Source organism: Cryptomeria japonica, chromosome 10, assembly GCF_030272615.1.
Source record: "Cryptomeria japonica chromosome 10, Sugi_1.0, whole genome shotgun sequence".
Taxonomy (NCBI): Eukaryota; Viridiplantae; Streptophyta; class Pinopsida; order Cupressales; family Cupressaceae; genus Cryptomeria; species Cryptomeria japonica.
In genome coordinates, this window is record NC_081414.1 from 9,955,915 (window position 1) to 10,100,093 (window position 144,179).

General features: G+C 37.7%; 3 protein-coding genes across 3 annotated transcripts; 1 reads left to right on the forward strand and 2 right to left on the reverse strand.

Annotated features, from left to right (window-relative positions):
- Positions 1-23,284: 23,284 nt before the first annotated feature.
- On the reverse strand, positions 23,285-26,222 carry LOC131069380 (PHD finger protein PERSISTENT TAPETAL CELL 1). The gene is made up of 3 exons (XM_058004767.2): positions 25,861-26,222; positions 25,508-25,757; positions 23,285-24,924 (listed from the first exon to the last, which is right to left on the reverse strand). The coding sequence occupies exons 1-3, from the start codon at positions 26,165-26,167 to the stop codon at positions 23,649-23,651; spliced, it is 1,833 nt and encodes a 610-aa protein (XP_057860750.1). The 5' UTR covers positions 26,168-26,222; the 3' UTR covers positions 23,285-23,648.
- Positions 26,223-36,712: 10,490 nt separating this feature from the next.
- On the forward strand, positions 36,713-37,568 carry LOC131069345 (zinc-finger homeodomain protein 7). The gene has a single exon (XM_058004717.2). It carries the CDS (start codon positions 36,876-36,878, stop codon positions 37,392-37,394), a length of 519 nt encoding a protein of 172 aa, XP_057860700.1. The 5' UTR covers positions 36,713-36,875; the 3' UTR covers positions 37,395-37,568.
- A 689-nt stretch (positions 37,569-38,257) lies between these two features.
- Positions 38,258-109,523, reverse strand: LOC131858743 (glycine-rich cell wall structural protein 1.0-like). The gene is made up of 3 exons (XM_059212188.1): positions 109,434-109,523; positions 61,042-61,343; positions 38,258-38,294 (listed from the first exon to the last, which is right to left on the reverse strand). The coding sequence occupies exons 1-3, from the start codon at positions 109,521-109,523 to the stop codon at positions 38,258-38,260; spliced, it is 429 nt and encodes a 142-aa protein (XP_059068171.1).
- Between the last annotated feature and the right edge of the window lie 34,656 nt (positions 109,524-144,179).

Here is a 144,179-nt window from a genome sequence, read left to right on the forward strand (position 1 = left end):
CCAGTCAAATGATGAAGAGGGAAGGTCCAAAGTTTAACAGAGAAAATTTTGGTATATGGAAAGATAGGATGAAGATATTCATCAGAAGCATGGGTGCTCAACACTGGAGTTATGTTGAGAATGTCTATGTTGTTCCTATCAGTACTCTCACCGATGACCAAAAGAGAGAGATACAAGAAAATGGGCAAGTCATGGAAGCCCTTATTAGTAGTCTATCTGACATTGAGTTTATTGATGTTTAGGACAAGGTAAATCCCAAAGAGGTATGGGATGCTCTTGAAAATATCTATTGTGGTGATGAACATGTAAAACAGGCTAAAGAAGAAAGCCTAAGAGGGAAGTTTGAAGATATGCGGATGGTTGAAGGTGAGACCATTCAATAGTATGGAATAAGAATCAAAACAGTTGTTGGAGAAATCAAGAGTGCGGGTGGTAAAATAGAAGACTCCATTGTGGTAAGCAAAGTCTTGTGATCCCTATTGTCGGTCTATGCAATAAGGGTTGCTGCTATTCAGGAGCTGAGATCAATAGACAAGACTAAGGTATCCTTGGACGTCATCATAGCCAAGTTGAGAGCCTATGAGCTAAATAGTTTTGATGACAATGTTCAAAAGACTGAATCGGCTTTTAAAGCCTCTGCTATACCATCCAGAAAAGGAAAAGAAGCTAGCACTAGTGGTGAACCTAGACAGAGCAGAGAAATGGATGATGAGGAGATTTTGATGGCATTTGAAGCTCTCCTTGCCAGGAAGCTTCCTAAAGGAACTGGTAAATACAAAGGTAAGCTACCTTTGAAATGTTTTTCTTGTAACCAGGTAGGACATATTGCTATAAACTGTCCTAATGATGATAACAAGGACAAACCAGAAAGGTTCAGGAAATTCAAAGGAGGAAACTGAAGAAACTGTTTTGTGGCAGTTGATGAAGGTGTCACAGATGAAGAATCAGAGGATGAAGAAAATGAAGATATTGTGTTTGTTGTTGTCAAAGAAGATGTGTCAAACAAGAAGACTCTTGTCTCCTGATTTGATAATTCCAATGAGTGGATCATTGACAGTGGCTATTCTCACCATATGACTGGTGACCGGAGCAAGTTTGTATCCTTGGAGGAGTATGATGGAGGTGTGGTTCGCTTTGGCAATGATGCACCATGCATGGTCAAAGGTAGAGGGTCCATCTCTCTGAATGGAAAGAGCAGTGCTGACAATGTGTACTGGGTTGATGGTCTTAGACACAACCTTCTAAGTGTTGCCCAACTGAATGATAGTGGCCTCACTTTGGAATTCAAGAATGGAGTTTGCAGAATCAAAGGAAAAGATGGTGAATTGGTGGCCACTGGCATGCAAACCAAAGGTAACCTATTTCATCTGAATGCAAATATAAGTACATGTCTTATGGCTAAGTTTGATGATAGCTGGATATGGCATAGGAGACTCTGCCATGTAAACTTTGATAACATTGTGAAGGCTAGTAAGATCAAGGCAGTTAGAGGGTTGCCAGTGCTAAGCAAACCGGATAATACCTTGTGCAGAGAGTGTCAATTGGGGAAAATGTATTCCTCAACCTTTAAAGGTAAATCTTTCACTACTGACAACTTGCTTGATCTTGTGCATACTAATTTGTGTGGTCCTATGAAAACTAGAAGTGTACAGGGTGATAGGTACTTCATGATTCTCACTGATGACTACTCAAGAATGATGTGGGTCACATTCTTGAAAGACAAGTCTGAAACCTTTGTGAAGTTCAAATTTTTAAGAGCATTAGTGGAGAAGGAAAGCGGTAAAAGGATCAAGTGCCTCAGAACTGATCAAGGAGTGGAATTCACTTCCGGTGAATTCAATAAGTATTGTGAAGAATTTGGCATCAAGAGGCAACTATCTACCCCCCGGACTCCACAACAGAATGGCCTAGTAGAGAGGAATAACCGGACTATGGTTGAAGCAGCTAGAACCATGTTGATTCAAGGAAAGGTAGCTCACACCTTTTGGAGAGAAGCGGTGAGCACTACAGTCTACACAATGAACCGGATGAACCGGGTACTCATCAAGAAAGGTAAAGATAAAACTCCTTATGAGTACTGGACCGTTAAGACACCTGTGGTTAGCTACTTTAGAGTGTTTGGTAGAAAATGTTACATCAAGAGGAGTGAACACCAGAGAAAATTTGATGCAAAATGTGATGAGGGAATATTCCTAAGATATTCCACCAAGAGTAAAGCTCTCAAGTGTTTCAACAATAGGACTAAGAGAACTATGGAAAGTATCAATGTGAGAGTTGATGAAACCTCTAAGAAATCAGAGGAAACTGGCAGTGAGCAAGTTGTAAATGAACCGGTTGCAACCTTCTAGGAACTGGTTGTCAGTCAACCAAGTACTAGTAACAGTGTTCCTGAACTGGTGAATGTTGATACTGATGAAGATGAGGATGAAGAGGAAAAGCAAGAAGAACCAGTCAAGACTATTCCTTAATATGTCAAGCTAAATCATGATCCTAAGTAGATAATAGGAGATAAGGATGCAAGAATCCTTACAAGAAGAAAGATCAGAGAAAACTCATGTATGATCTCTAAATTTGAGCCTAAATCATTCAAAGAGGCTCATAAAGATGAAGACTGGATCAAGGTAATGGAAGAGGAACTTGACCAGATAGAGAAAAATGGTACATGGTCTTTGGTACCCAAACTGGAGCATAAAAATGTCATTGGCACCAAATGGGTATTCAGAAACAAGCTGAATGAGGATGGCACAGTGATTAGGAACAAAGTAGATTGGTGTGCAAAGGATATGCTCAAGAAGAAGGAGAAGACTAAGGAGAAACCTTTGCTCCTGTAGCCAGATTGGAAGGAGTTCGTATGCTTCTTGCATATGCAGCTTTTAAAGGCTTCAAAGTGTATCAAATGGATGTAAAATCGACATTCCTAAATGGTGTACTTGAAGAGGAGGTGTATATTGAGCAACCAGATGGGTTTTCCCTATCTGAAGATAGTGACATGGTATGTAGGCTACATAAAGCCTTATATAGTCTAAAGCAAGCACCTAGGGCATGGTATGAGCGCCTTCATTCCCATCTTTTGAAGATTGGATTTGAGAGAACAAGTGAAGATAGTAATATCTATTTGAAGTCTGAAGGAGATCAGATCCTGATCTATGAGGTATTTGTTGATGACATTATCTTTAGTGAAGATGACAAGATGAGTCATGAGTTTGCTGATGAGATGAAGGAAGAGTTTGAGATGTCACTCATAGGGGAGATTAAGTTCTTCATTGGACTACAGATCAAACAGATGAAGGATGGAATCATTATCACTCAGTCCAAGTATGTCAAAGAGGTGTTGAAGACCTTTGGCATGGAAGATAGCAAACCAGTTGGTACATCGATGGTGACCGATTGTAAACTATCCAAAGAGGATGACTCAGCATTGGTTGATAAGAAGGAATACCGATCAATGATTGGTAAATTGCATTATGTAGTGCATAGCAGACCGGATATTGCACATGCAGTTGGCATTACTGCAAGGTTCCAGAAAAGTCCAAGAGAATCCCACTTGGTTGCAGTCAAGTGGATTCTTAGGTATCTGAAGGGAACTGTTGACTATGGATTGTGGTATCCATATAGCAAGGACTTCAACTTGAAAGTATTCACAAATGCTGATTAGGCTGGTAATGTAGATGACCAAAAGAGCACAACCGGTGGTTCATTCTTCCTTGGTGGTAGACTGGTCTCATGGATGAGTAAAAAGAAGAGTTGTATCTCTCGGTCTACAATGGAAGTGGAGTATGTTGCAGCTTTCATGAACTGCACTCAGACAATTTGGATGAAGCATGTACTAAAAGGCTTCAAAATCCCTATATCTGAACCGGTAAGTATATTTTGTGATAACACAAGTGCTATCAATATTTCAAAGAATCCGGTTTTACATTCTAGAACCAAGCACTTTGAGCTTAAGTATCATTTCTTGAGGGAAAAGGTTCAGAACAAAGAGATTGCACTGGAGCATGTGTCCAGTAAGGAGCAGTTAGTAGACATATTCACCAAGACTCTCCCAAAGACTACATTTACACACTTAAGAGGTGAATTAGGGGTACTACCCCTTCAGAAGGTGAACTAAAGGCATATGCTCCACATCAATCATGTATTGCATAGTCAAATCTTTCCTCAGGATTGATGTGTTGAAGGATGCTACTCCTCAGGGGGAGCAGCATAATGGAATAGGGAAGCTTGTGCCTCCACTTTGGCATTGTTGTCAAAGGGGGAGAAGATGTCAAGCGGAGAAGATATCTGCAGAAATTGGGGGAGAAAATGTGAAGCGGAGAGATATCTTTGTATATTGCCATCAATGCCAAAGGGGGAGATTGTTGGCATTATGTGAACTGGTATGTGGACATAATGACATTGTATGTTGTCATTGATGTCAATATGTTGAAGAGGTATGAACCGGCATATGTGAGAACCGGTATAACACGGTGAACCAGCATATGGTTATGGGAACCGGCACATGGAAGCATTGTATGACTACCGGTTGATAGTCTCAACTTCAGGGTTTCTGGTTGAAGTGCTTCAAGCCTGTATGGCTCAACCAGTGACATTGTGTGATGAGTTAGCATTGTAATGAAGAATAGATCATGTTGCCACGTTAGCCTTGTGCGCGTGAAAGATCTTGCATAAAGGAGATTGTTCCTATTTACCTTGGGAATGTGCGAAGTCTGTAAACAGTGATAATGTGTGATGGGTTATCAGCCGCCATGAAATCGGTGGAAAACAAACGATGGAGAATGTCTTGAAATTGGATCAAGACTGTTGCATTCAATACAGTATGTGGAACGGTCGGGATTGAACCGTTTGAATTCCTTAACCTATCAGGTCTAGGGTTTAGGGTTTATGCTACCGACCTATTTGTTGTCCTATAAGGTCGATGTTGTGACTCTTTCAGATGTTGTTGGCAAAAGTTGTGTGTGAGTATCCAAGAGAAGGGATACGTGATTCTTGCCAGACCAGAGGAGAGAAGTTATACATGCAGAGTGTAAGTGCAGAAGGTGAAGAGGAGCTTAAGCGGATCTACATTAGCATTGAGTGATGTTACCAGATCATTAAATACCTATTGATCTCTAACCACCTCAACAGTTGGAAAATCCCCTAACAGGGTAGCCTTAACCGGCTTGCTGTAAATCCCTTAACAGGGTAACTCAAAGTTATTGAGATCTAGAAAGCTAGAAAGCTCTGGAAATCCTTTAGCTATTGAGTTTTTGAAATCCTCTAACAAGGTAACATGTAACAAGGTTTAACCCTTAACCGGGTATTGTAGCCATCCCTTAACCGAGTGATCCCTAACAGGATCGGTTCCTAACAGAACCTATTATATTTGTCTTTAACAAGACAAGGCTCTTAATAGAGTGGACTTCCAAAGAGTTCAACAACAAGATTGTGGGTATTCATCCCCACCGTGGTTTTTCCCAGTTGGGTTTCCACATGAAAAATATGTGTCATGTGTGATGCTTTTATCTTGTGATGCTTTGTTATTACCTGTTAAGCATATGATGGTTCAGTGTTTTATGCCTGTCAATAAAACATGTTGAACTAGTTGTTGTGAAGATATGATGATAGATTACCTATTCATACATAAGGGTGAAATGGTAGTGTAGTTCTGAGTTGAGTGGAAAGCTAAGTGAGTAACCGGTTTATGATTGTTTTAGTTTTTCTGGGTTTTACCAGTTGCACTTTGTTTCAAACCGGTGTCACTGTTTTCCAGTCATTTGGAGTAATTGATGTTGAACCGGTTTAGGACTGTATTTTGTCTATCCTGATTCACCCCCCCCCCTCTCATTACCGGTTTGGTACTATTTTCTCATCATTGAGTTATCACACCCATCTTGTACTCTGATACTTCCGCAGCTTCACCAAAATGTTTGACAGTTTCACAAAAAACTAAAATCTTCATATCTTAATTTTGGCGGCGGACCTTATTATTCACTTGCATGAAATAATAATCATCATAAGTAATGTCAGTTAGGAAATCAATTTGGGATATCAAAAAAACTGATAATAAATCTTATTGGAAAAAGGACCATAAAGTACCCCCCCAACTTAACCTAGCACGTGCCCACACAAGGTGACGAGATTTTGGGTTTGGAGCGGATTTAAACATGATAAAAATCATAATGAACTAATAAATGCATAATTAAAATAAAGTACAATATGCACTTACCTGCAATTGGGCAAAAATGATGGTGAAATGAAATGAAGTGATAGGTAAGAAAATGGAATGGAATGTAGTGGATGGAACTTTATGTACGGAGAACAATATTCCCATGGAAATATTTTATTATGATACGGTGAATAAGTTCACTGCAGAGGCTGTAGGAACATCACCTTTATCAAAATGCTCAAGTGCAATAGGAAGCTCATAAATTGATACCGAATCATTGGCATTTGCTGCATGAACCTTGTCATTTGCTACAGGAACTTTTATTTCATTTTGGGGAGCAAACTGTTGCAGGAACTCTTCTCTAGTAGATGGCTTGTGATAAAGTCATATTCGTTGTCCATTCACTAAGAGTTTAAATCAAACAGGATCTGTTGTGGACAAATAGACTGCTCCATTCTAAAATACTTCTTCTACCTCATAAGGACCTAACCACCTTGTTTGGAGTTTTCCCATAGCATCCTTATATCTGGAATCATACAGGAGTGCCCAATCACCAACTTTGAATTTCTTTTCTCTGATATATTTATCATGCCATCTTGCTCTTTGGTTTTGAATCAATTCTATCTGTTGAACAACTATCTTCCTCGATTCATCAAGAGCATTTAACTACTGAATGCGTTCCTTCTGTGCTTTAGATAATGTCATATTCAGTTGTAGAGCTTTTCTCAAGGTTTTATGCTCAAATTCAATAGGCATCATTGTTATTTTGCCATAAACCATCTCAAAAGGTGTGAATCCAATTGGTGTTTTCCATGTTCTATATGCCCAAATTGCCTTTGAAAGTCGATGAGACCAATCTTTCTTGTGGATAGACACTGTTTTTGTAAGAATAGCCTCAAGCTCTCTATTGGTAACTTCTACTTGTCCATTAGACTGTGGATGATATGGAGTAGATTTCATGTGTCTTATATTGTATTCATTGACCAAAGCTTTTATCAATGTTGATGTAAATTGAGGTCCTTGATCTGAGACAATTTCTCTTGGTACTCCATACCTTATAAATATTTCTTCATAGAGAAACTCAACCACCTTATTATCTCTTGCATGTTGCATAGCTCTAGCTTCTACCCATTTTGTCACATAGTCTATACATACCAAGATATAAGATTTGCCATTAGAAGGTGGATCAATGGGACCAACAAAATCTAATCCCCACTTGTCAAATGGTGTAACAGATATTTGAGGATATAGTGGCATCTCATCAGACTTTGTAGGTCTGCCCATTCACTGACATCTGTCACACTTCCTTGTGTACTGAGTTGCATCTTTGTGTAATGTAGGCCAATAGTATCTGGTATTGAGTATTTTCAATGTTGTCCTTTTGGCAGCGAAATGACCTCCACATGGCTCATCATGACATGCATGCAGGATGTCATATGTTTCATCTTCTCTGACACATCTTTGCATGACTGGGTCAGGTCCAGTATAAAATAGACAATCAGCAATCCATGAAAAGTTAAAACTTTTTTCAACTAGCAACCTTCTTTCCTTAGGAGAAAAAGAAATTGGCATCTTAGCTGCAGCTAAATAGTTGGCAATATCAGCATACCATGGAGTATGAGCCTATATGAGAAACAAATGCTAATCTGGAAAAGTGTCATCTATCATTGTAGAATCTTCTTGCAATTGAAGACGTGAAAGATAATCTGCAACAACATTAGACTTCTCTGGCTTATCAACAACTGTGATATCAAATTCCTGCATCAACAATAACTAGTGAGTCAGTCTACTAGTGATTGATGGCTTATTCATGAGATATCTAATTGCAGTATGATCTGTATGCACAAATATGGGCTACCCTATAATATAGTGTCTAAACTTGTTAAGGACATATATGACAGCTAGCATTTCCTTTTCAGTGACTGTATAATTCAATTCAGGTCCCTACAAATTCTTGCTGATATAATATATTGCATTTTCCAACTTGTCAACTTTTTGTCCCAACACTGCTCCTACAGCATAATCATATGCATCAGTATGGATTTGGAATGGTAGAGACCAATTAGGTCCTTTTAGAACTGGTGCTTGAGTCAAAGCATGCTTAAGATTTAAAAAAGCTTCATTGCATGCTGAGGTCCATTTAAATTTTGCATCTTTAGTAAGCAGTGAATATAAGGGACTTGCAATTTTGCTGAAATCTTTGATAAACCTTCTGTAGTATCCAGCATGGCCAAGAAAACTTCTCACATCTTTTTGCTTCACAGGGTCATTAATATGCTGAATAACCTCAATCTTTGTTGGATCCACTTGTATGCCTTGTACAGATATATGATGACCAAGGACTATTCCTTCTTCCATCATAATGAAACACTTCTCACTGTTTAGAGACAAGTTGTAGTCTTCACACCTCTGCAAAACTTTCTTCAAATTACCTAATGGTTGATCAAATTCAGACCCATACGTTGTAAAGTCATCCATGTAAATATCTATAATATCTTGAGAAATATTAGAAAAAATACTGATCACCGCCCTTTGAAAAGTGGCTAGAGCATTACACAACCCAAAAGGAAAAACAGAATATGCATAAGTGCCTCATGGACAAGTAAATGTTGTTTTCTCCTGATCCTCAGGAGCTATTTGTATCTGATTATAGCCACTAAATCCATCAAGGAATGAAAAATATCTCTTACCAACAAGAGAATTTAATACCTGATCCACAAATGGTAGTGGAAAATGATCCTTCCATGTGGCTAAGTTCAAGGCCCTATAATCAACACATACTCTCCATTTGCCTCCCTTTTTAGGAACTATCACCAAAGGTGATACCCATTGACTGTCAGAGATAGGATAGATAAACCCAGCTTTCAACAATTTCTGCAATTCTTCTTTAATTATCTCCTTCAAGGCAGAGTTGACTCTTCTTTGAGGTTGTCTGAGGGGGCAACACTCATCATTTATGTAGATGTGATGAGTACAAACTGTTGGATCTATTCCATTCATATCCTTGTAATCCCATGCAAAAGCATTTCTATGGAGTTTCAGCAAGTCTACTAGGCTATCCTTTTGAGTGTCTGCTATATTCTTATTGATGTTCAAATATTTATTCAATTCCACCTCTATCTTGATAGTAAGATCAATTTGATTTATATCAGAAAAATGAGAATAAGACAATTCCTGCGGCAACAAGGTATGCAAGATATCAGTGGCTGCAGGAAAGTCCAAACCTGCAATATTCGGAACCAATTCCTGCAATTCTTGGTCTTCTATTAACTCATTTATCAGAACCTTATAAAGAATTGATTCTTCATCATATAATTGCATGAGTAGCACTCGATTAATCATCATAAGGTGATTAATAGAGTCAATTTCTTCAGATTCCTCTCCCAAAATAGGCCAAACAGTTTGTTGCTGCTCAAGCTGAGGTTGTGCTGGGGAATACAAGGCTAATGTTTTTTGTGGAACTACCATCTGAAATAGTCATGTCTCCTGATCTACACCCAATATATGCATCAGCTATGGCAAGCCATGGTCTTCCCAAAATGATTGGATATCCCCCCAATGTTACTTTTGGAGATAAAATCATAAAGTCTGTAGGATATTCCCAAGAATCTAGAATAACTACTATATCTTTTATGATACCATCAAGTCTTACTACAGAGCCATCAGCAAGTTGGAGAACTGTGGGTGCGGCCCTTAAACTATCTATCTCTATATGTTTCATTACTTCCCTTGTCATTACATTAATGGCTGCCCCTAGATCAACTAAAACATTTTTTATTTGACTGCCATTAATGACTATACTCACAACAAGACTACCTGGATCAGAATACTTTGGAATAGCAATTTTTCCTAACATAATATCAGCCAATTGACCCATAACATGGACTGTTTGTGGATCCTTTTTCTTTCTGCCAGGTTTCTTTAGGCATGCTTCTCTCAATGCCTTACCATATATTGGGACATCCTTTATTGCTTGCAACAATGGAATTTTAACACAAATGTGCTTTAGTTGATCAAGAATATCAAAGCTTTGTTGTTGTTCAATGGAAACTTCTTTGTCTTTCAATCTATGGGGAAATGGTGGTAATATTTGATTATGAGGTATTACATCTTTAGGATCATAGATTGGTTGTTCTTCTTGTACCTCAGTAATAACTGGATGAGAGGGATTAGGTAGAGTAGTCCCAGATCGAAGGTGAATATCATCTAGTGATAAAGAATAGGTTGGGTATTGATTAGCATCAACTGAATAAGCTTGTTGTTGTTGCTGAGATTTGATATTTGGATTAGGCAACGGTTGAGTAGGCAGCTGCGTTGGCTTAGGAGGTGCAGTTGTAGCTATAGGAGGAGGCATTAAAGCAGGAGGTTGTGGCTGCTGAGCAAGGGGCTGATATCCAGAAGATTGGGATGACCATGATGGGTTTCCCCTCCATTGAGAGGTAGGTTGCCAATTCCCTTGAAACTAGTTCCCTGAACCTTGAGGTGGATACCAGTTTCCCTGTGGCTGCTACCTCTGGGGGATTTGATTAGCAAATTGTTGTCCTTGGCCTTGTGATCCATACCAATGTGGATAGTTACCAAAATTTTGAGAACACTATGGTTGCCATTGGTTATTTGGTGCATAAGAATTACCACTATAACCAGAAAAGGAAAGTGGATCAAGTGGCATACCTTGTCTTTGAAAATTTGGTCTTCTTTGAGCAACATAGAAGACTTGTTCATCCTCACCTTGAATTGGTTTGAAATCAGGTACTTCAACATTTGCTACCATCTTACATCTGCAATCTTTCTTCCGCTGCTTATAATGAGGACAAAAGTGTGCAAGAAATGCATCAACTTCCTCATGCTTCTTCTTAGCTGCTAATGTATCCAACTGAGTAGCCATATTGTTTATAATGTCCTCCTTGAAATCTTTTAACAAATGGCTAAGTTCCAATCTAGAAACTCCAATTCCAGATGTTGATGATGGTGCCCCTGGCTTAAATCTCCTATTCTTCTTAGAAGTAGATCTGGAATACTTCTTGCAAATTTGTCCTATTTCAGCCCAAGTAGATTGTGTAATGTCACCTCCCCCCATGAGATCTAAGGAATCGATGCATTCATCACTGATACCCCTCAAGAATATCAATTTGAGGGAATCTTCATTCAGAGTACTATGCTTGGATTTCTTGACACTAAACAAAAACCTTTCCAGATAATCCTCAAGGCTCTCATCTTCAGTTTGTGTCATTCTAAAGATATCATCCCCATGGCGATCAGTGCCTCTACAATAATCTTTGTATTTTGCAAGAAACAACCATTTCATCTCATCCCATGTGTTGATTGTGCTACTACCCAAGCTCATAAACCATCTCAAGGATGACTCCTTCAAAGTGGTTGGAAAAAATTTTAGTCTATGGGCATCTGTAGTATAGTCAAAACTCCTACAGAGAACATCAAACTCAAACAGAAATGTATCTGGATCCTCTGTCACCAACCCATAGAATTTAGGAAGTGAAGATGTTGGAATGTTCTTGAGGTTAGCATTATCATGCTGGTCAGAGATGGGAAACTCAAATGTTGGACCAGGTGGTGGTAGTGGATTATTCCCAATAGGAGGTGGGTTCCCTTGTATTGGACTTGTGGGGGTTGTTACTATAGGAAATTCTTCTTCTTGTGGACCAAAAAGGAACTGAAGACTACCTTCTAGAAATTCAGACTCGGGGTGATTCAAATTCTGTGGGACTTGATACAGTTCAGCAAAAGGGTTTATATCTGGGAAATTATCTTCTGCATGAGTAGTATGAGTGGGCAGAAATCTACCTCTAGCATCTCTTCTTCTATTATGCATGCAGATTCATGAAATTTCAAACAATTAACTAGAAACTAAAATAATCATAAAAGGTTCTTAGCTTGACACCATCCCCGGCAATGGCGCCAAAAATGTCTACCCCAACTATAATGATAATAATAATACCTCTAATTGAAATCTCAATCTGAAGTTTGGACATTCATATGGTAGAGTTTACTATTTTTATGGTTGGTGTTCATTTAGTTATCAATCCAGGAACATAAAACTTGAAATGGGTCTGCAATATATATGCACTAAGCTCCTAAAATGATTATTTTGCATTACTGCAGTAACTAACATTATGCAGGAAGGAAAGGCAGGAATTGAAATCATAAAAGGCTACTTGAAATCTTCACAAAACACTATTGAAATGATCTAATGAAAATAACAGAAATCACACCATTTTGTCTTGGCTGTAGGAACAGTCAACAGATCTATTTCCAGTGGCTGCAAGAACAATCCAATCATGAACTTCTACTACAACTAAGTAAAAACTAACTTCAATGATCATAAACACAGGATCACTCACCAAGTGGGCCCCCTTGGATGAGTGATATCAAACTCCCAACAAAGTACTATTAACATATCAGAGCAACATATTCTTATTCATTTCTTCCTAAAAATGATTACATATTCTAAAAGAGAAAATTCAGAATGCTTGACAAAACTCTGCTTAATTCCTTTTCATCTTGTCTAACTCTAAGAAAGAAGGAAGAGCTTATTATAAAGAAAAGATCAACTACAATGGACAACTCAAGTTACACCCAGAAGAAGAGGCGAATAATTGTCAGATGAAGTAGATAACTGAGAGCTTGGTTGCAGGAACCGTGGATCTGAAACCGAACCACGGTCTTTGCACGCCAAAGCGATATTTTGCAAATTCAATATGCACCAGAGTTAAAACTCCCATGGTGAAGTATAACTGCTTCGATTATGCCATACATTGCGCTTGCTCGAATCCCCTTCAGTTTGACCTCTAGTTATCTGAACGTGATTCTCCAGTCCTTAGGCGCAAAAGAAAATCATCCACTGCAACATCAATTATTTTCTGCACTAAAACAAAAACAACATACAAGGACATGCATATGTATCTTACTCAATTAATACATTCATTAACTCATATATGACATTATCCTAAATAATCTGCATATTGCAGGGACAAATCATTTGGCTGCAGGAATAAATTGGCATGGCTACAGGAATTAACAGACAAAGTTCAAACATGATTTCTTAAGTTCAGTTTTAAAACATGGATTACATATAGTCAATTCACAATACTTTACTTATCACAATGCAACCCAAAAGATACCAAAAAAAACCCTAAGAGTCATGATAAAAACATGTCAAAGCATCGACTTATCAGGTCCCAACAGGTTCACCTTCAAAACCACCTACATGAAGATAGGTAAACATGAGAAATTGAATGAAGAAGCTGCCATATATACCTATCAACTCTATTGCTTCAACTGACATTCTCTTGTTCACATCACCCTGTAGTTCAAAAGCAAGTCTTCCTGCGAAGACACCATTCCATCTGGCAATATCTTCTACATGTTTTTGTTGTTGTAACAAAGGATAGTAATGATAAACCTTCATACCATCCACCCATGGTTCATTGAGAAAGCCATGCCAATCTCTAGTACAGGCTAATATGTATAAAAGATAAGAGGACATATAAAAACTAGACATGCCCATAAAATTACTTAAACCTTCATGGAGTCTCTCTGCAATTACCTGCACCCAGTCAAGATATTTGTCACCTGATAATAACACCTGAATATAAATATACATCCAATCTTCCCAGTAAAAGGAATGTGAATTCCCTTGTAGCCTATTTAACAATATAACAATGTCTCGCACTTTTGTGATGAAATTCTCTCTGGTAAGGGGTTTTGGCAGCCATGACCCTGCCTTTTGAACTTTGAGTAGCCAGTTTCTTGCAATTACACTTCTATACACACTCTTCTTCTCATAGAAGAATGCGTATGAGGTCCCAATTGACCAGTCCGCATACGACTCCTTGTGTGGGATACCCATCACCGCCATTACTGTTTCCCTATTGATACCAACTAACATCTCACTGTTACTAGTTCTTATGCACCTATTCTCAGCATCATATCTATTCATACATGCTACCACCAAATATGGGCATGGTGCAGCAAGTGGAAATGCAATGGCTTCAACGAGACCACTTCTCACTATTTTCTCCATTATTGAACCAACTTCAGGGTTCTTGGATCTTTCTAAGAAATCCCCTAGGTCGGCGTGAGCCAAGGAAGTATCATCTAGTTCTAGTAATATGCTCACTAAACATGACGTTCGACCAAGTTTCGGCAGTACCGGCCTCATACTGCCTACCTATACTTTAATTAAGCAATTCTAAAATAGGGTAGAATTCTACTCCATCAAGCCAAAGATTTTCTTCCTACATTGATAAATCTTCAAAACTAAAGAAATACAACATAGGGGAATCGTCTGAACTCACCTGTTACCACCATGAATATGTGAAACCTTCTCAGGAAAGTAGAGTTGAATTTACCTTCGGCGTCTCCAATTCGCTCAATTATAATAGCTGCAACCCTTATGAATTATGGAGATGAAATCATATATCCTTTTTGAACAGACGGGAAAAAACTGAGAAAACTACACAAGCTTCATAAAAATGCATTTAAACATGTGAAGTAACAATGAAATGACTGAAAACTTGACACTTTCTTAATTGCCCATCACTTCCGCACAAATAGTTTATGTTCTTATGATTACTTTCCAAATTTAGAATTTTAAACTGTTAGATGTCAGGAATATTCCTTCTTGCCATGTTGCCTCCAGTGTTAGCAAAGTCTTTAGAATCAACTTGGAGTGAACCTTTTGAACCTTGAACCATCTCATAAAGAGTTCAATGGTTCAAGTTTATCCGGTAAGGACGACAGTGAATTAGCAGCTCAAAACAAAATCGAGAGCGAGTAATAACCATGACTAACAAGCAAAAGACTTTGAACCTTGAACCGATGAACCAAAAAGACAATTGGTTCAAGGTTCAAGTTCAAAACTGACTTAAAATACATTCACACCTGCTCGTTAAATAACATTACATAGTCGTGACTCACAAAAAGACATTTTGAACCTTGAGCCAAAAAGGTTCACAGGTTAAAAGTTCAAAACACATAACAATAACATGCTTGCTTTGGTTGAGATAAAGGCCACTAAAGACATTTACCTAAAAACGCCTTGAACTTTGAACCAATTGAACTGTTTTTAAAGTTCAACGACTTAGGTTCAAAATGAAGAGGTACAAAAGACCTGAAAGATTAGAGACACCAAAAGGCAACCCACAAGGTTGGACATTTTAAATGAAAATTTGAGGGGGCGCTAACACCATGTGATTCAGCAAGTCCGCTCAATTCAAAATCAGCAAGCTTACCAACCAGCATATCTCTTATCACAGTTGTCACAGTTTGGATCTCATCAATAGCAACAACTTTGTGTTTGTAAGCAGGAGGCAATGATTTCAACACTTTAGCTACAATCTCATCTTCTTCAAGGACTTCACTGACACATCCGATGTTCAGTACAAGATCATTCACTTTAGCCATAAAGGATGAAATATTCTCATCTTCTCCCAAACTCAGCAACTCGTACTTTCCTTTCAAGCTCTCCCAAATCTCATGAGTAGTCTGCAATCCCATCACATTAGTCATCTTTGCATTAGTCAGGGCACTTGGCAATGCTCCTTTAGCTCTTATATTATTTTCAGCATCCTTGATCTCAGTTGCAGTAACAGGAACATTGTAGACATTTCTAGTGATCTTCCAGTAATCTTCTCTAAGAAATTTAAAGTGACACTCCATTCGGTCCTTCCATATAGTGTAATTAGTTCCATCAAATCTCGGCCTCCCTTTCTTGAAAACAATAGTTGCCATCCTGGATCTCCTCAAGCAGTCAAGCTTCTTCCAAAAGATCTAGTTCTGATACAACAATGCAGAAAGGGGGGGGGGGGGGGGGGGGTGAATCAGTTTTCACCAAACTTAAACAAATTAACCTCAACTTCAGATCTGATCAAGAACAACAATAGCAAAGATAAACATCACACCAACAACACACATAACACACAATTTTTTGATGTGGAAAACCCGGTTAAGGGAAAAACCACCGTGCGAACCTACCCACAATATGATGATACTTTGCAGTAGTATGTGTAAATATTACAATGGGGGATGCACATGCATTCAGGCACACTGCCTAGAGATGACTGCTCAAAACAACAAATGTCTACAACTCTGGAAAGGCTCACTGCCTTACAAAGATCAAACAACAATCTGGATTACATGAACTGGAAGAATAGCATCTCCAAATATCTAATCATAGTTCCGGTTAAGCACATATACTCAAACTCTACTCTTCACACTTTTGTACACTCTTTCACACTTCTTCGCTTTTCTGCTCTGCTACTGAAGGATCAAACAATATTTGCACATGCAGATTACCTCTCTCAAATGAATATTACATGTATTTATGCAATTCATCAACCTATATTTCAAGGTCGGCTCAACACATAAAACCTAATTACAAAACTACATCACACGATACATAAATTAATATGCGGACCAATACAATATTGACAAGGACATAGGATGGACCCAAATAAAAACCTCAAACATGCAATACCACCAAATATCTTGCTAAGATCATCTGTAACATGCAAAAGGTCATATGACCATCGGGTCGGTCAAAAGGTCATATAACATGAAGAATACCACTAGACCAATAAAATCTTCAATAATGCACACCACGAATAATGCGGACCAGAAATACACATAACACACGACCTAGAAACACCAACAAGCAACATGAATTCCTCCACAACAACTGCAACAACTCGGATAACTAGAAACATCATCATTTCATCACCGAAGCTCAAGAACACCAACAACAAACTGAAAGACATGCTTGTGAAGTTCCAAATCATGAACCACTCGAACTGAGGACACACTTGAATGTCCCAAACATTCTTAAAAATCCACACAACATAAAGAATCAATTTTGGAGCAATACAAACCAGAAATCATAACTCTGCAATATAGAACCAACAAAAAAACCAATCATCACACCGGATCACATAACTTGATCAAATCACCTTCCTGAACACTAAAAATCATACTAAATCAACTAGAGATAAGTATCTCAAAATCCATTAATCCGCATCAGCATATCTGCAACCAAACCAACTCTCTACAATAGTGAAGCACAAGAAACACATGAATGTGTTGACATCAATGACAATAACACATTCCAACAACTCTAATATCCAACAGAGGATGTTGTAGTAAACTTGTAGGTGGAAGCACAAAGGCATTACTAAAGATGGAATTATATTAAGCATAAGATCATAATAAGAGAGAAAGTGAAAGATAAAGTTCAAATATGATCAATGTGGGATAAGAGGTTGTGCAAGATAGTACATACAAGTATAACTCAAATGAAATGAGATAATACTTTTTTTGAATAGAATGTGTTCATGTAGAACACAACACATTAAGAAATGAGATGATTGTGTAATGTAGGACCTCTTCTACATTTTGGCACTTTGGACGAAGTTGCCAAAGTGTAAAAGATAAGCGAGGAACACATCCATGAAGTATCAATGAATTAAAAGTAGTTGAGTATAACCATACATTTTATGTTGAAGATAATTTTTAATAGTTTTATAGTGTTAGATGATTATTATAAATTATAGTTTATTTTTTATTTTTTTGTGTCAATTTGTATAGAATCCTAATTCATTTATGAACAAATAGATTTTTGATAATTCATTTTTATAATAAAATACATTACACATCTATTGAAACATATTCATAGTAAGTCAAACTAGACAATCAAGTGCCCACTTAATATAGTTTCTTTGTACCACATCATATTGAGATAATTCAAAATCAAAATTAGAAAAATTAAAATTGGTGTAAAATAAGGTGAAGAAATATTGCAATATGAACTTTAAATGAATATTAGTGCAAATCTAAAACTAAAGATAAACCCTTAACAAAGTGATTGCAAAATCAAAACAAGAAGAAATCTATAACACATGAAACACTAGATTTTCGTGGAGAAACCCTTTCGGGGGAAAACTCCACCACAGAAAGAGAGGAAAGTATATTACTAATCAAATGAAGATTACAACAACAATACACTTCTCTTGTAGACCTCTATAATATCCGACAACACTTTTTTATCCTAGAAACTGAACAAGACTAAATGAATAACTCTAGCTCAAGGCCCCAATTTATAGAGATTTGTGAGGATGAATACCACCATGGTATCACCAAATAATAGGCTACAAAACCACCTACAAAAAATCACTTGTATCTCCTTGAAATGAGTCAAAAACACCCAAAATAGCCTCTTACAGATGTTACAACTGTCATAAGGCTCTCTCATGCATGGGCACCTGCATAAGGATTTCGTCATAAATATTGTCATAGAATCAATAATGGTTGTCATACCTATTATAGATGCTCTTACAACCTCTTACAAGTGTCCAACCACCTCAAAATAGAAGCTTCCAAAAGGTGTCACCTCTAAGCTATTTTGTCCTTTTCCCTAAAGACAAATGGTAAAAGTAACTTTGTGTTTACATGGTCTCTTCCACCACCATTGGCTAAACGATTTAACCTCTTATGGGTAAATTACAAAAAATATTAGGAAAATAATAAATTAAAAGATTTACAAGGTTGATGGCACCTAAATCCTATCAAAAATAAATAAATGAAAAATTATAAATCAAATTTTTAATCCCTTAAAGTTAGAAAATGATAGATTGTGACACTTCTTTTTTCTAATAGGATTTTCATTACTAGCAAGCAACACTTTTTAGATATCTCTCACATACAACATTGAAAAAATGATAAAAAAGGAGATTTCAAGTTATATATCCAACATAAACAATTTCTCAGAATCTTTTACTTGATGTGTCAAAATGTATAAAAAATAATCATTTTTGCAAAACTTAAAATGTTACTCAAGTGAATTTTAGGGACAATTTTAAACAAAAATTAAGTATAAATAATATCAAATAAATCCATAAGTATCAAAAGATCTATATATTTTTTTTTATAGAATTAACTCCACAAATTTTAGAGATAATATATTTGTTAATCTATAATTTAGAGATTGGCTCTACAAGTTATGGTTTAAATCGTAAAAAAGTAAATTATAAATACATCAATTCACACAACCCCAGTCTCAAATACACTAATTAAGTGAAATGTGATATAGATTTATATTCTTATCACCACAATCTAGTTTTGATGGAGCATTTACATTACACCCTACATCCAATAGTTTAAGTGACCTTACCTTCAAACAAGTATTTTTTATTTTATTATTGACTCCACCTGTACTTTGACAGTGTCACATGTAACACTAGGTTCACACCACTTGATAACATAATGAATCTCACATAGGAATGCAAAATTATTAGGCACCCTATACATTACAGTAGCATCAATGACGATGTACATGCTATCCTACACAATAACACGTCACTATTCAAATATGAAAAACACAAATATTCTCTCACAAAAGGCTCACAATAAACACTTCAATTATATGTCACCATTGAATGCATAGGGGGCATATGACTTGATATTTTTTTGGATACTATGCATATGTGTTATTTATGGGAAGAGAAACCATTCAAAATCTATGTGTGGGCTATCAATATTTCATGTGAAAACAACAACACACACAAACCTAAAACTATAGGTGAATTGACCCATCCAAGTGGAGAAGAATCATTCTCTCTACTATGCACCTATAAATGCACATCTCCTTGTGTCATCAATGCAATATAAATCAATAAATATTTTGAGTCATGATCACCTTTTTTCTCAACACAACAAGTTAGGATTACATCTAAATTTGAAGCATCTTCTAGTTCTTCTCAAAACTACAATTGCACAAAGTTCCTTAACTTCACTTCAATATGGTTGGGCTATCAATAATCAACAACCTACTTATATTGAATTCTTGACAACTAAATAAATAGGTGATACTCTAATTGGATAATAATGGAGTCAACATTATGTAATTTTGACTAGCACACCCCAACATTTGCATCATTAAAGTACACTGGTAATATTCTTTAAATTTATAATTCTCTTAGCATGTGTTAGTTCACAATTCACTTATGTATAGGAAGTGATTTCACATTCTTCAACATTGTTCATAGAATAGGTAAATATAAAAAATATGATAGAAACTAATAGGTACACACAAAAAAATGATAGGAAATAATAGGTGCACATCCTCTTATGTTACCAATATGATAAAATTCAATACATCTATGCACCATGTGGAATCATGCTGACATTTGTGTCTCTACACCCACAACACATTAAACTCACTTTCACATCTCAAAACTAAAAGTGCACAAATTTCCTTAACTTCAATCCAATATGGTTGAGCTATCGCTACTCAACACCATACTCGTGCTATGTTGGAAAACATAATCTACAAGAACTACTCTATTTTGATCAAATTGGGGTCAATATTATGCACTTCTAACTAGTAGACCCAACATTCACATCATTTTAGTAAAATGGTAGCATTCTCTAAATTTGTATTTTTCTTAGTGTGTTTTATTTCATAATTCACTCATATTTAGGAAGTATTTGCATATTCCTCAACAAGGCAACTTATGTACACATAAACCACTATGATAGAAATCAATAGGTGCACATATTATTATGTCACTGATGTGATGGAAACTAATTCATCTATGTGATGATTAACACTATTGTTGTTGTCTTCTCAACAACTCTCCCGCCTATGATTTCAAAATCGACTGTGGACACTATCGCATGCTCAACGGGCCTGCATTGCGCTACAACTCCTACACCTTCGGGTGATTTTGTAGATTCTCCACCTTCTCTCGCCCCCTTGGCTATGGCTGGTTAAGGTGTTGCTACTAAAGATGGTGGTCCAGTCGAGCCATTTGTCGGTGTTGGGTTTCCCCCTCTTGGACCTTTTCTACTATTGCTAGGTGGAGCTTCGCTCATGTGGCCAGATTTGTTGTTGGTCATCCTCCCAAGGGAAAATCTTGTCCTCTTCCTTGTGCCAAGTCCTCCCCTATTGTGATTTATTTTTTATTAAGAAAGCAATAAAACAAGGGTGTTGGCCCTATTGTGGTTTGTTGCCAAGATGTGGTAGAAAATGTTTTTTTCTACCAGTTTTGTGGGTTGGTTTGTATATTTGTTGGTTTTTTGCCTTCTCTCTCTGATCTACATTGTTGGGTGAGTGATTCTTGGAAGCCTTTAGTTGCTGGTAACATTGAGCTTTTCCAGTGTGCTAAGGGTTTTCATACTGCTTCATTTGCTTCCTTTAATGATCGTGACTTGGTATTGAGAAAGTTGTGGGCTTGCGAAGTCAACTCTCTCTCGGTCAAACCTTGGATAACTTCTTTTAACCCTCTTACTAAACCACTCAATGTGTGTCTTGTGGGTTTTCCTTCCCAATCTTCATCTTCATTTTTGGGAGCATTCTTGTTATGAGGCCATTGGCAACTCTATCGACTACTTCTTGAAGGTTGATGACACCATGTCCTTCATGGGTCATTCTACTTTTGCTCACATTTTAATCAACATTAACATCTCTATGCATCTCCTTGGAGATGTGGTTCTTATAGTTGGGGATAGACCATGGACTCAATCTTTGGATTATGAGGGTCTCCCCTTTCATTGTTGTAGATGCTTCTTAACTAGTCATTTAGCTTCATATTGTTCTTTCTCTCATCGTAAAGGTGTTGCTACTATGTGGAAAGATGCTAATGTTGATCATTTGACTGTTGATGCTTCTAATTTTAATGTCTCTTCACATCATGATGATGACTCCTCTCGGGATGAGATTTTGCCTCTTACTATTGTTGTGGCCTCCTCTGCCCACCTAGATCCTACTCCCCCTATTGCTGCTAGTATGGCCTCCTCTGGTCCTAAGGTTTTTACTCCTATTGCTCCTATTTTGCAACAAGCTTTGATTGTTGATCTACAGTCTGCTCTAAGTGCTAACAGACCCTCTACTAGGATTTTGCCCCTTGATCCCACTTGTAATGATGTTCCTAATAGTAGTATTGCCTAGACTATTGTTTGTTGTAAGTGAAAAGGAAATTCTTGCCCCCCCAAACTCTTCCTCAAGTTGTGGGTGATTCTTCCCACTCTTGATTTGGGATCCTAGTTTTCTGCTAGTGTGTTGTTGATGATTTGTTTGGCTTTTAACAATGGTCTTGTGACATGTTGTTAATGACCTATTCAACCAAAGTTTGTATAGGGTCAACATCAGTGTTTTGTTGCTTTTCATATCAAAATATATTTTTTATCTATGCACCCTCTAGCATCAGACTGAATCATGCTCACCTTTTTGGTTTTGCATCCATACAAAGTCATGCTCACATTTACATTGGAAAATTCATAGTTCTTCTCAAAACTAAAAATGCACAAATTTTCTTAATTTCACTCCAATATGGTTGAACTATTAGTACTAACACCATACTTGTACCATACTAGACACTAGGATCTAGAAATGCTACTTTGATTGGGTAATTTTGGAATTGAAATATTATGTCATTTTGACTAGCATACCCCGCCATTTGCATCATCATAGTACATTGGTAATCTTTTTTGAATTTAAATAGTGTTCTTAGCATGTGTTATTCCACAATTCAACATGAACATAAAGTGTTTACACATTGTTCAACAAGGTAGCATAAGTACACATAAACCCTCTTCTTTCAACTTTTAAAGTACATTCATATCACATTAATTCTTTGGCATGCATAGGAATCCACAACATGATCATCAAATCAACAACATTACACTAGAACACTTGGGCGTTGTAAGTACCCCCCATAAATTGGGACATTAGTTCTTTAAGAAAGGTTATATGATCAAATTTGTAATTATGTTTATCACATTTGCACAACCCATTAGTAGATAAGTACATCATTATGTATGTATTATCACACACCATAGTTATACTTTTATCATCTAATTAGTTCACCACATATTAGCGTTTGCATAATTAACCATACTTTTTTGTTTATGTTACCTTTAGGTACATCAAAAAATAATGGGGGACCATAATTCTTTAATAAAGGGTAGATCATCTAAGCACGAGTACACATACTAATTCACCATGTCATCATTAGTTGCTAACAACCTTCCTCAATGCATAAGAAAACACAATAGAAAACAATGTTGGTGCTAATTAAGGATAGAATTTAAAGTGAATTAAATGACCAAAGGTTGCATTGCACCAAATCAAGATTGAGCCAAAGATTAAGATCAGCCTATAATGAGATATATTTTTTTTATACAAAATCTAAGGCAATTGACATATCAAAGATGTTCATTTTTCTATACTCGACATATCTTAGCTGTTAATTAACACATCTGAGGCGAAAGGCGTGAATGTGATAAAAGACTTCATCCCTCCAACTAACCGTTGAAATGCTGGTTGTACCTGGCAACCTTTTCATACCTTCATCTATTATTTTACTCAGACCTTTCTTGCAACACACGCCACTCCTTATTCAAAGGGGAGGGCGTAATTCGCATGAATAGTAAATACACAGAGCACAAAATTCCATTACAGTGAGCAAAATATACAGTCATACTTGAGTATGTGCACTTACACCAGGGCTCCAACCAGCCCAACGGCACAGCGTTTACACAGAACAGATCGGGAAACGGAGTCCACGTCAGCAATTCCAGCGCAGCGGGCTTGTTGCCACGAACCACAGGAGTCGCAGGCAATCACTCTGTGCCCATCGTCATCGTGGCTGCCACGTAAGCAATTAACAACACACGTGTCCACTCCCCCTTGGTACCTTAACTCAGAGGACATGTCGATGCCGCTGCCTTTCACTGCCACGCAGGAACCCGACTCAACAAGCCCGAACAACAGATCGTCATCCTTTCCCTCCAGATCAGCGAGACATTCCACGTGGAAATGACGTGTCACATAGTACGTCTCCCTCAGAGCTCTCTCCGCTTCTTTCTTCAAATCTCCGATTGTTGAATAAGGTGGCATGACAAGCAAGTCCGGCGGCGCTGACTCAGCAGAAGGAGGGTCGTCCATGAGCCGCACTCTGCACATGATTCTCAGCATCTCGTCATCATCGAAACCCCAGCGATTGGACGAACCCCTCCGCGTCACCTCACCCAGGTAATCCTTTACCAATTGTTTTGTCTCCACAATCATTCTCACAATGCTCTTCTTTTCCATCACACATTTATACACAGATGCCACGTCACTCCACACGGCGTCTCTGGTTAAGCAGTCCACGTCAGCCGCGGCTGACTGTACCTCCTGCAAGCTGTACTCGAGGATTTTCGTTACCGGATTGATCGCTCTGAGTACCACGTGTCGTCCCACGACACGGTTTCCCAGCGACTTGAGCACGAAGTCCAGCAGACCGGTGTCCCCGATGCGGCCACGTGCCACGTCTCGGACCTGCTGACGTGGCACCCACCCATTTGCACCGCAGATCCTTAGAGCTTCTATTACCACGCTGGTCGCCAGCTCGACTCTCTTGGGCGACCAACGGCAAGGCGTCGTCATATGTGTTATGGTCGGTCTAGGACTAGTTCTAGCGCTAGTGTTGTAAGGAAGGCTGGACTTGAGCTCCATCATGAAGCTCATGAGGTTGCCCAGAGTGTTCAATGAGTTGGCACTGAGCTTCTGATAAGTGCCCACGACTGAGGCCATTCTTAGCGACCCTTGAAGCAACGTGGCCAATGGGATTCCCTTAGTTTCCTCCATGGATTTTGAGAAACTCTCATGGCTAATGCCGGAACCCACCTGAAATCCCCATCTGCCGAACCACGTGTCCCCGTAGGCCAGGCAGTGTAGCACCCTCAGTTCCATCCCTTTCTTCTTCGCTATGTCCTCCACACTCACCTTCCTGCATGCACATAAACTCCTCAGCACACAAAACAAACATTCTATTTCACATTTACTAATCCAATGTAACAAAACACATGAACTCAACCCCCTCTACCTTAATAAGCTGGCTGCGAGCTTTCTAGCGTTTCTAACTGTAAGTAGATCACCCATACATAGCTTACTACTCTTGTGGGTCACTTGTTTACTACATTAATTTCTCCATTAGCAATTTTTCTATTTTTTTTTACAGAAAAATCGATTGTTAGCCCTTAATACTACGTTATTTTTTTCAAGAGGAATCAATCTATGATTGATTTATGATCAAGAATTTAGTTCTTAATTATAGAAGAAACCCTTCGATAATCTCTTTTGTAATGTGCAATGGACTCTCCTCATTAATATTACTAAAGACGGCGACGACTCATCATAAACCCATGATCTGATTTGTGGGGCATAAACACCACTAATATACTCATGTAAAGTAAATTATTTGCGCGTCATTGTGAGTTTGCTTACAAAATTGGGTCATTGAGATTCAGCCTGAACTTAAATTCAACAACAAGACTAAAAAGCAAGAACAAGAATCAAGATAATGACGGCACCTGGCTCTAAGCATGGCACAAATCCGGTCCCAGAGATCCAAAATTTCTCTTCCGGAGGCATTCATGGACCCCTTCTCTCTCCCATTAATACACAACAAATGCCCAAAACCATTGGAGTGAATCATCCCATGCAACAGATGGCTCTGCATGTCCAAAACACTCGTGGGTTGTGTTCCATCCTCGTTGCTTCTTCTCTGCGCAGGTATGATAAAATGGTACCTACATTTTGATACCAAATGGCGGCTCCACCCTGCAAAACAAAGAATCCACTGCTAATCAGACATCACACTTGCAAAAACTATAAAACCTTCTTCACACTACTTATATGTCATGGGGGTCATTAGACTCTTTACCTACGCGTCGACAATAGTTACAGTGAGGTCGAAGGGCCGTGTCTACCATTTCCTGAAGGAGGAACATAGAAATATAACAAGTGTCGTCGACCTGGAGTGAAATGGAGCGTACAGTCATTCCATCGACAAGATAATTCTCTGTGTGGAAAAAATTCTGCAAGAAAAGGCGAATGTTGTCTCGGAAGGGGCCGTCAAAATCTGAAGGACATCCCGGGTCTCCGAACGTCTGGAATCCATACAAGACCCTATTACCACCGATTTTCTCCCTACGTTTCCTCTTCCCAGTATAATCACTCGACCCCGACATTACGCGATCGAATCCCTCCACCGCCACCAACTAGTAGTATGAATTCCAGCGGGAGGCATCTACTTACAGAAAGTTTGATCATACGGTGGGTGCGTGGAACTAAATAGCTGGAGGCCTCCAAAAGAAAAGAACAAGTGTATGCAAGCAAAAAGTGTGAGGCCGTAGAAAAATGGAGGCTCATGAACGCCGTCATAACTCTTGTGGTGTGGGGCGTCCCACATTCTAACGGCAACGGCAACGGCACCACAAAGTAAGGTGGTGCAAAAATATAGTTTTTAGATATTTATCGTATCTCTGCGGTTTGGAGCAGGAAACGGGGAAACCCTATCTCAAAACAAAAACACCATGTGCATTAAGTGATTTGTACATTTTTTCTCCTCACCTCAAATTTCCCGTTTTAATTCGCGTTGTTTCGTTGATTACGGGAAGCAGATTTTTTCGTTATTCTACTCTTCGTACAACTGGAACAACTACTTGTTTGGTCGAGATCTATCTCTTGAAATTGTTTTTTTTTCTTTTCAATTTTACAATATCTTTTAACAAAATAAATAGTTAGATTAGGGAACATATGTTAATTAAAAGCCTATTAAAACATTATCTATTAGATCAGTAGTCATGTAAGCATGAATAGTTGAGAAAGAAGTTACTAATTAGAGCAATTGTGCAATTTTTTTGGTGGTCAAAGTAATCGGTTAATAGGGCAATAGAGAATATATATCAGACGTCACCTCAAAATGATCACTTTTTGACCGTAGCATGGATAACAAATCCTCCTGCATCATCGTAGCTATCCGAAAGTCGAAATAATAGTTACTAGCATGTGTGTACATACATACATATACATATACATATACACACACATGTGTGTGTGTGTTGAGAGATATCTTCCTAGAGCTTCCTATTGCAACTTAATGTGAGAAATTGATTAAAATATACACCTCAAGAAAGATATGTTTGTGTATAATCATGTTCAAGTGCTTAGATGGCTTGTCCATGTGGCATCTTGCCTATGTGACAAGTTAGATAGCATGATAGGTAGGATATTTTTCTTTATATACCTCCACTTCTCTCTTATCTACTCACTCACTCTTTTCTACAATCATTTTCATTTATTTCCAGTTCTCTTTCATTATTATTTTTATTTGCCTAATGTTCTTGACTAAATCTCACGTGATATTAGAACCACACAAGTGCAAATGGAGATGCAATTCATTTGCAAGCAAGTTCATCATGAGGATTTAAAGTGAGGGCTGCAAACTCGAGCTAAGGCTGCAAATCTAGTGCGAATTTCTGCAAAGTTCGTTAATTTGAATGGAGATTTTCAAATATTTGGTGAAATTCAATTTATTGTTGCAAATTCTTCGTAATTTCATCAATATTAGCAAAATTCTCTCGCATTTTGGTTATTATTTGCAAAATTTCACCTCATTTTGCATTGGATCCATATGTGGAAAGGCATTTTTTGTGATCAATATTTGTTTTGAAATCTGCATTCGCTGTTGAAATATTGTAAAAATTTGCAGTATTTTGACGAAGATTCGAAAATAATATTGAAATATCAAGTCAAATTTTACTATTCTGGTGAAAAATTTGCAAAAGCAACTCAATATTTACAAGAGGTTTGGTCGATCTGGCCATTATTCTGTTTGCAAGCATTGTTTTTCATATAAATCTGCAAATATTGGCATCGACTTGCATATTAGGTGAATCAGCTTCCTTTGGAGTTTCCTGTGGCTGTATTTGCTTTATTTTGGCATCAAATATCAAATCTCTGTTTGGCGATCTGTTGTCATTATTCCAAGTGACCTTTGCAAAGGCTCATTTTCGGGTTTGCATTTAAACTAGCATCATTAAATCTCAGTTTGCACAGGATTTACATCAAATATTTGCAGATCGTATCCAACAAATAGAGGCAAAATCTGCATTTGACATTTGGGAATAATCTTTGTTCAGCGCTAAAATCCTCGTGTTGTGGTTTGAGGATCTGCACTTGGCGTTAAAACCTGTTGGCTGTAGCATCCAAATTTGCAGTAGTTTTCTTTGTCTTGACTTGGCATATGAAATTGACTCTGCCATCTGCAATCTGTTTGAAGGGAAAATGTTCAGTTCGACGCTCTGATCATCTTTATTTGACTTGGTTCTAGCGTTTTCTTCCACTCTTTTTTGGTGCTCAGTTTGGGCGACCAACAATTAACTGGCAAATCGACTTAGGAACTTGCTAAGTTTGGCATTTAATTTCAGATCTACATGGTTCTGATCTTAGTTGTGGTGTTAAAGGTAAATTGACTTTGAATTTGCATTTCTACCTGCTCTTTAGCATGGTCTTTCCTTGTATGGGGGCGACGAAATCAATGTCTTCTTAATGTTGGGATGTGAAGCCCAACGGTCACATGATCTTTTGGCTCTCTCAACTCTTTGATTCATAGTTGAATATGAATGTATAAATATGTCTGCAATCTATGTACTATGTGTAGTTTTGATATCGATTAATACAGTTATCTTTGCTTGAGAGTGGACGTAGGCGATTGCCTAACCACTATAAATTCGTGTCTCTTATTATCTGCTTTTATTTTGTTCTTAGTTTAGTTTTCTCTACTTGTTTTAATCTTTACAATTGGTATCAGAGCTTAGGTGAAGTTAGGTTGAGCAGAGATGGAAAGGTAGATAGATAGAGGATTGAAAATTCTCGAGAAGATGCAAAAGTTCGAAGTTAGAAAAATGAGTTGTTGGTATTGTGGCAAGCGAGGCCACGTCAAAAGAAATTCTTGGTCTTTCAAGAAGGCTAAAAGGCAACCAAAAGATGAAGACACCGATTCAGTCATCGAAGAATTTCTTGCAAATTTAGACTCGGTGGAGAGTAAAATTGTGCAAGCAAAAGTCAAAACAAAACATCACGTACATTGGTGGGATGGCTAGAAAATGGAGGAAAATTCGGCTGAAGAAGAAGAGTGTACGCCATCGGAGACCCAAATTGAATTTGATGTTGATTTAAATGCCTCTCGAGGTGAGGAGGAGGATGCAGATTGGAGTAAGGGAGCAAAGCAACGAAGCCCGGAAGTAATTGAGGCTTTGAAGGGCTTTGCAGATGGCGTGGCGTTGTGTCAAGTTGCTCCGAAGAGGCCATTCCATACCGTGGGTGTGAGAAACATTTTGGCAATGAGAATGGTGTCAGACCCTGGTGAAGTGTCCAAATGATGGTTGCGTAAAGCATCACCACAACTGAATAAATGCAAAGTGACATGAACAAAGAAGTTGGTTGGCCACTATGTTGGTCAGGAAATGATTTGCATGACCCTTTGTGGAGACTAGTCATGGCAGTTGAAGAGGCTACAAAGCCTACTAAGGGGAAATCGAGCCGTGGGCATTGATGAACAAGCCCATAAGAGGATAAGAATGGAAATTGATACCCCCTTGAACATCTTAGACACGGTAGAGATTGAGAATTTTCGAATTCCCATGGATAGGGAGTCGGGAGAGAACAAGAGTCGGTCCACTGTCGGAGACACCCTTTTGCATGGAGTAGTGACTATGGCGAAGACGAAGGAGAAATCTCAGGCAAATGGCATAGAGGCAGCCAACAAGGATACTAATGCTTCTCGAGTAGAGAAGGTCATTGTTGGTCAAAATGCGGGAAAGAGTACTAGGTCGTCTGAGTCAGATGACTTGCAAGAGCCCAAGGCGGAAATTCACCAAGCAGCTAATGAAGAATATGCACCAGAGAATGTTATTGTTAAGGAGATATTGTTAAGGAGAGCGGTGATAAAGGTAATGATTTGCAAGAATTTGCAGTGAAAAGCACTCTAGAAACTGAGGAGAATGGAATTTCCTCCCTATGGCTAGAAGACAACGACCTTCCTCCTTGCAAGTTCTAGCTTAGAGAAATGGGTGTCGATAAGAGGCATGCTCTTGGAGGAGAAATTCAAGTACCCCGCCATTAATTGGATACGTTTTCGGAGTTTGAGAAGTTGCATGACAAGGAGTTTGCATTGCAGGAGTGTGAGGCAGGGATGTGTGACTGCGTGGTAACTCCTCCATGTATGCCTGTAACAGGGGAAATGATCACCGTGGCATACATGCGATCAAAAGAGTTTATGATGGACAAGGGAAATGTCCATGAGGTTTGCGTTGGAATGTTGGACAACATTTTCCCAGTTTTGGCGATGGTTGTGAAGGCAGAGAGGGTTCCTGCCGCTATCATCAGTCACTATACTAAATTGGAGAAATCATCATTCTTTTGCTAGCTCTTGCAGTTCGGCGAATACAAGGGCACCCACAATGAGTGGGTAATTGGTGAGAATCCTAAGTTAATTGATGAAAATCATGAGTTTGTTTCATCATCCGTGGATGTGGGGATTTTGGTTTTTGCTACCAAGGCATTTGTGCAGTACTATGTTACTGTGTATGAATGGGCTGATCTTTTTGGAGAATCGGCTAGGCTTTGGTGTAGACATTGCCAAGCTTTGGCTCCCGAAAATGCTACGGCTGTGATGGTCCTCAAAGGAGAAGTTGCTCTGGCAACAATCGTTGTTGGTCATACTTAATAAGTTTTGGTTGCAGAGAAGGGGAGTATTGGTGCTCTTGACTATAATGGAAGAATATATTTTGAACTAGTCGAATGTATTGTTCCTGGTTATGGAATATTGGGTCAACTTGTGTCTGGAATAGGAGACTTATTGTTTATAACTCCGATTTGATTTAGAGAAGGCGTATCCACGGTGTACTTGAACAAGAGTTCACAAAGTTAAAGTCTTGCAAGCTAGTTGTAATGTGAGTTTCGAAATGAAAACAGGGATGTCACAGTGCATAGTTGTGTCGGTTGGTCTTCATGGGGGAGATTGTTGGGATGTGAAGCCCAATGGTCACATGACCTTTTGGCTCCCTCAACTCTTTGATTCATACTTGAATATGAATGTATAAATATGTATGCACTCTATGTACTATGTGTAGTTTTGATATCGATTAATACAAGTGTCCCTGCTTGAGAGTGGACGTAGGCGATTGTCGAATCACTATAAATCCGTGTCTCTTGTTATCTGCTTTTATTTTGTTCTTAGTTTTGTTTTCTCTGCTCGTTTTAATCTTTGCACTTAAGGCATCTGACCTATCATTATTCCAAACAACTTCATTCTCATCATTACAACTTGGAGCTATGGTCTATAGTACTTCCACGTCCATCACTTCATTGCCTGACATCTTGATAACTTGTTTTGGCGCAAATGGACATCGAACTTGGTGATTTGGTCTTGCATGTTGGTGTTTGAGACTGACCATTGACCTTCAATCTGGCATTATATCTTCGCTTGGAGGCAACAATGAAACTTGGGGTATCCATTTTTTACTTGAAATTCGATCAATGTTTGGGCAAAAAGTGGATCTTTTTTCAGATGGTTTAAATCACACAAATTAAGCTTTGATTTCTAGACTTAAAAGTGTTAAACACTCGGACTTGACTGACATTCTCTACACTTAATATGTTGCTTAGTGTGTGTGGTTTAAGGTTGGCCCTATTTTCCTTTGAGTGGGAAAAGAATGGTGCATTGAAAATCACTAAAAATTGAATGGTGTTTATCTAAGGCTATCAAATTGAACCATTCTTGCAATTTTCTCCTCTCATTTCTCCCTTTTTTTCTCACTCTTTTATTATTATTGTTATTATTTTTCAAAAAGTCATTGTAAAATTGTTTGTAGTGCATTTTATAGGCAAATTGGCAAAAATCAAATTGTCAAACTTTCATATTGCAGCTCAGATTTGAATATCATATGTTTTGAAAGAAGTCAAAATTTCATGCCTAATCAGATGGACTCTATTTTTAACAATGTTTATAAAGTGTCATCTTTCATTCCATTTGGACTTGCCTATGCATTACACTCATAAAGTGTGTGTTGCAAGGGGGGTCTCTAAAATTGAATCAAGGGGGAGTGTAATCGATGTTGTATCTTGTATGCTTCCACATTTCTTCAGTTTGTGACTAATTGAGATATAATGCGGACAATGCATGCAATCACAAGCTGAGATAAAGTTTCACTTTTGGGAGGGTCCATCATGTCATCCAAATAAAAAATTCATCCATTTGTTGTTAGGCTTAATCCAAAGAATCACTATCATGAGAGTGTTCTACTACCCTATCTCCTTGGACTCATTCTTAAGCGTCTTGACGAATATCAAAAGAATAAACAGTTTAACAAAAATGACAAGGTTTGTGGACTAATAGACAATTACAATTTATGAGAGATATATTCATCACATAGAACACATTGAGTGCCCTTTCACTGCCATCATCTAGTTATTGTTTGGAAATCATGATGTTCCCTTCATTATGGCACCTACTACCTCGGCTTGTGTGGATACTTCCTTAGAGAGTGATCAATTTTCATAAATTATTCCTTCGTATACTGTTGTTTCCATAGTTGAGGAGATGAAGTCTCCTCTAGCTGAGGACATTTCATCTCCTCCAATTGAGGACACTCCATCTATTGTTGCTACTTCTGAGTTCAGTGATACTTCTTTGACATCATCCAGTGTTTAAGTGTAGTAGGATTTTTATCGTCTTCTAGAGACAACTCATTGGAATTTGATCTATATGTGACAAGGCATAACGTATTAATAACAACATAATAGGGGCTTGGGACTAGATGCTATACTTTAATAGTTTTTTGATGTTATGCAAGTTGTTATGCCTAGAACTGCTGTAATTTTGGTCTCTATTGTAAACACTGAAATGTAATTATTTTGATCATGATGTAAGGCTTGGTGTAAACACAGTATCTATCTCTTTTTGTTTCAGTTGATGATCACTCCAGACTTTGATAAGGGTTGATGCTTCATATAATGTATCTCTGATTTCTTAAACTATGTTCAATAGAAAAAAAATATCCGGTTGACAAGATACTTTACTAGTTTTAAAGAATTTTATGGGTCACTTGATAGTATTATGATTAATTTTTAAAAATTTATTGGTAATAATTTAAGATATTTTTTATGATTCTATAAAAAAGAAGCGACTTTAAATGTGTTAAATTTTATCAAAATTGATGATCATTTATAAAGATATCTAATATTTACACAATAAGTATCGAGCATACGGAGGAAAATTTTATCAATTTCATTTAAGGATGCTAGATAATCTCTTTTGTGAGATGGATATTACAGTCGTAGCAAATATTATTTAGTTATGAAAAATATTTGGTTGATTGATTATTACAATGAAATCATTTATATGTTTAACAAGTTTCTTGGGTTATTGTTATTAGATTTTCACAATCAATGAGGATGTCGTTGTTGTTTTTCGATTTAATTGTGTGAGACATTTTAGCATGAGCATCTACATTAGACTCCATTATCCATCATTAGCATGGTAGAGAGATCAACGAGATGAAAAATAGTTAGTTGCAAATCAAGTCTAACTAAAAAAGGGGGAATTAAAGGGATGAGAGAGGGAAGGTTGCACATGGTACAAGGTGCAAGAATGTGACAAAAAAAAAAAAAAGAACAAATTTCTTAATGAAACACTAAAAATTAACAAAATCGGCTTTGGAGTAACATAAAGTTATCTAACATACTTATAGATATTTATAAACATCTATATTGATAACTAGATATATAAGTATATAAATAAGTATATAAGTTTAGGTTAATTGATGACTAGTTTTATTATCTTTTGGTTTATATTTAGCTAAACTCGTGGGACTATAGTTTTTTATTTCCAAGTCAAATGTGTGGATGGCTTTCCATTCGATGACTTAGATTCTTGTACAAGGTTGTGCTACCATTATTATAGGTAAGGACAATATGTGTTAGCCATGTTTATGCCAACCTGTACCTAACATGTATGGTCACATTAGATGTGTATATAAGATGCTACCAAATATCAAAGTTATATGGATTATATTACATGTGCCATAGGGTACTACCATTTATTGGATGTATATGACATCTAATATTAGATTTGCATGGATCCATTTCTTGTGATGCATGGACCACCAAGTATCATGCACATATGTGAGCATAACATGTAATGTTGATATCACATGTGTTGTATATATTTAGTCCACTAAGAAGATACAAATAAGCATGTGCAAAACATATGTTATGATACATAACATAGAGATACATGTATAATAATACATAATGTAGAGAGATATAATGCATATGTGAAGCATGATGCTTGTAAAGGAATTGAGGAAGCTACAAAGTTTTACTCACAAATAATTCTTGATTGTATAGGGGGGAATTGGTAAGCTTGATTCTTATGTGGCTATTTTTAAAGTAGTATTACTAGATATGTGTCTATGTGAAAGATTTGCATGAAGTAGTTGTATTGGGGATGCAAAACAATGAGTGTTCTTAATAGTTTGATGTGTACAGTTGTTCTTAGATCAAATATCTTTTCTTAAGGATCAATGGTCCCCATTGCATTTTTTTGTGCATTGAATCTAAGTTTTTAGAAGTCTAATAATGATCTAATGAGCTAGTATGTGCAATTGAGTGTGTAGATCGCTATGTACATGCAGCCTGGGCATATGTCATTATTATTCCTATGATGATATTTTCTAGGTAATTACTTATGCTACATAAAGTCTTGTGGTCATACCTTGATGGATTTTGTTTGTAAAAAATTATTCACTAATAACCATTTAGAGTTATATCACGTTAATATAATCAAGTAAATGATATTTTTCTACAATCAAGTAGAGTTGCATGGTTATATCAGACATATCATATCACATCACATAATCTTTATTGTATCATGGAGAACATTTTCATACATGTATATTATAGATTTTTCAAATTACTTGCTACTTATTTATATTTTAGTTGTGTGATAGACACTACTCGTTGTATATATTTTATCAGTTTTGCATGTTCCTATAGAACACTCTTGCCAAGGAGAACACATGAAGAATATAAGAATGGACCAAATGACTTTTTAAAATGTCTAAATATTTACTTTCCATGCATGGCTATGAATGATCATTTATTAGAAGTGCACACTCATATTAGATTTGCATCCACCTTCATTGGGAGGAAAATGTATTGGTTAAATTATGTCAATTCTCATATAGTTTTGGGTTCATTTTGATGGAATGTCTTAATACAAATATATATTGACAAGTGGCACACTCTTGTCTTAAGTTTTGCTTACAACCCAATAAAATTTCATATTTGCATCTATTTCCATTCATTTGGACTTATCCCATCCCTAATTATGCAAATTCTCATTCACCATATACACGTCATTTATAAACCTACATTTACACCCAAGTCTACACATTCATTTATTGCTCTAAAAATAGTACCTTTTTTTGTCGTGGGCAAATATTGATTGCCTTGATAGTTTAGTTTTAACCCCAAATACAAACTCTCAAATTTGAATTTCAAAATTTCTACCCCTTCTCACTAGCCATTGTGAGGTGACTTGACACGCATTTTTGTAAATTATTGTCATGTCTTGATATTTAAAGACATTCAATGTGTCATTTATACACACTTAGATAATGATGGCTTATATGTTGGAAGAAGAAGAAAATTAATAGAGCCTATTTTGTTTCTAAGGACAGAAATCATAATTTGCATTAGAAACGCATTGGGCATCTACAAGTCTGTGTTCATGTTGTCTTCAATTATTTTATCAAAGCCATAAAGCTAGTTTGATGGGGTCTTGATCTAGGAGAATTTGACCTGAGCAATTCAACAATATCCTCTAAGTTGTTTGTAAGCACTTCCTTGACATTATAAGGCAAAGAAGGCAAGCAAATCACTACAGTGAATTTCTATCAAATTGTTCTCATATGTGATACATCATTCCTATGCATCAAGACTTCCCCATGGTGTTAGGGTTCAATTAGATCCCAATATTGTATTTGGATTCAACCCACATATGTTCTTGAGATTGCACAAAATCCAAACTATTCATCATCCCCTAAACATTGATTTTGTGTACTTAACATTAACATTAACTCTTCATCATTATTTCCAATATTAAATATACCTATCTCCTTATTCAATTTCTAAATATTTATTAAAATTATTTTATACTAGACCTTTGATTAAATTTAAATTAACTAAATACTTAGTGGGATTTTATTCCCTTACACATATAAACCTGCAACAAATTCCTCATGCGAATAAGTTTGTGAAGGTGAGCAGATATGCCTCTTGATGCCCGTGGTGTTTGTAGTGTGTGTGCGCCAGCATTACAAGAATAATATGGAATATGGCAAACTACTTGATTGCATAAGATCACGTTTAAAATAACATAGTGGACGTGAAGCCTATTACATCAAGATACTACTAGATTTAATGATATCTTAACTAAATAATAATAAATATTAATAGACGATTTGAGGAGAATTAGTATATGATCATGAGGAGATTTCATCTTGTTTAATATTAATATACATGATCTTATTGTGATACGCCAAACAAGCACTGCCATTAGTTTAATTCTTGTGTTTAAGACAATCTCTGGCAGTTCACGTGCATTAGTGAAGTCCTGGTCATCTTAAATACAATGAGATTATGAATGAATGAATGAGACTTTTCTAGGTAATTTGGGATTAGTATAGGAGGGTTTTGCTTGCACCATCATGGTCTTTTGGTTTTAGTTAGTTGGGCTGATTCATTCATATACTATGAGTGAAGTTGATGAGTAGGTAGATGAAGAAACTAGAGATCAGGTTGAGGGCAAATTAGGGTTATCTTTGTCCAATGGAGAAAGGTGTGACATACAGAGAGTGCATGAAGAATCATGCTGCAGGTTTAGGAATGCATGCTACTGATGGGTGTGGAGAATTCATGGCAAGCACTGAGTCAGCTCTAAAATGTGCTGCATGCCACTGTCACCGTAATTTTCATAGAAGAGAAGAAGGAGAAGAAGGAAGAGGAGAAGGAGGAGGATATTATCATTATAATCATCAGCCCTGGAATTACTACCACCATGGTCATATGGCATCTTCTCCAGTGAGCTCTGTCATACCCATGAACTTCAAGGAAGAGGAGCAGCAAGGCCTTCATATATGTTGTTCCTCATCTTCTAAGAAGAGGAGATTTAAGACCAAGTTTTCCCAGGAGCAGAAGGCCAAGATGCTTCAATTTGCACATACTGTGGAATGGAAAATGCCCAGTGAGGATGATGCAGCTGTGCAATGTTTATGTGAAGAGGTGGGTGTGAGTAGGCAGGTGCTTAAGGTCTGGATGAATAATAACAGGCCCAAATGCCCCAAGTGATATCTAGTTAGTTTTACTTCTCTTTTACATAGACAGATACATATACATATAAAAAGTTTTCAGTGTCCATATTGTACAAATCAGAGGCTTTTTGTTTAAGATGAAAGTATCATGTTCATATATATATTCAGGGATTATGGCTTGTAATTTGAAATTAAAGACATGAGTTATGAATGTTCTTGCATATTGTTCAAAGGAATCCGATTATATATATCATTCGATTCTGATGTTTTGTAATTTAATTGATTTTTAATATTTTATAATCCAATTTGATGTTCATCTTGTTAATCAGTTAGAAGATGAATTTAGGATCTTTCATTTTCCACAGATCAATTAGAGTTGAATCGAGCACCAGTCTTTTTTAATCGATTAGAAGATGAATTTAAGATCTTTCATTTTTAAGTTTTAACGGATCAATTAGAATTGAATCAAGAACCTTTCATTAACTGCTAAAGTGCTCTTATCATTGAGTCACCAGTCTTTTTTTAACCCATTTCAGTCAATGAAAACCCATTTGAATAGAGAGGATTTCCTCAGGTTTCATTGAGAAACATAACAATTTATGTAAAATATCTTATTAAGCTTTTCATGGGCTTAATTCTACATAAATATACAGTGCAGCAGATTGATATCACACTTTATTTGTTTTCTCTTTCAAGACCTTTTCAATTTTTCTATTTGAATTGCCATCTTAACAGATTATAATTCTTGTAAGAACAAGCTTTAAATGTGATCAAACTGTACAGTTATAAAAGTTATGTTTACTTTATCTCTCATCACTGTTTCTGTTTATGACTCGCTCCATATTCATGTCTAGCTAGTAATCATTACAGGGTTTTCACATTAATATTATTAGTCCCCCATCAAGGCAGTTCTGCAAATGCAGACTGTGCCGCTGCCCTACAAAATATTATTCTGAAAGCTAGATTAAATTTAGAATAAAGCTCCTGTAATCAACAAATTAAAACTGTATTTATATGATTGGGTGTGATTTTCATTGTAGGTGAGTTTTAGAAGTGTATTGGGAGCTTCACAATAAAATACATAAAGGGAAAAAAAGAGTTGATAGCTCAACAATATAAATGCTAAATGAAAACATGTTCTGCAAGAAATGAGATAAAAATAAATAGGTAACTTTTGAACAAAATGTTGTATCTATTTTCAAAGGGATTACTTTGTTTCATTTTTTTTAAAGGAATGAGAAATATATTTAGAAGCATCATTTCACATAATTAAGGATATATCATCATTTGTTGAGTTTTATGACAAAAAGAATTCAGATCAAGAAGTTAATATTGGAAATCGAATAAAACTGCATGTTTCAGAGGCAAGAATAATTAATGTAAAAATGGGGCTTTAAATATATTTTATCAATTGAAAGAATAAGAGTAATTTCTTCTTTCAATATACAAAATTGTTGAAGCTAGATGTGAGTTTGTTGTCGTGTTTGATCAAGTTATTGTTAGATATGGAAGATACCTAAGTCATATAATTGTTATTGATAGAATTGATCATAAAGATTGTCACTTCAAATTTGTTAGATTTATTAATAATAAGAGCTCACTCTCTCATGTTTTTATTGCTTAAAATTAATTATATGTCAAAATTTTTGACATGTTAGACTTGGGCATATAAATTATAAAGAATTACAAGGCATGGTTAGAAGATTAAAAAGGATTTCAGCCTTTAAAGGTGGGTGTGAATAATGTATTTTACATTAATGCCATCGAGATTCTTTTGATTTAGGCAAAGCATAGATAATAATTTCCACTACAATCTATTCATAGTGATTTATATGAACTAAATTATCCTTCACTTTTTTACTCCAAGTATCTTCTCATTTTTATTGATGAATATAGTAGATGAGTGTTTGAATTTTTTCAACTGTTCAATGCATTGGTTGAAAATATGAGTGACAAGAAAATTAAATGTTTAAGAATAGATAATGGAGGAAATATTGTAATTATACATTTTAACCATTTTGTGAAACATATATTATATGAAAGTGCAAAGAACTTTTTTATGTACCCCTTAACAAAATTGTGTGGCTAAATAGATGAGTCATTTGGGTGAGATAAATTATTTACTTGGTATACTAGTTTATAGGTTACATGATGGATTAAATCTAGATTCTCATGTAAGATCTCTCTTTCAAAGCTAATTCAAACTTCAGCTTCTTACTGCAACATGCTTCTAAAGGATTTATAGAAAGTTTTGCTAGGCCACCTTGAGTATCTACTTTGATCTACTACATCTATTAGAATATGATGAACATCAGATTTATGTCATCTGAGCTTCATTTTTATGAGATTCAATAGGTCAATATAAATTGTATGGTCATTAAAAGGACCTTAATCAATAATCATTTTGCCTAAATGTTTGTAGTTTTGATTTTCTTGAATAGATTCACCTTCTCACCTCTAATATTACTTCCTCCAACATTTCCATTAAGGTTTTTGATAATATTCCAAAACCTTGACATCCTTCACAAAGCATTACTTTAACTATGTCATTATGACCTATCACTCGTCTTATTGTAGTTCATGTTATGCTAGGGAAACAATCTCACAATCTTCTTAACAAGCAATGGATTTAAATAATGAGGAAAGTTTGTAAGAAATGGCTATGGAGATAGCCACCCAAAAACTAGAGGCCTATTGAATAGCACAATAATAAGAGAGAATAATAGAGACAACAACAAACTTTATTCTCAACAATGATGCAATAAGCTAGACAAAAAATGCTTAGGAGACCCCCTTGGTTATATAGCCAAGGTGACTGTATGAGACAATGACAAATTTCGTTGTCTCATGACATGATAAGTAGAACAAAAAGTTATCAACCCACCTAAAGTAGAAAAATGATCACATGATAACACCACTAAAGGTGGATCACCCATCAAAGGTGAAAAAGTGCAACCACGAAATTTGGATATGATAAAGTGATAAAGTGATATATGTCCACCTAAAGTGGAGATGCTCCAACTACTCCTATGCAATTTCCTAAGTAAGCTTAAGTGTAGTTAGGGCCTAGAAAACAATAACTGGAAGGTAAAATGCTTAAATTACACCAAAACCCCCCCTTAAGTGCAACTTAGGAGAATGAAGACTCAAGCTAATAGTGCAAGAAGGGTCCCAACAACTAGGCCAGGATAGCTACCCATGTACAAGTTCAATGCAATCTCTCACAAATGGAAAAAGGGAGAAAAAATTGTGGGAAAAAACTCCCCCCCAAAAGAGAAGAAAACACACAACAACTCTCAAAGAAGAATGAGAAGGACAAAACTTTGAGTGAGGAAAAAGTCCCCCATAAGAGAGAATGGAGAAGTCAACTGACCCCTTTGATTAAACATCATGCACCCCCAAGAGATCTCACAATTGATGATACTTGTTATCAGTGAAGGGTTTGGTAAAGATGTCTGCAACATGCTTTGTTATAGGGTGATACTACAAATCAATGACCAGGTCCTATATCATCTCCCTGATGTAGTGCATATGGATCTCGATGTGTTTGGTCTGTTGGTGGTGAACCGAGTTCTTCAAGATCTAAATGGCACTTTGATTGTCATAATGAAGGACTATAGATCATGGAGTGGTGAAAGCAAAATTAGAAATAATATTCTGAATCCAAATAGCCTCAGTGGTGGCATTTATAGCCCCTTGACACTCAGCCTCAATCAAAGAGAGAGCAATAGCATGTCACTTCTTTCTCTACCAACAAATAGGGTTGGAACCAAGATGAAAGTTGTAGCTGAAAGTGGACTTACGATCATCAAGATTACAAACCTAATCTAAGTTTGTATACCCAACCAAGCCAAGTCTTGTACCTACTACATAGTGAATATGAAAGTGATGTGTACCCTAGATGTAGTGCAAGATGCATTTGGCAACTTTATAATGAAACTCATGTGGTTCCTGCATAAAGCGTGAAACCATACCAACTGCAAAGGGAATATTAGGGAATATTAGGGAATATGTGTGAGTCAAGTAAATGAGGCTCCCAACAAGCTGATGATGCAAAGTGGTATTGTGGAACTGAGCAATAATATCAAGAGCATGCTTGGGCTAAGCAAGAGTGAGATCTTGAAAGAAGATTGTGAGATCTCAATCTTGAGAAAGTAGTGCAAAAGGCCCGTCGGTCATAGAAAATATGTCATGTAAGGAAGATTTGATACTATCAATGATGGATGAGGTACTCCCTGTTGGCATTGCACACTCTAATGGTAGTTTCAGAGAATAGATACAACATTAAAGGATAGCAACAGGTATACTCAAAGTTTGAACATGGTATTAGCAGACCTATTCCAGATTGTAACCAACCGGTTGCAAGGTTCTAGCTAAAAACTGCACTCATTTGACAGATTTTTTACAACCTTTGTCATTGATGTCAAAGGGGGAGTAGTAGAACTGAGAAAAATGACTTGCAGAAGAGATCATCTACTCAGGGGGAGCACACAGTTTTGGTAAGATTTTTGGACTTCATTTTTGGGACAGATTTTGGATTTTTCTCTTGAGTGTTGCCATCAATGCCAAAGGGGGAGATTGTTGGCATTGCACACTCTAATGGTAGTTAAAGGTGATTGAAGGTGTTTTCATTGATGGCAACCTTGCAATCTTATGGCACCGGCAGGCACCAGCACCGGCAGACTCAGCACCGGCAGATAGTTCACCGGCAGCGACAATAATGTTTACCGACATCCTAGCTGACAGGATTTTGATTATTGTATTTTGTATTTAATATCTTTTTGTAAGCCGACATGGCATATTGTAATAAGACTCATATATATGTATGAGATCTTGTAGATCATTTTGGGATATACACATGATAGAGGATAGACATGATGGATATGTAGAGCGAATAGTAAGGTAGATTTTGTATAAGGGTTTATGGTTATTGTATGAGCTTAAACCGGTATTGAACCTGGCATAGCAGATGCTTATTGTAGCAGTACATTATATTGGATTCTCATAATCCATTTTTGAAAGTCAGTGAGACTTCCTTTTGTATTTGAGCAGTGAGCTCTAGGTAGTTGGCCTTCCTGCATGTGCAAGCACATTATTGTAAGTAATATCCATTCATTGGCCAGTGAGTGAATATTGTGGGTCACAAATCCCATCGAGGTTTTTCCCACACCGAGTTTCCTCGCCAAAAAACTTGTGTTATGGTGTGCTTTCTATGTTGTCTTTATTGTTCATATTTACTGCATTAATTCTTATTTACCGGTACACTGTTTTGGAATGCAAAATACTTAATAAGGTCAGAAAATTTGTTAATCGATTAGATATTGATTCACCCCCCCACCCGCCCCCCTCTCAGTATCTTTGGGATTATTATAAATCCTAACACTCCCCATAATGATCAAGTTATCAACATAGAGCACAAGTAGAAAATGAGAGGAATCTTGTCACAAAATGTAGACATTTGGATCTAAATAACACTTGGTGAATCCTGTTGAGAGAATAAAGGAATCCATCTTGGCATACCAAGCCCTAGGGGCCTACTTGAGGCCATATATATAGACTTCCTCAATCTTCAAACCAAAGAAGAATCCTCAATGAATCTTTGTGGTTGATCCATGTAAATCTCCTCCTGAAGATACTCGAGAAGAAATGCACTAGACTTAACATACATCTAATGTATAGCCCAACCATGAGTTTTTGCAATAGCAAGTGTCAAGAAAATGGAGTTCATCTTAGAAATGGAGGAAAAGGTCTCTACATATTCAACATTAGAAACTTCTGAGAAACCTTTTGCCACAAGCCAAGCTTTGAACTTATCCACACTTGCATTAGTTGCATACTCAGTTTGATAGATCCACTTACATCAAACCATCTTTCTCTCCTTATAGAGAGGAACTAATTCCCATGTGTTGTTTCTCATCAAGGAAGTATACTCTTCCTCCATTGTTGTACCCCACTTAGCTATGGATGCTTCCTTAAAGGATTGTGAAAAGAACTAGCAATGTAAACATGTGGAAGATATTGATGTTGTAACTGATTTCTTTGAGTGTCGAAAGGATCTCCAACAAGAGTAACTACTAACTCAAGAGTCTATCGAGCCCAACGAATTCTTGTAGGAGATGAAGGACAAGTATCCTCAACTTAAAATGGACCATGTGAAGGTGTGAATCTAAAAATTAGAGTTGGGTTAGAATCATCATTTGAGTCACTATCATCACATTCCACTATGGAGGAAAGATGAGGAGAATTAGAGGCTGAGCTAAGAAATCTTTCCTCAAAGTGAACACTCTTGTCAATGAATAGCTCATTTGTGTCAAGATCCAAAAGTATATATGCATTGACACCATCATGATATCCAACAAAGATGCAAGTCCTACTCTGAGGTTCCAATGCCTTGCACTTATTTTAACGTATGTGTGCCCAAGCTGGTGAGCTAAAAACTCTAAAGTGTCTCACAATCAGTTTTCTACCACACTAATCCTCAAAAGGAGTCATACCTTTCAATGGCTTGTGGGGAACCTGATTTTGGATGTGTGTGGCACAATCAATGGCTTATGCCCAGAATGTAGGACCAAGAGAACGAGCATGAATCATGTAGCAAGCCATCTCCTTAAGGGTCCTATTCTTCCTTTCTACAACACCACTTTATTGTGGAATGTAGGCAACTAAGTGTTGAATACCAACCCCCTGAAGAGTATAAAATTACACAAGTTTATTGTTCACATATTCCCTTTCATTATCTGTGTGGAGAATCTTGACTTGCTTACCTGATTACTTCTCAACATGAGCCTCAAGAAGGTGAGAAACTTGTCAAACACTTCACTCTTATGACAAAGAAAGTAGACCCAACTAAAGAGGGAGTAGTCATAAATGAAGGTGAGGACATAGTGAGCCTTGATAAATGACAAAATTGGAAATGGGCATGCTACATCAGTATGAACCAATTTAAGAACTTCCAAAGCTCTCCAAGACTTCCCTTTATCCAACTTCTCTTTGGGATGCTTACCCATGGAACAACTAGACATACACCATCTGAAAAGTTGATTTGAGAAAGACCTGTGACTATATCCTTGGAGATAATTTGTTAAAAATAATGTTAATTGAGATGTCTAAACCACTCATGTCATAGCTTACTTTCTAAATATGAATAAGTGAGCAAGCTTGTAGAAGGAGATCGAGGCACAAAGTGGGAGAATGAGTGAAGCCTAGTGTTTGGCTTGTCCCACTGCAACCAAGGCATCATATTTAAGTTCTTTGACCACAACTAAATAAAGTAGAAAAACAACTTTCTTTCCATTTCCAAAATGAGTGATTTTGTAGATTGAAAGCAGGTTGGTGCTCAAGTTAGGAACATAGAGAACATTCTCAAATGTTTCATCATCCATGTCAACCAAACCTTTTCCTTCAACTTCCATTTGTGTATGACCGCCTATGAAAATGTGAGGTACCTTAGATGGCTCCAATAAATAAAATTATTCTCTTGTAGAACCCATGTGATGAGAGGCACCTGAGTCAAGTATCCATTAATGTAAAGAACTTGTAGTTGCTACAAATTCTTTCCCTTTTCCTTTTGACTATGAGTAAGTGGAAGAAGATGAATCCTTCATGTAAGTGGATGGAAAATTGATGTTGTTCTTCTTGATGTTTTTTGTCAACTCATCAATTTTCTTAGTATGGCAATGATATTCATCATGACCAACTTCTTGCAATATGAACAAGTTGGCTTCTCCTTGTATGAATTTCCTCTATTGGGAGAAGATGAAGAATTGGCTTGTTGTGGAGAATATGATTGTGTTCTATCCAATTATGGATTTGGCTTAGATTTCTTTTGGTTCTTGCCTTTTTCTTGATTCCTTTGATTCCCTTGATTAGCCACCAAATCTTTTGACTTGGAAGTCTTGATAATCCCCCATGTTGATCAACTTTGATAACTCAAGCATCAACATTTTTGTGAATGCATCAAATGATTGTGTAATTAATGAACTACCCACTATCAATCGATGGGTTTGGAAACTAGAAACAAAGGCTCCACATTTTGATAGAAGCTTGTCTAAAAAATTGTAGACCGATTGTGCATCCTTCTTGTCAATGCCACAATCCTTGAATTTCTAATAGGGAGGTAGGGCAAGGGGGTTGCCCAATAGGCTTGTATGGCCACTAAGTGATAGGTCCTTGCTAGTTTCAAGGTGTAGTCACCAAAATCAGAGTGCAAAAGTTTTATAGACAACCTAGCAACTCTCCTTGATCCACCTCCCTAAGTCAAACACTTCTTTGTTTCTCAAGGGCTTAAACTCCATAGTTTTTGGCTTTGTGGTCTAACTCCTTACTCTCTTAGTTGGAATTCATTTCCTCTATCTTGATCTATTCTCTGACTGCAGAAGGTCTCCATTTGTTGATTTACAAGTTTGTGTCAAGTTTTACCCCCAATGGGTGTCTTTGGTCTTCTACGTTTTGGGGTGTAGAAGTCCTTCACAAGTGCTACGAACTAAGCTTTGGAGTCTATCTCACCCAAAGTGTTATAGGAATTCAAGATTAACTTGTTTAAACTGGTCTTTATGGGTTTTATGCTTTACAACTTCCCTTTATATACCCGATTTGACAAAAATCCAAGTTTTAGGCCTAAAATGGGCTACAAGGAATTAGCCCTCCTTTTGAGGTTTTATGCTCACCCTGCTCCAACGATGAACTTCCAGACAAAAATAACTTCATATTTGGATACCCTTTTGAGATTTATTGAGGATTTTCTAAGTTTTAGGGCTCATTAGGCCTTCTCCATGACTGTCCCAAAAATGGGTGCAAAAGGAAGGGTTTTCAAGGGTTTTGATGGCAAAAATTGACTTACAAGTTAGAGACCTAAAATGTGAACCATACAAACTTGGTTCTACCATTTCACATGCTAATTAGGCCACAATAAACCAATTTACACCTCCAAAGGTTAGAGGACAAGGTTTTTACAAAAAGTTGCTCATAAGGAGTATGCAACATTGACAACTTTTCATTCATGCTTTCTACAAACACAATTTTTGCATGAGAACCAATTACAATTTGAAGCATGTAAACATGACTAAAATTAGTGACAAGAAGAAATCATATTAGCCCTGCACAAAATGCATTAGGCAATTACAAAGCAAAGAAACATTCACTGTCAACTAATTGTCACTGCACTTTTCCCTTTTCACTGTTTTTTCCACTTTAGACCTGCACTTTCCACTGTTAAAATTATTTTCCAAAGGTCTGGTTTGTTCTCTTTAACAATAATCTACCTTTATTTTCTTGTTGACCTTCATACTTGCCATTTTGAAGAGGAAAATTACATATACAACTTCAACAAAAATGCAAAAATCAGTCATAGTTGACTGTCACAGCCAGCTGGGCATTACAACTTTGCCTCAAAGATCATTAATTGATCTTGGAAATCTTAAACCCATGGACAAGGTCAAATACCACTCCTTGTTCTTATTTTCAATTAATTATAAGGACGTACAAGGCTTTACAAACTCCAATAAATGGTGGAGAGTAAGCAAGTGAATGGAAATCAACTCCAAAATAGTGACTCATTGTTTTTTACATCATTTTCACAAACTGAAAATGCAATCATCCTCATTATAGCTTAGAAAGACTCTTTACCCTTACATCCAACCTTAAGGATCAAAACAGGTCTGATTATCTGAAGAATGCATTTGCTATAGAAGAGCAAAGCATCAAACTTCCTCAAAGACCCTAGCCAAATGGCACACTTGCCTAGGGCTCCATGGCCACAAAACTTCTTGCACCTACATTTTGGAAATAAAAACATGTATATACATATCTTAAAAGTTGACCAACTGGTTCTTGGGAAGCCATGAACATTTAGGGCTTCAAGAAGCCAAGTTGGTCAAGCATCCTTGCCAATTTCCTAGACAAGGCAGTGAAACTGTCAAAACTAAATAATTTTGCACAAAACTCAAAACTTAATGAAATTCAATGCCACCAAAGGGAAAAGATTTAGGAAACATAAGAGAACTGAAAAATGCAAAAACAATATGGCCACGTACAGCAGGTGTACGGACTGCTGCTCACATGGAGTCAAAACATAGGGAAAACAAGGTAAAAAGTAGTGCAAACTTGCAAAATGTTTGATATATCTGAATGATCAACCCTTACAATGGTTCAAACAAGAGAATAAATACCTCTACAAGTCATTTGTCCTCCTGTACGGACAGGTACATGTCCAAAAGCACTCAAATTTGACACTTTCATGTCTAAAATGACAACTTTTAATGCCTAGATAGTGCAAGGTTGATCTCAAAAACTACAAATCTCCTAAAAACACTATTCACACCTAAAAACCAAATACCAAACATGTCTAAGAACTTGTCACAACAAAAACACACTGAAAACTCACTTTTGACAACATTTTGCCAGGCAACTCCAAACTGGCAACTTTGAGCAAAAGATGAAAACAGGAAACATGACCACACAATGAGTTCAAAACTCATCCAAACAACTTAGAACAACACAAAAATACCTTAGACAAACTTTCCAACTTAAAACTAATAAAAATCAAACTTGCTCTCAAACCTGTGATGAAATGAGGCCTAGGTGCTCCTGCACCATACTCCCCCAGTGACAAAGAAGTCATGTGACTCCTTTGGGCAGAAAAGAGAGAGGAATACTAGCCTTGTGGAAGTCACTTTGAGGTATCCAAGTGGCTTCAGAGGCTGGTTGATCTTTCCACTTGATCAAATGTTCAAAGTAGTCATGCTTTCTAGTCTTTTTGATGATTCTGGAATCAAGTACCTGTTCAGGAATGGGAGAAGAAGAAGAGGGGAGAGATAGATCAGAAAGGGAATGTGAAATGTCTGAAGCTCTCTGAGTCTCTTCTAGAGGCTTCCCCTTGAAAGGTACCAAATCTGCAACATTAAAGATAGGAGATAAGAAAATATCAGCAGGTAAATCAATCTTATAAGCATTTGGACCATACTTAGCTAAAATCCTGCAAGGTCCAATTATTCTCATCTTTAACTTGGTAGGAACTCCCTTTTGCAATCTAGACTTGTTGAGATGCACCATCAAAAAATCTCCAACAATGAATTGTACATCCCTCTTCGAAGCATCCACCCGTGCCTTGACTCTTGTGATGGTGTCCTGCAAAGACTGCTTAACCTGTTCATGGATCTCTTTTAGAGACTGTGCCATATCCTCTGTTGTCCCACTAACATGTTGCAAGTTAGTCACATCATGTAACTCAAAAACACCTTTTGGATGCATACCATAAACAATCTGAAATGGACTCTTACTAGTGGATCTGTTTACACTGTCATTATAGGCAAATTCTACCTATGGAATGAGCTGATCCCAGCTTTGTCCGTACTCCTTGGTGAGACATCTGAGTAGATTACCCAATGTTCTATTCACCACTTCTATTTGGCCATCTATCTGTGGATGGTAAGTTGAGCCAAAAGACAAGTTAGTACCCAATTTCTTCCACAAAGTCTTCCAAAAATGACCCAAAAACTTAACATCTCTATCTGACACAATGCTAGATGGCAAACCATGTATTCTAACAACTTCTTTAAAGAAAAGGAAAGCAATATGACTAGCATCATTAGTAGTTTTGCAAGGTATAAAATGAGCCATTTTGCTAAATCTATCAACAACCACAAAGATACTGTCATACCCTACTTTTGTCTTTGGTAAACCTACAACAAAATCCATGTTGATGCACTCCCATGGCCTAGAAGGAATGGGAAGTGGCTGATATAAACCAGCATTAGTGCTATTACCTTTGGACTTCTGACATATCATACATTGCTCAACATACCTTCTGACATCTCTTTGCATCTTAGGCCAGTAATAGAAGCATTGAACCAACTCTAAGGTCTTATTGAAACCAAAATGACCACTCAAACACCCATTGTGTTTCTCTTGGATAAGGTTTTCTCTCATGGAACCTTTAGGAACACATAGATGTCCTCCCCTGAATAACAAACCATTCTGCAATGTATAGTCAGCATACTCACTATGGAAATGATTCTCAAAAGCAAGACAAACTTGATAAGCATCAGCAAAATCATCATCATTAGGATACAAATATTGAAAGCAATCAATACCAATACTCTTAACTTGGATCTCTTGAATAGTCAACAATCTCCTACTCAAAGCATCAGCTACCTTGTTACATTGGCCTTTCTTGTGCTTGAGAGTAAAGGTGTATGCTTGTAGGTATTCTACCCATTTCACATGCCTATGGTTGAGTTTATCCTGAGAATTCAAGAAACTGACTGTCTGGTTGTCTGTATACACAACAAACACTTTAGGAAGCAAGTAATGCCTCCACTTCTTGAGTGCCTGCACCAATGCATATAACTCTAAATCATAAGATGAATACTTTTTCTTTGCATCATTCAATTTGTCACTAAAGAAAGCAACTGGTCTATTATCCTGACTCAAGACTGCACCTACTGCAAGATGACTGGCATCACATTCTATAGTAAAGAGTTTATCAAAACTAGGAAGGATTAACATTGGTTGTGTAGCAACTCTAGTTTTGAGTAACTCAAACCCCTTATTGGCTGCTTCTGTCCATTGAAATTTGACCTTATGACCACCCTTTATTGTATCTAACATGGGTGCACAAATCTCACTGAACCCTCTGATAAACTTTCTATAAAACTGGGCTAGACCATGAAAACTTCTAACTACACTGGCTGATTGTGGGGTTGGCCAACTTGTTATGGCTGCAACTTTAGATCGATCCATCTTAAGATCTCCACTGGACACAACAAAACCAAGATAGACTAGCTCTTGTTTCATAAAATCACATTTCTCAAGATTTATGGTTAACTGCTCATCAGATAATCTTTGCAAAACAATAGTTAAGTGTTTCAAATGCTCCTCTTTAGTCTTACTAAAAATGAGAATGTCATCTAAGTAGACTACCACAAACTTACCAAGAAAATCCTGCAATACTTCATTCATTAACCTCATAAAGGTACTGGGAGCATTAGAGAGTCCAAAGGCATAACCAACCATTCATAAAGACCCTCATTTTTTTTTAAAGCAGTTTTCCACTCATCACCCTCTTTTATTCTTATCTGATGGTAACCACTTTTTAAGTCTATTTTGGAGAAATATCTCGCACCCCCTAAACAATCCATCAAATCTTCTATCCTGGGAATAGGGAATCTGTACCTTATTGTGATTTTGTTGATGGCCTTGGAGTTTGTGCATAGTCTCCATGTGCCCCCTTTCTTAGGTGCTAACACAGTGGGTACGGCACAAGGACTTATACTTGTTGTGCTCTGTGAAGTGTACCTATACCTGCAACCACAATGCACTCAATAAATCATTACAAGCAATGGTTAGAAAATTGAAACAATGGAAGACAAAACCATAGCTAATCGACTTATTGCCTCCTAGTAAATGCGAGTATGAATTTTGCTCTCAGATCTTAGTATGCGAATTCCAGTGACTTGACTACACTTAGATGGAGGATTTGAATGTTGAAAATGCATGATCTAGCAAGAATAGCATGATTAAGCTAAGATTTAAGCTAAATTGAGCATGATAACATTGCTAAGAATGATAAAATATAAGCTAGATGCCTATAATAACAATGCAAATGATGAAATCAAATTGGGACCCTTATTGCTCCAAAATGAGGTCTATTTATAGGATTTCCCAAGGCTAGGGGTGAGTTGGCATGAATCAATGGTTGAGATTGATCTGAAGATATCAATGGTTAAATTGGAGGAAGTTGGCAAAGGGAGTTGGATTAAAGGGAACATTTAGTGACAAGTGTCACAAAGGTTCTAGAAGATGTTGGATGAAAGGGGACAAGGTGGTAGGTAGAATGGGTTAGGTTTAGGAGTGGTTAGGTTTAGGAATGGTAGAAGTTAGGAGAATTTGAATTTAGAAATTCAAATATTAGGAAAATGGCTAATTAATCTCAACAACTCATGAATGATTTGTTTTAATTAATTAGGGAATTAGAAGAAATGATTTTGGTGGAGGGAATTAATTAATTTGAATTAATTAATTAAAGGGGGGAAATGAAATGAACCTATTTAATAAATCCTTAGATTTATTAATAAGTAGATGAAAAGGGAAATTTAATCAAAATGCTTAGTGAATTCAATTAAATTGGGGAGGGGGATTAATTAAATAATTGCTTATTTAATTAATTATCTTCAGACCATTTTTAGGTGTATACAATACTCTTTCTTATTAATCCTTGATCCAACAACTCTTGAATCTACCTAGCTACCTCTTTATTCTGTTCAGGAGTCATCTTATAAGTTGCTTTTTTTGGCAAAGAAGCTCTTGGTATAAAGTCAATCTAATGACTAATGGCTCTAGGAGGAGGTAATGTTGCTGGTTGTCCATCACTAATGATGTCCTTAAAGTTATCAAGAATTTGCTGCACTTCTTGTGGGATCTCAACTTGTTTTTCTTTCTTCGCCTCCTTAGGTTTCACTACAAGTGCATAACCAATCCCATCTCCCTCTTTCATGGTTTGGATGAACTCTTTTTCATTGACTAATAACACTTTAGGTGCCTGTGGTTTATTGTTCTCTGTCTCTTCACCAAGGGACTAAATCTTGTAGGCAATGTCATTCTTTTGAAAGGAATATGTGTTTTGTTCACCATTATGGTGTGCCCTTCTGTCAAATTGCCAAGGTCTACCCAATAGTAGATGGCAAGCATCCATAGGAAGGATGTCACATAGTATCCTATCCTTGTATTCACCTATGTTGAAGTCTACCCATGCTTTTTTATTAACTAGGACATGTTGCCCCTTGTTTAACCAGGTTACCTTGTAGGGTTCACTGTGCCTCATTCTAGGTAGGTTCAATTTGCTAACTGCCTCCTCTGAGATAATGTTATATGTGGAGCCTGAATCTATAACCACCTTACATACCTTGCCCAAGATTTTGCACTTGATCCTGAACAATGCTCTTCTCTGAGACACTTCACACTTGTGAGGTTCTTGCATCAATACTCTCCTCATCATTAGACTCTCACCATCTTCGAGTGCTAGGTGCATTGCTGGAGTTCTTGTACTACTTCCTTCCTCCTGAACATAGTTCACTCTCTTTTCACCTCCATGGGAAGAACTAGGCTTTTCTGGACACCTATAAGTAGGATGACCCAATTTCTGACAGTTGTAGCATTTCATTGTGGAGAAGTAAGACCCTCTACCTCGGCCACTAGATATACCCCTTCCTGGGTTGCTTGATCTCCTACCCCTATAGTTGGGCTTGCTCTGAGAATCCCCGCTTTTCTCTATAAGCTTAGATTCTCCCTAGGACCTTTGATCTATGTGTCTTCCCCCAAAACTGCCTCGATGGCCTCTACCATCTTTGCCTCTTCCTCTACCTCTGTTATGCTACTCTTGCTTCTTCCTACTCCTTTCCTCTACCTTGAGTGCAAGTTGATAGCACTTCTGAACTGTTGTAGGGCACAACAAACTTAACTCTTCCTATATATTCCATCTCAAACCATTGAGATACCTAGCAACCTTGACATTTTCATCCTCTTGGATCTTTGACCTAAGGCATAGCTTCTGGAACTCCTCGGTGTAACTACTGACATCTAACTCCTTTTGCCTAAGGTTTTGCCTTTTCCTATGAAGTTGTATTTCATAGTCCTCTGGAATGTAAGTCTCTCTGATCTTGGACAACATTCCCTTCCAAGTTGCTATGGGCTTTTTGCCCTCTTTCTCACGTTCATCCTGAATGAACTTCCACCATGTTAAGGCAGCTCCTCTCAACCTGGATTTAGCCACCTTCACTTTCTGGGCCCCTGTCACACCATCACATTCAAAATGGTTCTCAAGCCCCTCAATCCACTCCATGACCACTTCTAGGTCCATTTTACCACTGAATAGTGGGACTCCTTCTAGTGTTCTCCCACTCATAGCTTTCAAGGCTTTCAAAAAGGGTTCATTCTCTATCACAGGGTCTAGTAGAGGGATTTCATCCTCTATAGCTAATAGCTTACCCCTGTCTTTTATTCCTTCTATCTTATTGCTGACTTCATCTGCCTTCACTTCTACTTCACCCAACTTCTGCTCTAGGAGGTCTAGCTTCACTCTGAGTAACCTATTTTCTTCTTCTTGGTCTTCCATTTTCTTTGCTAGCTCTACATTTGTCACCATGGTTGCCAAATTGCTACTTGTTCCCAATTGTAAATAAGATCTGATACCACTATAATAGGAAGGTAGGGCAAGGGGGTTGCCCAATAGGCTTGTATGGCCACTGAGTGATAGGTCCTTGCTAGTTTCAAGGTGTAGTCACCAAAATCAGAGTGCAAAAGGTTTATAGACAACCTAGCAACTCTCCTTGATCCACCTCCCTAAGTCAAACACTTCTTTGTTTCTCAAGGGCTTAAACTCCATAGGTTTTGGCTTTGTGGTCTAACTCCTTACTCTCTTAGTTGGAATGCATTTCCTCTGTCTTGATCTATTCTTTGACTACACAAGGTCTCCATTTTTTGATTTACAAGTTTGTGTCAAGTTTTACCCCCAATGGGTGTCTTTGGTCTTCTACGTTTGGGGGTGTAGAAGTCCTTCACAAGTGCTACAAACTAAGCTTTGGAGTCTATCTCACCCAAAGTGTTATAGGCATTCAAGATTAACTTGTTTCAACTGGTCTTGATGGGTTTAATGCTTTACAACTTCCCTTTATATACCCGATTTGACAAAAATCCAAGTTTTAGGCCTAAAACGGGCTACAAGGAATTAGCCCTCCTTTTGAGGTTTTATGCTCACCCTGCTCCAATGATGGACTTCCAGACAAAAAGGACTTCATATTTGGATACCCTTTTGAGAGTTCTTGAGGATTTTCTAAGTTTTAGGGCTCATTAGGCCTTCTCCATGACTGTCCCAAAAATGGGTGCAAAAGGAAGGGTTTTCAAGGGTTTTGATGGCAAAAATTGACTTACAAGTTAGAGACCTACAATGTGAACCATACAAACTTGGTTCTACCATGTCACATGCTAATTATGCCACAATAAAGCAATTTACACCTCCAAAGGTTAAAGGACAAGGTTTTTACAAAAAGTTGCTCATAAGGAGTATGCAACATTGACAACTTTTCATTCATGCTTTCTACAAACACAATTTTTGCATGAGAACCAATTACAATTTGAAGCATGTAAACATGACTAAATTTAGTGATAGGAAGGAATCATATTAGCCCTTCACAAAAGGCATTAGGCAATTACAAAGCAAAGAAACATTCACTGTCAACTAATTGTCACTGCACTTTTCCCTTTTCACTATTTTTTCCACTTTAGACCTGCACTTTCCACTGTTAAAATTCTTTTCCAAAGGTCTGGTTTGTTCTCTTTAACAATACTCTACCTTTAGTTGCTTGTTTACCTTCATACCTGCCATTTTGAAGAGGAAAATTACATATACAACTTCAACAAAAATGCAAAAATCAGTCATAGTTGACTGTCACAGCCAGCTGGGCATTACAACTTTGCCTCAAAGATCATTAATTGATCTTGGAAATATTAAACCCATGGACAAGGTCAAAGACCACTCCTTTTTCTTGTTTTCAAGTAATTAGAAGGAGGTACAAGGATTTACAAACTCCAATAAATGGTGGAGAGTAAGCAAGTGAATGGAAATCAACTCCAAAATAGTGACTCGTTGTTTTTTACATCATTTTCACAAACTGAAAATGCAATCATCCTCATTATAGCTTAGAAAGCCTCTTTACCCTTACATCAAACCTTACTGATCAAAACAGGTCTGATTATCTGAAGAATGCATTTGCTATAGAATAGCAAAGCATCAAACTTCATCAAAGACCCTAGCCAAATGGCACACTTGCCTAGGGCTCCATGGCCACAAAACTTCTTGCACCTGCATTTTGGAAAGAAAAACATGTATATACATATCTTAAAAGTTGACCAACTGGTTCTTGGGAAGCCATAAACATTTAGGGCTTCAAGAAGCCAAGTTGGTCAAGCATCCTTGCCAATTTCCTAGACAAGGCAGTGAAACTGTCAAAACTAAATAATTTTGCACAAAACTCAAAACTTAATGAAATTCAATGTCACAAAAAGGAAAAGATTTAGGAAACATAAGAGAACTGAAAAATGCAAAAACAATATGGCCACGTACAGCAGGTGTACGGACTGCTGCTCACATGGAGTCAAAACATAGGGAAAACAAGGTAAAAAGTAGTGCAAACTTGCAAAATGTTTGATATATCCAAATGATCAACCCTTAAAATGGTTCAAACAAGAGAATAAATACCTCTAAAAGTCAGTTATCCTCCTATACAGACAGGTACATGTCCAAAAGCACTCAAATTTGACACTTTCATGTCTAAAATGACAACTTTTAATGCCTAGATGGTGCAAGGTTGATCTCAAAAACTACAAATCTCCTAAAAACACTATTCACACCTAAAAACCAAACACCAAACATGTCTAAGAACTTTTCACAACAAAAACACACTGAAAACTCACTTTTGACAACATTTTGCCAGGCAACTCCAAACTGGCAACTTTGAGCAAAAGATGAAAATAGGAAACATGACCACACAATGAGTTCAAAACTCATCCAAACAACTTAGAACAACACAAAAACACCTTAGACAAAATTTGCAACTTAAAACTAATAAAAAACAAACTTGCTCTCAAACCTGTGATGAAATGAGGCCTAGGTGCTCCTGCACCAGTTTCACTCTTAGCTCATTTTTTTAGTTACATAGTCTTGGATTGTATCCCCTAATCTCAATCAACTTGGCCATACAATTTACCAAGTTTTTCCCAAGCATATTTAATTGTCTTACACTTATCAATGTCAAAGATAAGATCATCAAATACATACTTCCTCAAAGTTCCAAGAGCCATTAGTTTTAGTGATCCATTCCATTTGATCATTTGGATTATCCTTAGGATAAAATGGTACTTCAATTGTTCCATCAATGTAATGAGTTAGTCATTTTCCCATTAATTTACTTCAAGCATGTATTTTCTATGATGCATAGTTATGTGGAGTTAGAAATGAAAACTTAGGAGAACACATAACTGAAAATGAATGAGTACAAGAGAGATCAAGAGAGACCCAATCACACAAGACACCCCCCAAATTCAATCAATCAGATAACCCCCTCCCCGCCAAAAAAAAAGATAATTTGGCACTTTATACTTAGTGCATGTGTACAAGAGGCCACTTGCTAATCAAGGAAAAGTGGACTTCTGATTTCTACTTTAAAATTGCCTTAAGTAGACTATAATAAACTCAAATGACTAATGCAAAAGACCTGACAGGACCTAACAGAGATCGAAGCATTACATATGTCAAAATAGGCTTAAAAATATCAAATTTTGAAAGTGATATTTTTACTCACAATGACTACAAACTGACAACATAAATATGAATTAGAGAAAAAAATATGCACTTTCAAAAAAAAATGGCACTGAAAAAGGTTATATGAGCCTAAATGGAGCCCCGAAAGTTGCAAAAACGAATATTAGATAGGTACAATCATGAAAAACTAAAATTTCTATCAAACATGCCCACCAAAATAAAAAAAACCAACTACATCACTATGGAGTACATAAAAAATTAGCCCAAATCAAATAAAATCATGCTAAAAAAGACCTCAAAATGACCAAACTATGAGCTTACAAAGTTGGACTGCAAAATTGAAAAGCTCAAAGGAGAGGGGTCTGATAATTTTCAAAAAGTGTGGACACAATGCTGACATTAGCAAAGAATGAGCTTAAATTTGATGGTCGTATGCCCATCACGCAAAAAACACGTCCATTCTTGTGATGATGTTAGCAGTACAAATGATGACATGGCATGGCATGGATGAGACACGTGGCATCTGATGTGTGATGTTGATGTTTCAGTATGGAAGCTGATGTGGCACTTCTATACTAGTGATTGGTCATTTTGACTCACTATGCTAATGTATCATAGTGGCCAAATCAACTATCAACACATGCCTTTGTTATGTTAGCATGTCTTTGTTATGTTAGTGTGTCTTCCTACATTGCATAAACGTAATTTTATCGTGTGGCCTTTGCATGTCAAAGGACATGTACATATAGCACAAAATTGATGGTGTCACTTGATGCTAGCATCGTAGTAGGAGATGTCGACAAAAAAACGTCATTAGTAACGACACTGAAAGAGAGCAATGATCATCGGTAGTTGCCAGAGGTGGCAAGAGTCTGTGCAGTGGTTGTTGGAGGTCATGGGAGCTACTGGAGAAGATGGACGACTAAGAGGATTTTGGGAGTAGTGAGGATTCCATATAGAGAATGCACAGGAAGGATGCCAAAAAATGGACCATCAAGCGAGAGATCGAGCAAGTGCTTGTGGGGAGCCACTAGAGGAACGACGATGTAGTGGTCGTCGATCATGAGGTGTTGTCGTTGGTGGGAGAAAGCACCATCACGAGGGAACGAATACAAGTATTGATTGTAGGTGGTCATACCTACTTTTAGCAAGTATAATCTGCAATACAAATAACTATGCAAGTAAGGTGTAAGACAAATCTACACAAAAAAAAATTATCCAAAAATTAACTTTTATCTAATATAGACAAATTTATAGTCAAAATTCAAAGAAATGACCTTCTAGACATAATGGTTGAGTCAAATTTGGCTTAGGATGCTCCAAAAAAATAGCATCGAAATATTCTAAGATCTCACCCTTCGCATGCACCAAAATCTCTCCCAAAAATGACTATCAAAGGCACCCTATAGACTCTGATACCATGTAAAAATTGGCTATGGAGATAGCCACACAAGACCTAGAAGCCTATTGAATAGCACAATAACAAGAGAGAACAATAGAGACAAGAACAAATTGTATTCTCGACAATTACTCAATAAGATAAACAAATAATACATAGGTAACCCCCTTGGTTATATAGCCAAGGTGAGGAAATGAAACAACGACAAGTGTCATTGTCTCATGACATGATAAGTAAGCTTAAGTAAAGTGTAATTAAGACCTATGAAATAATAAACCAAAGTAAAATGTCTAAATTACACCAACAAAGTCCATAAATTTATGTTGAGAAGTATTTCTTAACCTTGCTCCCAACATTAATATTACAAAAGGAACAATTTTGGGGCATAAAATGAAAAAAATCAAATTTTGAGCTATAGGATTAGTTAAATTAGCTAAAATAAAATTTCATAGTTGCTCAGCATTACCTATGAGGATGTGTATTATATAGATATCTTTGACCACTTCTATTTAATTAAATGGGTTTATTTGGCCCACCAAATGAAAAGCTATGGCCTTCAAAAGTTTGCATATGTAGGAAATGTAGATTGTTGTTGGACACATAAAAGAGATAAAAAGGGGAATTACACCTATTGACCAATTTATGGTGTGTATTATGACATATCATAAACCATTTAGATTGGGAGATAATTTGGGTGATGATTTCGGGTGGTTTTAGCGCGTGGGTTTCTAATTACCATTTTATGGTTTTGAGTTTTGTATCTCCTCTATATTAGGTGTGTGAGATGGAGATCAAGTGATGATATTTATAGTTATTAGTTATTATAAAGCTATAACAATTCCTCCATATCTCTAGTTGGTGATACTCTTATGTGTAAGGGAGCTGAGATAAAAGAATAACTTTCTACACTAATCTAGAGAGGAGAGTTATGTAAAATATTTCTAGATCTTTACAATAATTACGAAGATTAAATAAAAATAAAAATAAATACTATCAATACCATAACACAATGATTTATGTGAAAAAAAACCCTTTCAGAAGAAAATTATCACACTCCAAAAGTTGTTCAATTTACATTATTCAAAAATCAATAAGATCACAATATATTTGTAGAGAAATCTTTCACAAGAGTACCACTGATTAGAGATCCAAAGGCAACTCGGCAACTATAAAACTCTCAAAATACATCACAATGCCTAGTCGCAATATAAAGTCCTCATAAAATAGGGTTTCTTTATAGGAAAACAAATCCAACATAATATTTACCATCAGATCTATGACCTAATGATAAATGGTCTAATTTTATAATGATAAAATATACATAAAATGTGGCTTTTTAGGTTGTTTCCCTCAAACCCATGTTGAGGCATTGGGCCCCCAAACCCACCATTGACGGGGGAATACCCCCTAGACCTCACAATGGGGGCTACCCCTCCCCTTGTAACCCTTCATGCTCAATATACTAACTTGTTATAATTGCAAGTTTAGGACATCATCTTCTAATAATTTCTTACTTGTTGAACACCTTGTAAGAGAAATGGGAGGATGAACTCCATGATTTAATTTATAGGGGTCAAGAGGCCCAGAGACTTGAAACACCATTTCAACTTCTCTATGGTCACAACATTAGATAAAAAATCTACAACATTCATCAAAATCTATACTTTAACTAGCTTCACTCTACCGTCTTTAACCACGTCTCTAACAAAATGATATGGTAAATCAATGTGCTTAGTCTTGGCATAAAATCTCAAGTTCTTAGCTAGGAAAATCCCACTTCGATTGTCATAATAAATTTTCAGTACACCTTATTTTATTTCAATATATTAATAGTCTCTTGAGCTAAATGGTTTCTTCACAAGTGCGTGAATATTTGTCATGTACTCTACTTCAGTAGTGAACAAAGTAACTACAACTTGTTTCTTACTCATCAAACCAATTACACCACCAATTAAAGTAAACACATAAGTATTGGTAGATTATTTGTTAGAGTATTCGGGTATTTACTTGATTAATTAAACAATATTTGTTTAATTATTTAAGTTCCCTTTATCTCTTTTACACTTAAGCTAACTACAATATATTAATAGTCTCTTGAGCTAAATGGTTTCTTCACAAGTGCGCGAATATTTGTCATGTACTCTACTTCAGTAGTGAACAAAGTAACTACAACTTGTTTCTTACTCATCAAACCAATTAGACCACCAATTAAAGTAAACCCATAAGTATTGGTAGATTATTTGTTAGAGTATTCGGGTATTTACTTGATTAATTAAACAATATTTGTTTAATTATTATGTACAAACCTAGGTTTTCCCTTTTAGGGTTTCTTGACCTATTAAAGGTTGAGTTCTTTCTTTTCATTATAAGAATCACATTACATATTTTTTGTGAATATTGAGCTCTCTTTTTGAGCATATTCTCTATGTATTTGTTTTTCTGTATTTGCTTCCTTGCTTCTCCTTGTAACAGGTTTTTCAGTTTGCAGAGATCATTTGGGCTCCTGTGGTGTTATATTTTCTCAACTCCTATATGGTATCAGAGCTTCAAATCTGCAGCTACCTGTTCTTGTTTTGAGAATTTTTTGCTTTGGAAGCAGATCTGGGGTTTCAGGAATTTTTTTTATGTACCTAGGGTTTGACCTTTTTTTGAGAACTTTGGGCCTAAACGGACCTCACCATCGTTCTCAAAAGGCCTGAAAACCCCTATGGTCATATAAAATTCAACCTATTTTGGTTCCTGAGCCTCTGTGAGTATTTTTTTCGTAGATCCAGGTCGTACGGCCCTGGTACGCATTTTGAGAAAAAAATCAAAAATATATATATATTTTGCCTTTTTATGGCATGCAGGCCGGATTTTGATTTTTTATTAAAAAAATCTTCAAAAAATTCAAAAGGCGAATAGGTTTTTAAAAATATATATTTTTGGCAAGAAAAGTTTTTTTGGGGGGGGTTCCCATGATACGCAGGGTACCATGGGGCCCCTGCCATATTGCAGGCCCCGGTATAGCTGTCGCCAGCAACTTTCCCAGCCACCGGCCTCCTACCGGCCCCAGCACCGGCTCCCCGCCGCCCGGCACCCTCCGGCGGCCCTGCACCACCACCGCCACCTGCAGCCCCTGGCCCCCTGCTCACCTGTGCAGCCCGCACCACCCGGCCACCACTCCACTCGCAGCTGCCACCTATAGCCCGCTCTGCCCGGCCCCAGCCACCGCTCCTCTCCACGGTCGCCGCCTGCAGCCCGTCGCCCCAGCGACCCCCACCCGGCCTCTTTTTCTGGCCGACCACCACCCAGCCACCAGACTCCTTTTTTTTTACTCTTTTAAGGGGGGTTTGGTTTTTTGGCTCTATCTTGGGCACATGGAGTCTTTTTTTCAAAAACAAATAGGCGTTGCAAAGCTGGTTCTGAGCCCGACCTCATGGTGTTGGTAATTTTTTCCAATTTTGTTGTTTGACTATGTGTTTTTTTCAGTCAAAGTGAGGTCTAGTTTTTGCACTCCGAGAGCCATAGAATGAGCATCCGACCTCCATTTTTTGAAAAATTTATATTTTTGGAAAGCGTGTGTTGTGTACTTTCCAGCCATCTAAGTTTTATTTCCATATTTTGCTCCATGCATATTTTATTCAGTTTTTTGCTTTTCAGCACTCTGGTGGATATTGTGGTTGTTTCAGGTCCTGGGATCTCTTCTTTGAGTAGGATGTCTCTATTTTGGTTCACGTTTCTATTTCAAGTCTTCTTATCATTGTAGCTTGTATTTATGCAAACTCACTAAGATAAAGTGCCATCATGCATTATTTACTTGGATCATGCACATCTTGTGCCTTGTTGTACATGCACTGCTGATAAAGTGCCATGAGGGGGTTGATGTTTGCCTGTTGTTTGCCATCTTCCTTTGTCCAGTGAGTGTTCCTTCCATGACATTCGCCTCATGATGGGTGTCAAGTGAGTCTTCCTTCCACAACACCATGTACTTATCTCAGCACCTTTGATGTTCCTGGTTCTTCGTCATGCAGTTCTTCTTGGTTGTCCTTTTCAGTGTTCATGTCCCTCTCCCACTTCCACATTATGGGGAGGTTTATCCTGTTGGTTCTAATGCTTCCATGGTTTGATTGATCAACTCTTCAGGTTTTGGTGTCTCATGCCATCTGTATCTTCGAGTTCAGTTGTTTGCCTTTGTTTGCCATCTGATTTGAGTAGTGCCATTTGAGGGCACTCATGCAGATTACAGTCTTCTCTACCTGGTCATGTTCTATTTCAGTGGAGGCTCTTCAGATCAGCAGTTATTCTTCGACAGAGTTTGTAGGTTCTTCATGCTTCAGTGGTATTCTTTTTATCTCTTTTTGGAGTAGAGTTTTGTTCCCACGTGGTTTTCTCTATTTCTCCAGTTCATAGAGATTTCATTGTATTTGGGTACCTGATCAGGCCTTGTTGTCGGGACCCATTTTTATTGCTTTCAGTAGCTGCTCTAGGTTTTAGCTTCTCCCTAAGTCTAGCTTAAGGGGGGGTGTTAGAGTATTCGGGTATTTACTTGATTAATTAAACAGTATTTGTTTAATTATTTAAGTTCCCTTTATCTCTTTTACACTTAAGCTAACTTTAGGTGCATATAATTAATTATTATGTGCAAACCTAGGTTTTCCCTTTTAGGGTTTCTTGACCTATTAAAGATTGAGTTCTTTCTTTTCATTGTAAGAATCACATTACATATTTTTTGTGAATATTGAGATCTCTCTTTTTGAGCATATTCTCTGTGTATTTGTTTTTCTGTATTTGCTTCCTTACTTCTCCTTGTAACAGGTTTTTCAGTTTGCAGAGATCATTTGGGCTCCTGTGGTGTTGTATTTTCTCAACTCCTATATTATTTTCTATCAACATCAACCAACCAATCTAAATCCACATAACCATGAATATCAAGGGAAATCTTGTCTCCAATAAAATTACCATGATAACATAAGGAATACTCTAAGATACCTCGCAAATATCTAAAGAATCTTTTAATTTCATCCTAATGAAATATATCAAAATTTAGACATGTATCTGGAAATTACTCTCATTTCTTGGGAAAAGTCTAGTCTAGTGTAGACCATTGCATACATCAAATTTCCAACTGCATTCTTGTAAGTAAATTTGCTCCTATCTTCTATTTATGCTAGGGATGTTGGATAGTCTAAAGAAAATAACTTCATTCCAACTATAAAATAAACATGTCTATAATCGTGCATATTAAACCTTTATAAAATTGAATTGACATACTTACTTTGGCAAACCATTGCTTTGTGTTCACTCTATCTCTTCTAAGTTTCATCTCAATAATGTGTGTAGTTGCACCAAGATATTTCATTTCAAAGTTGGTTGTGACCTAGGACTTCAGTTCTAATATCATTCATTTTCCTTTACCAATAAATAACATATCATCAATATGTAATGCAATAAACAAGAAACAATAATCATCAGTTATAAAATATGCATAGTAACATGATTTATAATGCTCAAATCCCATACTCAACACATATGTATCAATTTTTTTATAACGCATTCTAGGAATCTATTTGAGGCCATACAAAAAAATCTTCAACTTATAAATCAAATAGCATTTACCTTTCACCACATAGTGTTCCAATTGTGTCATATAAATATCCTCTCCAATCACCATAAAGAAGTCTTTTTGACATCCATTTGCTCAACCTTTATATCATAATCAATAGAAATAGAAAGAAAAAATATAATGGACATCATTTTTACAACAAGAGAAAATATCTCACCATAAAAAATACCCTCAACATGAGAGTAACCTTTCAAATACAACTTTTTTGTACTTCTCAATACCTCTTTCTAAATCTATATTTTTCTTAAACACCCATTTGTTAGGATTAAGGTGTTGTCAACCTTTTAATTCCTAAGAAATGGTTCCAATATCCTTGGAAAGTTTCCTTAGACACTTAGAGTGATTTGGGAAAATATTTTGTAATATTTATTCTCACTATTGTTTGTAACACATTCATTAAGGGTAATGGGTTCTACTAGTAGCGACAAAGGTGGGTTGTGAACATAATTATTTAACATTGTTTTCTCCACGTGTGGATTCCTAGATTGGGATAATTAATGACATGAGAAGAGGATAAACTAGCTTACATATATTTGATTTTAATAACATATATATAATACGTCGAGAGATATCCTTATCGAGGCGCCTATTAGAGTTCAGGGTACATGATAAAAATAGGTGCCTCGAGAAGGATATCTCTCGACGTATTATATATATATGTGATTAAAATCAAATATATGTAAGCTAGTAGCCGTCGTGGCACAACATGGGAAACAATAAAAAAAATCAAAATATAACTATATAATATTATATTATTAATGTTTGTTGCAATAATATGTAATATTATTACTGCAATTATTATTATTATTATTATTTTCTATTTGTTTGTACTAAAATAAATTAGTTTATAATATTATTATATTATTACGTAGAAATATGTGAAATTTTAAATATCTATTTAGACTATTTTATATAATATATATGTGTTGCAAGATCAAAGCAAATACTAGAATCTAAGATATATTAAACTTTATTTAATGATAATATAAAACCTTATTTAATCGCGAGTATTATGCTTATGGTTAGCATTAGGGTTAAGATTAGTGTTATGGTTAGGGTTAAGGTTAGATTTATGATTAGGGTTAGGCTTATGATAATGGGTAGGGTTTATATCATTGTTAGGGTTAGCATCAACGTTAGGGTTTGGTTTTGGTTTAGGATTATGGTTAGCATTAAGGTTTAGGATTATAGTAAGGATTATGGTTAGGGTTAGGGTTATGGTTACGGTTTAATATTAGGGTTAAATTTATGGTTAAGGTTAGGGTTTAGTGTCAAGGTTACAATTATAACTAGGGCTATGGTTAGGATTAGGATTTGGTTTATGGTTATGTTTTGGATTAGGGCAAAGGTTAGTATTATGGTCATGGTTAAGGTTTATATCATGGTTAGGGTTTAAGGTTAGGAATATGATAACAGTTAGGGTGTATATCATTGTTATGGTTAGCATCAAGTTTTGGTTTTGGTATAGGATCATGGTCAGGGTTAGGGTTAGTATTGGGGTTAGTCTTAGTGATTATAATTAAAATTAGGGCTAGGGTTAGGGTTAGGGTTAGGGTTAGAATTATAATTAGGATTAGGGTTAGGGTTAATATTGCAATGAAAGATAGTATGTGATGATAGCTATAAGAGTTAGGGTTTGGGTCAGGATTAGGGTTGTTAGGGTTAGGGTCTAGATTAGAGGGAGTTATAGTATTATAGATAAAATAATAGTTATAATTGGTTTTAGTTCATGATTAGAGTTATTATTGTAGGATAATGCTTGGGGTAAGGGTTCAGGTTCAATTAGAATCGGTATTATGGTTAGGGATACGGTTTAATTAGGATTAGGGTTAGAATTACAACTAAATTAAGGTTAGAGTTAGTGTTATGACTCGGGAAGCATTTGATTTGAGGATAAAGCATGTTGTTAGGTTTAGGGTTATATAATAGAGCTTTGTTTGAAGGTTCGTGCTAGAATTTAATTAGGGTTATGGGTTATGTAGGCATAAAGATTGTGGATAACGTCAAGCTTTGGTTGGATTTACAATCAAGGTTACTTTAGGGTTATGGTTGCCGTTCAAAATAGGGTTTAAATAGTAATTATAGTTAAGGTTAATTTTAGGGTTAGGATTATGGTTAGGGTTAAGGTTTACTGTTAAGGAACTTAAGTTTATGGTTAGGGTTTATTGTCAAGGTTACAATTATGTTTAGGATTTACATCAAAGTTAGGGTTAGAATTAAGGTTATGGTTTAATTACACTAAGTTTAGGGTTAAATTGGTATTAAATTTCTATTAGAATTAGGGTTTGGGCTAACTTGATGGCTTATGGGTATAGGATAGACTAGCCTAGTCTATGCTCCTTGATCCTCTCCTTGGATCACCAGGTGTTCCAACCACACCCTAGGGTCTCTAGGACTTCCCTTGCCTGAGGAATCCCCTAACCTTTCCCAATCCACCCACCAATAACCTATGATACTTCTCCTAAGGTGACACCTACTCACAAGCATCAAAAACCCTCACATAGGCTAATAAGGGTTTAGCTCCTCCTACACCTTCTTAGGTCCTAGCAAGGTTAGGACAAGTCTTTGACATGGTTTTCCATCCTTTCATGTGCCCCCAAGAGGTTTTAACCTTCTACTTTGTTACCGATCTCACTATTTTGCTTCTTTCCTACAAAATAGGGCTACAAGGAATGTGCCCAATTAGGCCTCCATTCTAGACTTTTAGGGCTCCCTCTTGCAAACGATGCACAAACTTGTGAAACTTCCCAAAGGGACTGCTAATTATTTGGCAAGGGCTCAAATATTTTCCTAGTTTTGGGCCTCCAAGTGTCCGTACATTGCCCTATGTGAATTTTGGGGTTTTTGAGGGTTTTTATGAGGGTTTTAAGGCCTGCCAAGGTCACAGTGATGGTTTGCTATCTTTGCCACCTTATCTAGATTGATGGAAGATCCTCCTTCTCACCAATGGTACTCCACACACCCCTCTACAACTCCTCTAAAGGGTGCCTCCTTTCTTGTCCTACCTTGCTCTCATGGACCTCTACAACTTCAACCCTTCCTAGCCGGGCACAATCTAGTCTCACCTAGGAGTGGGTCTTTGAAAGGCTTTGATACATCTTCAGGGGCCCTGCTTGCTCTAGGATACTATACAAGGTCTTCACTCCTATTCCCCATGGTTTCATGGTGTTTCCACAATGGGGATAGGAGTTGTCAATCCATTACACAAAACAGTCCAAAACTGGATAGTGAAAGAGTAACTTCACAAAATAATTACAAAACACACAAAAACCTGCACAAGAACCTAACCTAAGTGCTCCAAATGATGGTAAAAACACAATACAAGACTCTCAACACCGTTCAATTTGCAAAATAATCCATTATCAACCTGTTAATGCTCATTTGTGCCGACTGGCAACAAAAACACAGTCACAGTCAAGGTTTTTTCTCTTGGTCGTACAATCTAACATCCAACCCCTCATTTTAGGGTTTGCAATATTTTATAGTGCCTGTGCCTTAGTTGGTGTGCCATGGTTAGGGTTCCTAATGCCAAACTAAGGTTATGACCTATTTGGTGGGAAAGTTGCATGACAACTTTGAAAAGTTGTCATGCAGCTTTTTACAACTTTTGAGCAACTTCTACAATGTTGCTTTTCTTGACTTTTGGGCCTACCTTGGGCTATCCTATGGACACAACCATGCCACAAGGACCCCAAACACATCAAAGGAACACATACCCTCTACTCCACAAGAAAACTCAACCTAGACTTATGGACCTAGGACCTAAACTAGGACCTAAACAAGACCAATGAGCTCTTGGCTCTTATTACATTTACATGGCTTCTTAAAGAAGAAAAATTCCAACAAAAGTCATAGGGAGGAAGACCTTAGAAGGTTTCTACTACACCATACTCCCCCTCTACACAAAATTAAGGAACTAGGGGAGAGATGAGAGCTGGATCAATACCAAGTTTCTTGAACCTTCTCTCTTCAACCCAAGTGGCTTCAGACTCAGGTTGACCTGCCCACTTCACCAAGTGTTCCATGTAGACCTGGTGTCTAGTAGACTTCTTCACCCTTGACTCCAAGATCTCCTTTGTTATGGGTTGCTTCACTTGAGGTAAGGCATTCACATCCAAGTCCTGCAGTACCTTGGCTTGATTCTCAGTTTGCCCTGCTATTCCACCTTTGTATAGTATCAAATCAGCAACATTGAAGACTGGTGATATAGCCAAATCTGAAGGAAGATCCACCTTGTAGGTTTTCTCACCATATTTGGACAGAACTTCACAAGGTCCTACCCTCTTCATTTGTAGCTTAGTAGGCTTGCCACTTTGCATTCTAGCTTTGCTTAAATGGACCATCTCATAGTCACCCACTTTGAACTGAACCTCTCTCCTTCTTTCATCCACTTTTGCTTTCAGTTTTTTAGTAGACTCTAGGATGGCTTTCTTGACCTGTTCTTGGACTTCCTTTATGGTTTGAGTGAAGTCCTCTGCTTGCCCACTCTTCATCTCCATGGAATCAAGTTCTCTTAGTTCACACACCCCTCTTGGATGTCTACCATAGACAACCTCAAAAGGACTCCTTCTAGTGGTCCTATTTACACTATCATTGTAGGCATACTCAGCTTGTGGAATAACTAGATCTCATGTCTGCCCATACTCCTTAGTTAGACACCTCAATAAGTTGCCTAACACCCTGTTAATGACTTTAGTTTGACCATCAGTTTGTGGATGGTAAGCTAAGCTGAATGACAAATTAGTCCCTAGTCTCCTCCATAAGGTTTGTCAAAAATAGCCCATGAACTTGCTATCCCTATCTGAAACAATACTTAATGGGAGTCCATGAATCCTTACAATCTCCTTAAAGAAGAGATGTGCAATATAACTAGCATCATGAGTAGTTCTACATGGAATTAAATGGCTCATCTTAGAAAATTTATCTATCACCACATAGATGCTATCCATACCTGACTTTGTCTCGGGGAGTCCTACCACAAAGTCCATGCTCACACACTGATGGGCTGGGGTTTGGGATAGACTAGCCTAGTCTATGCTCTTGGATCCTTCCCTTGGATCACCTAGTGTTCTCTTCACGCCCTAGGGTCTCTAGGACTTCCCTTGCTTAAGGAATCCCCTGACCTTACCCAATCCACCCACCAATGAGTTGCAATGTTGCTCCTAAGGTCTCACCTAGTCATGAGACTTAAAACCCCTTACTATGGCTAATAAGGGCTAGGCTAGTTCCACACCTTCCAAGGTCTTAGAAAGGATAGGATAGGTCTTTTTCATGGTCTTTCCACCCATTCATGTGCCCCAAGAGGTTTCAAGACTCCAACCCCTTACCGATTTCACTATTTTGTGTTTTTGCCTACAAAATAGGGCTACAAGGATTTTGACCAATTAGGCCTCCTAACTGGTCCTTTAGGGCTCCCTCTCACAAACGATGCACAAAATACCAAAACTCCCAAAATGGACTACCATTCATTTGGAAAGGGCTCAAGGATTTCTCTGGTTTTGGGCCTCCAAGTGGTCGTACAATGCCTTGGGCGAATTTTGGGGTTTTTAAGGGTTTTGTGAGGGTTTTATGGTTTGCCTGGGTCACAATGTATGTTTTGTGTTTTAGCCACCTTTTCTAGATTTTTAGAGGCTCCTCCTTCACACTAGTGGTGTTTCACACACTCCTCTACACCTCCTCCAAAGGGTGCACTCTCCTCTGACCAACCTTGCTCTTCAAGACCTCTGCAACTTGACCCTTCCTAGTCGGGCACTGTCTAGTCTCGCCTAGGAGTGGGTCTTTGTATGGCCACCTTTAATTTTCAAGGGCCCTTCTTTCATTTAACTATGGTAAAAGGTCTCTACTCTCATTCCCCATGGTTTCATGGTGATTCCACAATGGGGAATGGAGTTATGAACCCATTTATTCAAACCAATCCAAAACTGGACAGTGAGAAGACAACTTACAAAATATTTACAAGCACACCACACTTACAAACCAAAACCTAATCTAATTACTCAAAATGATAGTATTTACACCATAGAAGACAATCCACACAATTTTGCATGTAAATCAATCCATTAACTTGGTCGGTTGCTTCATTCAAACTGACTGGTAACAAATTTGCAGTCTCAGTCAGGTCACTTAGCTTGGGCCGTACAATGTCTGACATCCAACCCATTAACTTAGGGTTTGGAAATACTTATACTACCCTCTCCTCAATCTATGTGCCCATACTAGGGTTTTCCATGCTAACCTAAAGATTTTGTCCTCATGGTGGAAAAGTTGCTTGACAACTTTTAAAAGTTGTCATGCAACTTTTGAGCAACTTTCCCAATGTTGCTTTTCCTAACTCCTAGACCCATTTTGGGAAAACCTAAGGACACCACCATGATAGGAAAGACCCCTAAACACCTCAAAGGCACACATACCCTCAAATTTCAAGAAAATATCAATCTTTACTTATGACCCTAAGACCTCAACTAGGACCCTAACTAGGACCCATGAGCGCATGGCTCTTTATTTTATATACAATGGCTTCAAAAGAAGCATAACACCAACAAAACAAAGAAGGAGGAAGAGCTTGGAAGGGTGCTCCTGCACCATGCTCCCCCTCTGCACACAACTAAGAAATAGAAGAAAAGATGAGAGTCAGGTCTATGCCAAGTGTCTTGAACTTGCTCTCCTCCACCCAAGTTGCTTCAGATATAGGTTGGCCTGCCCATTTCACCAAGTGCTCCATGTAGACCTGGTGTCTAGTGGACTTCTTCACCCTGGATTCCAAGATCTCCTTTGGTATAGGCTTCTTCACCTATGGTAAGACATTAACATCTAGGTCATGTAGTACCTTGTCTTGGCTCTCAGTCTGCCCTTCTATCTCACCCTTGTACATGATCAGGTCAGCAACATTGAAGACTGGTGATATAGCCAAATCTGAAGGTAGGTCAGCCTTGTAGGCGTTCTCCCCATATTTTTCTAGAATTCTACAAGGTCCTACCCTCTTCATTTGTAGTTTGGGAGGCTTACCACTTTGCATCCTAGATTTGCTCAAATGGACCATCACATAGTCACCCACCTTGAACTGAACCTCTCTCCTTTTCTCATCCATTTTCGCTTTCAGTTTTTTAGTAGACTCAAGGATGGCTTTCTTAACTTGCTCTTGAACTTCCTTGATGGTTTGAGTGAATTCCTCTGCTTACCCACTCTTCATCTCCAAGGTACCAAGGTCTCTCAACTCACATACTCCTCTTGGATGTCTACCATAGACAACCTCAAAAGGACTTCTACCAGTGGTCCTATTCACACTATCATTATATGCATACTCTGCTTGTGGAATGACTAGATCCCATGTCTACCCATACTCCTTAGTTAAACACCTCAACAAGTTGCCTAAAACCCTATTGATGACCTCAGTTTGACCATCTATTTGTGGATGGTAAGATGAGCTAAATGACAAGTTAGTTCCTAGTCTCCTCCATAATGTTTGCCAAAAATGGCCCATGAACTTGTTGTCCCTGTCTGAAACAATGCTTAAAGGGAGTCCATGAATCCTAACAATCTCCTTAAAGAAAAGATGTGCAACATAGCTAGCATCATGTGTAGTTTTACATGGAATGAAATGGCTCATCTTGGAAAATCTATCTACTACCACATAGATGTTGTCCATACCTGTCTTTGTCTTGGGAAGTCCTACTACAAATTCCATGCTTATGCATTCCCAAGGCCTATTAGGGACCGGAAATGGTTGATAGAGACCAGCATTGCTTGATCCCCCTTTTGCTCTTTGGCACACGCCACATTGTTCTACATATGTTTTCACATCTCTTGGCAACTTTGGCCAATAGTAGTACCTCTGTACTAAATCCAAGGTTTTGTGGACTCCAAAGTGTCCACTTAAACTACCATTGTGTTTCTCTTGGATGAGGTTTTCCCTCATGGATCCTCTTGGTACACACAACTGATTAGCTTTGAACAAGAGACCATTTTGGAGAGTGTAATCTACATACTCACCATGGAAATAGTTCTCAAACTCCTTGCAAACCTTGTAATCTGATGAGAAGTCTTCATCTCCTTCATAGAGGTCCTTGAAACCTTCTATTCCTATGCTCTGCAACTGTAGTTCTTGAACTGTCAACAACTTCCTGCTTAATGCATCTGCCACCTTGTTGAGTTGCCCCTTCTTATGCTTGATGGTGAAGATGAAGGATTGGAGGTATTCCATCCATTTCAAATGGCTATTGCTAAGCTTCTCTTGAGTGTTAATGTAACTCAGTGCCTGGTTGTCTATGAACACCACAAATTCCTTTGGAAGTAGGTAATGCCTCCATTTCTTAAGAGACTGCACTAATGCATACAACTTTAGGTCATAGGTTGAGTACTTTTTTGCTTCATTAAGCTTCTCACTGAAAAATTTTACAGGTCTTCCCTCTTGACTCAATACACCACCTACTACAATTCCACTTGCATCACACTCCAATGTGAATAGCTTATCAAAGGTAGGTAGGAGAAGGATAGTTTTGTGGCTACTTCTTGCTTCAATAATTGAAATGCTTTGTCAGCCTACTCAGTCCATTTAAACTTAGTTTTAAGGCCTCCTTTTATGGTGTCAAGGACTGGTGCACATATGCCACTGAAGTTCCTCACAAACTTCCTATGGAATTGAGCTAATCCATGGAAAGTTAAGTAGCGGAAACAACTTCCTACACTAACCTTGAGAGGAGGGTAATGCAAAACTTTTTCAGATCATTACAACAGTTACAGAAAATAGAAATAGATATAATAGCATTCATACCACAACACAATGATTTACGTGGGGAAAACCCTTTCGGGAGAAAAAACCCACCCTCCAAAAGCAGCTCAATATTTTATTCAGCAATCAAAAACAGATTACAAAATACTTGCAGAGCAAGCTCTTCGCAGGAGTAGCACTAAACAGAGATTCAGAGGCAACTCAATAGCCACAAGACTCTTACACACAACCTCTATCTCACACACCTCATAAATAGGAGATACAATACAGGAAACCGTCAAACGGTATTACAAAACCATGGGCTAAAACCACCCAATAAGGTGTAGTCGACCTTATCTCCCTTCTAGATGCCCTATGACATGTTAAAGCACACATCAACACGTGTCGCTCCCTTTTTACAGCTCATTTATGTATTCGATACAAATTATTTTTCCTATTTCAAGAGTACAAACTTCCGGAGGCCATAACTTGAGAACCGGGTGTCCGATTGACGAACCGTTTGAAGCGCCGGAAAGCTCGCGAAGTGCTCTATCACCTCGTAACCCGCTTCACTGGTTACGGCCACTTTTCAAGGCATTTCGGAGCCTCTAAAGTCCCCAAAATTAAGTTTAAACATTTTATTGCACCCCTCAAAGATGAAAACTTTAATATCTTCAAAACTAGCTGTGACCTTGCGACGCAACTTTACCGGAATGCTTATCTAGCCAACCAGAAGCTTCAGGGAGAGTTTCGCACCATTTCGTGCTCAAATGAAAACTTACTATAAATAGTAACCTCGCATAAATGCAAGGTTGAGACACCATTTTTCCCAACAAATCTCCCACTTGTCGAACACCTTGCATGAGCGGAAGGGAATGTCAACACAATGAATCAATTGCTAGGGGCCATAAGGCCCATAGACTCTGAACACCATCTGAACTTCTCTGTGCTCACAGCCTTAGTTAAAGCATCTGCAACATTCATCAAAGTGTCCACCTTAACCAGCTTCACCCTACCATCTTCGACCATATCTCTAACAAAATGATACTGAACATCAATATGTTTGGTCCGGGCATGAAATGTCGGGTTCTTAGATAGGCTAATTGCACTCTGACTGTCACAGTAAACTGTCACTGTACCTTGTTTTATTCCAATATCCGAACACAGTCTCTTAAGCCAAATGGCCTCTTTACAAGCATGAGTAGCTGCCATATACTTTGCTTCAGTAGTGGATAAAGCAACCACAGCCTGTCGCTTACTCATCCAACTAATTGCACCACCAAACAAAGTAAACACATAAGCACTGGTGGATCTTTTGCTATCAATATCACCTGCCCAATCTGAATCCACATAACCATGGATATCAAAGGAAGTCATGTCTCCAACTGAAATACCATGATAACACAAAGAATACTCTGAAGTACCCTTCAAATATCTGAAGACTCTTTTGACTGCATCCCAATGAACTCTACCAGGATTAGACATATATCTAGAAAGTACTCCCACTGCTTGGGCAATGTCTGGTCTAGTACAGACCATAGCATACATCAAGCTTCCAACCGCACTTTGGTAAGGCACTCTGCTCATGTCTTTCATCTCCAATGGGGATGTAGGACAATCTGAAATAGATAGTTTCATTCCAACTGTAAAAGGAACACTCAATGGTCTACAATTCTGCATGTTGAACCTCTGTAACACTGAATTCACATACTTACTCTGGCCTAGCCATAGCTTTCTGTTCACCCTATCTCTTCTAATTTCCATCCCAGGAATGTGCTTTGTTGCACCAAGATCTTTCATTTCAAATTTAGTAGCAAGCTGAGACTTCAGTTCTGAAATCATACCTTTCCCTTTACCAATGAATAACATATCATCAACATACAATGCAATGAATAAGAAACGATCACCATAAGATTTATAATAAACACAGTGATCTGATTTAGAACGTTCAAATCCCAAACTCAACACATATGTATCAAATTTCTGGTACCACATCCTAGGACTTTGTTTGAGGCCATACAAAGATTTCTTCAATTTACAGACCAAATTACTTTTGCCTTTCACCACATAGTGCTCCGGCTGTGTCATATAAATATCTTCCTCCAAATCACCATGAAGGAAAGCAGTTTTCACATCCATTTGTTCAACCTCTAAATCATAAGCAGTAGCAATAGAAAGCAAAAATCTAATGGACGTCATTTTTGCAACAGGAGAAAATATCTCACCGTAATCAACACCCTCAACCTGAGAGTAGCCTTTTGCAACCAACCTTGCTTTATACTTCTCAATGCTTCCATCTGAACCAATCTTTTTCTTGAACACCCATTTACAACCAACAGGTTTTCGTCCTTCAGGCAATGGTACAAGATCCCATGTATCATTCTTTTTCAAAGCTGTCATTTCTTCCTCCATAGCAATCTTCTAGGATTCTGCATCATTCATACCTAATGCCTCTTCTACAGATTTCGATTCATCCACACTAGTATTCAGAGAAAAAATACATTTCCAATCATCAGGTGGTTGTCTATGTCTTGTAGACCTTCGAACAAGCTGAGTTGGAGGTTCTTCCTCCTCTTCTGAAGATTCAGAGCTAGACGAGCTCTCCTCAAATTCTTGCCTATCTAGGGGTCTCGATTCAACTCTTTTAAGTGTAGAAGGAAGTTGAATCACATCTTCTTTTTTAGTTTGTTCTGGCTGCAATGTAACAGAAGGAGACTTAATTTCTCTAAAAATAACACTTCTACTGTGAATTACCTTTTGTGCAACAGGGTCCCAAAGCTTGTATCCTTTCACACCATAACTATACCCGATGAAGATACATTTCACAGCCTTGTTCTCCAACTTTGTTCACTTCTCCTTTGGCACATGTGCATATGCCTCGCAACCAAAAACTCTAAGATGTCTCAATGAAGGCTTGTGACCTGACCATGCTTCCATAGGCGTTTTATCAACAAGAGCTGATGTAGGAGACCTGTTAATCAAGTAGCAAGCAGTGGCAACAGCTTCAGCCCAAAACTTTTGTTCAAGACCAGCACCACTCAACATACTCCTAGCCTTTTCCATCAGTGTCCTATTCATTCTTTCTGCAACTCCATTCTGCTGTGGAGAATACGGAGTTGTCTTCTGCCTGTTAATTCCACAGTCTTTACAGAATCTATCAAAATCATTAGAGCAAAACTCACCGCCATTATCAGTTCTCAAACATTTTATTTTCTTTCCAGTCTGCAAGTCAACCATTGCTTTAAATTCTTTAAAATGACTAAAAACTTCAGATTTACTCTTTAGAAAATAAACCCATGTCCTTCTACTAAAATCATCAATAAATGAAACATAATATGTGGATTTTCCAATCGAAGAGACATCTACTGGACCAAACACATCAGAATGGATAAGATCCAAAACACCACAAGTTTTATGAGAACTCGAGTAAAACTGAACGCGGTTTTGTTTTCCATAAATGCAATGCTCACAGAAATCAAAGTCAAGGTTACAGTCATTCAAACCTTCAACAAGGTTTTTATTTTTCAAGGTCCTTAGACCCTTTTCTCCAATGTGGCCAAGTCTCTGGTGCCATAACATAGTCTTCTCTGCAGGTAACTTTGCTTCAGACGAAAGAGCACCCTTAGGTACCCAAAAACCATTTCCATCTGCTGAAGGTGAAACCTTCAAATCTTCCAGTGAAGTATCCGTAGATTTACTTTTTATAGAAGTGCTATTACACTCAATAGTGTATGCTTCAAGCTTATACAAAGTGCCAAACCTGACACCTCTAGCAACTACCATAGCACCCTTAATCATCTTACATCCTGCTTCAGAAAAGACTACCTGCACACCTGCATCTATCAGTTTGCTCACAGATAACAGGTTTCATTTTAATCCAGGGATATGCAGCACACCATTAATCCTTTTTATTCTACCATCAAAAAACCTGATTCTAGCTTTACCTCGACCAACAATGTCTAGATGTGAATCATCACCCAAGTACACCTTACCTCCATTAAATCCTTCATATTCAGAAAACCAATCTCTATTGGAAGTCATATGAAAAGATGCATCTGAGTCAATTAGCCAGACATCATTACCTGCATGAGTCGCCAAAGCCGCAATAAATGCATCGCCATCTTCCTTGTCGGACTCAGAATCAGAATCGAACCTTTTCTTTTTCTTCTTCTTCTTTTCTTCTTTGCAGTCCTTACGGATGTGACCCGGTTTACCGCAATTCCAGCAAATGACTTTGGACTTTCCAAGAGATTTCGATCTCCCTTTGGATTTGGACTTGTCGCGCTTCTCATTCTTCTTGCCTTTCTCCTTAGGTCTTCCACGAACGGTTAGGGCTTCCTTTGAACTGATGGATACCTTCCTTCGCATCTCTTCACCAAGTAGGGCACCCACCACGTCTTCAGATTTCAAAACAACAGAAGTACTACCGATAGCCATAACAAGAGAATCCCATGAATCAGGCAAAGAACAAAGCAAGATCTGGCATTTCTCCTCCTCGTCTATCTTAACACCGACGAATACTAATTGAGCCACCAACATATTGAATGCTTCCAGGTGGTCTGCAATTCGTCCACCCTCTTCCATCTTCAAGGAATACAATTTCTTCCTTAAGAAAATTTGATTTAATAAAGATTTCACTTGATACATCTCACCAAGCTTAGTCCATAGCTTCTTTGCAGAGTTCTCTTCATGGACATTGATTAGAACAGAGTCTGCCAGGCACAGTCTGATTAGACCCTTGGCTTTTCGGTCCATAACATCATACTGAGCTGTCGCAGTAGGATCTGAGGGCCTTTGGACATTCGCATCAACAGCATCCCAAAGATCTCGATCTATTAGCAAATCTTCCATCTTCAGCTTCCACATCTCAAAATTACTTCCATTAAATTTCTCCACCTCTATTCTCCCTGACGAACTCGCCATCTGAATATTCCTGCAACAAGATCAAAAAGTGTCTTCTGCATAAGCTCCCACTCAAATCTGGATTAGTTCAAAAAACCCAACTGCCCACAATTGAAACCAAAGGTGATCAGGCTCTGATACCACTTGTAAGGAAGTTAAGTAGCGGAAACAACTTCCTACACTAACCTTGAGAGGAGGGTAATGCAAAACTTTTTCAGATCATTACAACAGTTATAGAAAATAGAAATAGATATAATAGCATTCATACCACAACACAATGATTTACGTGGGGAAAACCCTTTCGGGAGAAAAAACCCACCCTCCAAAAGCAACTCAATATTTTATTCAGCAATCAAAAATAGATTACAAAATACTTGCAGAGAAAGCTCTTCGCAGGAGTAGCACTAAACAGAGATTCAGAGGCAACTCAATAGCCACAAGACTCTTACACACAACCTCTATCTCACACACCTCATAAATAGGAGATACAATACAGGAAACCGTCAAACAGTATTACAAAACTATGGGCTAAAACCACCCAATAAGGTGTAGTCGACCTTATCTCCCTTCTAGATGCCCTATGACATGTTAAAGCACACATCAACACGTGTCGCTCCCTTTTTACAGCTCATTTATGTATTCGATACAAATTATTTTTCCTATTTCAAGAGTACAAACTTCCGGAGGCCATAACTTGAGAACCGGGTGTCCGATTGACGAACCGTTTGAAGTGCCGGAAAGCTCGCGAAGTGCTCTATCACCTTGTAACTCGCTTCGCCGGTTATGGCCACTTTTCAGGGCGTTTCGGAGCCTCTAAAGTCCCCAAAATTAAGTTTAAACATTTTATTGCACCCCTCCAAGATGAAAACTTTAATATCTTCAAAACTAGCTGTGACCTTGCGACGCAACTTTACCGGAATGCTTATCTAGCCAACCAGAAGCTTCAGGGAGAGTTTCGCACCATTTCGTGCTCAAATGAAAACTTACTATAAATAGTAACCTCGCATAAATGCAAGGTTGAGACACCATTTTTCCCAACATGGTGCACATATGCCACTGAAGTTCCTCACAAACTTCCTATGGAATTGAGCTAATCCATGGAAACTCCTAACCTCAGTCCCTATTTTAGGTGCAGGACAATTCAAGATTGCCTCCACTTTGCTTGGATCCATCTTCAAGGTTCCCTTAGACACCACAAATCCTAAGTAGACCAGCTCTTGCTTCAAGAAGTCACACTTCTCTAGGTTGATGGATAAATTCTCCTCATGCAACCTCTCTAAGACTAACCTCAAATGCTCAAGGTGATCCTCTTTGGTCTGCTATAGATGAGAATGTCATCTAGGTACACAACCACAAACCTGCCTGTGAAATCCTTTAACACCTCATTCATCAACCTCACAAAGGTGCTTGGAGCATTTGTGAGTCCAAATGGCATCACAAGCCATTCATACAACCCTTCTGTGGTCTTGAAAGCAGTCTTCCACTCATCACCCTCCTTGATCCTAATCTGGTGATAACCACTTTTAAGGTCCAATTTGGTGAAATACATAGCACCTCCTAAAAATTCCATCAAATCCTCTATCTAGGAATAGGAAACCTATACCTTATGGTGATCCTATAGATTTCCCTTGAATCAATGCAAAGTCTCCACTTACCTCCTTTTTTGGATGTTAGCACTACCAAGACTACACATGGGTTGATGCTCTTCTTAATCGGTCCTTGTTCCAATAACTCGTGCACTTGCGTTGCTACCTCCTTGTTTTGATCAGGTGTGAGCTTGTATGCAGCTTTGTTAGGTAGGGATGCTCTGGGAACAAAGTCTATTTGATGACTTATAGACATTCTTGGTGGGAGTGTTGCAGGTGCTCCATCACTCACTATGTCCTTATACTCTTGCAACATTTACTTCACCTCCTTGGGTACTTATGCCTGCAACTTGTCTTCTTCCTCTTTTGGCTTCACAAAGATGGCACACTTCACTATCTCCTCCTCATGTAGCAAGTTTAAGAACTCTTTACCAGTAGCCAATAAGACACTAGGTGTCTTTGAAGTTCCCTCCTCATTCTCTGTCAAAGACTGAATTTTGAAGGTCTTGTTGTCCTTCTTAAATGATATGGAGTTCTCCTCTCCATCATAGATCACCTTCCTATCAAATTGCAAGGGTCTTCCTAGCAGCAGATGACAAGCATCCATAGGCAACACATCACAAAGGATCTTATCCTTATATCCTCCAATAGAAAACTCTACCCAAGTCTGTTCATTGACGAGCACACTTTGTCCTTTGTTCAACCAAGTCACCTTGTAAGGGCTAGTGTGGGGTATTCTTGTGAGTTTCAACTTCCTAACTACCTCTTCTGATATGATGTTGTCAGTTGAGCCTGAATCAACTATCACCTTGCACACTTTACCAAGAACTTTGCATCTCACCCTAAACAATGCTCTCCAATGTTTGGGTTCCTCCTTAACCGGTTGTCTGATCAAAATCCTATTGAACATCATATTCTCACCAATTTCTTATTCAATATGGTCCACATCTGGTGTCTTGTTGCTTGAAGAGTCTTCATGTGCATAAGCAACCCTCTTTCCACTATTTGATGAGGTAGGCTTATCAAGGCATCTATATGTCGGGTGTCCCAATTGTCCACAATTGTAACACTTCATAGTTGCAAAGTAGGAGTTACCTCTGCTGGTACGTCTACCCCTACTTGGACCACCTTGTGCACCTCTTCCTTTAGAATAGCCCCCTCTAAGATTGGTTTCACTTTCATGTTCAGTCAACTTGGCTTCTCCTTGGTTCCTCTACTCATTTGACTTGCTTTGGTAGCCACCTCGGTGGTTCATTTGGTCTCTACCTCTGCCTCTACCCCTTTTATTGGAGTCTCCTTTCCTTTTGTTCCTCTCTTCTACCTTGGCAGCAAGCTGATGACATTTTTGAATAGTAGTAGGAGTCCATAGGCTTATCTCCTCTTGAATGTTCCACTTTAGGCTGCTTAGATACCTAGCCACCTTAATAGATTCATCTTTGGATCTAAGACAAAGTTTTTGAAATTCTTTGGTGTAGGAGGTCACATCAAGGTCTTTTTGCTTCAAACCCTGTCTCTTCTTATGAAGTTGGAGTTCATAATCCTCTGGTAAGTAGTTCTCCTTGATCTTGCTCACCATGGCCTTGCAATTGGCAATAGGTAGCTTCCCCATGCTAACTCTCTCTTCCTGCAGGTACTTCCACTATGTCAAAGTTGCTCCCCTTAATCTTGATTTGGCAACTTTAACCTTTTGATCCTCTATCACTCCTGTAAAGCGGAAAAATTGCGATCGAACCCTAGTTGTTCTCCCCTCTTCCAACTCCGAGGAGAGAGAAGGGAGGTTCGCTAGGATTCGATGGTTTTCACTTAGGGGAGAGACTTTACATTCAAAAGAGGGGTTGAAACTCATAAGATCCAATCCCACACAATGTAAGATTGGATGCTAAATGAATTTCAAGGGTTAGGAAAGCAAGGCTACCCTCTTTCGTAAAGAATGTTGTTAAGGAAATTAAGCTAAGCATGCATAGAAAGTCATAAAGATTCGCTTATAAACTGAGTTCGGGTTATAGGATGAAGCTGCGGACCTGGAATTAGCAGTAAAATGTCGATACGGCGCTGTCCTGCAAATTTGAGCAAAAGTTGTTGGGACGATGGCGCCCGGCGCCACAGTCCTCCGAAAAATCCGTGAAACGAAGGGGGATCTGTTCGTCTCTGCACAAGGATTCCAGATCTTCAATTTCAGCCACGTACCTGCAACCTACACACAGAAAAGCGAAGACGATTGGGGGGTTAGGGATTAGGGGTTTGCCTTTAGGTCAAACCCCGGTTTTGGAATTAACCAAGAAATGAGCAAGAGCTGTAAATGTAAATGACTGTAAAACAAGTACTAATACCTTGTTCTAAGGATGTTTGTATCCTTATGTGCGAAGGTTTAGATGTTGTATGTTGTATGTTGTAGCATGTAGTATGTGATCTCCTCTTCAATGGTCGAATCCTTGTCTTGAATGCAACACTTAGCCTTGAATGGAGACTTAGAAGGAATGCTTGAATGCTTGAATGCTTGAGTATAATTTCCACGCTTTGTACACATATCCTCTTCATGCCAAATGAGAGAGAAAAATGTAGTTTATATACTTGTCATTTAGGGCTGATAGACTGATTTTCCCGACCTTAGGCCGACTAGGAAAGTTAATTTCCAATTTGCAAACAAAAAGACCTAAGACCCCTTAGGAGACCGGGCCCAAAATAGGACCCAGGGACCAGGGCGCTGGGCGAAGGACCAGGGCGCTGGGCGCTCTGGTCCCACCTCCCGGGACAGCAGGGTGCAAGGAGGTTCAGGCCAGGGTGCTTGAAAAATGCAGTTTTCAGTGTCGTGAGCAAGTTTCAGGGTCTCCATTCAGGTTGCGTGTTGCGTCGCCATCGTGAAGACCGAAATGCAGTCGAAATTGCAAGTGTCGCAATTTTAGGACGCTACATTTAGCCCCCACTTTAGCGAGAGTATGTATGCTCATACTTCCGGTAAAGTACAAGGAAACAACATTGAAAGACTTTCACCATGTCAAGGAGGCAAGATACACCAAGCCCCCAGTGGACTAAGGATCTTACGACTTCGATTCACAAAGTAAAAGGGAAGATCGCGAGGAAGAACCATGACTGTCAGTAGTAAGGCTCCCTCACTATGAGTCATGCAAAAAAGATATCAAAAATTTTCAAGGCAAGGCTAAATTTGCCAAGAAATTTTCAAGTATCTTGAAAAGATATGAATGGGATGTATGCCCCCCTACGTTAAAGCGATCGCACACGCCTCACCGGGGGTGATTGTTTTAACGTAGTGATACACATAAGAAATGAGAAAGGAAAGGAGCACGTTATCGCAAGGATTTAGCCCCCAAGTGTGAGATAAACCCAAGGATAATAGACACAAAACACAAAGCACAAGGTGACTTCGCTTTCCTCGGGGTCAGTATGCTGTATGATAATTCATGTATATCTATCATATGTATGTATGCATAATTGTTCTTCATTCCCCAATCAAGGAAGGTCACCTAGAAGAAGGGAACACATGTGTCTTTTGAGTCAACATGAGAGAGATCGAGAGATCTCAATTCTTTGCATCATCCTCAAGTAGACAACACTAAGGACAACAAATAGAAGAATGAGAATAACATATAGAAGAAGTAACACAAGAGAGGACGAGAGAATCTGCTATGCTAATGTAACTAGTCTAGCATGTCATCTACCCCCCGATCTTGCTGATCAATGTTTCGGGAAGGCAGGGAACACGCCAGAGGAGGAACATCCAACACAGCAGATGGAGCTGTCACAAGATCCAAACAAGGGCTATGTTCATGTTCCGAGCCACATTGTTTTTGTCTAGGAGCTAGGATAAGTGCTTTAGAAAATTCATTAGATAAATGGTTATCGACATCAACAAGTTCATATTCACTATCAGAAGCAAGAGGAGTAACATTTTCATCATGAATAACATTTTCATCCATATCATCATCAAGATTTATAAAAATAGGATCTTTAACTCACACCGGATCAAGACCATCATGCATCTTATGTTTAGGAGATTTAGGCTCAATGTCCGGCTGAGGAGAAAATGGAATAATGCTTGTTGAAGGTGTTTTTGGAGATGGCAAAGTTTGAGAAGCAGCTGCTTGAGCCCTAAGACGACGCTTTCGTCGGCGTTCACGTGCAGAACGATTTCGTCTAGTCTTAGTAGGAAGTGGAGAAGACTGAGGAGGAGGAATGTTCTCATCCTTAGCACTTGGGTGTTTAGGTTGTGGTCTCTTAGGCTGGATAATAGGAGAAGAAGAAGGTCTCTTCTCTCTATAAAAAGAAGGAAGAGGAACTGCTCCATGCAAAGGAGGAATTTTTGGTTTAGGGAGAAGACCAAGTCCATCATGACGAGGAGGTATAGGTCTACTCTTAGGAAGTTTATTAGGTATAGACATAGTCACATCCATAGGGATGGGTTGAGAATCTTCTTGAGGAAAGACATTAGTTTTATCTTTCAAAGGAAGAACTTCCTTCTCAAGAATGATAGGAATATAAAGTTTAGGTGCTCTAGGTTCACTTAGAGATAGGATCATATCTGTTTTCCACTTTTGATAAGATTTGAAAAGATGATCACTTCGCGGAGGAAGAGATTGGAATTGTTTAGGCCAAAAGTAATCAATAGCAACACTAGAGGTTCTTTCAGCTGGTTTAAAGAGACTATGATTGACAGTAACAACTTCACCATTATGGGGAAATTTCAAACACTTATGAATAGGAGAAGCAATAGCTTTCATGGAAGATAGCCAAGGATAGCCAAGCTTCACACGAAATTGTTCGGAAGATGGAATAATAGCAAAGTTCACATCAAGAGATTTGTTATGGACCTCAATAGGCAATGTAATAGAACCAATTGCAGGAGAAGAAAATGCATCAAATAATTTCACAATCACATCTGTTTTGTCATATATCACTTGATTCAATTGCAAAGTAAAAAGAAATTCTTCAGTAATAACATTAACCATGCACGAAGGATCAATAAGCACTCCACGGCAAGGTGTATTCTTAACTTTTGCAACTATGTATAAAGGACCATCAGGTGCCCTAATGGTTTCACTGGAATCAAATGTGATGGAAGGTTCTTTAGGGTTTTCTTGCTGCTCTACGAAGTTAATCACATTCGGAGTCATAGACACAAGACCATCAGATGAAAAAGAGGAACCATTAGTCTCAATTGCATTAGAGGTATGAGAAGGCAATGGATCAGTGAAAATCTGAAGATTTTGGTTAGGAGGAGCTACAGATGTATTGCCTTTATCATTCACTCCAGAAACAGAAATAGTATTATTATCAATCAAATCTTGAATTTTACCCTTTAAAGAAAAACAATTTTCAGTATCATGCCCAGGCTGACGATGAAATTGACAAAAAGCTTTATTATCAAAATAAGGTGAAGTAATCTTTGCAGGATCAATTTGTCTTATAGGAGGAAGAGTAAGCACATTTTGTTCCAATAACTTATTCATAATACTATGCAATGATTCATTCAAAGGAGTATACTTTCTTTCTTTCTTGAAAAATTTAGAAATAGGAGGCACACCTGATGCTGCATTCACATTGTTGTTGATGATGTTTTCATTGTATTTGATGGAATCTCTGTTCGGTTTAAACTTTCCAAATGGTTGTTGACTGCTATCACCCTTATCACTCGGAGCCATAGGATGTGATTGTTCCATTTGACTCACAGTCAGTTGATAATTGTGAAGAGTGGCGCACCACTGTTGGAAAGAAGTAAACTCAGAAAATAGAAGTTTGTCTCGAATATCTTTTTGTAAATTAGAAATAAAGATTCTTTGAATATCATTGTCAGGCACTGGAAAAGAAATTTGAGCATACAAATGCTTATATCTACCAATGAAATCAGTCACTTTTTCTTTAACACCTTGTTTACAATGCATTAAATCAATCAAAGTAACTTTAGGACTTATATTGTTTTGAAATTGTTGAATGAAAGCATTTGCAAGTTGTTCAAAAGAAGTAATAGAATAAGAAGGCAATGAGCAATACCATTGTAGGGCTTTGTCTCTTAATGTTCTAGTGAATAGTTTTGCAAGCAACCTTTGGTCATAAGCAAAATCAGTACAAATTGTTTGAAAAGTCTTAACATGTGTTAGAGGATCTCCTTTACCATTATAAAGTTCCAAATGCGGGATTTCAACATGTTTAGGGGGAATAGCTTGAACAATGTCAAGAGAAAGCGGACTCGCAACATCAAATGTGGGCACACTAAACTTAGATTGATTCATAGAGGCAATTTGTTGCTGTAAAGAAGAGACAGTTTGTGCAAGATTGTTAATGGTCGCTTCAGTCGAAGAGTTCATATTGGATGTGTTAGATTGAGATGGAGGTGTTATGTTATTGAAAGAAGGTAGAGAGTAAGGTGGTGGGACCCTATGATAATTAGTCATAGGAGATGATTGGACAGGAGGAATACTACAAGGAGGAATGGAATGGTTAAATGAATTGCCCCCTTGCGTCATGTTCATTTGTGGAGATGTAATAGGGACACTCATTGAAGGAATGAATGAAGAAGTTGGATTGAATGAAGGAAGAGGGTTAATTGAAGAAGAAGGGTTGCCCCCATGACTGGTGATCATAGGAGGAATGTCTTGTATAGAAGTAGCCATGATGTTTGATGTAAAGGTAGGTATACTAGCAATAGGAGTTGTCAAAGGAATAGAATGATTGACTTGTGTAGGAGGTTGTGTATAACCCAAATTTTCAGCACAACTCTTCATAGGCATCACATTCGAATCTACGATGTGTGCAATACCACGCAAAATATCAATTCCATTCTTATCACTTTGAAGCATACGTTTTAGACCCTCAATTAAAGGAAGAGCTTGACTATCAGGGTATTCTTGAGACATCCATTGTCGAAAATCGTCAAATTGGTTATCCAATTTCGAAAGTTGTTCTTCAGAAACCTCATGGAGAGCTTCTTCATCATTAGGAGGATTAGAGGAATTACCCATGTCCTCGTTAAAAAGGCTATTCAAATTAGGTTCCATCTCCTCAGTAGTTAAACCTTGGAAAGACTTAATTCTACGGCTTCATCTAACGGGAATAGTGTAAGTAGGGCTTATTGTTGTAAAACTCATGCACTAGAGAAGGAGAGAAAATTTTGAATTTAGAGGTAGCAATTTTCAGTAAAATCAGCCAATCTTCTGGATTTAAGCTGTTAAATGCAATCACAACAGTCTCCCGAAATTTCGAAAAAAATGTCCGGGACCGTGGCGCTCGGAGTGCAACACGGTCCTTGCAACTTTTTTTGAAATTTGCAGGGATGAAAGGTATGATGATTTTAAAGCCAATCTGAAAAAATTGAGTGATTTTACGATCTGTAGATAGGCCAAATTAAAGTTGTAATCTCAAAATTGAACCCTACCAAGATTGTCGAAAAATGCAAAATTTGAATTTTGAAAAAGAGAGGGAAACTGAAATTTTGAATTTTATGATTTTAGAGGGAATGTCAAGAGCAATGCAAATTTTGAAATTCAAAAACTGACTCAATTTCACGCAAAATTCAATTTTGAAAGCGGAAATCAAAGTTGTTGTAATTACGCACTTAATTTCAAAAGTCACAAATTGCAAGAATTTGAATAAAGCACTGAAATTTTTACTGAATGCAAACACACTTTTCAGATTTAGGACAGTAAGAACACAATTTTGACACAAAATTTCAATTTCAATGATTTTTAAATGTTTAGAAGCCTTAATCCAAGCAATCACAAGACCAACTTTGACTGTTATTTTGAAGGTGTTAAAATTGATAAAATCAGCCAAAATTCTGGATTTTAGCAGGAAAATACAGTAAGATCTCGCTCCCGAAATTTCGGAAAAAATGTCGGGGACGATGGCGCTCGGCGCCACGGTCCTCGCAACTTTTTTCCAAATTTTCAGGGATGAAAGATATTGCGATTTTATTGCGGAATCCAAAGTTACAGCTGATTTGGAGATGTTTTGATCAGTGAAATTGTCGGACAAAGGTTGAATCAAGAGGGTTTCAAAAATTAGGGTTTTGACACTTAACCACTTAATTTTCAGAATTAAAGTACAAATATGAATTGAAAATTTGTAATAGAAGGGCAGATCTGAAACAGGCATTAACATTTAGACATTTCGCAGGTTCAATTACTAAAAAGAAAATTTAGGGTTTTTATGCAATCACCTCTAAAATTTTGCAAAAGATCAAACATGGAAATGTAATCAATTTTTTTTTTTCAGATCTAAGCATGAAAAATCAGAAAGGATGTTCACGTCGGGTTCACCAAAATGTAAAGCGGAAAAATCGCGATCGAACCCTAGTTGTTCTCCCCTCTTCCAACTCCGAGGAGAGAGAAGGGAGGTTCGCTAGGATTCGATGGTTTTCACTTAGGGGAGAGACTTTACATTCAAAAGAGGGGTTGAAACTCATAAGATCCAATCCCACACAATGTAAGATTGGATGCTAAATGAATTTCAAGGGTTAGGAAAGCAAGGCTACCCTCTTTCGTAAAGAATGTTGTTAAGGAAATTAAGCTAAGCATGCATAGAAAGTCATAAAGATTCGCTTATAAACTGAGTTCGGGTTATAGGATGAAGCTGCGGACCTGGAATTAGCAGTAAAATGTCAATACGGCGCTATCCTGCAAATTTGAGCAAAAGTTGTCAGGACGATGGCGCCCGGCGCCACGGTCCTCCGAAAAATCCGCGAAACGAAGGGGGATCTGTTCGTCTCTGCACAAGGATTCCAGATCTTCAATTTCAGCCGCGTACGTGCAACCTACGCACAGAAAAGCGAAGACGATTGGGGGGTTAGGGATTAGGGGTTTGCCTTTAGGTCAAACCCCGGTTTTGGAATTAACCAAGAAATGAGCAAGAGCTGTAAATGTAAATGACTGTAAAACAAGTACTAATACCTTGTTCTAAGGATGTTTGTATCCTTATGTGCGAAGGTTTAGATGTTGTATGTTGTATGTTGTAGCATGTAGTATGTGATCTCCTCTTCAATGGTTGAATCCTTGTCTTGAATGCAACACTTAGCCTTGAATGGAGACTTAGAAGGAATGCTTGAATGCTTGAATGCTTGAGTATAATTTCCACGCTTTGTACACATATCCTCTTCATGCCAAATGAGAGAGAAAAATGTAGTTTATATACTTGTCATTTACGGCTGATAGACTGATTTTCCCGACCTTAGGCCGACCAGGAAAGTTAATTTCCAATTTGCAAACAAAAAGACCCGAGACCCCTTAGGAGACCGAGCCCAAAATAGGACCCAGGGACTAGGGCGCTGGGCGCCCTGGTCTTGAAGGACCAGGGCGCTGGGCGCTCTGGTCCCACCTCCCGGGACAGCAGGGTGCAAGGAGGTTCAGGCCAGGGTGCTTGAAAAATGCAGTTTTCAGTGTCGTGAGCAAGTTTCAGGGTCTCCATTCAGGTTGCGTGTTGCGTCACCATCGTGAAGACCGAAATGTAGTCGAAATTGCAAGTGTCGCAATTTTAGGACGCTACAACTCCCTCACACTCAAAGTGGTTTTCCATGCCCTCAATCCATTCCATGACAGTGTCAATGTCCATCCTTCCACTGAAATGTGGTAATCCTTCAAAAGCTTTGGTGTTCAAAGCCTTGATAGCCTTTACAAATGGTTCTTCATTAAACAAGGGATCCAGTTCAGGTATAATGTCATCTATGTCAATGGTTTTCTTGCCTTTATCCTTGGTGTCTTCACCCCAAGGTCCATGTGTCCTCTGATCCACCACTTCTTGCAACTTATCCCTTATCTCGCTCATAGCCTCTTCAAGGAGTCTATTCTTCTCCTTCTACTCTTCTACCTCTCTAGCTAGCTCTACATTAGTGACCATTATTCTCTCCCCTACTGATTCACCAGTATATGGAGACATACACAGTCCAACAAATCTTTAACTTGCTCTGATACCAATCTGATGGGCTGGGGTTTGGGATAGACTAGCCTAGTCTATGCTCTTGGATCCTTCCCTTGGATCACCTGGTGTTCTCTTCACACCCTAGGGTCTCTAGGACTTCCCTTTCTTGAGGAATCCCCTGACCTTTCCCAATCCACCCACCAATGAGTTGCAATGTTGCTCCTAAGGTCTCACCTAGTCATGAGACTCAAAACCCCTTACTATGGCTAATAAGGGCTAGGCTTGTTCCACACCTTCCAAGATCTTAGCAAGGATAGGACAGGTCTTTTTCATGGTCTTTCAACCCATTCATGTGCCCCCAAGAGGTTTCAAGACTCCAACCCCTTACCGATTTCACTATTTTGTGTTTTTGCCTACAAAATAGGGCTACAAGGATTTTGATCAATTAGGCCTCCCAACCGGTCCTTTAGGGCTCCCTCTCACAAATGATGCACAAACTACCCAAACCCCCAAAATGGACTACCATTCATTTGGCAAGGGCTCAAGGATTTCTCTGGTTTTGGGCCTCCAAGTGGTCGTATAGTGCCTTGGGCGAATTTTGGGGTTTTTAAGGGTTTTGCGAGGGTTTTATGGTCTGTTGGGTCATAGTGTATGTTTTGTGTTTTATCCACCTTGTCTGGATTTGTGGAGTCTCCTCCTTCACACCAGTGGTTCTTCACACACTCCTCTACACCTCCTCTAAAGGGTGCACTCTCCTCTGACCAACCTTGCTCTTCAAGACCTCTGCAACTTGACCCTTCCTAGCTGGGTACTATCCAGTCTCGCCTAGGAGTGGGTCTTTGTATGGCCACCTTTCATTTTCAAGGGCCCTTATTGCATTGAATTATGGTACAAGGTCTCTACTCTCATTCCCCATGGTTTCATGGTGATTCCACAATGGGGAATGGAGTTATGAACCCATTTATTCAAACCAGTCCAAAACTGGACAGTGAGAAGACAACTTACAAAATATTTACATGCACACCACACTTACAAACCAAAACCTAATATAATTGCTCAAAATGATAGTATTTACACCATAGAAGACAATCCACATAGTTTTTCATGTAAATCAATCCATTAACTTGGTCGGTTGCTTCATTCAAACTGACTGGTAACAAATTTGCAGTCTCAGTCAGGTCACTTAGCTTGGGTCGTACAATGTCTGACATCTAACCCATTAACTTAGGGTTTGGAAATACTTATACTACCCTCTCCTTGGTCTGTGTGCCCATGCTAGGGTTTTCCACGCTAACCTAAAGATTTTGTCCTCATGGTGGAAAAGTTGCTTGACAACTTTTAAAAGTTGTCATGCAACTTTTGAGCAACTTTCCCAATGTTGCTTTTCCTAACTCCTAGACCCATTATGGGAAAACCTAAGGACACCACCATGCTAAGAAAGACCCCTAAACACCTCAAAGGCACACATACCCTCAAATTTCAAGAAAATCTCAATCTTGACTTATGACCCTAAGACCTCAACTAGGACCCATGAGCACATGGCTCTTTATTTTATATACAATGGCTTGAAAAGAAGCATAACACCAACAAAACAAAGAAGGAGGAAGAGCTCGGAAGGGTGCTCCTGCACCACACACTCCCAAGGCCTATTTGGTACCGGTAGTGGCTGATAGAGGCCTACATTGCTTGATCCTCCTTTTGCCCTTTGGCACACACCACATTGATCCACATACCTTTTCACAACCCTTGGCAACCTAGGCCAATAGTAGTACCTTTGTACTAGGTCCAAAGTTTTATTGACTCCAAAGTGTCCACTTAGACTACCATTGTGTTTCTCTTGTATGAGATTTTCTCTCATGGATCCTCTAGGTACACATAACTGATTGCCTTTGAACAAGAAACCATTTTGAAGGGTGTAGTCTACATACTCACCATGAAAATGATTCTCAGACTCCTTGCAAACCTTGTAGGCTGATGAGAAGTTCTCATCTTCTTCATAGAGATCCTTGAAACCTTCTATCCCTATGCTCTACAATTGTAGTTCTTGGACAGTCAACAACTTCCGGCTTAAAGCATCTGCCACCTTGTTAAGCTACCCCTTTTTATGCTTGATGGTAAAGGTAAAGGATTGGAGGTACTCCATCCACTTCAAATGTCTATTGCTAAGCTTCTCTTGAGTGTTGATGTAACTCAAAGCCTGGTTATCTGTGAACACCACAAATTCCTTTGGGAGTAGGTAATGCCTCCACTTCTTGAGAGACTGAACTAGTGCATACAACTCTAGATCATATGTTGAATACCTCTTCTTTGCCTCATTAAGCTTCTCACTAAAAAATGCCACGGGCCTTCCCTCTTGGCTCAATACACCCCCTACTGCAATGCCACTTGCATCACACTCCAATGTGAATAGTTTGTCAAAAGTAGGTAAGAGTAGGATGGGTTTTGTGGCTACTCCTTACTTCAATAATTGGAATGCTTTATCAGCTTGATCAGTCCATTTGAACTTAGTTTTAAGGCCTCCTTTTATGGTGTCAAGTACTGGTGCACATATGCCACTGAAGTTCCTCACAAACTTTCTATAGAATTGGGCTAAACCATGGAAACTCCTAACTTTAGTCCCTGTTTTAGGGGCAGGCCAATTCAAGATTGCCTCCACTTTGCTTGGATCCATCTTCAAGGTTCCCTTAGACACCACAAACCCTAATTAGACTAACTTTTTCTTCAAAAAGTCACACTTCTCTAAGTTGATTGCCAACTTCTCTTCATGCAACCTCTCTAGGACTAACCTCAAATGTTCAAGGTGCTCCTCTTTGGTTCTCCTATAGATGAGTATGTCATCTAAGTATACTACCACAAATCTGCCTGTGAAGTCCTTCAACACCTCATTCATCAACCTCATGAAGGTGCTTGGGGCATTGGTAAGTCCAAATGGCATCACAAGCCATTCATACAACCCTTATGTGGTCTTAAAAGCAGTCTTCCACTCATCACCCTCCTTAATTCTAATATGATGATAACCACTTTTAAGGTCCAACTTAGTAAAATACATGGCACCTCCTAAATAGTCCATCAAATCCTCTATTCTAGGAATAGTAAATCTATACCTTATGGTGATTCTATTGATTTCCCTTGAATCAGTACAAAGTCTCCACTTGCCTCCCTTCTTTGTTGCTAGTACTACCGAGACTGCACATGGGCTGATGCTCTTCTTGATCGGTCCTTGATCCAACAACTCCTACACTTGCCTTGCCACCTCCTTATTTTGGTCAAGTGTGAGCTTATATGATGCTTTATTGGGTAGGGATGCACTGAATACAAAGTCTATCTGATGTCTTATAGACCTTCTTGGTGGAAGTGTTGCAGGTGCTCCATCACTCACTATGTCTTCATACTCTTGCAACATTTGTTTTACCTCCTTAGGTACCTTTGTCTGCAACTTATCTTCCTCCTCCTTTGGCTTCACAAAGATGGCACATCCCATTGTCTCCTCTTCATGTAGCAGGTGTAAGAACTCTTTACCAATATTAAGTAAGACACTAGGTGTTCTTGAGGTTCCCTCATCACTCTCTGTCAGAGACTGAATCTTAAAGGTTTTGCTATCCTTCTTGAAGGAAATGGAGTTCTCTTCTCCATCATAGATCATCTTCCTATCAAATTGCCAGGGTCTACCTAGCAGCAGATGACAAGCATCCATGGGTAACACATCACAAAGGATCTTATCCTTGTATCCTCCAATAGAGAACTCTACCCAAGTCTGTTCATTGACAAGCACACTCTGTCCTTGATTCAACCAAGTCACCTTATAAGGGCTAGTGTGGGGTATCTTTGTAAGTTTCAACTTCTTGGATGCCTCATTTGATATGAGGTTATTAGTTGACCCTGAGTCAACTATCACCTTGCAAACTTTACCAAAGATTTTGCATCTCACCCTAAACAATGCTCTCCTATGCTTAGGTTCAACCTTAACCAGTTGTCTTATCAAGACTCTATTGAACATCAGATTATCTCCAATCTTTGATTCAATATGGTCCACCTCAAGTGTTTTGCTTCTTGATGTGTCTTCATGGGCATAAGCAACCCTCTTTCCACTGTTTGATGAGGTAGGCTTGTCGGGGCATCTATAGGCTGGGTGTCCCAATTGACCACAGTTGTAGCATTTCATGGTTGCAAAGTAGGAATTACCCTTTCTGGTACCTCTACCCCTATTTGGGCCCCCTTGTGCACCTCTTCCTCTATAATAGCCTCCTCTGAGATTGGTTTCACTACTATGTTCAGTCAACTTGGACTCTCCTTGATTCCTTTGCTCATTTGCCTTGCTTTGGTAACCACCTCAATGACTCATTTGTTCTCTACCTCTGCCTCTACCCCTGTTGTTGGAGTCTCCCTTCCTTTTGTTTCTCTCTTCCACCTTAGCAGTGAGCTGATGACACTTTTGGACAGTGGTAGGAGTCCATAGGCTTATCTCCTCTTGAATGTTCCACTTTAGGCCACTTAGATACCTAGCCACCTTGATAGATTCCTCTTCTTGGACTTTGGATCTAAGACAAAGCTTTTAAAACTCCTCTGTGTAGGAGGTCACATCAAGGTCTTTCTACTTCAATCCTTGTCTCTTCTTATGAATTTGGACTTCATAATCCTCTGGTAAGTAGTTCTCCTTGATCTTACTCACCATGGCCTTCCAGTTTGCAATAGGTAGCTTTCCCATGTTAACTATCTCTTCTTGCAAGTACTTCCACCATATCAAGGCTGCTCCACTTAGTCTTGATTTGGCAACCTTAACCTTTTGAGCTTTTGTCACACCTTTACACTCAATGTGGTTCTCCATACCCTCAATCCATTCCATGACAGTGTCAATGTCCATCCTTCCACTGAAATGTGGCAATCCTTCATAAGCTTTTGTATTCAAAGCCTTAATGGCCTTTACAAAAGGTTATTCATTAATTAAGGGGTCTAGTTTAGGTATGATGTCATCAAGATCAATAGCTTTCTTGCCTCTGTCACTAGTTTCCGCACCCCAGAGTTCTTGTGCTCTCTGATCAACCACTTCTTGCAGCTTGTTCCTTATCTCACTCATGGCATCTTCAAGGAGTCTATTTTTCTCCTTTTGCTCTTCTACCTCCCTAGATAGCTCTGCATTAGTGACCATTATGTTCTCCCCTACTAATTCACCAGAATATAAAGACATGCACGGTCCACCAAATCTTTAACTGGCTCTGATACCAATCTGATGGCTTATGGGTATGGGATAAACTAGCCTAGTCTATGCTCCTTGATCCTCTCCTTGGATCACCAGGTGTTCCAACCACACCCTAGGGTCTCTAGGACTTCCCTTGCCTAAGGAATCCCCTGACCTTTCCCAATCCACCCACCAACAACCTGTGATACTTCTCCTAAGGTCACACCTACTCGCAAGCATCAAAAACCCTCACATAAGCTAATAAGGGTGTAGCTCCTCCTACACCTTCTTAGGTCTTAGAAAGGTTAGGATAGGTCTTTGACATGGTTTTCCATCCTTTCATGTGCCCCCAAGAGGTTTTAACCTTCTACTTTGTTACCGATCTCACTATTTTGCTTCTTTCCTACAAAATAGGGCTACAAGGAATGTGCCCAATTAGGCCTCCATTCTGGACTTTTAGTGCTCCCTCTTGCAAATGATGCACAAACTTGTGAAACTTCCCAAAGGGACTGCTAATCATTTGGAAAGGGATTAAATTTTTTCCTAGTTTTGGGCCTCCAAGTGTCCATACATTGCCCTAGGTGAATTTTGGGGTTTTTGAGGGTTTTTATGAGGGTTTTAAGGCCTGCCAGGGTCACAGTGATGGTTTGTTGTCTTTGCCACCTTATCTAGATTGATGGAAGCTCCTCCTTATCACCAATGGTGCTCCACACACCCCTCTACAACTCCTCCAAAGGTTTCCTCCTTTCTTGTCCTACCTTTCTCTCATGGACCTCTGCAACTTCAACCCTTCCTAGCCGAGCACAGTCCAGTCTCGCCTAGGAGTGGGTCTTTGAAAGGCTTTGCTGCATCTTTAGGGGCCCTTCTTGCTCTGGGATACTATAAAAGGTCTTCACTCCTATTCCCCATGGTTTCATGGTGTTTCCACAATGGGGATAGGAGTTGTCAACCCATTACACAAAACAGTCCAAAACTGGACAGTGAAAGAGTAACTTCACAAAATAATTACAAAACACACAAAAACCTGCACAAGAACCTAACCTAAGTGCTCCAAATGATGGTAAAAACAAAATACAAGACTCTCAACACCATTCAATTTTCAAAACAATCCATTATCAACCTGTTAATGCTCATTTGTGCCGACTGGCAACAAAAACACAGTCACAGTCAAGGTCTTTTCTCTTGGTCATACAATCTAACATCCAACCCCTCATTTTAGGGTTTTCAATAGTTTATAGTGCCTCTACCTCGGTTGGTGTTCCATGGTTAGGGTTCCTAATTCCAAACTAAGGTTATGACCTATTTGGTGGGAAAGTTGTATGACAAGTTTGAAAAGTTGCCATGCAACTTTTTACAGCTTTTGAGCAACTTCTACAATGTTTCTTTTCTTGACTTTTGGGCCTACCTTGGGCTATCCTATGGACACAACCATGCCACAAGGACCCCAAACACATCAAAGGCACACATACCCTCTACTCCACAAGAAAAATCAACCTAGACTTATGGACCTAGGACCTAAACAAGACCAATGAGCTCTTGGCTCTTATTACATTTACATGGCTTCTTAAAGAAGCAAAATTCCAACAAAAGTCATAGGGAGGAAGACCTTAGAATGGTTCTCCTACACCATAACTTAAGGTTAGGAATAGATTGGGATAAAAGTTCAATTTGAATTAGGGTTATTTTTAGGGCAAGATTATTGTTAGGGTTAGAGTTTAGGATTATGATTAGGTTAGAGTTAGGATTAGGGTTAGGGTTGGGAATCGGTGGTGTCCCATCTTATGATGATTGTTGAAATCTACTTTGAAGGATGTGGTGTACAATAAATCTTGGGAGAGTCCATTAATTGCCTAAGATGCATGGTTTGATTTAGATTGTATTCTCCCATGCCTTTTTCTTTGGATTTCCATTTAAACTCTTCTTGCTTTGAAGTGGAAGCTCTTAATGATTTTGGATCAATATATGTTGAAGATGGACTAGCTCCTTTAGTTATTGGGACTATTGTTTCAGGTCTTGTTTGAAGATTATTGCAATACATGTATGGATTTGGATCACTTTTAATTGTGATTTCAGTTTCATTGTGTGGGAACTTGATGCATTTATGATAGGTTGAAAGTATTGCTTTCATTGTATGTATCCAAGGTTGTCCCAAAAGTATATTATATGTGAGATCAAGATCAAGGACTTGGCAAACCACATGCTTTGTTATTGGCTCAATTAAGAGAGTTAGAGTGATCATTCCTTTTAAGGAGCATTCTTTGTCATCACATGCCTTTATTGTGATCTTCTTTATTGAATCCACAACGTTTTTAGAGAATCCTAATGCCAAGACAACTCTCAAAGTGCAAATATTGAGACCTTCTCCCCCATCTATCAAGACTCATTTTATGTGGTGTTTATGGAGGAAAGCTTCAATGTGAAGTGGTGCATTGTGTGGTTGTTGTGAAGATGTGTCATCTACTTATATGAATGTAAGGAAATGAGGGGTAGAAAGGTGTCCCACCATGGCTTTAAATTGGTCCACATTTAGATCAATAGGAATAGATGTCTCTTGCAAGATTTTGTCCAAAATTGCTTTGTGTGAGGGTGAAATGCGCAAAAGTTCAAGGATTGAAATAAGAGGGTATCTTTCTGAATTAATCTACAAGGTCATATTGGCTATTGATCAATGAAGTCATTTTGGATGTACCATCTTGTAAAGTAACTTTGCCCCTCCGAGTAGTGACATTGAATTTGGGGGCTTTGCCTTTTATGGTTATGGTAGACACATGGTTGTTCAATTCAGTAATATGGTTGATGGTATAATTATAGGCCGCATTAGTGTAATTAGCATTATTATCCATTTTAGGGGTCTTTCCTTTATCGTGTTTTGGAAATGGTTCCTTGAACATTGCATGCTCCTCATTGGAAGTATGACCATCAACTTCTATTGTTCCATCATCAATAAGATCTTGAATGAGATTCTTCAATTTGTGACAATTAGTTGTCTTATGGTCCTTTCTCTTGTGATATTCGCAAAAATCATTGTCATTCCACCATGAAGGTTTTACCCTTGGCTCAAATAGTTGATTATCAGGTAATGTAATGAGCTTATTTGCAATCAACTTCTTCAATGTGCTTTCAATTGGTTCTCCCAAAGGTATGTACTTTCTTAGAGGTCTCGGTGTTCTTTGTGTATTTACTTGATTGTTGGACAAACTAGCATGGGGAAAAATTAGCTTTGGTTTTACCACATTGGCATCCACAACCCCATCATTGATGCTATTCTTGTTCTTATTCCAAAATTGGGGTTTATCTTTTCCATTTCCTTCATCTTTGTTCTCTTTAAATAACTTGACAGTGTCTTTCTCAACAAGGACTTTCTCAATAGATAGGCCTTTTTCAATAACTTTTTTGAATGTAGAATGTATCAACTTAAGTTTTCACCTCAAAAGGTAACCTGCAACTTGTTAGTTCATCTTGAAAATATAAAACTACAGGAACTCAAGCTTCAACCAATTGAACAACATGAAATAAAACAAATAAAATGATTATACCTTCATGGATTATATCTCATTGTATCATAACCCCATTGTTCTCGGTTGCAGATTGATTTTCTCTTAGACAAGCACTGGTAGCTTCCAAGATGGCAAGTGTGGAATGGACTGATAGATGATATGATATGCAAAAATTTATGCTATGAAAATGATTTATGCTAATTTTCTCAAAAACTCTAAAATGCTTAGACAAATTGGTTCAGGAGCACCTTGATTTATTGCTAAATTTTCACAATGGTAGGTCCACAAGAGTCTTTTAGGGTTATTTGAAGTATGTTTGTCTCTTGTGTTAGTTTTTTTTCACAGTTTTGGCCAATGTGCCCTTGTAAGCCAAAAATGGCATCATTTTGCAAAATAGTGTAAAACTCTTTCTAAGGCCTCATAAGGCTTTTGGAAATGTTGGTTTTATGTTAGGGAACCATCCTAGGGAGTTTAGAGTGAGTAAAAATGTATAAGTTTCAAAATTGCATGGTGGAGCAAAAGTTGTCATTGTTGCTTGACAACTTTTTGCAACTTTTGGAGCAACTTTTTAAAAAAATGAGCAAATCGATGGTTGAGGAACCAATGGGTGGTTGGTTATGAGTAGGGAGGCATATATAATTATTTTTAAATCATTGTAAACATGTTGGAAGATCCAAGAGAAAAAAATTGAATAACACTTGAAGGCAATTTTCAAATTTTTGCATAAAACTTGTAATTTTGGTTATAGCAGTCCGTACTAGATGGATTAATCTCAGTACTGTTCTTCCATGGTGGTTTATCATTCTTTGTTTTGGTGCTTTGGAAGTGATAATACTCCTTCATAGTGCAGGTTTAGTGCTTTGTTTGCAATTTTTCTTGAACTGCATTGCTCTCGATCTGAGCAAGGGATCAAGACCCTAGTAATGGCTCCAACTTGAAATCCCATTGTGTTTTCTCAATGGCCCCTGGGATTAAAGTTATGGATATTGTGTACATTATGTATAATCATTTTGGTGCTTTTGAGGTTGCATTGAAACAATTTTCTATCAAGTCCTAGGCGAGCTCTGTCATAGCCCAGCTAGGAACTTGACTGTTATGTGCACTTTTGCTTGCAGGGATGATCAAGTGTGTTTGTGCCAAGTGTTTGGAATGGAAGAAGGAATCCTAGAAGAGTCTTACAAAAATGATGGAGGTGTGACATGGTGTTTATAATAATAAACCCTATTGGAGAACACACTAAACCTTAAACCCTTTAAAAAGAGCCATTTTCGGGTCCATACCTGTACGGACATATCAGATAACCTAACCTCCTAAATCTCAAAGATTGTCCAAAAGGGTAGTCAGATCATAAAATCTCTTAGGAGGTCTTTTGGATTTTTTCTGAGCAATTGAGCAAAAACAGTGAAGGTAGGGCTAAAAGGGGCTCTTAGGACTACTAAGCCTAAAAAATAGGAACTAGTGAAAGTGATGGAGAAATGGAGGGAAACTAGTCACAAAACTACATGATGGGAGTTGTTACACCATCTCAATATCCTCTTAGTCCCCTGCAAGTGAATTTTGAATATTTTGACAACTTGATGGTTGGATTTACCCTAGTGAATCCTAGTCATGATCTTGAGTAATGGGAGCAAACAAGTTGATAGAGAGCTTCCCAAAAGAGATTAGCTATTGGGGTTGATTCAAGAGAAGATTAGGGTGGAAACAAGCATGGTAGCCCACTATGATACCTCTTTCTAACCTACAAACTAAAATTGCAACTCTTTTGTGAGATCCTCCCTATCACAAATGAACTCACAAATGCAAAGATTAAGACTCCTAGTTAACTATGAGATTAGCTATTAGTTTCAAAAATGGCTGAGGAGACCTCTATTTATAGATTTTTGAGTGCATAAGCTTAGGTGGCAGAGATCAACGGTCATGATTAAATCTTGATTTTTGGATGGCTTTGAGAAAGAGGCTGAAGGTTGAGAGAAAGGGGGAAGGAGAAGACTAGTGTCACTCATCTCACCTTGACTGAGGGGAAGACTAAGAGAATCTAGGATTGGTTGGAGAATATTTAGGGATGGAGGGACAAGTGGAGATGGACTAGGGTTAGGTGGACAAAACCTCCTCCAAGAATATAGGTGTGTTGGAACAAAAATAGGGAGGTTTCAAAGATTATGTGCACGTACACATTTTATTCGTGAATATGTGAGTTTGAGATAAGTGGCTCATAAATGATTTGTTTTATTTATTTATTTTTATTGATTTAAATTAGCCACATGATGGATGAGTTGGAAAAGGTGGAGATGATGTGGAGATGAGGTGAGTTGGAAAGTGGTAATTAAATAATTATGAAATCATTTAATAATAAAACTATAGGATAGTGAATAGTGCACAAATATGATAAGGGATGATAATTAAATAATAAATATTTAATTATTGTGTTAGAAGAAAGAGGGATAATGAATTAATTAATTAAATGTTTCAATTCAATTAATTAATAGAAGAATATTAAATACTAACAAATTAAATAAATTAATCTTTTCAAATTAATTATTTAATAAAAGAATAATCATTAAATAAATATAAAATATTTATTTAATTACTCGTAGCCAATTTTATGTGTATACATTTTGCCCCTCTTTGAAATGATGTTGAGACAACATTGTTGCAAAGATTAAATCAAGTCTCGATGATGCCCTTGACGATGATGAAAATCCTGATTGTGTGCCCCCTCAAGAGATTGATCATGAAAGTTTGAAATTTTTGATTGAGCGATTAATCTCATGATAATTGATTGAAAAGATTTGATTAAAAATAGGCCCTTCAATTAAATTTACTTTTAAAAAATAAATAAAATTGCCCCACTTTGAAAAATTTATTAGCCCTTCAAAAAATCAAAAAGGTAATAATAAATTTAACCATTGGCCCATTTTATCCTCATTTGCAATTTGTCAGCTTTTGGAGAGAAAAGAGAAATTATCTTGGAATTCTGAGATGGCAAGATGGTGATCATGTACAAGAACCACAGATTTGAGCACGTTCATTGATATCAGTGACCTGTCAAGTATGGCCCACCAATGAGTGACCTATCAAAAGCTTAGTTCTTAATTTTTGTACAATTTTCCTTGTTTTTCGCATTATTTAGGGTAGTTTTGAAAATTTCCTGATTTTTCATGCTTTGGTTTCTCGCTTTTGCCTCTTTGGTTAGCGCTTTTGTGAATTAGGTTACCTTTTTTGTTTGTTTCTCGCATTCACGTTATCTATCCACGCATTTGTTATCTTGGTTAGTGCAATTGCTTGTTTTACACTTTTGCTTTGTAAGGTCGCGCAAATGTTATATATGTTAGTGCATATGATTGAATTCCTGCTTTTGCTTGTTAAGGTCATGCATTCATGACGTAGGTTAGCGCATTTTCTCTATTTAGCACCTGCACATAATTTGTTATTGCATTTGTGTAGTTGGACAACGCTTTTGTTGAAAAATTGAACTTTTTTTTAAGGTAATATGTAAGTTCACTCTGATGAATTTGATAGGATTTTTGATAGATTGATGGACAATTGATGATGATTGATAACTATGATCGATGAGTTGATTGATTTTATTTGATAGATAGATTGTTGATTGATTGATTGATTTGATAGGATAGTTGTTTGTTAAAACCATGATTGATGGTTTGATAGGAGCTCGAAGAGACCGATTTTGTTTCTGATGAAGAGTTTGATATGTTGATCATTTGATGTTTTTCTTGATAAGTAAGATTTTCTTGAAATGTTTGATTGATAGGATAGATGATTGATAGACAAACTTGTCTGATTAAACAGTAGAAACTTGATGTTCTCCAGTGTCGGGAGAAATTCCCGACAATGTGCCACTTGGTTCCAGAGTTTAGTCAAGATGAGATTAGACATATTTATGCTTGTGGTTTGCGTCACCTTTTGTATATGCCAGATATTACGCATAACAGGGGTCTTTTGACAGCATTGGCTGAGAGATGGCACAGTGAGCATAACACATTTCACCTACCCACTGATGAGATCAGTGTTACGCTCGAGGATGTGTATAAGATCTTACATATCCCTATTACTGGCGAGCTTGTCTAGTATGACTACCAGGATTTAGGAGGTACTGAAGCCTGCAGGGCAGATTTTGAAAATGAGAGCATTGATGGCGGGAATATCAGATGGAAGGATATGATTATGCATTATGAGACTCTCTTAGTTATACTCGCAGATTTGATTAGTGGATTTATCTACCCAGATAGGAGATCATGAAGGTTTGTTGTCGGATGGGGCGGCATTCTTCAGAGTATGATACAACATCGTACTTGATATGCGTGGGATGTTTGCATGCTCGTACATCTTTATCATGATTTACATCAAGTAGTCTATGATGGTGGGGCTAGTCTGCCTACTAGGTGTACAGTCCTACAGATTTGGTGTTGGGAGCACATTGTTGTCACATGGCCAGTGCACGACAGGGTTAGAGGAGACGGTTAGCCTTTTGTTTACTTGTACAGAGGTATCATTACTCAGCGTAAGCTGGGTAAGATAGAGTATTGAAGATGGGTTCTTGATTCTTTAGATACTGTTATTTGGGGGTCATACATTCATTGTGATCCTTGGTTAGAGGATGCTTATGTGTTACCATTGATCTTGCAGAGCAAATATCTGATCGGTTGTACTCCTTTCATCATTGAGAGATAGTTATTTTGTCAGATTTTGAGACAATTGGCAACATTCAGCATATGCCTTCTGGTGTGGCCATGTATGCGCGAGCATACAAGGACAAGAGAGATTGGAGTCCTTCCTTGTCTTTTGATGTAGCATTCGCAAAGTTTTTGGTTGTTCCCATGGTGGCTTATGATTTGAGACCTCATGTTCTAGATGCGGGTATTAGAGCGGATTATGCTCAGTATCTACTTACTCATCCATTCCTTTGCATTACTGATCCTGCGAACCCTCCTCCCAGCTTAGGAGGTGAGGAGTTAGATTCTGATGATCCTATTGTCAGGAGACGAAGATGGAGGTGAGAGATCAAAGTTGCTTGAGAGGTTGGGGGAGATGAGGGTGTTGATGGTTGCAGAGGGAGGCAAGGACAAAGAGGAGGTAGGGCTAGAGTCCATGGAGGACCTTTTGGACAGATTGGGTGGGTTGGCAAGATAGGGAGACCACTTCCCATGGTAGGTAGAGATGCAGGTCAGTTTGGTGGGGATGTAGGGAGGGATACAGGCAGAGGGAGTGGCAAGATTGGATCGGTGAGAGGATTACCTTCACCTGGATTGGATAGAGGCGGTGCATTGGAAAGAGGTCGAGGGAGGGGTATCGATTTTGGTCAGATCCGTCTAGATCCTAGGTTATAGTAGTGTAGGGAGGATGGGATAAGGAGGAAGAGGATTAGAGGACCATGTGCCACCGATTCATCAATGGATCTTGAGATCCACACAGGGTCAGACTCCAGCTAGTGGAGAGGTAGGAGAGGTGGGTGGTGACGAAGCTATGCAGGATGCACCTCAATGGGATATGCCTTAGTAGGAGACTATGGATGATCTCAGAGTGTAGATTGATCAGTTGAGAGCATAGGTACAGGCTCTCTCCCTTGAGAGAGATAGAGAATTGAGGAGATACCGAGATGCATGGGGTTTACTCAATCATATACAGGAGGTTGGTTATGGTGCACTCTCAATTGATACTATCAGAGCGTTATTTCAGGGTGGGAAGGAGACTACGCATTGTTGGAGATTATATGAGGATTTGGTCTCAGAGAGCTAGAGAGCAGGTAGCTATGCAACCACAGTCAGGATGGATACCAGCAGTGGTGGAGTTATGGGGCCTCCTTAGAGAGATAGGGATTGAGGAGCAAGACTATCTAGTGGCTCTTCTCATCCACCTCCATAGAGACGAACAAATTCGGGCGGCATTGGCACTAGACACCCTTGATTTGAAACATGATTTGTATTATGGGAGATTATATTTTATTGATTATTTCTTTGGGATATCATTGTATACTTGGAATTTTTTAATTTTTTTATGATATAGAGACATGGACTTTATATGATGCTTTGACTCATGATTTATTATGCACGTTATTATGATGATGATGACCTATATGCATTGATTACATGGATGATACGATGATTGTTTTTTCTTTTCTTTATGTTTTATGATGCTATAATGATCTATATGCCTCTATAATATGATGATGATCGTTATGAAATGATGTGACCAATGATTATATGATCTATATGATGATGAAAATGATTCTATGATACTTAACTTAAATGATCAAATGCAATGATCTATATGAAAATGCTTATAATGATGACTTATACAATGGATGTTTATTTATATTTCATAATGTACATGCATATGATGATGAAATGGTAAAATGTTACTAATGGAATGCATTTGATTTTGATTTGATGATTTAAATGCCTATGATAATTAGATGATGAAATATTAATAATTATGTTGAAATAATATGGTTAATGAATCTAAATGCAAAAATGCAATTAAATGAACCTAATGGATAAATGATTGTAAAGAAACTAATGATAACTAGATGTGAAAATGATAATGATAAATGAACCTAATGCAACTAAGAATGATATGATCAGTGCAAATTACACTCTATTCAAACTAATGCAATCCTAATGCAATTAAAATGAATGCAATTAATTAATGATGAATTATGAAGGATACAATGATTATGATAACATGGAAACCTAATGATTGAAAGATAAAATGAACCTAAATAATTGAATGCAACCTAATGCAACTTAATATGATCAGTGCAAATTGTTTTTGTTTGTCCAAATATACTCAATATTTATTTTGATCGTTGACCTCAAATGAAATGAAATGCTTATAATGCAACTGACAATGAAATGCTTATAATGCAATTGACAATGAATGCTAATCTAAAATGACCTATCTTAAATAATATTGCCATTCCTCACATGCTTTCTTGTAGTAGTGCTTGATTTCATCATTGAGCTTTTAAATTGTTGTAAGAAAATACAAGCAACTTGACATAATAATTCAAGTTGACCTGGGTATTTCTTACATGGATTTTGATACAACAAGTTAATACATGCAACTTGATATGATGAACCAAGTTGACCTGAATATTTCTTGCAGAACAGACAAGGATTATCCCCTTTCATGCATGACTCGGAACATCCTCTATGATCTTGTGTCGATCATATCCTTAGACGAGTACTTACATTACTAAGAGATAAACCACAGACAACAAACAAAGAAAATAATCATGCCCCATCATAGATCCTCTAGTCGTAGACATCATCAAGTTACATAAGGTACATGATTAGCAAAAATCGAGATATAACATTGAATCATTTATGTAGTACATATGTTCTCATAATCATTAACTAATATAATCATCTTGGTGAATGATCATTGATAATTCTTCGTTACTTGTTGGTTGAACCTTTACATTTTGAGTTTCATGATTCAGTTGTTACAAATGTCTTGATCTTTGTTGCCTTATTACTTGTCGTTTGTTTCAAAACCCTAGGTGTTTTTGGTTTTTTTAAGTTTTTGAATATTTTTGGATTTTTCGAAGCTTTTAAAGATGCCCTTAGCAAAGGTTTTAGGATTTTGCCCCCAGCGTAAAAAAAATTTACGATGGATATACAAAGGATAATCCAAACCATGGTGGGATGCGATGCAAACATGATTGACTCTCATAAAATCCAAGACAATGACTACACTAAGTGTGTCAAAGATTGATAATTGTTGATAAGCTTCACATTTCCTGCTAATAGTTCAAAGCAATGGATGTGATAGATGAAATGGATATGCTAGGATGGATAGATGAGATAGGATGGATAGATGCGATAGGATGGATATATGAGCAAAGCGATTTCATAGATGGAAGAACCCACTTTTAGATAGCGCCTGTTTACAAGGTTTTCACCATCTAAATTTATTGCATTTTTTTTTAACTGTTTTCGTTGTTTTACATTGTTTTTGTATTTTTCTCTTTGTGCTTTTTAGGGATTTTTGCTGCTTTTTTGATTTTTTTTAAACTTTTTTTGCTTTTTTCTCTATTTTTGGGTATTTTTTACTAATACTTTTAAGCATAGAATTTCTTCAAATGCATAGTATTGATAGGCTCATCGAACCAATCACCTTTCTGGTGTAGATAATCTGTATGCTCCTAAACCATATGTTGCTACCACGACAAAGGGACCCAACCAATTTGGCTCAAATTTACCTTTCTTTTCTTGATCTTGTTGATTACAGGGATTTTCTCTTAGGACTAGATCTCCAATCTAAAAAATTTGTGGCTTAATTGTGTGGTTGTAACTCAGTTCAAGTTCTATGTTGGTATGCTTTTAAGTGATCTGAAGCATTTTGGTGACGTTCCTGAATTAGTTCAAGTTCTTGAAGCCTAGAGACTCGTTGTTCTTCCTTTGGGATAAGACCTTTCAAGGACACCCGTAGAGAAGGTATCTCTACTTCTACAAGTAATATTGCTTCTAATCTATACAAAAGATAATATGGAGTTGCCCTCGTTGGTGTATGAATGCTAGTTCGATATGCCCATAGAGAAGGATTTAGCTGAATATGCCAATCTTTACTAGCTTCAATGATTGTTTTCTTCAAGATCTTTAGGATTGTTTTATTTGATGCCTCAACTTGACCATTTCCCTTTGGATAATATGGTGTTGAGAACCTATGTTGGATATGAAATCGCTCACATAGTTCCTTCACGTCTTGATTCTTAAATGGCCTCCCATTATCAGTGATGATGGTCATAGGGACTCGACAGGGACAGATTATATAGTTCAAGATGAATGATGATATTTTCTTTCATGTCACCTTTGTCAAAGGCACTGCTTCAATCCATTTAATGAAATGCTCAGTAGCAGTCAAAATGAACTTATGTCCATTAGAAGATGAAGGATTTATCTTACCCACTAGGTCAAGTCCCCATTGAGAGAACGACCATGATCCTGCCATAAGATGCAATTCTTGTGTTGGTGCATGGATGAGATTCCCATGGATCTGACATTGTTTGCATTTCTTGGCATATGTAAATGAATCTCTATCCATAGTAGGCCAATAATAACCCAATCGAATACATTTCTTAGCTAGTGTTAAACTACTTGAGTGCATGCCACAAATACCTTCATGAACTTCATTGAGAACTTTCTCAGATTCTTCCTGTTTGAGACACCTTGGTAGAGTTCTATCTAGACCTCATCTATATAAAGTATCAGCAATGATAGTTTAGCGAGATGACTGATGGATAAAATTTATTTTCTAATTGTGGGATAGGCCAGGGGGAAGGATATTCTTCTTTAGGTATCGGTAAATTTGCCTATATAAGGATTGATTAGTTCCAGATATGTGGCAAATCATGTGGGTATTTTGGGACTCAAAAGTAGGCTGCAAGATATCTTCCACCAGGAATTCATAATGTTGTTGATTCTCTTGGTTCTACAAAAGAGATGCTATTATAGCAATTGCATCTGTTGCTTTATTCTCATTCCTTAGGATCTGAGAGAATGATATTTCTTCAAAGTGCTCTTTAAAATCTTCAACCAATATTTTATAGGGCATCAACTTGTCATCCTTGGTTTGATAATCATCGTTTATCTGGTTGATTATGAGCTGTGAATCTCTATAAACATGTAGTTCCTTGATGTTTCATTCAATGGCCATTTTTATCCCAATGACCAATGTCTCATACTCTGCAATGTTGTGTGTGCATGGGAATCATAGTCTATATGATTTTGAAATTGTGTGGCCTTGAGGTGTTATGGACAAGATTCCTGCACCTTATCCATGTTGTGTATAGGAGCCATCAAAGTATAACTCCCCAAAATTTGCGCTAATTGTCAGAATGTATGCATCAGGAAATTCAATATGCAATGGTGTGTCATCTTGCAGGGGTACTTCAGCCAATTGATTAGCAATTACTTGTCCTTTGATAGATTTTCGATCAACATATTTTATGTCAAACTCACTTAGCATCATAACTCATTTGGCCAATCTACCTGTCAATGTCATCTTGCTTAGAAAATACTTCAATGGATCTATTTTTGTTATCAATTTCACAAAATGAGTCAACATATAATGTCGCAATTTCTGAGTTGCAAATACAACTACTAGGCATGTCTTCTCAACTGATGTGTAGCTCAATTCATAGCCTACAAGTGTTCTGCTGATGTAATATATTGCTCTTTCTTTTTCTTCTTCATCATGGTGTGCTAAGAGAGCTCCTAGTGATACATTTGTCACTGAAATGTAAAGCAACAATGCTTTCCCTTTGATTAGTGATACCAGTACTGAAGAATTCGCTAGATATTCCTTAATTTGCATGAAATATTCCTCACATTTATGATCCCATTTGAATGGAACATTCTTGTGTAATAAATGAGTGAAAGGATGACATCTATCTGCTAGTTGAGAAATGAATCTTCTAATTGACTGCAATCTCCCTTGTAGAGAACGCAACTGACTTATATTCTTAGGTGACTCCATCTCCATGATAGCTTTTACTTTTTCAGGGTCTACTTCGATTCCACGCTTTGATATAATGTACCCAAGGAGTTTTGCTGAGGTAACTTTGAACCCCCCTTCTTCTTTTTTAATCTTAACTGATATTGTTCAATCCTGTCAAAGATCTTGCCCAAGATCTTCAAATGTTCTTTCCTTGTATGAGATTTTGCAAGTATGTCATCCACATAGTCTTCCATTAATGTATGCATCATGTCATGGAAAATTGTTGTCATGGCTCTCTAATAAGTTGCTCCTACATTTTTTAGTCCAAATGGCATGACATTCCAACAGTAGATACCCCATGCACAAGTGAATGATCTCTTCTCCTAATCTTCAGGGGCAATTTTTGTTTGATTGTACCCCGAGAATCCATCCATTAAGGAAAACATCTCATGACCTACTGAGAAATCTACAATTATATCAATATTTGGTAGTGGGAAGTCATCTTTGGGACATGCTTTGTTCAAATCTCTGAAGTCAGTGTAGCCTCTTATGCTTTTATCTGGTTTTGACACTGGTACAATGCTTGAAACCCACTCTGGATAAGCAACAGGTCTTATGAAACCCACATCTAATAGTTTCTTTAGCTTTGTTTTGACAAGGAGAGCGATATGTGGATGCATCTCCCTTAGCTTTTGCTTAACTGGTTTTGCTTTTGGATCTACATTGAGATGGTGCATGATAAGATTTGGATCAAGTTCTGGCATGTCTACATAGGACCAAGAAAAATTTATTTGTCTTTGTTTCAAGAAATCTATGCAGTCTTCTTTTCTTCATCTAATATTGATGTAGTAGGATGAAGGACCTTGGGATCCTTTGGTGTGCCAATGTTTATTGCTTCTGTCGGCTCTATCAAAGTAGCAAATCTCTCCTAAAAATATGCAGGGAGGGTGTCAAACCTTCCATCTTCCGGCGCCTCAAGGAGGTTTTCACCATCAAATACATCCTTTATTTTTTCTCTTGACTGATCTAGTGTTGCCATGAAATGGTTTTCAACACTGGGTCTTTTTCCTTGTTTTATTTCAATTTGGCGACTAGACAGTTTGGCACCCTCTTGACTGCAAGAAACATTACTTGATTCACCGGTGGAAGATATCTTATGTTTGATTGGTTCAATAGCATTAAGATACACGGCTACGGCATGATCATTGGAAAATATATCTAATTCAGGGTTTTCAGTGTTTTTCCAGTCAATCAGTTCTCGATGAAGCATAGGTAGGTCACAGTCTCCGTCGTCATTGGGTATTTCAAAATTCATGATGTAATAGTCATAATTTGGTGTTGAGTAGGTGATATCATAAATAGAACTCTCTTGAGGATAATCACTCCCTAGTGATCTCCAATTAGCTTTAACGAAATCAGGATGGGTATTTTGCAATTCGCTCTCAAGTGACTCATCATCTGACGTTTGTCCCTCAAACGAATGAATTGTATCAACACATACATCTTTGGTACTGCAGGTTCCCCCTGGGTTAATTTCATTAGATTTATTTGTGGCTTGAAGTTGACATACTTGTGCACATGGCGTAGAGGATTTTGTTACTGTTTTCTTTGCTAGCTTCTGCCTTCTCTCGAACTCAGCTTCTTCTAGACTAATAGTCATTCCTTCTTGGATTTCTATTAGTTCCTCTAGATTTCTTCCATATCTTGGTGTTTATTGCTCAATGTTTGATATAAATTTGATATTTTGTTGATATGTTGATGATTGATTAGTGATTGTTTGTGTTCCCCGTGTTGTCACTTCTTGATTCTTCTCATTCTCGTTTCTTTGTTGTCTTGCATATGCCTCTTTTCTCCAATTCCTAATTTCTTCTTGCCTTCTCTCGAGCACTATTCTTTATTTTATGGAAAGTGTATCTTCACTTGTAACAACAGTTTGTTCCTCGTCATTCTCTTCACTTGATGCATCGAATAATGGATCTGGACCCCATTCATATTCATTTGAATCTATCTCTGAATCATTGTCTAGAATCACACCACTATATCTAACAGGAATGTTATATGGTGAGAATAGTTCCTTGATTTTCGCCATCTGGTCTTTTACTGTTTCTGGAATATCTTGATCAGGTTCCATGTTTGCTTGTATTATTTGGATTTTCTTGTAAGATTCTTCTTCTCTTTTGATAGCAATCTCTTCCTGTTGTCTCTCGTATTCTTCTTGTTCATGGTTTCTGTTTACTATTTCTGCTACTTGATGTAGCCTTTCTTTCCATGGTTCTTCTTTAGGAGTCGCTTTCTTTCTCCATTTGGGATGTTGATAATTGTGCTACTTTTGTTTTGATTTAGAATACCCAAGTCCTAATTTATGTTTCTTAGATTGTGTGTGAGGACAAATGGGTTCTGAAATACCTTCCTGACACTTACCAATTAGTCCTTTTCCTTTATATCCCATCTGTTGCATGATTTTGTAACTATTTTCATATTTCTCTATGGGAATAATAATTTTTGCAACCGTTTCTGTAGTTTCATTTTCATCTTTGTACAGCCAGCTGAGAAAATCCTTGTCTTCAGTTTCCTCTAAAAGTGTTCCAGCTCTAACAAATGCTCCATCAAACATTTTAATTGATTTTTGTTGGATCTATGGTTGAGCATTTGTAGGTTTTCCATATGATTTAGGTGAAAGTGGTAAGTTATGCAAAGAGTACTTCCCCATTCCTTAATCATTTAATTTGACATTTTTCTCAAAATTCTACCATAATATTTCTTGAGTTTCCTTGGTGGGATAGACTAATTCTCTATTATGTGTAACCCTTGTATCTTGCATTGGTTTTAGATTATTGCAATATTGGCTGGAGTCTGCTAATATAGTGATTTCTCGTCCATTATGAGGAAACTTAACACACTGATGGTATGTAGAAGGAACTGCTTGCATGTCATGAATCCATGGTCTTCCCAAAAGAATGTTATAAGATAAATTCAAATCTAGAACCAGGCACTGTGTATCTCTTTCTACTGGTCCTATTTTGATTTTCAACACCACAGTCCCTTTAGAAGAACACTCTTCCTCATCACAGGCCTTGATAGTTATTTTCTTCTTTGGATCCACTGCATTCTCTGAATATCACAAAGCCTTTATTTAACTTAATGCACAAATATTCAAGCCAGCTCCACCATCTATGAGTACGTGTTTGACATGGGTTGTATGAATGGTGACTTTGATATGTAGGGGAGCATTATGAGGGTGTTGTAAGGAGCTATGAGGTGTCCCACCATGAGGTGTCTATTAAGTGTCCCACTATGAGGTGTCCCACCATGTTTTGGAATTGATCTACATCCAGGTCTTTTGAGACCGTTGTTTTTGCTAGAGCTCTCTCCAATATTTCCTTATGCATAGGTGAAACTTTTAGGGGCTCCAAAATTGATATTTAGGTGGGTATCTTTTGTAATTGTTCCACTAAGTTGTACTATCTCAAAGTAGACGTTAATTCATTTGTTGTACCCAGAAATGTAACCTTTGCTTTGCTTCTAGTAATGGCGTTGATCGGTCCCAAAGGTGTTTTGTCTTTGATAATGATGACATTTACCACATCATCATATGTGTAAGTATAGTTTACCTTGGCTTTGCCCTTGTCATCCTTTGTTTTAGATTGTTCATATTTTTCATAATTTAGGAGTGGAGTTTTGAATTCTATATGTGATTCATTCGTTTTATGATCATCCACTCTGATAGCTCCATTATCAATTAAGTCTTGAATAAGGTGCTTTAATCTTTGACAATCATTGGTTTTATGTCCTTTGTTTCGATGATAGATGCAAAAATGGTTGCCATTCAACCAACTTGGTTTGATTTGAGGCTCATAATTTCTTACTTTTGGTAAGGTAATCAATTTATTCACAAGAAGAGTCTTTAAACCCAACTCCAATGGTTCCCCAAGATTTGTGAATTTCCTGCGGGGATTGGAGAAAAAAGACTTGGGTTTATTGTTCTCTCGATTATGGTTGTTTGGCACTTGACTTGATAAGTTAAAGATTGGTTGTTGTTTGGCACCATTGTTATCATCATTTCCTCCATCGGTAACATTTCTATTCTTTGACCATAATTTAGGTTTATCATTGTTATTGTTACCATTGTTGTTGTTGTTGTTATAGGAATTATTGTATAGTTTTATCTCTCCCTTCTTCACCATTACATCTTCTATCTTAAGACATTTTTCAATCATTTTTTTTTTTAAGTAGGAGGACATTGCAACTTGAGTCTATAACTCATTTCACTGGTAATATTGTCAATGAATATGTCCATTTTCTCTTGATCTGGTACATCTCTTGGATACCTATTAAACAAATGTCTCCATCGTTGTAAAAAGACTATGAAAGGTTCACCATTCTTTTGTTAGATATTACATAGGTCTAGAATTGTTATCTCATTCCTTATGTTGTAGGAGTATTGTGAGATGAATTTGTTTACAAGTTCTTCAAAAGATTTAATCCCAGATGGCAATATTGAGAACCATTCCATTTATTGACCACTTAAACTTCTAGGAAATAGACGCATCGGGTATGTTTCATTGTGTGCAAAATCCATACTCATAGTGCAAAATTCCCTAATATGATCTTGAGGATCAGATTTCCCATCATATTTATTGTGTTTTGAGAATTCACAATGTTGTGGGAATGGTATCATGTTTAAATTATTGTCAAAAGGATATGGACATATGTCCTCCAATGAATATTTCTTGGAACTCATTCCATTCTGCATATCTTGTATTTGTTGTTGCAAAGTTTGCATTTCTTGAGTGAGAGTTAATAGAGGATTATCAACATGGGTTCTCCTTGCATCCTCATAAGTTCTTCTGGCACTTTGCTCCCTTCTTGTTTCATCTTGGTTTCTTGTACAATTGTGGTATCTTCTTGTTCTATCTCCTCTTGTTTCTTCTATATCTCTTCTTGTTTCTTCATGGTTTACCTGATTCAAGTCATCATTGTTGTGATCATTAGTATTTTGATTATGACTTGTTTCTGCATCTTGTTTCAAACTTTCCATATTAAAATCTTGTGGCAATTTTGCTCCTGAATTTGCCAACATTAGGATATACTTTTGTTTTTGTTTTTCCATTAGTTTGTCAAATATGGAATCTTATTCAAGGTCTCTAATGGTATTATTGACTACTTCTTCATCAAAATAAGTGTATCCAAATTGATGAAACATTGGATTTTCCTCTTCCATTTGTTTTTGTTGTCTTCTCAATTACTCATGTTGAGCTCTAGTCCAAACTGGCATATGACTGCTTTAAAACTTCCCAAGTGTTGATTTTTTAGATGCAACTCAATAGGTGATCACTGGTTTAGGAAAATAAACTAAGTTGATTTTGCCACCACTATTAGTGCATTGAGATAAAGCATCTCTTTGTTGAAAAGCACGTGCTTGTAAGGTTTCTTCGTCAAACTCTATTTCATAACAACGTAGATAGTTATGAAAATAGTGTAGGAATGTGCGATGCTTTAACAAAAATTTGTGGTTCATGTATAAGAATCTACTCTTTCTTCAAGATAGCCTTATAACTAGGTTTCCTTTTCTTGAGGCAATATCTAAAAGTCATATAAGCATATAATAATTTTCAATTTGTTTGATTCCACAGTGAGTGCAATTTTGATTTTGATATAACCTAGGTCCAAATAGGAATGATATATCCAAGATGATAAACAAAGGTTGATATGCTCTAGTTTTATGATAAAGGATTTGATGTATCCTGATAAGAATTTGATGACGATGATGATTTTGTACTTGAGATGGTTGAATCAATAACTTGTTAAATGTTTATGCTTATGAAAACCTTTGAAAATGACCTATTTGATTGATAAACCTAATTGTTTGACTAGTTTGAAAATCTATGCCAGTTGAAAATGAATCTCCTTGAAAAAGGGTATCTGAAACTGATGTTGAAATTTTGTTTTGATATGGGGAAAGGATCATTGTTATAGATGCACTAGAACAAATGTGTTATCATGTTGAATAAAAGCGTTATCATGTGCAATAAATGTGTTGTTCTGTTAAGTGGAAGTGTTTCTCTATAGTTGCGAAAGCATGAACCTAAGGTGTGAATGCGTTGTTTTTGTTGCAAAAGCGCTACCCAATTTAACAAATGTGTTGTACTGTTGAGTAAAAGCGTTATCCTAATGTGTAAAAGCATTGTTTTGTGTTGCAAAAGGATGATTCTCACTGTTTTGATTGAATTTTTCAGTTTACCAACAAGTTATCAGATTTTTTACTCATTTTATTGGATTTTTCAAGTTTTTGACCATTTTGAGAACATTTTGTAGACACAAAAGACACAATGTTTGGAGAATCAAAGTGCACAAGCAATTACAAGTCATATGTAAAGTCGAGACAATAATTATTGAATCTCACATGGGATTTCCCCTGAGGCTACGCTATTCAAAGCAGATATCTAGGTGCTTGACCTCACTAGCTCCACCCTCAGCACTCACTTCTTTGGGGTAGCCAAGCACCAGTTTCCATGAAAACTCCCCATGGCAAACTGCACATCTCTATTAGGAACCGTATGTGTGTGAGACGCTTCAGAGGTCCGACCTCCTGTGCCAACAATTAGAAGGATTTTAGAAACTAGACAAGATGGTTTTTAGTAAGGGCTTTTGGTCATGTGGCCATACATGCGACACTTTACACTCTGTAAATACAAAAGGTTCCCGACCTAGAGAAGTTGTGCTCTATAGGGTTTATGGGGAAACATAGTGTCGATATGAACTAATCAGTACATGTTGCCCATGACTTTTGTCATAGACATGATTTATTTAAAGTGGATCGGAAGGACTCAGTATTAGCCCGTTTCCACTTGGGTTGTTCCCCTCTCACTAGCCCCCTCAAGGTAGCTTGGGAAGGTAGGCTCTCTAAAGGTAACACATAAGATAAAAGAAGTTCTAGCATTTTGATCACCATATTAGGGTGAGAGCATACTCACCTACTACTTTTAAGCAAAAATGGTAAACAATATTTCTTTGTAACCTTTAGATCATCCATGTGCAACTACCTTATTGAAAACACATAATGCAAGTTTGCATGTTGTTCATTAACCCCTTAGTTAAGCTAGATGAAAGATGTATGATCTTTTACTTTCCAAAAGAACTCCTAGTTAGACTAAGTGAGGAAATGCATCAAAATTTCTCAAGATAAAACCTGCATGCACACAAGTCGGTAGTTTGCAAAATTTGATTATTGGACAATCGAACCTACAAAGATTTGTTAGCTAGTAGATTATAAAATTTCAAATTTTGTAGATAATGAAAATGAAAATGCTAAAATAGTAAATGTGCTATCTTGCAAAACACAAGTGCTACCATGTAAGACAAAAACATTAACCTAATTTGTAAAAGCGTTGTCTTGCGTATTGAATACGTGATTTCACAAACATAAGCGCTAATCGATTAAATAAAAGCACTAACCTGAGCAATAAAAGTGCTAGCCTGTTGGTGTAGGAGCACTTGAGAGATTTTGTTGTGTAGGTTCTAGGAGTTTGGAATCATGTGATTTTGGTTTGTAATAAGGTCATTAGGTTTGTGAATAAGTACTCGGAAGTTTGTAAGGACCTTAGGAGTCACTAATTGGCCAATATTGGCATATGGGCTCTTAAGGGTGCCAGGAAGAGTACTTGGTAGAATAAGTTGATTTTTATGTTAGAATAGGATGGTTGTTGTTGTCTAGTGGTTTTTAAGGTCATTTGAACCTTTAGAAGTGATCTAGGTTTGATTTGGGCAAAAGTTGCTCAACTATGTAAAAGTTGCAAAAAGTTGCTCATAGCAACTTTGCAACTTTTGCATTTTCTAAACACCAACGGCTAGTTAGTTGTCTTTTTAAGTTACGAGACACTTGTAACCAACCAAGGCCGATATAAGGCTTGGGACAACTAATGAGAATGTTGGTTGAAGAATTGAATTAAGGAGAGTAAGTTTTAGCCTTCAAATTTTGTGTTTTCAGCGAATTGCATTAAGTTTTCATTGGAATTGTACGGTCTCTATGAACTTCCAAGCCCAGACCAAGATATGAATTGTTAGAACAAAGACTTTTCTTCCATTTCATGGTGATTTGAGGTTTTTAAGTGTTATTGTTTGCAAGTTTTGAGTTTTTGGGTTGCAGGCGGGTCCTAAAGACCTTGAAACAAGGGTTTTGAAGACTCTATGGCTCAATCCTAGCATTCCATGGTGGAACCACATACTAAAACCTTGTGGAATTATAGGAGGCTTTGTACATTATGTTTCCATTTTTTTTTTAAGACATGAAAGGTTGATCTCCAGTTTTGTCACCATACCCTAGGCTTGGTACGTTGAGTTGGCAAGCAATGGGGTACATCGACAACAGGCCCTAGATGGGTAAATTCGTTGAATGGAATTGATACCAGGTTGTATTGGACATCCTCATGGGTGTAAAGACCTGATAAAATCATTATATTTCTTGGACCTTTGGATTGGTGAAGGCATTTGAGAAAAACCCTATTTTGTAGGCTTAAAATGAGGGAATTAGGCCTAAAAAGGGTTAGGATGTTAGCGACCAAACCCATGACCAATTTTGTGATATTGTATGAAGATTCCAAAAGGGTATTTGAAAAGATAAATATTTCATATCGGTGTTCAAGACTTCAGGCAGATGAGTACAAAATACCTCACGAGTAGGGCTAATTGGACTAGGTCTCCTAGTAGGCCTAAAAGAGAAAATTGGTCCTAAAGCTTGAAACCGGTAAACACCAAAGTCCATAAATGAAGGGTTAGGGTTAGATAACTAAGGAAAATCATCCCTAAGTGTGTTGGTCATGTATAATGAAGATCCTATGGTAGAGAGGGTTGGCTCTTGGTTAAAGTGTTGAGTAGGAAGGTCTCTAATAAGGAGTGTTGGACACTCACTAAACAAAAGAAGGACACCTTAGTCTAAGGACCTTGGGAAGGTTAGTAAGGGTGGGTCCCACAACCTTTGGAAAGTTGGAAAGAGTGGAACCATTGGATGGTTCAAGAGACAACCTAAGGAGTCATCAAGAATAAGCAAACCCAGTAGGAGTGAGCATCCCCTCTACATTACCTGTGCAATAAAAGTGCTAACCTGAGTAGTAAAAGCGGTAACCTATGTAGTAAAAGTGCTACCAAATTTCACACAAGTGTGAAACTGGTTTACAAATGCATTAATTCATTGAGTTATTATGAGAATTAGATAGGATATTAGAAGGAGATGCGGGAGGCTTGAACCACACGGTGGGCGCCAAAAATGTATCGACTTAAGTTTTCACCTCAAAAGTTAACCTACAAATTGTTAGTTCATCATGAAAATATAAAACTATAAGAATTCAAGCTTCAACCAATGAAACAACATGAAATAAAACAAATAAAATGATTATACCTTAATGGATTATGTCTCATTGTGTCTTAACCCCATTATTCTTAGTTGCAGATTGTTTTTTCTCTCAGACAAGCACTGGTAGCTTCCAAGATGGCAAGTGAGGAATGGACTGATAGATGATATCATATGTAAAAAGCTATGCTATGAAAGTGATTTATGCTAATTTGCTCAAAAACTCTAAAATTCTTAGACAAATGAACTCACGGATGCAAAGATTAAGACTTCCAGTTAACTATGAGATTAGCTATTAGTTTCAAAAATGGCTTAGAAGACCTCTATTTATTGATTTTTGAGTGCATAAGCTTAGGTGGCAAATATCAACGATCATGATTAAATCTTGCTTTTTGGATGGCTATGAGCAAGAGGCTGAAGGTTGAGAGAAAGGGGGAAGGAGAAGACTAGTGTCACTCATCTCACCTTGACTGAGGGGAAGACTGAGAGAATCTAGGATTGGTTGGAGAATATTAAAGGATGGAGGGACAAGAGGAGATGGACTAGGGTTAGGTGGACAAAACCTCCTCCAAGAATATAGGAGTGTTGGGGCAAAAATAGGGAGGTTTCAAAGATTATGTGCATGTACACATTTTATTCATGAATATGGGAGTTGGAGATAAGTGGCTCATGTATGATTTATTTTTTTAATTTGTTTTTATTGATTTAAATTGACCACGTGATGGATGAGTTGGCAAAGGCGGAGATGATGTGGAGATGAGGTGAGTTGGAAAGTGGTAATTAAATAATTATGAAATTATTTAATAATAAAACTATAGGATAGTGAATAGTGCAAAAATATGATAAGGGATTATAATTAAATATTAAATGTTTAATTGTTGGCTTAGAAGAAAGAGGGACAATGAATTAATTAATTAAATGTTTCAATTCAATTAATTAATAGAAGAATATTAAATACTAACGAATTAAATAAATTAATCTTTTCAAATTAATTATTTAATAGAAGAATAATCATTAAATAAATATAAAATATTTATTTAATTACTCATAGCCAAGTTTATGTGTATACATAGACAAACAAGCTTTACAAAGTTCATATCTAGTGTCTTTGTTCACATTTTGGGTAAACATCTCAAACATCTATTTTTGTGGAATGTGACAAGGGTGTCGACTAGCCAAACTTCTCCATCGTTATAAAAAGGACGCAAAAAATTCCCTTTTTTTTTGCTTTGTGTTGCGTAAAGTGGTCGCGTCGATACCTCACATTAAATATTGTATGAAGGCTTCTACCAATTCACCCCATGACTTGATCCCAAATAGTAATTGTGAAAATCATTCCATGGCTTGTCCACTGAAACTTTACAGAAATAATCTCATTAAATAAGAGTCTTCTCTTGCCCAATCTATACAAGCCATAAAAAATTATTTAATGTGTGCCTCAGGATCTCCTTTTCCTTTATACTTATCAAACTTAGGTACCACAAAATGCAGAGGAAAATGAGGCATTAGTACACTTCTATCAAACGGAGTAGGACATATGTCATGAATTGTGTAATTCTTTGTTAGTGTTTGCATACTTACGATTTGTTGTTGTAATTCCTTAATTTGTTGTTGCAAGTCACTACTAGGTGATTCTTTTTCTCTTTGAGGTATCCCCATGCCTCATCCATCGAGAGGAGGAGGAGGAATGTATTGCATATATAAGGATGATATTGGTCATATATGTGTTTAGGTGATGGAGGAATGTGATTATTGTGTGAACCACATGGTATGTTATTGTAATGAGATGCACTAGGCCTAGGGCTATTTTATGTATCATGATCATGTGTGTAATTGGTATTGTATTCATGATCTTGGATGTGGCCATAAAATTTTACATGTGGTCTTCTTGTATAGGTATTATCATGATCTTGAGTATTCTCTTGTTGTTGAGTATATGCATTGGTATTCCTTCGGCCTTGAAAATTAGTACACGTGGTTGTTCGTGAGTTTGTCCAGCATCATTGGTATAAGCATGAGTATTGGTCACTTCAAATTTTTGAAATAGGGACAAAGATGGCTCGATCACATCACACTCACATATATGTCCACCATTAGCTTGATTGGGATCTTCTTCCAAAATTTGTGTCACATCAAAGTCATGGGGTGATCTTGCACCATGTTGAATTAACATGTGTAAAACTCTTTGGTGATCTCTCCTCAAAATTGTTTCAAGCAATCTATTGAACCTTTCATTAGACGCATGTGATCTTGAATCTATGTGGTTGTAATGGATTCATTATCAAATTCTTGTACATTACTGTGATTTTCAAAAGTTCGTGTGTTGTAAATTTTTTTCTTATCAAATTCATATGTATCCATGTTTAGAGATCACTGAGCTTCTTTAGCTTGTCTTCTAGACCTTCGAGATCGGGTTTTAACCATGAAAAGACCTTGGCTAAAATGGAGTATGGAGGAATATGAAGACTATAAGGTAGCTATGAAAATGGATAATGAATCTAGGGTTGTCTTTTAATGTCCCAAAATGTTTTTTCCAAGATAAATATGATGATTTAAGAAAGGTGTGGCTTCCTAGGAGATGAAAAATTCCTATAGGTAAGTTGACCTTAACTTGAGATGTCAAAATGGTACCCAAGATGATAAATTTGATGCGGGAATCACCTAGTGATGTATGTGATATGTTTTCAAAATAAGATAAAGACTACTAAACAACCTTTTGACTCTAGTTGAAAAATGTAAATGAGGGAATTGAAAGTGATGTTTGTAAATGTCTATAAGTGAATGAAAAGTCATGAAAAGTTGATGGTTGACTAAATGGAATCTTATGGAATCAACCTTAGAAGCTCTTTGAATCTTAGAACCACAGATGCAATATGAATCCACAGACATGTCAAAATGTCTCAAATACGTAGTTTCAAAATCAAAAAATGTAATTTCATAGTTGTAGTATAAATATTAGTTTGTCTAAATATGCAATATAATGTCACAAAAATGTGCTAGAAAGGTGCATAAACATGACAGGATAAGCAAAAAATGCACTTTCTTAGTTGATAATATTATTTTAGTTATGTTTGTAAATGCACCACAAAATTTTAAAGATGCAACAAGATAAGTAAAAAACGTGCTAGAAATGAACACAAACATAGCTAGAATGATCATATACACATTGAAACTGAACATAGATGCATTTTGGCAAAATATCAATTTTGTCCAAATTTTGTAATTGTTGAAAAATGACCAGATCTTAATGTTGATGTTTTTATAGTAAAAAAAATAACAAACAAGCAGACACAATGATTGAGGGTGTTGTCCAAATATAAGCACAATGTATATGTCCAATAGGCCGAAACAACCCAATTTCCATGGGTCTTAATATAATCGAATATACTTCAAACACTTATTAGCCTTAAGGTCAAGGTCTCATGGCAATAAATTCAGCCCACATCTTGGAATCTTTGTCGACTCAAACATACGGACACCTTAATGGGTGTATACACTAGTTTGTCTTTGGATGAGAGGATAGGTAGGGGCCTCCAGGATTGGAAGGATGAACCGATCACCCTTTCCCTGGAAAGCTACAAGTAGCTTATGCTAAGGCAAGGATTTATGTCTAATCTCAAGGGAGTCTTATTGTGAGTATCTTGGGGGGAAGGGTGGGGGGAACCAACTATCCCCTTGCACTAAAGCTATCATGATGTTTAGACAAAAATAGGTTGGGACACTACTTAAGGTTTTTATTCACAAACTAAGGTATACAAGTGTCTATATATGCAGCGGTTTGCTCAATTAAGAGGCCTCCCAACCCTTAGAACAAGAGCTTTTATGCATCACATAGATACTGAGGAAAAATTTCGTCGATATAGAACAACAACACCAGGTAGATGACTTTCGTCACACCCACGATTATTTATATATAAAACCGCATGAAAGTACCACTTGGGTCGTTCCCTCTCACAAATTGGGAGGTAGGCCCTCTACAAAAACAAAAACAAAATAGAAAACTATTTTTAATGATTTCTCATACACCCAAGATTCGTGAAGGTGAGGGGAGAGGATAACTTCATAAAACACCTAGGGTTTTATAATATATTGGGAAAGCGCCCCAAACACTTCAAACAATTATTCTTTTTAGTGCACCAATGGAAGTGTTTTCTAATCTAATAAAAGCAAGCACACTCCTAAATTACCCCTGCAAGCACAAATGTGTTAGTAGTTTAAAAGTTAGTCTAACCTACAACCATAAGGATTAGATCACAAAATGAAATCAAAAGGGTCCTTCTACAAACGATTTTAAAATTGTCAATATTCAACCAACTATGCAAGACAAAAATGTGACAGAATAGACCAGAAACGCGTTAAGAGTTAGCAAAAGTGCAAAAAATACTAAACCCTAAATGTGACAGGACAGGCTACCGACACAATAGAAACTAACATAAATGCAAAAGAAACCTGCAACACCAAAAACTATCAGAGCTGAAAACACGCTAATACAAACCATAGATGCAAAAATATTAACCAAAAATACAGAAAGACTATCCGCAGATGCAAAAAGATCAAATTATGCCAAAATCTCATAAACTTAAAACACAGCAGGATCAAACATCAACACAGTACTTTCCAGAAATGCAACAAGAATGGTCGTAGATGTGCTGATGTTTGATCCTGCAAAAACTTAAAATCTCGCAACAACAAAAATGTGTCTAAAAATCATAAATGCGATAAAATAGACCATATATACAATAAGAGTGAAAATCGTCGTAAATGTCGGATCTACAAATCTAAAAAATGCTAAACAATAATAAAATATTAGAAAAAATAGGGGCTAGGTCCCACTAAGCGTGCCAAAATGTGTGGAGTGAAATTGGTAGTTCAAATTACTATAAAAACCAAGTAAGATTCAACCACATAAAACCTTAATTCTACAATGAAATCCACCATACACCAATGAAGAACCTAAAAACATGCAAAGAAACAAATATGAAAGATTCTACCATTCACATGCTCATTAGAGTTTGATCTTTGTTGTTTCCTATCTTCGTCGATCTTGTTTGATATGTTGGTTGCTCTCAGATTTTGTGTGCACAAGAACTTAGTAAAGAACATATTGTGGTTGTGTAGTTCGACAATATGTAGATGCTTGACTAATCACTATTAGAGAATGATAAGGGAAAATGATCCTCTTTTATAGAGATTACCCTAAAAATGGAGGGATAGGATTAAGAGGTGGAGGGATGAATGGTCAGCTCAAATTAGAGGGTAGGTATAGAAAATAGGAAAATACTAGAGAGGTGGTTAAAGATAAATTAAGAGATGAATGACAAGTGTCAAGGAGGGAAAAAGCTAATGAATTAATTAAATAAATAAAGATTCATTTAATTAATAGAAGAGGTGGGGCCAATTAAAGGAAAAATTAGTAATCTTATGCGCTAAAGCGCTAGATTACGGACTCCACACACTGAACAGTGAACCGAATGCGCTAGGTTGTTAACCAAATGCGCTAAATAGTTAACTCAACGCGCTAATTCATTTTTTCCGCGTGCCTGCAAAAGTGGATATATTTCAAAACCGATTAGATACATGGGTTCGGGCCCCACGGTGTGCGCTAGAAATGTATGCGGAAAAAGCGGGTCGATAGAACTCAAAATGCGAAAAAATGGAGCTCTAGGGAGCCTTGCTCACACACTCATAGGACTTCTTGGTGCAAGCTATGGAGTAATGAAGTATCACTCAGCTTCCCAAGGTTGGTCCCATGGTTCTCTATCTTACACGGTCCCTCAAACCAATGTTTTTGCTCTCAGATTACTGAGCAAAATGGTTTAGGGATGGCAAATGCAAAAACGAGGGATGTTTTTTTATTGATTTAATATGAGATGCATCCTAAGCTATGCATGATTATAGAAATGCAATAAACTAACTATAAGATGACAAGGTTAGTAGCAATACTATCCTGGCATACTATATTAGTTCAATGATTTAAGCTAATGATAATAGAAAGTATTCTAAACATGCATATTTAGACTAATTCCTAGTTAAAAGAGAGGCTAAAATGATGAGCATAAATGGTATATGAAAGCTTGAATGTATTTGAGCATAAGTATGATACTACAGACTTGGATTTTTAAAATGGAGGAATGAGAGCTCTATTTATAGCAAAAATAGGGCAATGGATGGTCAGGATTGAAAGAGTTGATCAAGGGTTGAGTTTGAAAGTTGGGAATCCATGTTTGCAATTTGCACCAATGAAATGATGACAATTGTCAACATAGGGTTGGGTTGAGAGAAGGGGTTGGAGGCATTAAATGCCTGAGAAGACCTTATGGTTATCTAGAGGGTAAGGGTCAAGCCTAAGTTAAGATTACCCATTAGATTAAGAGTTAATCCAAGGATAAACTTTTGTGCAAATGATTAAGGGATAACCACAGTCAAAGTAATGAATGCTTGATGAGACCCTTGGGTTACATGGAGGTTGAGTTAAAAGAAATTCTTTAATCATGCTAGAGGGTTGAGTTAACCATTAGTGGTTTGGGAGACTTTGGAAAATTAAGTGGTTGAAGACTTGAAGCCTTTAATGGTTATCAAAGACTTTAAGGTTTTGAGAAGTGACCTCCCCTTGCTTAGGGATGTGACAAAGTTTAGAAGATGGGTTAGGTTAATTTAGAAGTGATTAGAAAGGTCTAGAAGAAATTAGGAAGGGGTTTAGGAAGCAAGTGGGAGATGTAGGAAAATGCAAGTGGATGGAGGGATAATAGGATTTAATTGAAATAAAGTTAATTTAATTCAATTTGGTTGTAATTTGGGGAAATTAAATAAATTAGATTTATTCAATTTAGGATAACTATTTAATTAAAAGTGGATAGGGGGGATTTAATTGAATAAAATAATTTATTCATTGAGTATAGTGAATTTAATTGAGTAATTTACTTAATTAAATAGAGGAATGCAGGTAATTTAATTAAATTGGATTTAATTAAATAGAGAAATGAACATAAAATATTCATTTAGGAATATGGTCATTTTTATACGTCTACATTTTGCCCCTCTTTGAAGTGACGTGTGTGCACATGTTATTTCAAAGAAAATGATGTTTTATCGTGATTTATGATCAAATGGAATTTTTGCTTTTATGATTTTCAAGTCGTGCCCCAGATTTGATTTGATGCGTGATGCCCCCTCCGAAGATGAATCAATATTTTGAAAATTTTGATTGGATTTTATGATTTGTGTTTGGTGTGTATGATTGTGTCTATGTGAAATGTTGAAATTGATTCATCTCCCGATAGTTTATATGTTTTAGGGTATAAGGGAGACCGCGAGCAAATTACATGCCCAGTTCCCTAACCCTAATTTCATTTTTCTCCTATAAAAGGGGAAAAGTGCTTTGATTTGATTCATTTGTGCATTGTTGACTTTGGAGAAAGAGAATTTGGAGAGAAGTCAAAATGCCTATTCCGTATTCCAGGCATCGTTTTGAGCACGTTCGGAGGTACCGAAGACCTGCCACATATGGACCACCAGTAAGTCAACACTTTTGACCCTTTTTTATTTTTGATTTTGTCATTTTTGGTCAGTTTTTTTATTTTTGAAATTCGGTTTTAGTGCTTTAGCGCGTCTAAGTCGCAATTTAGCGCATACGAAAATTTAGGTAGCTCATAAAGTTTGAATTTTAGGGTTGCGTCCGAAAAAAAATAGTGTAGCGCATAGAAGTTCTCAGTTAGCGCATTGAGGGAAAGTAGCGCATGTCGAACGTAGGGTAGCACGTAAGGTTAACAGGATAGCGCGTGAGTAAGACCTAGCGCATAGGGGTCACAGGGGTTCGCATGGGTAAGGGGTTTTAGCGCGTAGGGTGGACCTAGCGCATAGGGTCAAATAGGTAGCATCATCAAGGTATAGGTTAGCACAAAAATGGGTTTTAGCGCATAGGGTAGGTTGGGTGGTGCATTCGGGAAAAAGAATAGCGCGTAGAGGTATTCTAGCACATAGGGTAAATAGATTAGCGCGTGGGAAAAATAGCTTAGCGCATGGGTAGATTTTAGCGCGTAGACAATCTGTTTTAGCGCATTAGGAAAAAATTTGTGAGATGGGGTGATTTGTGAAATTGTTGTGTTTTGTTGTCATGGTTTTTATTGATTTGTCTAATATGAGTGTTGATATAACTTGTTTTGATTTGCGATATTTCAAGTTATGCATAGATATTAATGTGTTGGTTTGATCAAAGCGTGATTTGTTTTTGCACTTTGTTTCAAGTTCAATGTGTGAAGCTTGATCTGTGTTACAAGCTGATATGGGTTGGAAACTAGACTTGTTTTACAAGCTGATATGGGTGGGAAACTTGAGTTGTTTTACAAGTTTATGTGATTTGGAGACTTGAGTTGTGTTACAAGTTTTGATATGGTTTTTGATAACTTGAGTTGTTTTACAAGCTGATATGAAATGATAGGATGTTGAACTTGATGTAGATGAGCAATTTGTTTCATGTTGTTGATGTGATTTTGATTTTGATATCATTGTTTTGATGTGGAAAACTGATATTGGACTTGTTTTGCTGGTTGACAAGAGCGATTGGGTGTGGTTCAGTCGCGTGAGCGATTTCCTAGGCCTTGGACTTTGATACCACGATTGACACAGGCCAACTTGGATATTATTGAGAGATGCGGGTTGACGTCCCTGTTGGATATGCCTCAGTTCACTGTGAACCGAGGGCTACTTACAACGCTCGCAAAGAGGTGGCACAGCGACACGAACACCTTCCACTTTGCCACGGGTGAGATGACAGTCACGCCAGAGGACTGTTATAGGATTCTGTGCATACCAGTAGTAGGTTCACTACTACCTTATGAGCAGTTGGAGGAGGGTGGCACAGAGGCACTTCGTCGTATATTCCATGATGAGACAGTATGCGGATATGAGATCCCTTGGCAGGAGTTCCTGGACTTGGATTATGCACCGCTTCCATCAATACTGGCAGGGTTTATAGGTGGATTCCTTTGTCCTAATCGCAGGTCAAAGGGATTCTCTGTGGGATGGGGCCTGGTGTTAGAGGACATGGTTACATAGGGCCGTAGGTTCGTGTGGGGATCGGCTATGCTAGCCCATCTATACAGGGACTTGCACGAGGTGGTATACCTAGGTTACAACAGTTTGTTAGCTGGCGTGACTCTCTTACAAGTATGGTGCTGGGAGCACATTCTGGTAGCCAGGCCATTAGCAGATAAAGATAGGCCCGTTGGACGTGCCTATGCCTATGGGTACAGGGGTCTAGTTGTCCAGGGGAAGCTGGGCAAACTAGAGCATTGGAGGAGAGTGTTGGATGACATTGATACGGTCACATGGCGACCGTATACAGGGTGTGAGGTGTGGGCGGAGGATGAGCTAGAGATGCCTTATGTGTTTATGACAAGATACCTGATTGGGAGGACCCCATTTGTTATTGAGAGGTTTGTGGTGACCAGAGCTTTGTGACAGTTTGGTCGACAGCAGGGTATACCTCAGGGGGCCTATTTATATGCATGGCGAAGGTAGGACATACCAGATTGGGGTCCGACGATTGATAATGCAGTGGCCGTGGAGGAGTTTGTCGGTTTGGCGAGCCAGATATGGGATTATGCCCTGGAGATTTTGGATGCGGGCATGACAGATGAGTTCGCGAGATTGTTCGCTACGCGAGCAGTGGCGAGGATTTCAAATCCAGAGGAGATGCGGTCGGCATTTGATGATGATGATGAGGGAGGTGGAGATGACGAGGATGATGGAGATGGTGGAGGAGGACGACGAGGGAGAGGAGATAGAGGGAGGAGGGGAGATAGAGGGAGGAGAGGAGATAGAGGTTTGGAGAGAGCAGTTAGACAAGCGGTGATGGACAGGGGGAGAGGCGGTTTGGCCATTGGAGCAGGTGGAGAGGGGAGGATGGGAGAGGTTCTAGCTGCAGTGGGGGGGACGAACAAGGCAATATGGCCAGCTCAGAGGAGGAGGACGGATGTGCTCCCACCTCCAGCACCGAGGACAGGCAGAGTTAGAGGGGATGCCCCTACATAGGTACCGCTACGAGTTTGGATCCCCACTCATATTGAGGATGCACAGATTCAGACCTTGTAGGTGACTGTACAGCAGCTGCAGGCACAGGTATTGACATATCAGTGGTAGATTATGCAGTTGACCACTGAGCGAGACATGAAGATAGAGTGACAGGGTCAAGCGGAGGAGCTTGCAGCGAGCGTGCAGAGAGCAGCGGCGGGTGGTCCGATGAGAGACACCCTGAGAGAGCTATCTTTGAGAGCTCATGAGGTGGAGTACTACCATCGGCACTATGAGGCTGCAGTACCCAGGGATCGCTGAGTACAAAGCTTCACACAGTCAAGATCTAGTCAATCTCGAGATACTGGGTCGCGGTCCGAGAGCCGAGGTGTGATAGGGCCATCGAGACAGGATCCCCCTAGAGATCCAGGGGTAGGGACATCTGGAGCCAGACCATCTCCGTCAGGGGATAGTCATACTTGAGAGACGTGGTCTCTGTTGTATTTTGATCATTGTATTCTTTGTACTAGACACAGAGATGATAGATTTTGTACATTTTGATCATTTTTGGAGATATATATATATATATATATATATATATATATATATATGGCATTATTATCTTTGATCATGTGGTGTGTTATATGAATGTATGTGCTTATGTGTTATTTTCTTTACTTTATGATAATGCAATGCTTAAATATATGATATAATGTATGATGCAGGATGTATGCTTTTATATGTTTGTGAGATGTATCTTGAAAATGAGATGTATGATTTTATGCTGTGAGATGTATCTTGAAAATGAGATGTATGAGAATGATATGTAACTAAGTGTAAAATGATATGCAACTAATTGTAAAATGATATGCAACTATGTTAAAATGATATGCAACTAATTGTAAAATTATATGCAACTATGTTAAAATGATATGCAACTAATTGTAAAATGATATGCAACTAATTGTAAAATGATATGCAACTAATTATTTTTTTGGTAGCATCTTCATTCTGTATTTGTCATCCGATATAGCCATATGTTGATTGCTTTCTTTGTAGGTATCATCATTGAGCATTGATTTGTTTAGGATATGTTGAAATTTTATACAAGCACAATGGTAAAATTGAACCATAATGACCTGAGAAAAATTTACATGATATTTGATTTTGAAATATAGCACAAGCGTCAAGGTATAATTGAACCAGGACGACCTGAGTGCGGATTGCATAAACAGACAAGATTAAATAATTTGTATGCGTGAAGTGGAATCATGCCTTCAGTGATATTCGATGTATCACGTCTCGAGGCAAGTATCCACACAATACAAGTGATCGCCTCCCAGATAGAAGACTAAGAAAATATTGGAGTTTCCCCATGATCTCTAGCTGTGAAGCATTTTAGTGAGAAAAGGGAGAAAATCCAATAATTTAAAAAGTTCAATAATGCAAAAATAGTCAAGATTTTATGCAATAATGCAACATGTAGTACTTCAAAAAATCATCCATCCTTGGTTTTTTTTTGTGTTTCTTTGTTTTGCTTTGCGATGAAGTGTAGTTTTGGTTGTTGGATACAATGCTTCTGAAAATTGCAAATAGTTTTGATGTCTTGAATGTTTGCAAGTTTTGACAATTTATTGCCCCTAGCTGAGTGTGCCTCTTGATATGAATATGTACAATGATTTCCAAGCCATGGTGGAATGTGGTAAGAGGATATATATGGATAAACCAGGATAGTGACTACGCTAAGTATGTCCTGAATGGATATGTGCTAAGTGTCGGGCGATGGCCGATAGTGTTTTAAGGATACGGATAAAATGGTATGGAGATAGATAGAGGAGCCGTTCTTTCACAATAGCGCCTGTTACCAGGTTTTCAATAGTTGCTTTTATTGTACTTTGTTATTTGCTTTTTCTGGATTTTATTTTTTTTTGCTTGTTTTGGCTTTTTTCGTGCATTAGGATACTTAAGTGTAGTACTTCTTCAAATGGATGTTGTTAGTTGGTTTGTCGAGCACATCTCCTTCTAAAGTTGTTAGCTGATAGGCACCTAATCCATAGACTGATATGATGACATAGGGACCCAACCAGTTAGGTTCAAACTTCCCTTTCTTTTCTAGATCTTGTTGATTTCTTGGATTTTCTTTGAGGACTAGGTCACCAACTTTGAAGTTGCGAGGGATGACCTTGTGGTTGTAGCTTTGGAACATGCGTTGTTGATATGCTTTGAGATGAGTGTAAGCATGCTGACATCTTTCATCTAATAGTTTGAGTTCTTGCAGTCAGTTAACTCGATACTCTTCATCTGGGATTAAACCTTTCAAAGAGACTCAGAGAGATGGGATTTCTACCTCCAGGGGTAAAATGGCTTCTGATCCATATACCAATGAGTATGGTGTTGCTCCTATAGGTGTACGGATGCTGGTTCTGTATGCCCAAAGTGTTGGATTAAGTTGTACATGCCAATCTTTGCCTGCATCATTCACTATTTTCTTTAGGATTTTTATTATTGTCTTGTTAGATGCTTCTGCTTGACCATTTCCCTATGGGTAGTATGGAGTAGAGAACCGATGTTGGATTTTGAATTTTTCACATAGTTCTTGTACATCTTGGTTTTTGAAAGGCCGTCCATTATCTATGATGATTGAACTTGGAATACCATATCTGCAAATTAGATAATTTAGGATAAAAGAGGCAATTTGTTTCCCAGTTACTGTGGTCATGGGAACTGCTTCTATCCACTTGGTAAAGTATTTTGTTGCAGTTATAATGAACTTGTGTCCATTTGAAGACGAAGGATGAATTTTGCCAACTAAGTCTAGTCCCCACTGACAAAAGGGTCAGGATGTCATGAATGGTTGTAGTTCCTGTGCTGGTGCATGTATTAGATTGCCATGGATCTGGCATTTAGGACATTTCTTAGCGAAGTGATATGAATCTTTCTCCATTGTAGGCCTGTAGTATCCCATCCTTAGAAGCTTTTTAGCAAGAGTAGTCCCACTTGAATGTGTTCCACAAATACCTTCGTGAAGCTCGTGTAAAGCGGAATCAGAATCATTACGATCAAGGCAATGAAGAAGAGTACCATCTAGACCTCGACGATACAAAGTATCAGCGGTAAGGGTATAACGGGCAGCTTGTCGGATAAAGTTACGTTTTTGGTTTCTGGATAGGTCAATGGGTAAGATATTGTTCTTAAGGTAGTCGTATATTGGTCCATATAACAGAGAATCTGAACCAGTCAAGGCATAGATAACATGGGATTCAGAGTGGTCATAAGCTAGGGAGAACAATTGCTCTACCAGGAACTCGTAATGACTTTGTTGCTTTGTAATTTGTAGTAATGAAGCGATAGTAGCCATGGCATCGGCTTCTTTGTTGTTCAACCTTGGTATTTGCTCGAAAGTGATATGCATAAAATACTATTTGAAGTCATCCACCATTCGCTTATAGGGTAGCAGCTTGTCATCTTTTGTTTGATAGTTGTTGTTGATTTGATTGATGACTAGTTGTGAGTCGCCGTAAACCTTTAACTCTGTGATTTTCCATTCGATGGCCATTTTGATGCCTATAACCAATGCCTCATATTCAGCCACATTATTTGTGCATGGGAACATAAGCCTATATGATCTTGGTATAGTGTGTCCTTCAAGACCTGAACCATGTTGTGTGTAGGATCCATCAAAGTATAGGGTCCATTGTTTGGTAGAAATAGCAAGAACGTCCCTGTCTAGAAATTCAATCTCCATAGTTTGTTTTCTTGGTAACGGTGCTTCAGCCAGTTGATCTACAATTGCTTGTCCTTTGATTGCTCATCTTTCTATGTATTGGATGTCGAATTCAATGAGAATCATGACCCATTTAGCCAATCTGCTTGTAAGAGCTACCTTGCTGAGTAGATATTTGAGAGGATCAATTTTTGCCACTAGCTTAATTGTGTGTGCTAGCATATAATGTCGAAACTTCTGAGATGCGAAGACCACTGTTAGGCAAGCCTTGTCAATGAATATATAGTTAAGTTCATAGCCATTCAATGTCCTACTGATATAGTATATGGCTCATTCTTTCCCTTGTTGATCTTCTTGTGCCAATAGTGCCCCCAGCGAGATATCTGTTGTTGAGATATAGAGGATAAGTGGCTTTCCTGTGACTGGTGATACCAGAACTGGTGGATTCATCAGGTACTGTTTGATTTGGTAAAAAGATTCTGCACACTTGGTCTCCCATCTGAATGGTACATTTTTGTGTAGTAAATGGTTAAATGGTAGACTTTTATCTGCTAGCTGAGCGATGAATCACCTGATTGATTGAAGTTGTCCTTGTAGAGATCTGAGTTGACTGATATTCTTTTGTGGTGGCATTTCCATAATGGCTTGTACCTTTGCTGGATCTACTTTGATACCTTTAGCTGAGACTATGTAGCCTAGTAACTTGCCTGATGTACCCCTGAAGACACACTTCTTAGGGTTGAGTCTGACTTGGAATTTCTCCAATCAATCAAAGATCTTTGTCAGGATGCTGAGATGTTCCACTCTAGTGAAGGATTTAGCTAGTAAATCATCCACGTAATCTTCCATAAATGTGTGCATCATGTCATGAAAGATTGTTGTCATTGCTCTTTGATAAGTGGCCCCTGCATTCTTTAAGCCAAAAGGCATAACATTCCAACAGTACGTTCCCCAAGGACAGGTGAATGCGATTTTATCTTGATTTTCTGGGGCTATTTTGGTTTGATTATAGCTTGAGAAACCGTCCATTAGTGAGAGCATTGCATGGCCTGCTGTGAGGTCTACAATTATGTCGATACTGGGCAGAGGAAAGTCGTCTTTTGGACAAGCTTTGTTGACATCTCTGAAGTCGGTGCATATTCTGATACTACCATCTGGTTTTGATACTGGAACAATGTTGGAAATCCACTCTGCATAGTCAATGGGTCGGATGAATCCGACATCTAATAGTTTCTTTAGTTTAGTTTTGACCATGAGTGCCACCTGTGGATTCATCTTTCGTAGCTTTTGTTTGACTGGTTTAACTCTTGAAGAGATGGACAAGTGATGCATGATTAAGTGTGGATCCACTCTAGGCATATCAGCATATGACCAAGCAAAGTTAATTTGTTGTTCTTTAAAGAAAATGATGAATGCCGATCTTTCTTCCTTTGTCAGAGATTCTGCGAGGTGTATGTTTCTGACTGCTTATGTGGTACCAATGTTGATTGATTGAGTGGGCTCAATCAATATGGGTGATCGCTCATGAAAGTGCTCAGGAAGAGTGTCAAGTCTCCCATTGTTAGGTGCCTTAAAAAGGTTTTCACCCTCAGATGCGTCCTTTATTTTTACTTTTTTGTGATCTAGAGCTACCATTGACTGGTTTTCAGCATCAGATCTTTTATTTGGTTTATTTTTGCGACTGAGAGACTTGGCACTCCCTCATTGGCAGACATCGTTACTTTGTTCACTGGTAGAGCCTGTTTCCAGATTTACGATACATAGGTAGTGGATAATAGATTCATCATCTAGGAAAATTGGTATATCATAGATTTTGGGTTCATCCCAGTCGATGAGGTTAGGAAAGACAAGCGGTAAGGTATCATTTGGTGGATTAAGTTCTGCTACTGTAAGTGTCAAGACAAAGGTTTCATCGTGATTGTTCTTGGTTGTAAAGAAGTTCAGGATTTCGTCGAGGTCTTCAATGGTATTATCTTCCATATAGACTTGTTCATAATGTTTCTGTTCACTTTCCTTGGCGTCATAGATGTTATGTGGTCCAAATTCAAGAGGTCTATCTTCTGCGTTATGCTCTTCCTGAGAAAGGGATATGGTGTTAGTATCATTAGGGATATCTGTAGTAGCATTTGAGGAGGTACCCCATTCATATTCATTGGAATCAGTCTCTGAGGCATCATCCCAGATTCTATCAGTGTTGTAAACTGGTATGTTGTATGGTGAAAATAAATCTTTGATGATGGATACCATTTTGATAGTTTTTGTTGATTCGGTGTCAGATCCTGCTTCTATTTTCTGTATTTGTTCATAGATTGTGCTTCCTCGGGGAGGAATAATGGTATCTGGAGATGATATTATTTGTTCTTGAGATATTGGTGTTTGAATATGAGCTACTGCTATAGATATGGCCTTCTTGTGGCTTAGAAGCTTTCCCTGATGTAACTTATGTTCTTGACGTTCCTGTACCTTGCGGATTGTTTCGGCTAACTCAAAGAGTGCTTCCTACCAGGATTCTTCTTTGTACTTCTTCTTTACTTTCCATTGAGGTTTTGCAGTTATGCGGGGCGGCTTTCTTAATAGGAAAGTGAGCTTACAACTCAATCCTGTTTTGTCTCTATTGGGTTGTGAAGGAAGATCTATGGGTTCAGTGACTCCTTCTTTGCGTTTCTCAATAGGTCCTTTACCGTCATATCCCATTTGCTGCATGATTAAGTATCCTTTTCCATATAGGTGTGTAGGTAGAACAATGTCCAGTACAGCTTCTCTGTTATCTTCTTCCTCATCTTTGTATAAACAACTAAGAATATCCTTATCTTCTGATTCATGTGCTAGAGTGCCCAATTGGATGAAGGTACCATCGAATTTGGTGATGGGCTGAGTGACCAGATGTGTTGATGTAGTAGGCAATCCATGAGATCTAGGTGATGTTGGCAATTTGGCCAAACATAAGGCTCCAAAGAGTATTCTCCCATGCCTTGGTCTTTGATTTGCATTTGTTGCTTGAAATCTTCAGATAATGGGTTGGGCTTTGTTGTTTGTAGATCTGATGTTGAAGATCGTTGCTTTTCTCTATTATGAGGAACCTAACTGTCTTGGGCTGCCCCCATTGTGTTGCAATGTTGAAATAGATTGTGATCAGCAGATATGGAGATTTCTTGTCCGTCATAAGGAAATTTGACACACTGGTGATACGTAGAGGGTACTGCTTGCATTTCATGTATCCAGGGTCGCCCTAACAAAATATTGTAGGTGAGATCTATGTCTAAGACCTGACACATAGTATCCTTTTGCACTGGTCCCACTTGAATAGGTAGCATCATGGTTCCTTTAGAGGACCTTTCCTCATCATCATATGCCTTTATGGTAATCTTCTTGCAGGGATCAATAGACTCTTCTGAGAAGCCTAATGCACGGATAAGCTTTAAAGTACATATATTAAGTCCAGCTCCTCCATCTATTAAGACTCTTTTTACTCAGTGTTTGCAAACAATGACTTCGATATGGAGAGGAGTGTTATGCGGATGACTCAAGGAAGCATTGTCATGCTCTGAGAAGGTGAGGTTATGAGGTCCGGTCATATGGGCGACCATGGCTTGAAATCTGTCCGTATCCAGATTTTGAGGTACATTGGTTTCCAATAGCACTTGTTCCAATATGTCTTTGTGCTTCGGTGATAGTTTCAACAATTCTAGTATAGATAGTTTCAACAATTCTAGTATAGATATCTGAGCTGGAGTTTTGCGTAGTTGGCTAACCAAGTCATATTGGATTTTTGGTATAGTAGTTATAGGTGCAGTATGCCCTTTTAAGACATATTTCTAAGTTTAGGTTGTCACATTGACAGATTCATGATCATGCTGATCTCGGATGGTGATGACATTTACTTGACGATCTTCAGTTGATATGTGATTTATGGTGTTGTTTTAGATATGGTTGATACGAGCTCCGTGTGTATCATCTGAGGTTGAAGCTCCATCTTTGTTGTAATTTGGGAGAGGATTTTTAAAGGCTTCGTGATCACCATTTGTTTTGAGACCATCTACTGTTAAGTCACCTCGATCAATCATGTCTTGCACAATGTGTTTCAATCTCATGCATTCGTTCATCCGATGACCCTTGTTACGATGGAAATCACAATAGTGTGAATCATTCCACCAGGGTGGTTTGATTTGGGGTTCATAGTTGCTGATCGTAGGCAAGGAGAGAATTTTGTTTACCAGAAGTTCTCTGAATGCTGATTCTAGTGATTGCCCCAGTGGTGTGAAGATACACTTTTGGAAATTGTTCGTGTTGTTGCGTGAATTGTTGTTAGGTCCTGGATTCATGTTTTTGCTTTGAGTATCATTGGTGTTGTTTGTGTTGAGTTGTCCTTGATCGGTGTTTGGTGCATATGTGCTAGTATTTGGATTAGCATTTTTAGGATTTTTCGTAGTCTGAGGATTTCCGGATAATGCAAGCACTGGTTGCTTAGATTTGAGATCATGTGAGTCATTGTTGCCTTCGTCTTTGTGTCGAGTCCAAAATCAAGATTTGTCTAAGTTGTTGTTGTTCTAGTTATTGTAGTTTGATGAGTTTGTTCCTTCCTTGTAGAATTTGAGTGTTCCCTTTTTGACACATGCTTCCTCTACTTGAATTCCATTTTTAATCAATTTAGCAAAAGATGGTATGCATTGAAGTTTTAGCCTGTAACTCATTTCACCATTCAAGTTGTCGATGAAGATCTCCATTTTCTCCTTTTTCAGGAATATCTCAAGGATATCTGGATACCATACGTTGCCAGCGTTGAAGGAATATCATGAATGTTTCATTGTTCTTTTGTTTGGTGTTGCAAACATCTAGCATGGTTATGGCATGTTGGATGTTATAGGAGTATTGGGTTATGAATTTATTAACCAATGCATCAAATGATCTGACAGGTGGTGTAATTTTGGATAACCATTCCATGGTTTGTCCTCCCAGGCTTCTTGGGAATAACCTCATTAGATAGGTGTCATCATGAGCAAACTCAAGACTCGTGGTACATAATTCTCTGACATGATCACGAGGATCACTTTTTCCATTGTATTTGTCAAATTTAGGCACATCTGAGTTTGGAGGAAAAGGGATCATGTGCAATCTCCTATCGAAAGGATAAGGACAGATTTTGTTTAAAGAGTATCGTACTATTGTCCCTTGTTGCATGTCTTGTATTTGCCTTTGTAGCATTTGCATTTGTTGAGTAAGGGCAGCCAAAGGTACATTGTCTTGTCAAGGGAAAAGTTCTTCCCTTGTATTAGTTCTCAACTGAAAAGGTGTGTTAAATGGTATATTTTGCTCTAGAGTTTCTAGCTCGGGTATACGCATTTCTGGTATATGTTGTTCTGGAATGTGTTGCTTAGGTATGTGTTGTTCAAGGTTATGAGTTCCTCTTCTCTTTGTTGTTCTTGATATGCATATTGTCGAGATCCGGTTCTAAAGATGTTTGTGTCTAAATCTTCGAGAAGTTTAACGCCTTTACTTGTGAGCATGAGCAAATATTTTTCTTTGTCATTTTCCATAAGCCTTTCTACAAGCTTTTGGAATGAAGGGTTTTCCTGACATTCCTGAAGAAGCGCTTCAAAAAATTTAGTCTCTTTTAGGTGTGGACCTTCAAAAGGATTTGACAACCTTCGATTCATACTAGACTCTGCATGTGTCTCGCTTTGTTGGTTTCTTTGAAAGTGAGTAACAGGCATTTTAGTAGAAACTTTCAGTGACGAAGGGGACAAAATCCTCGTTGATATGTTGCTCGGGGGTGGGTGGTTCTGGTCGAGATGTGTTATAAGTGATACACTCGTCGGGCAAGAATGTCGGATTGATCCTTCCTCCACGATTTATGATTTGATTAAAAGCAGACTTTTGACAATATGCTCTTATTTTTAAAGGCTCTTTGTCAAATTCGTTGGATTTGTTTTGGATATAATGTTTGACGCGATGAAGGAATACCCGATGAGATTTGAAGAGTTGACGATTGATATATAAAAACTTATTTCTCTTGATGAATTTGGAAAAACTAGGTTGTTGTTTCTTCAACGTGATGTTACGATAAAGACTCTTTCTTCTCAGAATATGGGGATTAGTCATGCATGAGTGATCAATGGTTTCCTTTGATTTGTTTGGATTCAATTGGTCTTGTTTTGAAAATTTCAAGTCTTACTTTATCAAAATGAAGGTTTAGATGCCCCTTCACGACAAAGTGCGTCAAATGATATGGATAAAAAACCTCCCGATATGGAGACTTGATTTGACAACCTGAAATTGTTTAAACAAGTGTTTTTGAGATGAAATCTGTAAGATGGTAAAGGATTCTGTTGATTCTTATGATGAGGTTTTCGGATTATGATAAGATAGATATGTTTTACCGTGCGATCAGTTTTGAATTTTTACAATGTTTGTTTTGACACAAATTTAGCTCAAGAAATAGCTTTTAATGGTTTTTTTTTGCTACTCCGCTTTGATGAAAAATGTTGTTGATAAAAAGAGGCTTCTGAAAATGTTTTCAAAAAGTTTTAAAATTCCTCACTGTTTTGCCCCTTGTCTATATGTTTTTGGTCATGCGCTAAAACAGAGACGAAATGCGCTACCAAAATTACTCCACGCGCTAAAAGAATGACCACACGCGCTAGGCTGCCCTAGACACGCGCTAAAGTTTTGTTTGTTCAAAAATTTGTTTTGTCTTTAAAAAGCTACGTGCTAACCTGGGTCTATGACACGCTAACTTGTAAACTTGATGCGTTAATGTTTAGTTGCTAAGCGCTAAGCTGATGCTTCCACGTGCTAGACTGTTTTTGTGATATGCTAAATGTTTTAATACTGGTTTGATTTTGGGATAAAACGCTACTGTTTGGAACAGACGCGCTAACTGGATGGTTTGATGCGCTAACTGAATTACTCTATGCACTAAGGAGTTGTCCTCACGTGCTAATCTGCCCTATTTTTTTTCTTTAGTTGGTTTTTCTGCAAATTTTGGTTTTGATCGCGAGTTTTTCAGTCTAGATGGATGATTTTCTGAAGTAATAAATGTAAGCACAACACAAAAAGTACAACCATTTTGCCTAATCTAACAAAAAGTGTATGTTCTGTGAGGATGTATTCAAATACCCAATGTTTCAACAGGTTTGGATACGAATAATACACTTCAGAAAGACTCTTTATTCAAAGGTCATAAATAACATCATAGCCCACTAGTCTTGATACTCCGTCAGCTCAAACAGTCGTGTCACCCCTAGAGGGCACCCGTTTTTTTTCATTTTGTCAGAAATTAACTCAAAGTGAATCACTTCACAGTTGAGTAGTTATCTTGGGAGATATATGGTGAGTAATCTTGGGGGCGGATTCTTCCCCACCCTTGCACTATGATGTTATAAATGTCTGGTTACTGACTCGGTTCAAAGTTTCTATTTCTATGGCTCGTAATCAGGCTTCCTGTTCGGCCGTCAGTGATAAACTCTCTCAGGAGGCTTCCCAACCTTTAGAACAAAGGCTTTACGTATCTCGAGGATACTGGGGGAAGGCTAATCACTGCGCGCAACCGTTGAAAAAGACTTTCGTCACTTTTCACTTTTGATTATAGTGGGTTGGAATACTTGGCATCAAAGTCATTCCCCACTTAGGTCGTTCCCTTCACACCAGCCATAAATGGCTTTAAGAGTTGATTTCAACTCCTCGGGAAGGCAGGCTTGCTAAAGGATGTAAAATGCTTTTGAAGGAAAGAAATTTTTTTAAGAGAGGTCTGGTTTTTTGAATCACTCAGTTAAGGGGAGAGCATATACCTTCCTCTTTCGATTCAAGGCAATCAAAAATTCTTTTTAAACCTTCAATTCAGTGATTTTCTAACCTCTACTGGGAGATGTTGCTCCAAGAAAAGCATGGTGTTAATTTTACTTCCTCAAAGAAATGATTATTTAATCTAAGGAAATAACCGAGTCAACAAAGCAAAAGGTTCGATTTGGTCAACAAATAAAAATTGATAAACAAAAGGGGAATAACTTCCCTCTTTAATTGCAACAAAGCTTTTTGAGCTGAGGTTCTTTCCTTTGCAAAATTTCAAAAGTGAATCCTTTTATGCACCAAATGATGGTGAGGTTCTTTTTATAGCTCTATTTTTGCAAAAAGAAAATTTTTGTGTTGTTCGTTTTAGAGCTTAAAATGAAGGTTTTCTCCTATGAAAGCAAGAAATTTTTTGATAGTGGTTCTTTTTATAGCCTAAAAACAAGGTGAGTTCAATTTTAAGAAAAGAAAATCAAATTTTAAACTAACCTAGATAAGTTAGTAAAAATCTAACTATCTTAATCCGAAGATGAAGCCTATCTACAATGAAGTTGTAAGAGACCTGCAAAATAACCAGTTAGATACCTCGGTGGACTTCTACAAGTCTAATTTCGAACTTTCGGTTACAATGTTTGTTTTTCTTATTTCGACCTATGATGTGCTACAGAACAAACTGTATGCGCTACAAAACCATAGTAACGCGCTAAATAAGCCAGTGATGCGCTATACTGTCCTCGGGATGTGCTACTCTATGCACCCAAGACGCTGCTCTATTTTTCCCCCGCGTCGAAACCTACAGGAAAAATTAGTAATCTTATGCGCTAATAAATGGACTTGAAGCGCTAGATTACAGACTCCACGCGCTGAACAGTGAACCGAATGCGCTAGGTTGTTAACCGAATGCGCTAAATAGTTAACTCAACGTGCTAATTCATTTTTTTCGCGTGCCTGCAAAAGTGGATATATTTCAAAACCGATTAGATACGTGGGTTCGGACCCCACGGTGGGCACTAGAAATGTATGTGGGAAAAGCGGGTCGATAGAACTCAAAATGCGAAAAACGGAGCTCTAGGGAGCCTTGCTCACACACTCATAGGACTTCTTGGTGCAAGCTATGGAGTAATGAAGTATCACTCAGCTTCCCAAGGTTGGTCCCATGGTTCTCTATCTTACACGGTCCCTCAAACCAATCTTTTTGCTCTCAGATTAGTGAGCAAAATGGTTTAGGGATGGCAAATGCAAGAACGAGGGATGTTTTTTTATTGATTTAATATGAGATGCATCCTAAGCTATGCATGATTCTAGAAATGCAATAAACTAACTATAAGATGACAAGGTTAGTAGCAATACTATCTTGGCATACTATATTAGTTCAATGATTTAAGCTAATGATAATAGAAAGTATTCTAAACATGCATATTTAGACTAATTCCTAGTTAAAAGAGAGGCTAAAATGATGAGCATAAATGGTATATGAAAGCTTGAATGTATTTGAGCATAAGTATGATACTACAGACTTGGATTTTTAAAATGGAGGAATGAGAGCTCTATTTATAGCAAAAATAGGGCAACGGATGGTCAGGATTGAAAGAGTTGATCAAGGGTTGAGTTTGAAAGTTGGGAATCCATGTTTGCAATTTGCACCAATGAAATGATGACAATTGTCAACATAGGGTTGGGTTGAGAGAAGGGGTTGGAGGCATTAAATGCCTGAGAAGACCTTATGGTTATCTAGAGGGTAAGGGTCAAGCCTAAGTTAAGATTACCCATTGGATTAAGAGTTAATCCAAGGATAAACTTTTGTGCAAATGATTAAGGGATAACTAGAGTCAAAGTAATGAATGCTTGATGAGACCCTTGGGTTACATGGAGGTTGAGTTAAAAGAAATTCTTTAATCATACTAGAGGGTTGAGTTAACCATTAGTGGTTTGGGAGACTTTGGAAAATTAAGTGGTTGAAGACTTGAAGCCTTTAATGGTTATCAAAGACTTTAAGGTTTTGAGAAGTGACCTCCCCTTGCTTAGGGATGTGACAAAGTTTAGAAGATGGGTTAGGTTAATTTAGAAGTGATTAGAAGGGTCTAGAAGAAATTAGGAAGGGGTTTAGGAAGCAAGTGGGAGATGTAGGAAAATGCAAGTGGATGGAGGGATAATAGGATTTAATTGAAATAAAGTTAATTTAATTCAATTTGGTTGTAATTTGGGGAAATTAAATAAATTAGATTTATTCAATTTAGGATAACTATTTAATTAAAAGTGGATAGGGGGGATTTAATTGAATAAAATAATTTATTCATTGAGTATAGTGAATTTAATTGAGTAATTTACTTAATTAAATAGAGGAATGCAGGTAATTTAATTAAATTGGATTTAATTAAATAGAGAAACGAACATAAAATATTCATTTAGGAATCTGGTCATTTTTATACGTCTACACCTAGTAGTCTCATGCAAATGTTGAACTATGGTTTCAAAGCATCAACAACAATTGAGCCCTTTATCACATTGTTAACTCATTACTAATGTTAAGTGTTCTTATTGGGCTAATTTCCATAGTAGTAGTAGCAACTAAGATGAAAGCAAGGTCAAGGCCAACAATTCTTAGGCTGGAATCATTAGGTAACACGCTTGTTATCATAGATGATTCAACAAAATAAGCTATGGACTGGAGAAGTGAGACATGACAAGAATTATTCTTTCTTTGGATCCAATCCATAAGAATTCTAAATAATCTTAGCAAGAACAACATCCTCGTCTTGTCTTTCCATCATTGCCACTCTGTTTATCACCATGAGATTGTAAAGTGAGCATTACTCATCTTCTTCCATACTAGGACAAATTGCTTGCTCTAAGTCCACAAAAGGTTGAGTTGGGGGATATAAGATCAATTGTTTTGTTTTATCCCCAATGGATATGGTCATGCTTCCAAATTTGTAACCAATAAATGTATCAGTTTTGGCCAACCATGTCCTTCCTAAGATAAATGGATACCCCCCCCCCCCCCCAAAAAAAAAAAAGAACTTTAGGCTATAGTACCACAAAGTGAACACGATAATCACAGGAATCTATGGTTATTATCAAGTCTTCAATCATTCCTTTTGGCATGATAGTGGACCTATCTGTTAGTTGTAGCATAATTGGGGTAGGTCTAATATTTTTCAACTATAGGTCATCCATTGTTTTCTTGGTCATGATGTTGATGACTACTCCTAGGTCTACTAAAGCATTCTTGATAAGAGTTCCTTTTATACTAACGTAATCAATTGGACTTCTCGGATTTGAATATTTTGGCACTACAATGTTCCCTAACATAATTTCAACTAGTTGCCCAATAACATTAACTATCTTGGGGTTTTTTTTTTTCCTACAAGGATTAAGACACGATTCCATTATAGATTTAGTGTAAATCAGGACATCCTTGATAAGTTGTAGGAGTAGTATTTTAACACACATCTTTGAACTATCCTAAGAGATCAAATTTAGTTGCAGTTCAATTTTTCTAAATGGTTGATCTCTTGGGAAAAGGTGGTTTTTTACAAAAGCTTGCCTCATGTGGTTGAGTCTTGCTCAAAGTTTTTTATTATAAATTGGCACATCATCAAATATTTGAATGATTTCAGGTAAAGTACCTGACTAGTAAGAGTATTACCTGAAAATAAATGTAGATCACTTATTTCCAATGTATAAGTTGGGTATTGCACTGCCTCATTTTAATAAGCTTATTGAGGAGGCTTATTATTAGGATTAGGAGATGGACAAGTAGGAAACTGAGGTGATCTAGGTGTAATAGATGAAGGTGTAGTTGAGTTGGGCATTAAAGCTTGTTGTTATGAGTATGCACTAAGAAGTAGAGCATACTAATGGGGCAAATTATGCAATTGCTATGAGTAATTGACAACAAACTGTTGTCACTGTCGATTCCCACACCATGGTTGAGACCATGGAGTTTGAGGACCTTGCCACTAATTGAAGGCAGGAAATTGGTTTTGAGGTGGTCAAATATTTTGTTGAGGAATCCAGTTTGATGAATTTCCTTGCCATGGTTGATTTTCCATTGTATTCCAAGGTTGAGACTTCCAATTTGTAGCTTTCAGCCAAACTCTAGAAAATGAAGGATTAAAAGATAACGAGTGCACAGGTATACCTTATTTTGGCTTTCATAGCTTACAGTGGAATATGTAGAATACTTGTCCATCACCATCTTCTACTATATAGAAGTCTGGATGAACTGAATTCTCTTATGAGATTGTAGCAAGCTTTTTACATTTACAATTGGATCGTTTTTGTCTACAATGAGGACAGTATTCTACAAGTGCAACATCCACTTCCTCTTTCTTCCTTTTAAGGTGGAGAGTATCCAGTTGAGTTGCAAGATGACCTATTATATCTTCCTTCATATTGGACAGTAAATTTCTTAATTCCACCCTTAAGACACTTGTGGTTGTCTTAGAAAGCAACCTAGAACCTATGTCCTTTCTTAAGGTAGACCTCAAATAATTCCTTGCTAGGCTGCACATATCATCAATAGTTGCTTGTGTGATGTCACTTCCACCCATAAGATTGAGTGCATCAATGCACTCATTATTCATACCCCTGGTTTCAAATAATCTGGGGGGAGTCTATTATGTTTATACTTCTTGTGACATAACTGGAATTTGTCTATGTAATATTTTAGGGGCTCATCCTCCCTCTACGACATCCTAAAATGTCTTCTTTCCTTGTGTCTCCACCCTTGCAATAAACTTGATACTTCTGTAAGAATTTTTTCTTCGTGTCTACCCAAGGAGTGACAACATTACTTCCTATCCCTATAAACCATCTTAGTGTTGAATATTCCAAGGTGACTGGAAATAGCTTTAAATAGAGAACATCAGACAAATAATTATAACTTCTACAAAGCACATCAAACTCAAACAGAAATTTATCAAGATCTTTAGTGACCAAGCCATAAAAATTAGGATGGGTATTTAGAGGTTTATTCTTTAATTGTGTACCCCTCTCTTGGTCAAAAATAGGGAATGTAAAGGTGATCGATGTGTCAGAATTTTCTACTACAACATCAGCATCACCCATGGTTGGTACTTCTTCCAGTGGACGAGTAGGCTCTTGTTGATTGTTATTAGGAGATGTTGAATCTGTGTGAGCACTAAATGGATCTTTTGATATCTCTGTTGTAACTGTGGACTCTTTCACTCTCTATATTAAAATAGAGGAGTCTCCTATACGAATGTGGTAGGGAAGAAACCTTCCTCTAGCACCCACGACCACTACTATGTTGATACATAAGCCACCCATAGCCACTGCTTGTTAGTTAGTTTCGACTGTTTTAATTTGGTTTTATAGGTGATTTACTTTCTTTATGCCACAATAGGAGCTAGAACCCTTCATTGCACATACAGTGCCAGTGTCATCTTTAAAGATACATCCCTGGTTAATAATTTAAATGAGCC

Bases quoted from the DNA above. Each gene is read 5' to 3' on its own strand.
- LOC131069380 (XM_058004767.2), bottom strand. From the start codon at position 26,167: ATGTCGGGGTCGAGTGATTATACTGGGAAGAGGAAACGTAGGGAGAAA. The intron at 25,758-25,860 runs GTAAAGAGTCTA...TTTGTTTTGCAG, and splicing joins TAACTATTGTCGACGCGTAG to GGTGGAGCCGCCATTTGGTA. The intron at 24,925-25,507 runs GTGCCGTCATTA...ATGTGCATGCAG, and splicing joins TGTGCCATGCTTAGAGCCAG to GAAGGTGAGTGTGGAGGACA.
- LOC131069345 (XM_058004717.2), top strand. From the start codon at position 36,876: ATGGAGAAAGGTGTGACATACAGAGAGTGCATGAAGAATCATGCTGCA.
- LOC131858743 (XM_059212188.1), bottom strand. From the start codon at position 109,523: ATGACTATTAGTCTAGAAGAAGCTGAGTTCGAGAGAAGGCAGAAGCTA. The intron at 61,344-109,433 runs GTATGTCAACTT...GTGGTCGGCCAG, and splicing joins CCTCTACGCCATGTGCACAA to AAAAAGAGGCCGGGTGGGGG. The intron at 38,295-61,041 runs GTACCCTGCGTA...AATATTTTGTAG, and splicing joins AATATGGCAGGGGCCCCATG to GGCAGCGGCACAGTCTGCAT.